This window comes from Neomonachus schauinslandi, chromosome 12 (assembly GCF_002201575.2).
Source record: "Neomonachus schauinslandi chromosome 12, ASM220157v2, whole genome shotgun sequence".
Taxonomy (NCBI): Eukaryota; Metazoa; Chordata; class Mammalia; order Carnivora; family Phocidae; genus Neomonachus; species Neomonachus schauinslandi.
This window is the reverse complement of record NC_058414.1, coordinates 76,763,811-76,907,989: the sequence shown is the minus strand read 5'-3', so window position 1 is coordinate 76,907,989 and position 144,179 is coordinate 76,763,811. Positions and strand designations below refer to the sequence as shown.

The 144,179-nt window shown below is 39.5% G+C and overlaps 2 protein-coding genes and 1 long non-coding RNA gene across 3 annotated transcripts; 1 reads left to right on the top strand and 2 right to left on the bottom strand.

Moving 5' to 3' along the window:
• Positions 1-6,349: 6,349 nt before the first annotated feature.
• LOC110589061 lies at positions 6,350-8,417 on the bottom strand. Its single transcript, XR_002480867.1, has 3 exons — positions 8,398-8,417; positions 8,215-8,272; positions 6,350-6,371 (listed from the first exon to the last, which is right to left on the bottom strand). It is a non-coding gene; the product is annotated as an uncharacterized LOC110589061 (long non-coding RNA).
• Positions 8,418-63,836: 55,419 nt separating this feature from the next.
• FAM3C (FAM3 metabolism regulating signaling molecule C) lies at positions 63,837-115,677 on the top strand. The gene is made up of 10 exons (XM_021699295.2): positions 63,837-64,032; positions 76,424-76,478; positions 80,347-80,451; positions 88,748-88,777; positions 89,904-90,027; positions 99,316-99,374; positions 100,511-100,561; positions 102,565-102,649; positions 112,548-112,674; positions 113,281-115,677. Exons 2-10 carry the CDS (start codon positions 76,466-76,468, stop codon positions 113,368-113,370), a joined length of 684 nt encoding a protein of 227 aa, XP_021554970.1. The 5' UTR covers positions 63,837-64,032; positions 76,424-76,465; the 3' UTR covers positions 113,371-115,677.
• A 7,799-nt stretch (positions 115,678-123,476) lies between these two features.
• Positions 123,477-133,992, bottom strand: WNT16 (Wnt family member 16). The gene is made up of 4 exons (XM_021699371.1): positions 133,796-133,992; positions 133,366-133,604; positions 131,161-131,447; positions 123,477-124,133 (listed from the first exon to the last, which is right to left on the bottom strand). The coding sequence occupies exons 1-4, from the start codon at positions 133,888-133,890 to the stop codon at positions 123,669-123,671; spliced, it is 1,086 nt and encodes a 361-aa protein (XP_021555046.1). The 5' UTR covers positions 133,891-133,992; the 3' UTR covers positions 123,477-123,668.
• Positions 133,993-144,179: the final 10,187 nt, after the last annotated feature.

Genomic DNA, 144,179 nt, shown 5'->3' with positions numbered 1-144,179 from the left:
TTAAGCACAAAGAGAGTTTATTCAAAGCATATTCGACAATCTCAAAATTGCTGGGAAGGCTGGTGAACCTGACTTGAGCCTCATTCTCAGGAAGAAAGCCCAAAACCTCATAGCAGAATTGGCCTGATGAGAAAACCTGCTGTCGCTGCTGCTTTCCTTCCCATTGAGTACTAGAGGAAACTTGGCAGCTACCACCCCTTCCAGGCTACCTCTGTGCCAGGAACTCTGCCTTAAGCCCTCTGGGAACCTGCCCTTGCCACCGCCAGGGCTGAAAGTTTAATGCATCTGTTATCACATGCCCAAGCCAAAATGGAAGCTCCTCTCAAGGCCAATACCCTCCTGTTGCTTCTCACTGACATGGCCCAGCCCTAGCACCTGCATTTGATCGGTCAGCCAGTCTGGGAATTTGAATTATGACACAACGAAGAAGCAGGACCCATTGTGTAGGAATTTCCCCAAATCTTTAAAAATCTTTCAAAGGAAATGGTTCACTTTTAAAAATACAACTACATTAGTAGAGACCAATTCACACTTGCTGCTATGACTTATTAACCTTCATTTTCCTTCAATACTCAGCATTGAAATCTTAGCTTCCCTAAGTCTAGGTGAGATTTTTTTTTTTTTTAAAGATTTTATTTATTTATTTGAGACAGAGAGAATGAGAGAGACAGAGAGCACATGAGAGGGGATAGGGTCAGAGGACGAAGCAGACTCCCCGCCGAGCAGGGAGCCCGATGCGGGACTCGATCCAGGGACTCCAGGATCATGACCTGAGCCGAAGGCAGTTGCTTAACCAACTGAGCCACCCAGGCGCCCTAGGTGAGATTTTTTTACTCCAACATCCAGAAGGATGCTCACTGGCTAAAACAGCCCATCTAACTTTTCTCTCTGTAGAATCACAAGACAAGATTAAGACAGGAACTATGACTTATGTTCCTACTGATAACCAACTTCAGATGACCTGTTTATGGCATCTGTTAATGAATAATTTGGTTGAAGGTAATTAAAAAGTACAAAATGGAGTTGCTAAAGGAAGGATATACTATTAATGTTATGGAAAATATTATTTGTATTTCTTAAATTGGAAAGGATTCAGCACACAGGTTATAATTTTCCTTTGTTATATTTTTTTAATAGAATAATAGGATGTGTTTTGACAATATCAATTTAGATGTGCCATAGTAAAAAAAAATCTTTTCAGAAGTGAAAAGTAGGCAGGATCATACTGATGGAAAATAATCCAACTCACAGTCATCTTTCAATACCTTGTCCTTACAGCCATCTTCTATAACTTTAAAAATTATTGATGAAAATTTTGAAAACCTGGTGTCACAATTTTTGCTTTAAATTTCAATGAGTTTTCTTTTACCTCCATTTCAACCACGTGTTTATGCAGCCAAACTTGACTCATCATCTTCCCATGAAAGTATTCCACTTCCAGGTTCTCAAATTCAAGAATCCCTCCTCTGACCATGCCATTTCCTCCCACCGCCCCACCCTGCCTGCCTTCTTCTGTGACATCTCCTGAACCTGTTTCCCCATCTCACTGTGACTCCCAGGACCCCCATGGCTTCCTATTATCCTACTGTATCACCTTCTCCTAACTTTCCTTGCCATACAGCTGGGCCGGAACCCCGTAATCACGTCACAAATCTTTACCATTAGGTAACCCTCACCTTTCTCACTCTTGGCTTCCACATTGAAGCTGCCACACTTTGCTGAAGAAAGTAATAAAATCATACCGATGAGATTGTTAAATGTGTGCTCTCTAACTTTGGGTATCTGCCCTGATCCCCCTAATGTATGTTTATCATTTCTTGTTGAAGTCCTAATTTTTAAAAATAGCTCAAAGAAACATTTTCTTTCCTTAAACTCTCCCCCACCTCCTACGTTTGGCAGATGTTTTGTTTTGTTTTGTTTTCCCCCTTTTAGTCAACTGAGCAATCTCCCACACCAAACCCATGCTAGCTGCCCAGGGATAAAATGCTGCAAATATTGATGACGTCTACAGCATGATTATGTGAGGTTTTAATGTACTGTTCCCAAGGCCACAACTCTGGTTCAGGCTCATATTCAAAGGCAGATTTACCATAAAACAAATGCATTAAGCATTGAAGCCCTTCATTTATTCCAATCCCACCACCCTGGAAGGGACCTATGTTCATTTTCTATTGCTATGTAATAAATTACTTCACAAGTTAGCAGCTTAAAACAACACACATTTGATCTCACAGTTTCTTTGGTTCAGTAATCAAGGCATGGCTTAGCTGGATCCTTTGATTCAAGATTTCTCATAGGGCTTCAGTCAAGGAGTTGACCAGAGCTAGGATCTCATCTAAAGGCTCAACCGGGGAAAGATTGATATCCAAATTTATGTCGTAGTTGACAGATTTTCAGTTCCTTCAGGCTGTTGGACTGACAGATTCCTACTTCATTTTCTAACTGCCTATTGGCAGAAGCCATACTCAGTTTCTTGCCACATGGATATCCCATGTGGCCAGCAAGGGAAAGAGTCTGTTAGCAAGATGGTAATGACTATCTTATATAACTTAATCCCATTACCTTTGTCACATTCTATTGATTAAAAAGCAAATCACTAGGCCAGCTTACACTCAAGAGGAGGAGATTACACAGGATTATTAATTCTAGGAGACAGGGATCATTGGGGCCATATTAGAGTATGCCTAGAGTCACAGGGCTCTAGCAATTTGTCCAGTGGGTCATATATTTTCATAAAATTTGCAAAAATTAGATATGTAAGCTACTACCATCTCTTGCCATTTCAACATCCCTTCCATCACATGTCCCCCAGCAACATCCACTCCTCTTTGTCAAGTGGCATTGAAATGATCACAGGAATTTTGTAATAGAGACAAGAAGAAATTGAGTTGGAGATTATTTAGGGTGGGTTTAGTGTGGTCTGTTCAGTGGGTCATAGTCATTTCCTTGTGCTGCTAATTTATAGCTAGACTCTCAGGTATAGGAACAGTTTCCAGAAATACCCTGGTTACCTACTATGCTGATTCAGCCAGTCTTGCAACACAAAGCAGAGGTCATATCTTGGTATGAAGGTGTTCTCAGGTGTCCAGCACTGCCAGAATTAGGGAATGAGGCACAAGATTTGAAAGGTATAAAGCCTAAAGCTTGTGTGTGGGAAATTCTATCATTACATGTGTTCAGTTAGAAGTGGAGAACTCGGTTCTCATCAGTGCCTAGTCAAAACAAGTTCTGCCTTGTCAAGAATATATTCAATAGTGCAACATATATAATTATAAATGAGCCATTTTTTTTTCTTTTCTGACAGCTAATGTGTGAAGTAGAATTATTAGATTTTCTGTGTGTAAAACAATAGCACATACCTTTCTAGGCAAAGTTGCACATATTCCATCATATTGGAATCCATCTTAATGTGGCATTACCAGTGGCAAATTGTAAAATAAGAAGAGAATTTTCTAAATTATCCGTAATGGTTTTAAACTGTGGTTAATTATACCACAGGGGAAAAAAATTATCTTTCCGTTCTCCCTACAGAAAATTGCATTACAATATTGTTGTCATAGGAAGAGACCATAAATGAAATGTATAAGACATAAACAAAATGTATAAGAAAATAAAATGTTGGGGTGCCTGTGTGGCTCATCAGTTAAGCACCCAACTCTTGATCTCTGCTCAGGTCTTGATATCAGTGTTATGGGTTTAAGCCCTGCTTTGGGCTCCATGCTGGGCATGGCACCTACTTTAAAATAAAGTTATAAATGTGTGTCAGGTTGTTAATTTTTTTTTAATCTGATATTTTCACAATTTTTCATATTTATAGTATTTATTAGCTTTTAAAAATATGTAATTTTCATGACTTTTTTCCTTTAAATAAATACTTAATACTTGGTTTTGTATTACTTTTCTTAAAATGTCCAGTTGTGTAGGCTTCAGACCCCACAAAAACTGGATCTCCCCCTTTCTGGTCCCACTGGCCTGGACTAGTATACCCGTCTTCCTGAATGATCTTTGCCACTGCACTCCCTTGTGGTCCAGCCTTATCACCCATTGCCGCCCCAAGGTCTTCCCATGGAAACTCTCCAATCACATCACTGCCCTGCTGAAAAATCGTTACTGTCTCGTCATCACAGATTTCTGTTGTTTAAGCCACTTATTTGGTGTTATTGTTACACTCTTCAGTTCAGCAAATGAAGGTCCCAGTCTAATTTGTATTTTTATTGTCAACAGCTCCTTGTTTCTGTTTTGTTTTGTTTCCCTGCCAATATAGCACTTGCTATTATAAAAGCATCACTTTGGTCCCTTCTCTCCCTATTTCCCCTTTTCTCTCATTTTTATTCTTCAGAATCCTTCTCATTCATTAGGACCTACCCCAGATGCTTCCGTCGTGAACCTCCTCTGCTCTCAGAATATGATACTCTCTCTCTTCTTCTATATGCCTATTAGTGTTTTAGTCTACTCTCAGTGGGCTTCTGTTTTATCATTGCAAAATCGGATCTCCCGATTTTTGCATATTTTGGTTCTATTTGTAAATCCTAAACTCTTTGAGAGAAAATGTTACTTCTTTTTCATCACTGAAACCTCTCTAGCACCTCATAAGCTATACTTGCAGAACAATAAATATTATTGTCCATGAATGATTGTATGAATGAATGATGAATCATTTGACCAAATAACAAATGAATCTATTCAAATGCTACCCCATTCTTTCATTCATAATAAATATTTATTGAGGCCATACTATGACCTAACACTTGTGGTCATTTCTGAGAATCTTTAAACATAACAAAACAACAATAAAAACGCGGTGCTTGCCCATAAGGAGGTAACATTCTGGTGAGGCAGACAAACATTGATCAGAAAAATCCCACAAATTAATATCAAATTTCATCTTTGATGGGGCTTATGCAATAAAGGTAATGAACTGTGAGATTGTACATGTGGAATTTCAACCAGTCAGGACAATTTCATGTGCATTTTCCATAATGAACGAGAAGATAACAGTTCTTTTTTTTTTTTTTAATTCTCTTCTCCAAGAAAATAGCTAAATTACATGGGATTTCATTTAACCACTTTCATAACATTTAATTCCTTAACTAAATAATTAATTTGATCTTGAAAATTTTACAAGATTAGAGCAATAGTTTGTCCCTTGTTTCTGAAAATTGGCACATTCTTGGTGCTGCTATCTAAGGACATGAATGAAACTGAGAAGCCCTAAGGGTAGGCTCAGTCCTTTCTCTGGGTACAATACTCCTTTTATCAGAGACTGTGGCTATTGGTAGCTGAACTTATCCTGTCTGTGATGCTCTTGCTTAGTCTGTCAGCTACTGGCCAGTGCCTAGGCCTTGTCCTGCAGCCTACCTTGCAAATTGTCTGCTGCTGGGGTTTCCAGATTAGAGTGTTACGGGTTGAATTCTTCCCCCCAAGAAAAAAGTGTTGGAGCCCTAACCCTGCAGTACGTCAGAATGTAGCTTTGTTTAGAGATAAAGATATTCATTTATAGAGGTAATCAGGTTAAAATGAGGTCATTAGGGCAAGTCGTAATATGACTGATGTTCTTATAATGGGACATTTGGACACAGAAACAGAGAAATACAGAGGAAAGACGATGTGAAGACACAGAGAGAATGCCATCTACAAGCAAGGACTGCCTGAGGCTACCAGAAGCTCCAAGGGAGGCATAGCCCTCAGAAGGAACCAACCCTGTAGATACCTTGACCTTAGACTTCTCAGGCTCCAGAACTGAGACAATAGATTTCTGTTGTTTAAGCCAATCAGTTGGTGGTACATTGTTAAAGGAGCCTTAGCAAACTAATAGGATATATTTCCACAGAAAAATTTATACCAAACTAATGTTTCCTGGATGTTTATCCTATAGGGTTTTTTCTCTCTCTGATTATTTACATTTAAGCCTAAATGCAAATTCAGAAACAATCCCTAGAGTCGAAAGAGTATATGGCCACTAAAAAATAACAACTAAAAGCTCCCTTGATATGAACATTTCTTCTCTGGAACTGTCTTCAGTTTCACCAGGCCAACTTGGCGGGGGCTTCCTCTTCTGTGTGCTGCTACCTCTGGCAATATTAAGAAGGACTGTAGCCATTACACCCACAGGCACAATCAGTGAGGCCAGAAATGCTCTTGAGCTGGGAATCAGAGGGGAATGCACCAGGAGCATAATGTAGTTTTGTATTAAAGTCTCTGAATGCTCAGGTTACTACCATATTAACTTTAGAAATTGAAGAAACCATTGTATGTCTTGGCTCAGTGTGAAAAGCATTTCAAAATTCATCCAAATGGCTGTTCCCTGTAAAGGAGTGGCTGCAAACTTCTGTTCCTTTCATAATAGGCAGCAGTAGGGTGCTTTCCCCGACCTGGGTTTAAAAGGGGGACAGAGAGTCATTAAATATATTTACCAAATGAGAGTAATTATTACTTTATATAAACTATTTGGGTAGAAATAAATTTTTATAGGTTAAAAACTAAATTTTTATAGGTTAAAAACTAAAGAGATATTCAAGAAATACCTTTTGAGTACCTACAATGTATCAAATGTTGGGAGTATACAGGTGAGCAAAAACAGGCACAGTCCCTTTCTATGGGAGCTGGCAGACTATTAAAGGAAATAGACAATCTTCTGTGTATATGGTCTCTCTCTGCCTCTTTTTTATAGGGATGCTTGTGGTGGCATTTAGGGCCCACCTGGGTGGTGAAGGATAATCTCCCAATCCCATGACCCTTAATTTAATCACATCTACAAAGTCTTTGCCATATGCAGTGGGTTAAACAATATCCTAGAAAACTTCTTGCCCACCTGAAAACTCAGAAAGTGACTTTATTTGGAAATAGGATCTTTGCAGATACAATTAAGGTAAGGATTGAGATATGATCATACTGGATTAGGGTGGGCCCTAAATCTAATGAAACTGTCCTTGTAAGAGGCAGAAAAGGACACACAGAGACACGGGGAAGGAGGCCATGTGAAGATGGAAACAGAGATTAGAGAGATGTTGTCACAAGCCAAGGAACAGAAGGATCCACCAAAAACTGGAAGAGGCAAAGAAGGATTCTCTCCTAGAGAGTTTTGAGAGAACACAGAGCTGCCAACACCTTGATTGCCAACTTCCGGCTTCCAGAACTGTGACAGAATAAATTTCTGTTGTTTAAGCCACCAAGTTTATAGTAATTTCTTGAGCAGCCCTAGGAAACTAATATACCATGTAAGATAATAAGCACAGGACCCAAGAATTAGGATCTGGACATTTTGGGGGACCATTATTCAGCCTGCCACACCTACTCTGCTTTCAGAAGTGTAGGTATATTCACACATCACATAGGGCAGGTGACCTTAAATAGGTCCTGCTTGGTGCAAGCAACTGTCTGAGACTTTTATGAGACTTGATGAGATGAAGTGGCAATCAAAAATCTAAGGAAGTGCTATGATCAAATAAACACCTTGGGAGTACAATAAGACAATGGACTGCCATCTCCAAAATACCCAGCAGGTGATAAAAAAGGGAAGGAAATGATTTGAGTAATATGTGAATAAACATTTTTAAATGATAAATGATGGGATGCCTGGGTGGCTCAGCCGGTTAAGCGTCTGACTCTTGATTTCGGCTCAGGTCATGATTTCAGAGTTGTGACATCGAGCCCCACGTCAGGCTCTGTGCTGGGCATGGAGCCTGCTTAAGATTCTCTCTCTCTTTCTCCCTCTGCCCTTCCCACCACCCCCTCCCCTTTAAAAAAATGATAAATGAAATACACCACAGGACACTTACAGGAGACGGTATACTATCAGATGTTATTTTTGTAATACAAACAATAAGGCTCAAATTTATAAAGAAAATAAAGTTTGACTTGAGGTAAGCAGTGGCAGTTTAATGAAAGAAGCAGGATTTGAAAGGGGTCTTCCCTCCTGGGTGACAGGAGACAGGAAACTCTTCTGGCATCTCTCAGGAAACATGAGCTAGAGTACCCCACTCTCTGAGCCCTACTATTTGCTAACCTTAGAGTTTCCGACCTTTGCCCATGGTTCCTCAATCTACCAACCACTCTCGTCTTCCCTTTCTTGCCTATCACTTGACTCGTTCTATTACTATGGCTCTAAGCCCACCCATTTCATCATTTCTTTCCACTCCCTTGCCTACTTGGTCTTCCACCACGCTGCTCCTGAAACTCCCCACTCAATAATTAATCTATGCATCGTCTTCTCACCTCCTCTATGGCAGGATCAGTTGAGTTCACCATGCTGCTCACTGTCTTTAAGGATTTCCTGTTGAAAAAAAAAAAAAAAGAATCTCCTGTTGCAATGTTTACAGTAGCCAATGTCACCACAGTCCCAAACAAGTATCATAGTACTGTTAACTTCTGCCTTCCTCAGATGAGTTTACCTCGTACCTCAGAGAGAGAACTGAGGTAATTCCTTCCTCTTTCTTCTTCCTCCATTATTTTCTTCTGAACATCCTCCTTCACAACAGTTTCGGTGGGAGATGTTCCAAGCAAGGTTAGTGCTTCCACCTGTTCTTCTCTGACAGCTGTCAATCTCTGCTGATGGTTTGGAGTGAAGGGAGCAACACTGAGAAGCTGGTCAGAAACTCTGTGCCCGTGAGTGGGCCTTGTTGACAGTGGATTTCACTAATAGGAATCATCTCGCGTTAGCTTCTTTTTTCTTGGCTGGTCAAATTAAAGAAGGATCTCCCATCTACTGCCTAGAATGGGTGAGCCTTGCCACCATTATCTGTGTGGGGAGAGCACAAGGAATCTCAACATCCAGGATGTACACTTTCATTCAGTCTCCCTGTGTTCAACATGGTAGCCTCATCTTGAACTCTACCCCAGTTTATTCTTTCCAGAGAACAATCATCCAGTAGGAACAATTCATTCCACTAGCTGTGTATGACTGAGGGGCAGATTTGGGGAACTCACTGCTTCTGAGGCTGACTTTCAGCCACTACTCTTCACCCCTCACCCTACTTCTGGAGCATGTGAGGGACTTCTGTGGCTAATGAGTCCCTCAGCTGTCCCCTCTGCTGACTTGGCATTCAGCTTTCTCGGATCTGCTAAGTCATTGACCACTGACCACTGACAGCTTTCCAACTTCCCAATTTTGTTCCTGTCATCTCCTATCACATAAATTTGTTCTTGGGTTTTATGTGTTCTTGAAAAAATCTTTTTACACTTATCATTAACAAGGTCTCAAGGGTGGAATGAGGTAAACATATGCTCTCTAAATACATTTCTGTCCTGTAATCAGAACATATGGATTAATATTTCATTCCTGACCCCTGGTAGTATATTAAGGAGCAATCCGCCATAGACTATTTAACTGTTTTACCCATTTTGTCTTCAACTTTACTGTCAACCTTTCCTTAGCCCTATATATACAGTTAGATTAAGTACAGCATCGTGTCCAGAAAGCTCAAAGTATAAACTATGAACCAATGAACTGTATTATGGGAAGAATTTTTTTTTTTAAGATTTTATTTATTTATTTGACAAAGAGAGACACAGCGAGAGAGGGAACACAAGCAGGGGGAGTGGGAGAGGGAGAAGCAGGCTTCCCGCGGGGCAGGGAGCCCGATGCGGGGCTTGATCCCAGGACCCTGGGATCATGACCTGAGCCGAAGGCAGACGCTTAACGACTGAGCCACCCAGGTGCCCTGGGGAAGAATTTTTCTCCTTGTGAAAAGATTAAAGCTTTCAACTGTTCTTTTCAGGCATTCCCAATAGTTCCCTTCTCTGGGTTCTTATCCTACCTTCCAACTTGAGTTGGCTAAACTCTATGTTTGATTGAGCTGTAACCCTGACTGCAGATTACGACTGACCAGCCTATTTCACTAACAGATACCCTTGGGATATTTCTGGTCAGCCATCTTCCTAAGAGTCCTAAGTCTTAATACATTGTTTTTTTATTTTGACTATTTCTAATGGAAATTGTATATTTTCTTGCTTTGAGAGATGGGAAAATTTCAGACAATTTTTTCTAGGAAGCTCAAGGTCATCACTACTAGCATCAGTTAGAGTACAGTTGATCCTTGAACAAGACTGGTTTGGCAGCAGATTTTTGACTGCACAGGGGGCTGGGTGCCCCCAACCACCTCGCTGTATAAGGGGCAACTGTAGTCTGCTCCAGGGATAGCTGCTGCTGGCCCTGCCAGAGAGAGGAGGTCTCTCCTCTGTGCCCAGCATAGCACCTTACCCTTATTACCCTTTGTCATTACTACCCTTTTGAGATTATAATTCCTTTTTTTTTTTTACATTTGTCTGTCCCTCTTTTTTGACCTTGAGCTCCCCAGAGGTGGAAGGCAAGAAGAGAAGGACCACCCCTTTTTCATGTGTGCATTCCCTACTGCTAGCTTAGTACATTTGTATAGTAAATGCTCAGTAACTGTTTATCAAATCAATGAATGGGACTTAAGTTATATTAAACATAGAGTCAAATAAATAATGACACTATTCACATAACGATGACCATGTAAATGTAGTCCAAGGAATGTACATGAAAAAGTTTTCCTGTATGGAAAACATTTGGATTTTTTTTTTTTTGAAGTTAACGATTGTCCTTTTTCATTCCATTTGCTTAATTTTTCTATTTACGTGTCACTCAATATCCTCAAGGGATGCTTTACAAAGTCAGTAATCCATCAGATAATTCATCAGTTATGTTTCCCCCCAAAACCTTTTTTTTTTTCTGTTTTAAAAATTTTGCTCTCTGTTGAAAGAGCACATATTTCTGTAGCATTTTGGGAAAGGGGCAGAATGTATTTAATGTGACCTTTAATTACATGAAAATGTCTTTATTCTACCTTCATACTTGGTTGATACTTACTCTGGCAAAAAAATTGTAAGTCGAACATTATTTCTCTTAGAATGTTCAAGGAATCGGGCACCTGGATGGCTCAGTTGGTTAAGTGACTGCCTTCGGCTCAGGTCATGATCCTGAAGTCCCAGGATCGAGTCCTGCATCAGCGGGGAGTCTGCTTCTCCCTCTTCCGATCCCCCCTCTCGTGTGTTCTCTCTCTCTCTCATTCTCTCTCTCAAATAATAAATAAAATCTAAGAGAATGAGAGAGAGAGAGAGCACACGAGAGGGAAGAGGGTCAGAGGGAGAAGCAGACCCCCCACTGAGCAGGGAGCCCGATGTGGGACTCGATCCTGGGACTTCAGGATCATGACCTGAGCCGAAGGCAGTCGCTTAACCAACTGAGCCACCCAGGCACCCATAAATAAAATCTTTAAAAAAAAAAAAGAATGTTCAAGGAATTGCTCCACTGTCATCGAGCCTGCAGAAGATCTACTGTCGTTCTATTTCCTCATCTTTTGTATACAACCTATTTTTTTTTTCCTCTCTGGAAGCTTTCGACATACATGCTTTGTCCAAGCGTGTTGTAATTGTATAGTTATTTCCTTTATTACGGTTCTTTACAAATTTATCATGTGAGGCTTTCAATGGACCCTTTCCATATGAAAACGCATGTATTTTATTAAGTACTGGGGAACTTCCTTGTACATTTTGTTGATACTGTGCTCTTCTCTCTTTTCCCTTCCTTCCTTTGACTTCTGTCGATCAGATATTTCATCTTTTGCATTGCTTCCTTCATTTTCATATCTTTTCTTCCATCCTTTATTTTTCTTCTAATTCCTAGGTAATTTTCTAAAAAGTACCCTTCACCCTTAAATTTAATTGACATTTTTTATTCTGTTATCTTAATTTTAATATCTAATGACTTTTTGGTTTTCTGCTGTTCTTCTCTGATGCCTTCTTATTCTCCTTCTGTGATGTAATATCACATGTTACATCTCTGAGGCTGTAAGTTAAGGGTTTTTTTGTTTTTGTTTTTTTGAAGTTGTCTTCTACATTCTATAGAATCTGTTTACATTCCTTTATTTTTTATTGCCTGTTTTCTGGGTTTGGTCTCCTTTATACTGGAGGCTTCCCTGAAATGTCTAGCTGCTGGTCATCCATTCTTATTAAATTTAAGGCAGTTAAAATAACTGAAAATTCTATGTATAAGGGCAAAGCCGTCACATGGTGGACCTTCCAGAGCATGATCAGCAGTGAGTAGGGGGTTTCCTTGGGTGACTCCACAGTGTCAGCAAGGGAAGGCATTTTCCCTCAGGGTGTCAGGCCTGTTTCCGTGGCCTTTGAACCCCAACAGTTCACTTCTAGAGGCAATGAAGTGTGTCGTACTGAAAAGCTGGAGTGTGTCTGAATTTCCTAGTCAAAAGTTTCTAGATCTTTAAAGGAAAAAAATTAAGAAATAAGTACTTACCAAGTGTTGATTGTATGCTTGTCACTAACAGAGCTCTCTAATTTAGCCCTCGCAGAAACTTCTGAGACAGGTTCTGCTCTATACTCATGACTATTTTTATAGACGAGAAACTCAAAATCAGAGGTTAAAGGAACTTTCTTAGTGTCCTACACAGCTAGAAAGTAGTGGGGTGAGGGGCCATTTCAGGATTGACTTCTAAATCCACCTTATCTTACAAATTAATTCATGTGATGCATCAGCATGAGGTTGAAACATCCTGCCAAAACTGATGGGTTTCATCCTCATTTAAGTGATACATTACGATCAGTTATGATCTCTTCTGAAGTCATCCTATAAATCATGGCTTACAAATTGTTTTTTATGTATCATATGTATTTCACAAATTATGCATTTACATTGAAAAGTCAAAAGCACATTTCAAAAAACACACAAGTCAGTTAAACTCATTTTTCTTATTGAAGTATTTTACTTTTTAAAGTAGTTTTGGACCAAAGTTAAGGACACTCTCTTTTTTTCTTTTTTCTTTCTTTCTTTTTTTTTTTTTTAACTTAGATCCCCATCTAATAAAACTACCCAAATGAAAAAATTAAAAAAAGAAAACTACCTAGATGCACTACCTTAGCATATGTGGAACACAACAGTATTTACCAACTTCGAGCAAAAAGTTTTTTTAAATTTATTTTGTTTTGTTTGTTTTGTATCTTAGTTTTAAAAAGAAAAATAGTAAAAAGATCTTTGACCAGACAATCCTGGTTGTGATTTTCAGCTCTGACACTCAGTAGCTATGTGAATTTAAACAAATTTCTGAAGTTTGCTTTATCTTCGTATTCTAAGTTCGTGGTAGTTATAACTAACTTCCAAGTTTGTTAAGAGGGTTAAAAAAGACAATGCCTTGAAAGGCCTCGTGGGGTGTGTCCTTAGCCCTTGTCTCAACCAGATTTGTTTGTTGCACAAAAAAAAAAAAAGTCTGATTTGAGCTAGTTCAAGTAAAAAGAATTATTGCGAAGGTGTGTTCGGTGAAATGGAAATTTCCCTGAAGATCCATTAAAATGAAGGCAACTTGCAAAACAAGCTTCACCTGCTTCTCATATTCAGTGCATGGGCTGTGCCTACAATGTCGTGTCTGCTTCTCTCTGGATTCCTGTTCATTCTAGTCTCTCTACTAACCCTACTTCCTCTACTTATTTATCATTCTGCTCCTATAACTGCTGCTTGCGTGTGGTTTGGACTTAACCACACTATCAACTATTTGTGTTTCCCAGTGTACCCTTTTGCTTCTACTCATAATCAATTGGCAGATTATTTTACTTCTTTTTCATTTTTAAAATTTTTTTATTTTAAGATTTTATTTATTTGAGAGAGAGAGCAAGCATGAGGGAAAGGAGAGGGAGAGGGAGAAGCAGACTCCCCACTGAGCAGAGAGCATGATGTGGGGCTCAATCCCAGGACCCTGAGATCATGAGCTGAGCCAAAGGCAGCCAATTAACTGACTGAGCCACCCACACGCCCTTATTTTACTTCTTTTTTAGTTCAGATTCTCTAAAGCAGTTATCTGATTGGCCCTGTTTATCTTTGCAGGTATTGGCCTAGATTATAGCGGGTAACTAGACATGTAGGTAACTGGACAAAGGCCAGAGGGTTAGATGGTCCTTTCATGAAATGCCACTCACCCTTTTACAAGAAGTAAATGTGGTGGTTTCCTCAGAAGTCATATGAGTTGAGCAGGAACTCTGAAAATTCTAGAACAGTAATCCGCACTCTGTAAGTTTTAGTTTTTCTTTCCCTTTGATTTCGTATATCCTGAATGACAAAAACATTATGCAGATTCATTTTTCTCATCATTAATCTCATTCTATTTTTCTTTCTTTTTAGAGGATTGAGTGACATTGTCAGAAACAGGAAGCAATAATTTACTAATATCACCTGCAGTCGGTTTACCATTTATTTTGGGTCTATCAGAGGACAGATAGCTGGCAGGATTGAAAATCAACTCACTGAACTTTTGCTGAGATGATTTATGAGCTCAGCACAGTGCTAGGCATTATGGTTCATTTAAACAGCTACAAGGATTAGGCCTTATCTTTAAAGAATTCAGTCTTATTCATTTTTGAGAGAATAATTCACAAGAAATTGTCTAGAAAAATTAATAGGAAGGTAGTGAGTGTGGTAGAAAGATAACGGGATTTGAGACTAGATTTTGCTCTAGTTTGGACCCTACCATTAGCTAGTCAACTTGCTTTCTGGGCCTCAGTTAATTTAAGATGAGGGAATTATGCCAGGTTATCGCTACAATCTATTTAAAAGCAATAATCTGTGTTTCCATATTTCTCTCTCTCTCTCTCTTTTATTTTTATTTATTTATTTATTTTTTAAAGATTTTATTTATTTATTTGACAGAGAGAGACACGGCGAGAGAGGGAACACAGGCAGGGGGAGTGGGAGAGGGAGAAGCAGGCTCCCCGCTGAGCAGGGAGCCCGATGCGGGGCTCGATCCCAGGACCCTGGGATCATGACCCGAGCCGAAGGCAGACGCTTAATGACTGAGCCACCCAGGCGCCCCTCTCTCTTTTTTTTTTTTTAAAGATTTTATTTATTTATTTGACAGAGAGAGACACAGCAAGAGAGGGAACACAAGCAGGGGGAGTGGGAGAGGGAGAAGCAGGCTCCCCACTGAGCAGGGAGCCCGATGCGGGGCTCGATTCCAGGACTCCAGGATCATGACCTGAGCCGAAGGCAGTTGCTTAACCAACTGAGCCACCCAGGCGCCCGCCCCTCTCTCTTTTTTTTAAAGATTTATTTATTTGACAGAGAGAGAGAGCACAAGCAGGGGAAGCAGCAGAAGGAGAGGGAGAAGTAGACTCTCCGCTGAGCAGGGAGCCTGACGCCGGGCTCGATCCTAGGACCCTGGGATTTTGACCTGAGCCCAAGGCAGACGCTTAACCAACTGAGCCACTCTGGCGCCCCTCCATATTTTTCTCTTAAAACAAAAAAGTTTTTTTTTTCTTATAACTCTCCCCCCTTGCCTTCCACTAATTGAATTTAGATTTCGTGCAGTAGGATTTCTATCATGTAACTAACTTTTCTCACTGATGGAAATACATTGGAATGGCCTTTGATGCCACTCTCCCCTCCCACTAACTCCTGCTGACCCCTGAGATGTGTATAAAGATCACTTTCATTGGGGGCCTTGCCAGGTCTTGCCTTGTGCTCTCCAGATATTAGCTGGGTTCAACCTAGTTTTAGATAAGATTTATCCATCCTTTATTTTACAACTTGTGGAAAGTCCAGTGTTCTCCACAAGAGCTCAGTGATATCTTGGTAGGCTTTTTGTGGTGTCATAGAAGAAATTATTCTGACACTTGTTAAAATTGTACAGAAGACTTCAGTTAAGACTACTGAAATTAAAGAGAGATATTAAGCTAAACTCCAAATAGAGCAAAGACAGCTGGGGATTTGCAGCCAACTGTCAGAGTGAGGGGGTCAGTGGATGGAAAATTACCAAGAGGAGACATCAAAGGTAGAGGGATTCCTGACAAATTAATAGGATTCTTCCTAAAGGCAGGTCAAGAACTTAGACAACAAATGTGGGGGATGAGAAACTTGATCAGATATCAAGGGTGGAGGGGATTCTCACTAAACTGACTTGGCAGGAGTCTTTGCTGAAGAGGCTCAGAAGAGCCTGGTTGAAGTTTGGTAAAGGAGAGAGTCTTTGTCAGTGGTCACTCTACTTCCAAGCTCCCGCTTCTGTTAAATTACTTTAATTTAGAATTATTTTACTGTCCCGCACATCTCCCTGCTCCACACCGAGTTGCCTCAGGTCACAGAAACCACTTAGAGACAGCATTACTAGGCTTTTATGAGGCTCTCTGGAGAAGAGATTATAAGGCAGCAAAGTGAAAACCAAAAATCAAAAAACAAGGACATAAAACAAATAGTAGGATACTGGCACCCGAAATATCACCATCATAGCCAGTTAATAAGAGTAAGCTGAGTTTATTGTTTATGGTGATAAAGGAGAACAGGACCTCGACAGAGCTTTGGCAGTAGCTCAGAGCCGGAAGGCAAGATTGGAAGTTATTGAGATTTGGAAGTTTGACTTAAGGTGGTTCTTTCAGTTCTGGGGTTGAGCTGATTCTTATTGAGTGAAGATCATGATTTAGCAATTTAAGAGTGGTGGGAAGAGCAAGGCAAGGATTTTTGAGGTAATGATTTCAAAGAATCTCAGGGTGCAAACTGTTAATGTTTTCTATTGAAGAGCTGATGATTCTTACCAGGGACATTCCTGTAACAATTAATCTATTTACTTAGGCAAGAGACTCCAGGAACAATAAAGTATGCCAATCAAAACAATGAATAGTACAGTAATGTTAATCTGGAGTCTATGTCATAGACAGTAACTGTGTGGGAGGCAGGTAGTTTTAATGTTCACTGTCCAAGCTGTGTGTGTGTATAATGGTTCTGGTCCTCAAAAATTAAAATTACATTTCAAATATCTGGTTCTTAGAAGGTTCCAGAGTTATTTCTGAGACTCACACCTTGTTGCTCAATCCTGTCTTCACTCTCTTTTCTTCCTTCTTCAATTCTTCTTTCTCTTTTGGCCTTTGGTCAGAAGTTACAAAACAAACTCCTCCTCCTTTGTTTTTTGTAATTATTATTCAATATTATCAAAGCAATACATGTACAAACTTTTTAAATCATCAGAGGCAATTAGATTTAGTTCATTTAGAGTACCTAAATAATGCTTATGTTTCTATGTTGTGATAGTCCACATTTAGACATAATTTAATGACTTCCAACTGTAGAAGATAAGAATTTAGCTATCCTATATCACTTCATTCTCCACTCTCAAATATTTTCCCCCTTTCCTCACCTCTCAATTTATTTAAAAATTTTTGTTTGATTGGTATTCAAGGTTTACACTAATTCAAAAGGATACATGCACCCCTATGTTTATCGCAGCATTATTTTTAACAGCCAAATTACGAAAACAGCCCAAGTGTCCATCGACTGATGAATGGATAAAGATGAATGGATACGTAACAGAATATTACTCAGCCATAAAAAAGAATGAAATCTTGCCATTTGCAATGACATGGATGGAGTAGAGAGTATTATACTAAGTGAAATAAATCAATCAGAGAAAGACAAATACCATATGATTTCACTCATATGTGGAATTTAAGAAACAAAACAAACAAGCAAAAGGAAAAAGAAAGAGAGAGAAATCAAGAAACATCTTCTTAACTATAGAGAACAGAGGTTACCGGAGGGGAGGTGGGTGGGGGCATAGGGGAAATAGGTGATGGGGATTAAGGAGGGCATTTGTCATCTTAAGCACTGGGTGTTGTATGGAATTGTTGAATCACTATATTGTACACTTGAAACTAATACAACACTGTATATTAACTAATTGGAATTAAAATAAAAACTTAAAAATTTTTTTCATTTGATTTATATTCAGAGTTTATATTACTATAACTAGGTAAATGCCATCCATGTAATAATGTTTACATCTTCTTTCTTACACCATTTTCATTTTTTCCTGAAGGGAATTGATACAATTTTTGTTTTCTTACAATTTTATGCACCTATCACTAATTTGGCTCCACACTTTCCAACAGAGAGACAAAAATTCCTCAATTTATTTTTATTTTTTAAAAAAAATTCCTCAGTTTAATTACACAAATCAAACAGGTCACACAATCTCTTGCTTCCATTTCTGCTGGAAACTTATGGCCCCTTCATGCTGGCTTTGCTAGGGTTGGAGGCAGGGTGGTTGCCTAGCTGGCCCACTAGGAAGAAGGATTTGAGAGTTTAATTGTTCCTTACACAGATTTTCAGCCCCATATGTACCCTGAACTACAAGGATACATGTGTGGGGTTCTCATGCAGAATTTCCGGTTTCCTCTCAGCCCCCCTTCATTCTCACCAGCTACTCCCCCACCCCATGCTGTTAGGTGTTCTACTCTGACAGTTCCCTGGTAACCAACTTCTTTCCATTTCCCCAAAACATCTGGTTATCCCTTGTCTTCTATTACTTTCAGCTCATGTTCTTCTGGCCTCTGTGGGTTTACACCAATTTTAAAATATTTTATTCTTACGTTAGCAGGATTTCTAGAGGGAGCAAGGAAAAATGTGTACCTTTAATCTACCACGTTTAACTTAAAAATTCCCACTTTCTAATGTGGAATGACTCAGTTCTTCATAGCCCTGTCCCAAGTGTAGATAATTGCCTTTCTTTGTGTCCTCAGGAACCCAACAGAAACTTTAGAATAGGGAAGTACTTAGCTTTTTTTTTTTTTTTTTCGGTCTTTGGACATTCACCTGGAATAGAAACAGAAGAGTCTTCATCTTAACAACCTGTTATAGAGATAGCTAGTAAAGAGGAGACATAGCCCTTCCCTTTAAGGCATTTATGTTCTGAGAATGATAAAATATGCTGATCTGAGGTGATATGATAATATAGTCACATGAAGGTTTTCCATTCAGCTTAAATCCAGAATGGAAGTCGAACACTTTGGAAGGTACATCTCAGATCACTAAGGGATCATTTAATTATTTGTGTGGAGTTACTGAAAACTACTTCCTTGAGTGTCTGTTTTACCATCTCTAAGCCTTTAAACTCTAGTTCAAATATACATATGTGCCACCATGGGCTGAGCCAAAAACAATGAAAGGGTTGGTATGTAAGTGCTTTTGCAACAGTGTGTAAAGGACATTTTGTTTTACTTTTCCTGCAAGTGAGACACACACACACACACACACACACACACACACACACACACGGAGGGAGGGAAAGGGGGGAGGATATGAAACTTTGCTAAGTAATAAACAACTAGAATTACTGTGATAGTGGTTACACTGTAACTTGGTTCTAACTGATACATATTTCTAAGTCCTTTCTTTCCTGGTTTTTGTTTGAGCTGGAGCTTAGATTTGATCTCCTCGACTTCTCATTCTCATTCTCATTTTCCCATCTATTCTCTTCAAATGAACTCATTTTCTTGTCCTAATAAAAACGCAAGCCCTACTTTATCCTTTATCTCTTTTATGGTGATTAAGGGCATTAACCTAGATTGCTGGCAATCATTCATCCATCCCCTCCCTCCTCTTTCTCTCCAATTCCAAATTGCTACCAAATCCTTTTATTTCTACCATCCGATTGTATATGGAAGCCATAGGCTGCTCCCCACAACTGTTTGAATTCAGACCTTCATCCCACCTGGCCAACCACTGGAACCTCCTCAGTGGTCGCCCTGATCCTAGACTCTGCTTCATCCTCCACACTGCCATGCTTTTCTTCCTGAAACACAGATATGATTGTGACTTCTTTGGTTTCAGATATTTTAAAAGGTTCCCATGACCTATGAAATCAATTCCAAATTCCATAGACAAGAATTCTAAGAGCTTTCCGATTTGACTGTACTTTTCCAGCTTTATATCAGGTTGTTTCCTCCATTTATCCTCTGATCCCAGTCACACTACTCAACCTTTAATGTGTCCGTGCCCAGCACTTGCTGTCCTCTCTGCCTAGGACATGGTTTCCTGTCTTACCTGCCACATAAGATCATGTAATCCCATCTCAAATACTACCTTTCAAGACACCCCTTTCGTTACTAATAAATTGAGTTCCTATGGTCTCGTGGTTCTTTGCATACCCTTTTATCTTAGCACATCTCACGTTGTATAGTAATCTTCTGCGTATAAGCCTTTTCCTCCAACTACAGTAAGGGAAAAAATATTTTACTCATCTTTGCATCCCTAACATCTAGTACAGTGCCTGAGACAGAGTATGCACTCGCTTAATGATGGCTGAATGAATAAGTGACTTTTTGCTACAGGAGTTTAGGGGAGAAACCTAATTACTTTCCATGAGATATGAAGTATCTTCAATGAGAAGGATTTACTGCTGCAATCCAAACATAGTGATTTCAGGACATATATCTGTAGTCAGAGATCTAGGAACATAGCCCTCATTCTTTGATACCTTCTAATACATTTCCTCTGAAGGAAATGATTAAGGATATCATACTCAAGCATTCTTATAAAGTATATGACTGCACTTTGCCCCCCCTGAGAGGATTATGAAATCTTAGTATCCACGAGGATGTCAGTAGCAATATAAGTTGAACTGTATTCCTCAAAAGACATGGAGAGGTCCTTACCCCCAGTACCTATGGAATGTGACCTTATTTGGAAACAGGGTCTTTGCAGATGCAATCAAGTTAAGATGAGCTCATAATAAATTAGGGTGGACCCTCATCCAATATGCCTGGTATCCTTAGAGAGATGAGGCAGAAACGCAGACACGCAGGGAGAATGTAGTGAGATGACAAGAGGCAGACGCTGGAGTTGTGCAGCCACAAGCCAAGGAATGCCAAGGATTAGCAACCACCACCAAAACCTAGGAAGAAGCAAGGAAAGATTCTACCCAGAGTCTCAACAGGAGTGTGGCCCTGCTGACCCCTTTGACTGTGAACTTTGGCCTTCAGAACTGTGAGAGAATACATTTCTGTTGTTGTAAACCACCAAGTTGGTGGTTGTACCCTAGGAAACTAATACAATGCGGGCCTTACTTGATGTCTTCAGCATCCCAGACTATGCTTGAATAACTCCTGAAATGGGAGACTTACTACCTCCAAAAGGGGTGTCTTCCATAATAATAAAGCCTGATGTGCTGGAATGTTTCAGGAGGATCTTTAATTTACTCCCTGGGCCTTTTGCTTATTCTCAAACTGAAGATCGTGACATATTTAAGTCCCGTAGTTTCAACAGCGTTTAATGACAGTTGACATAGGGGTATTTCTACATGAAATGACTGAGAATTAAAAAAACAAGGTCTTCACTTTCCAAGCACGTGGGGCTTGGCAGATATTTTGCCTGGATTGACCAGAGACGCTGGTATTTTTTTAGTACAGCCTTACTCTGATTGATTGATGGTTTCCATCCTTTTAGGAAAGGGAAAATTATGTGGCTTCCTTCCTCCTACGTAGGCCTGATTAACTACATGGGAGGGAGGATTCACCAGTTTTCTGTTTCACTGAGTGGAAGACAGGTATAGGTATCAAGAAGCACTAACATCAGATTAAAGGAATTAAAAGTCAAAGCAGCTAAAATTCCAGTAAATATTATAGGATTAAGGGAAAGAGCAGGCTGCCTATAAAGTGAATAAGCATCCCCTGGCTATAAAATAAGAGAGGAAAGCATCACTCAAGTTTAGGATTACCATTCCTCAAGAAAGCGCCATAAAAGATTTGTGTGCATGTTTACTCTCAAGTGGCCCATGATGTTGATGTAAGTTGTAATTTGAAGATCATTTTAACCTTTTCAGTTATCAGAGCTTCAGGGAAAACCAAAAACCAGGACCAGGAAGGTAAATAAAGACTTCAGCCGGCTGCCAACCGAGGAAAATAAATGTTATCTGGACAAGAGGTGAGTGTTAACAAAGGTAGGAGTAGATCTAGGATGCTCAGATAACCACTTCAGATGGCAATGCCCAGGAACTCTGGGCAAGGGCTGCATGCTATTATTCTCTTCCTTCTTTTGCTTCCCCCCCTCCCCCACCATTCTCCTCACCCCCACCACAACACAAGTGATGGCTTTGTAAGACAGTCCAGGGAACTAAAGGAAGCAAAAACAATTTGTCAGCATTACCCTTTAAACAGAATAACTAATAGAGAGGAAAACAGCTCATGGGTCGGTTTTCAGAAGTTGTGACCTAGAACACTATTTTGTACTGTTCAGAATCAGGCCCTTGGCTTTCCTAGCCCAGATCCATGGCGTGGTCAGCCCCTGCACCACGGTGGCCCCTGGGGGTCTTTCTGTGGGAAGGCAGCAGGGCTCTTCTCCTTAAAGAAGTTTCCCACTGCTGCACTGAGGTCTCTCCTGTCATCTCGTCTGCCGGATCTTCTGTATTAAACTCACTTTGGGTTCCCTAAGTCACATTTTTTTCGGTGTAATCTTCAAGAAGCTTATCGGGCTAAAGTGGAAAACAAAATTCAGCATTTCTGAATTTAAAGAAAGCCTCTCTCTCCTGGGGTCCACCCAGGCCCACACAGAACGGGAGACAGGGACGGGCTGGGGCAGGGCCCCCCTCTCACAGGGTCCCTGATTCTTCACCTACAAGGAAGGATGCTGCAGCCTCTGTTTCTGGCTTCCAGAATGAAGAGTTGAAAGATGCCCATCAAATCTAAATCCAGAGAACTGGGAGAGGCTTACCCATATTCTGTTACTTCCTTCTGTATCTTCCTTGAATTGGTCATATTCCTCTTTCACTGTGCCCACTAATTTATCATTCTGGTTCTTCTCTCTTCATCTTCCTGATCAGCTATTGCCTGGTAATCCCCCAGGTCCTCCTGCTAGAAACCAGGCCTTCTAGTTAACCTGGATTGAGTGGCAACACCAGCTATCAGATTGCACCTCCACATAGATCTCTTCCAAAGAGATACTTGCTTTTTAATGGGCCTTCTAGACATGAGGCCAAACCTCCCCAGACCTAGAGATGTCTTATCCTGCTATTCCATGGTCATGCTAAATACTCTGCAGGTGCATAAGCAAACAAGGTGGTGACAGCCCGCCATCCACGGAGACCACATGTATGGACGATTTAAAAGCAATACTAAAGCAACTAAAAACTGGGTCTTCTTTATCTTTTCATCATATAGCAGAAATTCTATACAATAGTGCAGGGGGTAGGGGACTGCCACCTACAGGTCCCACCCTTGGTAAGCCATTCCTCTTGGGTCCTGACATCGTCTATAGATCCCTGGAATAAAAAGGTATTTATCCACAGCACTGACCCTTCAGGCCTCCCACTGACCTATTTGTAGGTCTCCATGCCTAGCTCTGAGAGTCTTTGCCTCTGTCCAGATACATTTTTCTCTGTCCTATTCATCTTACTGAAAGGTTTGGTTTCTCCTTCCTCCATAGGAATCACCTTTTCTTATTTAAAAAAACCTAAACCAGAGTTTCTCAAACCTCAGTCATTCACATCCCACCTTCACAAACTTCTCTGTATCTAATCACCACTTAAATAATTATCCACATAGAAACTAATTGAATAAATACTTAAATAATTATTCACTTAGCACCAAAATCCCGGTGCTTTCTATCGGTTGCACAATATACCATACTTTGGGAAACCTGGTTTTCAATAATAGACATTTTTCCACCAAGGAAGAGGAAATCTATTCCTTCACAGTACAAAATCATTGTGTAGATAAATTATTTTTCTAGAAAAGGAATCATAAATGTGTTAATTTTTGGTATTAATAGATACTTGCTATTGGTATTCATTCATGTGTTTGTGACCGTTGGTAGTGAAGTCAGTGAATTAAGGAATATACTGTAAAAAGTAGGAGACTAAATTAGTGAGTTGTCATGTCATGGAGACCTTCTGATTTCTCTCCCTTACTCAATACAAATTTCTTTTTTTTTTTTAAAGATATTATTTATTTATTTATTTGACAGCGAGATAGAGAGCACAAGTAGGCAGAGCGGCAGGCAGAGGGAAAGGGAGAAGCAGGTTCTCTGCTGACCAGGGAGCCCGACGTGGGGCTCGATCCCAGGACTCTGGGATCATGACCTGAGCCGAACGCAGCCGCTTAACCGACTGAGCCACCCAGGCGCCCCTCAATACAAATTTCTAAGAAACTCAGACTTCTGAGGCACCTTATCATCTGATTAAATTATTAACCAAGCTCTTGTTGGACTTCAGTGCTTTTTTTGTGCTTTGTTGCTATGGTTTTGAGTAAACTCTCAATGAACCAAGATAAAGTTGAATAATCTGTAAGAGGATCATTGAGTATTTTATAGAGAATAATGATACAAGAATCTTCTATTTCATTGAGTATCATTTACTAAAATGCTTATTTGTGTTTCAGGCTTTCAAAGTGGCTCTCTTCATGAGCCCTAAAAGTTAGATATAAACTTCTGTCATCTGTTTTTGTCTTCTTTATATATATAACCATTGAATCACAGAATGATTGTAGGATGTTATCAGAAAGGAGTACCTTTCAAAAACTATCGCAAACAGTAGGAAATTGAGTTTTTCAGGTGTTCTGTAACCTGAGCAATGATCAAACACTGAAGTATCCCATTCTAGTTAGTTTGTTCTTCAGAATCCAAGTAATGTCTTTCAAAGACCTTGGTGAATTGAGCAGTTTTTGAGGCAAAATGACTCAATTCCCCAAATTGTATTAGGTTTCCCATCACTCTCATGAGAAAGAATAATGTAGACTCTTGGCACCAAAGCCAAAGAGAGAACAATGTTCTTAATGTCTTTTCATCTAATATACAGGAAGTTCTGGGTTAACACAAGTTTCTCAGGCTACAGCCTCTCAACTTTGAGAAAGAAACTTTACTATACTATTCATGTGATTTAATTGTGTCCTTATTACCTGAACACTGTCATGGTTAAATTCAAAATCTGTTACACTTTATGGGAAGCAGTATAATCCTATTACTTGGAATGTAATTCTAATCTGGATATAAAAAAGCGAGAGATTTTTGTGTGTAATGAGTAGAACGGCCATTTGCCATTACTAAGTCATAATGGTTGAAAACTAAGGGATTTTATAAGAAGACAGAACTGAATATTAAAGAATTAAATTAAATTTGAATAACTTTGACACCATCAAATATTTATAATATATAAGCATGAAACATTCAAAGAAATAGTGTAGTTTTTTGAATTGAATTGGAAAAGGCTTAATCAGCTGATGTGATGAATTCCAATTTTTAACTGATGAAAATTTTAGATTTGTAAGGTGAACTGAACAATGACTCTAGTAGAAAAACCTGGCCTAGAAAGTGCCATATTACTCCGAAGATCCAGATTTCTGAGGAAATCAAAGCTGTGTATGAAAGGGGTAGGTACACTAGCAGGTGGGCTCCAGGTAAAGAAGAGGCATTCTCTGATACAGTGTTGCATCCATATATCATGGTTGGAGGTAAAAATTTACCCTTCATTTACCATATACTATTGTAAAGTATTTCTTTTTTATGTTGGAAATACATGTAGTATAAGAAATAAGAAATTCTGACAACAAAAACAGGCATAAATGAGAACTGAATAGCTATAAAAATAAGTTAAAATCCTGGAAATGAACCAACAGACACATGAAAAGATGCTCACTATCACTGATTATCAGGGAAATACAAATCAAAACTGCAATGAGATATCACCTCACACCTGTCAGAATGGCTGACATCAACAGCACAAGAAAGACCAGGTGATGTGGAGAAAGGAGAACCCTCCCGCACTGTTGGAGGGAATGCAAGCTGGTACAGCCATTCTGAAAAACAGTATGGAAATTCCTCAAGAAGTTAAAAATAGAACTCCCCTATGATCCAGCATTTGCACTACTAAGTATTTATCCAAAGAAGACAAAAGTATTAATTCAAAGGGATAAATACACCCTGATGTTTACAGCAGCATTATCTACAGTAGCCAAATTATGGAAACAGCCCAAGTGTCCATCAACTTGGATAAGGAAGATGTAAGATACACACACACACACACACACAGAGGAATGTTACTCAACCATAAAAAAGAATGAAATCTTGCCATTTTCAATGACATAAATTGGGCTAGAGAGTACTATGCTAAGCAAAATAAGTCAGTCAGACAAAGACAAATACCATATGATTTCACTCATATGTGGAATTTAAGAAACAAAACAAATGATCAAAGGGGAAAAAAAAGAGAGAGGGAGGCAAACCAAGAAATAGACTCTTAACTACAGAGAGCCAACTGATGGTTACCAGAAGGGAGGTAGGTGGGGGCAGGGGGGTTAAATAGGTGATGGGGATTATGGAGTGCACTTGTCCTGATGAGCCCTGGGTGTTGTATGGTTGTATGGAAGTGTTGAATCACCATGTTGTACAACTGAAACTAATATTACACTCTATGTTAACTAACTGGAATTTAAATAAAAACTTTAAAAAAAGAAAACAATAGAATTATGGAAATAGAAACTTGAGAGCTGGGGAAAACTCTAGAATGGAGATATTAATGAATTAGAAGATTGCATTGAGGACAAAGACATAGCATAGAACACAGAGACAAATTAAAAAACATAAGAGAGATGGATTAGAAATTAAGAAGCTCCAAAATTTGTCTGATAAACATTATGGGAAAAGAGGAGGAAGTAGCAGAGAAGTGATATGTGAAGAAATGGCTAAGAATTTTCCTACACGGAGGAAAAGCATGAGTCAGATTAAAAGTACTCTCTAAGTATCAAAGAAATACAAATAAAACTGAATCTATGCCTAGACATTTTCTTTTCTTTTTTTTTTTTTTAAGATTTTATTTATTTATTTGACAGAGAAAGACACAGCGAGAGAGGGAACACAAGCAGGGGAAGTGGCAGAGGGAGAAGCAGGCTTCCCGCGGAGCAGGGAGCCCGATGCGGGGCTCGATCCCAGGACCCTGGGATCATGACCTGAGCCGAAGGCAGACGCTTAACGACTGAGCCACCCAGGTGCCCCTGCCTAGACATTTTCTAACGTAACTGCACATCCATCAAGGATAAAAAGAAAATCTTAGAAGCTATTAGAGAGAAAGATCATTTACAAAGGAACATGAATTAGGCCGACAGAAGCCTTTTGAAGACTGTAATAGATGCCAGCAGAGAATTACATAAAAATGAAAAGGAAACCCCACCTGAAAATTTATGACAGTATTACACATTATATTCCTAAAGCATAGCTTCCAAATATATAAAACAAAAACTGAAATTAAACTCAGACAGTGAGAGATTCACTATCATAGCGGGATATTCAATGTAGCACTCTTTGTGGTTTTACAAACTTGGAAACAAAGAGAATGTATATCATCAGAGTAATGATCTTAAAACACTGTTATACCCATACCATAGAATGTTATTCAATCATTAAAAATACAGAATTAGAAGAATGTCAGTTTATGTTATATTTCCACCTAAGTGAGAATGTCACAATGGAGAGAGGTAGAAATGAAATGATGCCAGTGTTTAAAACTAAAACGATCCCAGTGTAAAAATAAACCCCATTCTACCCATGTGTGTACATATTTGTATATGATTAAATGAGTGCCAAGAAAGTCATGGAAAGCTACATATAAGGTTACTTTCATTACTAATGGTTGAGGGGGAAGGATGGACACAGAAACAGACAGTGGAAGGAATGGAGAACTCATTAAATTTCAATTATTATGGAAAAAATAACTTTGATCCAGAGTATGCATCTAAAATTCCTCAGTAAAGGCTCTGAAGCAAGAACACAAAGTAGCAGGAGGAGCCCAGCATGGGGCACAGAGATGATCTTTTGTTGTATCAGCATTAAGGGCACAGAAGGGTCTATCTGGTGCCTACATAGAGAGACAGACAGACATAATTTAACTTTGCCACGCCTTCCTGTATAGAGTGCTCATGTCTTCATTTCTTCCTGTTATGATACCGTTGGATTTAATACACATTTCTGATTAGAAAACATTACTTTCTGTTGTAAGTTGATCCAGGACAGAGTCATTAAATGATTCCTGTTCATTTTGGACTGTTTTGTTTTTGGAAAAACATGCAAAAAATAAAAACCATGCATTTTTCCAAGTCAAAATTTCATTCTCACGTATATGAGAAGAGAGGTTAAAAGTAGAGTGATTGAGTGTGGCGAACTCTTTTGTGATATTTGCTGTCGAATGAAGCAGAGATATGTGTCAGTAGCTGGAAATGTTGGAATTAAGAAGGTCTGAATAAGGGGCGCCTGGGTGGCTCAGTCGTTAAGCGTCTGCCTTCGGCTCAGGTCATAATCCCAGGGTCCTGGGATCAAGCCCCGCATCAGGCTCCCTGCTCAGAGGAGAGCCTACTTCTCTCTCTCCCACTCCCCCTGCTTGTGTTCCCTCTCTTGCTGTCTCTCTCTGTCAAATAAAAAAAAAAAAGAAGGTCTGAATAAGAGCTGTTGCTGTTTGGGTACGAGTGATATCAAAGCAAGCCTAAAATGGGGATGGGAAGAATCTAATAAGGAAGGAAAGGGTCATGGGAAAGAGCTAATCATTTCAGAAGCAACAGCCCTCGGCAGCCAAGCAGAGATGGGCTCAGATGTGTCTGTGAGGGCCGGGCCAGGATCACAGCACAGGCGGTTTATCCATTATAAAGGCATGGTGAGGGAGGGAAAGCAGAGTGTACTGGGTAGAAATGCAAGTAGTTCAGTGTCGATGTGATGTTGGAAGAGAAAGACTTTTCTAATAGCTGCCATATTCTCAGTGAAATCAGAAGCAAGGTCATCAGCTAAAATTGAAGAGGGGAAGGAATGTTGGAAATTTAAGGTTACTTCAAGGAAAAAAGCAAACTGCAAGAAGGAAAAGATCCTAAGAAGAAAGCAATAATGCGGTCAACAAATATATATTTATAAATGAAGCGACTTGACTTTTAAAGGGAAATAAAGCCATATTTATTTATGATTATCAAAGGCCTCTAAGAGGGAGGGGAACATAAGGCCAAAGCTCCCCACAAATTTACAACGTGGGGAGTTTATATCGGCAAGAATAGAAGAGTGACTCCTCACTCACTTCCTCGCTGACCTGTTAACTGCTTCTGGATTTTCTGATGCTTTAAACGCTAAACTCAGCAAAAACCGTAGCCCAAAGATGGATCAGAAGTTGAACTGAACTGGTCAAGTTTCGTATTGTGTATATCCTTTAATGTAATGTTTTCATGTCAATACACGTGTCATGCCTAAATGAAATGCTACACTGTCATGGGTCAGCAGTATTGGTCTGGGTCTCAGCTGGATAGTTAGAACTCAGCCTCTTTGAAGACTTACCTTTGCAAAAACGTGCTTATTCACCATCTAGGTACCCCATGGTTTTGTTGCCGTGCCCATGTAAATGCACTTGAGCGCGGAGCTAAGTATCTATTAACCTATTTCTGAAGAAAACCATAAATTAGTCACACAGTGCTAGCATTCCTGAGGAAGAAGATGTATTTAATCAAGGAACAATGAGATGCGTAAAAATGAGTATGATGGGAAAACACTGAGATTCCACTAAGATGCTTCTCACGTATCCAATTCTTTCTAAAATATGAAGATCTACCAAACTGCCTTGCACCTCTGTCTCAGAAACCAGTTCAACTTGGACCCAAATTTAAGGATGGTCCACAGCTTGTGCCACTAGTCACATGTAACGATTCACATTCAAATTTAAATAAAGGTAGAGAAAGGAAAAATTCTGTTCCTCTGTTGCACTAGTCACATTCCCACATGTGACTAGGAGCTACCATATTGGACAGCAGAGACAGAGACCACTTCATCATCCCAGAAGGTTATATTGGACCATGCTGGTCCGGACCATGGAAAGCCCTCATGAGTTATCCCATCCTCAAGATTGCTTCTGGTCCAAGGAAAGGATAAAGAAACATGAACTTCTGATGCAGCCTCGGAGCCACCTTGGAACTGACCCCAAACTGGAGCTCCGAGCTTTCCCAGTCTGGACCTGACTCAACAGAGACCCACATCAACCATCAGGGTTTAGAAGGAGGATAAGGCAACACTTATACCTCAAATGACATAATAATGCCTGGGAAGGTCTTTTTAAAACTATGAAGTGCTATGCAAAAATAAAATATTCTGTCTATTTCCCTATGCAACTGCCCTTACTTTGTTGTGGGAATCTCCCCCAGATTATCATATTCGGTATTGGACTCCACAGCTTGACACAAATGCAGAAAATCTGGAGGCAGTTCAGAGGAGACCCACAATGATGATGAAAGGCTTGGAAAACGAAATATGGTGGTTAAAGACAAAAGTCATTCATTTGGGGAGAAAATTTTAGAATTATCTTCAAGCATAAGCATGTATAACACAGAGAATTATGTCCAGCTACATTAAGAGATAGTGTGCACAGAATAGAAGGATTAGATCAAATTAAGAGCGCAAAGGGAATTTTCTGACAATGGGGGCTGTGCTGGAGCAGACCCACTAAGGAAATTTAAGAAGTCTTCTCTGAAAATATTTGAAAGCAGAAAAAGTTCCATGTTTTTGGAAAAGGCCTTAGAAAAATGTTTTCTGGCCACTGACTCCTTCTGAGGAAAGCAGTCGGATATAATTCATTATACATATGTTCCCATGTTTGCATCCTGAGCAAATCCTGATCCCAGCTGGTTGGCCCAGAGATTCGTTCTGGCTCACATCAAGCTACCTATAGTCAGCCTGTGCACTTTATACTGGGAGCAACACAGAGGATAAGGTTGTTGCTGCCCCAGAATCCACTTCTTTTCTAATAACATAGCCCATTATTCTTCCTATGGAATCATCCGTGACCTACTCCATGTATCCCGGGTCCAGTTAATCAGTGCATCAATCCTCCCTGGACATATTGATTGGTGCAGAAATAACAAATAACCCAAGTCAATCCAATGAGACTCGATTCCAGGATTTTTTTTTAAACTATTGGGAGCAGAGCATCTCTCTTGTGATGTTTGGAGGTGTGAGATGGTAAGCCTCATTGTATGACCTGGGGTGGGCTGCCACTGCATGAAGAGGAGAGCAGTAGTGTTCCTGGTATATACTTCCATTTCTCCAGAGCGGACACATTTGAGTTCCTGTGAGGGAGCAAGCAGCTAGAGATGTTTAGCTGCAGAGCCTCAGTCCATCCCCCACTTTCCAGCAACACACTCCCACCTCTAGGGGTCCTTCTCTTTGCAGTTCTTCGGCTTCTCCTGAGGTTCTCCTAAACTTCCCTCTGTCCCTGAACTCAGTTACCACTGCACTATGCTTTCCCGTTGTTAAACATTTACCGAAATTTCCCGGCCACAGATGTCCTGTCTCGTCTTTTTGTCCTTTGAGTATTTTTTTTTTTCTTTGGCATCATTTTAATGTGCTCTGAGGAGGGAGATAATTGTACTTGGCCAATCCATCATCCTTAAACGACTTTTATGGTGAGAACAAGCCACAGTCCCTAAGGAGAAGGAATAAGCATGAGGAGAAAGAAAGAAAATTAAAGCAAGACGTAATGTGTGCTAGCTTTTGTCATGAACAAAATGGCAAAGGCTAGGATGCTCTTACTCAAGTGGCTCTGGAAGCCCATTGTGTATTTGCGTAGCAGAGGAACGGCTAACACTTCAGGGAGGTTGGAGATCAAATCCTGCTGGGATCTGGAAGAGACCCATTCTGCAGATGTTTGCAACTACAATTCACCCCTAGCTCAGTGAGAGTGATATATAAGTCAGTTTGGTTGTTTGTTTCCTTGTTTGGTTGGTTTTCATTTTGTTTTTTACTTTTGTATTGACTTCAGGTCTTTTCTGTTAGACATTTTTTGGTTGTTTATTTAACAAATATTTAATAACCAACTAAGAGGTTCAAAGTATTATGTTATGTCCAAAAATACAATGATAAAGACCCAAATCTCGCTTCAAAAGATGTTTCAGGTTTTTCAAGAAAAGCAATCTGTATACTAAAAAATACAAGGGGAGAAACATTTTTGAAAGAGGAGGGCAGGCAGGAAAGAATATGCAGATGAGGTAGGTGGGGCAGCAGTTACTTGAATCAAGAGGAAATATTTGGAGTTAGTCAGCCTTTTGGTGCCAAAGAGATGTCTCTTTAAAATCCCAGGATTTTAGTAGGATTAATACTGGAGAGACTTACCCAGATCTGAGGGCGGGAGAATTTGTCTGGTGAAGGTACTATTGCTAAAACACACAATTTCACTCTACTCTTGAGCTATAATCTACAATTTTTTATGGCCCTTAGTTTTCTCATTTAAAATGTCTAAGGTTGTTTCAAGTTCTGAAATTTTAGTATTCGAACCCAAATTCTGGCTTCTGGACAATCTTCCCATAGTCTTCCTATTTATACCACATCCTGTCCCCAAACCAATGAATTATTTTACTTTAACTCTGACTTGGAATTCTACATTACTTATTTCAGTCTCCACCCTAAACATATTTCTCCTTCCCAATTTATTTTCAAGGTTGAAGGAAAGTTCAAGTGAAACCTAGCAACACATAAACCTAGAAAAGAGAAAGAAGGTTATAATTTCTTTTTTGATGTAGAAGACATTATTTGCAGCTAAAAGCATACCAAGTGCTCCCAAATCCATGAGTAGAGTTATATTAATTATATTTTCAAGGATGTCCTGAAATGGAATTTTTCTGACCTAAATGAATCATTCGTAATAATAGCCCTTCCAAGCTGAGAAAGCCCAGGTTTTTGATACTATAATGTATTGCAGAGTCATCTCTCTATCATATAATTTGGACAACAAACTCTAATTTTGTTTTCCTCCATAATTAAAAAGGATGTTTTAAAATTGGATGACTTTTGGAAATGTTTGGGAATTCTTCATTTTTTGTTCTCTAATAGAATAATCCAAGTTTATACCCAAAGAAACTCTAATGATAATAATATAAAACTCTGAAAAAATAGTGCTATCTAAGCAGTGCTTCATACCTTTTTCTCATTCTGACACACAAGAAAAATGATAATATTTGCATACATACAGAAGTAAACAAGCTGCAGAGGCTGCTGTCAGCCCGAGGCAACAAATCCAGCTCTGGTAGGAGCCCCGTAGGCGGATGCGACCAGTATTACAGCACTGAGGTTCAGTACCAAGACACCCCAGTAGGGAAGCTTTGGGGTGCAGCATAGGCTTTTGTAGAAGACTTGCCTAAAATTCCGTCCATTCCTCTTCCAAATCAGCACACCTATCCCTCTACCCCCACCTCACACTTCAAAAAACTGTTTTGCTCAAGATGGGCTAAGCATATGTGATTTCACATTTACAAAGATTTTAATAATTTTTAAAAATCAAAAGAAAATATCAGATGAAAATAGAATTTTACCATTTCACATTAAGGTAAGATTATTGCACTATACATTATTATTTTAGAGGTGGACTTACTATGAGGGATAGTCAATAAAGTTATTGACCTTCATAATCTGTATTTAATAGTGAGCACATCAGCCATCAGAAGTACCTATTAGTTTTCATTGTGTTCTCCTTCACGTGACTTGAGTTGCATCTCTAATCAAAAAGCCCAGCAAGGCATTAAGAATTTAAAAAAAAAAAAGTTTCTGCTGTTACCTAGGAGATTAATACAATTCCTTAAATTTTCTGTTCATTACTTTTACTGACTTAGGTTTGTACAAGGTGCTATAAAGATAATTAAATTAGATACCAATTTGTGATTGCTGTTGTATAACACTATCACAAAATCACTCCCATTTTATAGAACAAAAGAAGAGAAGGAGCAATAAAGGGAGACTGAAGGAGAGAAGGAGAGTCTCAGTGGTGATCTTTTTTCCTTTTTCAGAAATTAATGAAATATATATTCATTATTAAATCTTTAGATAATAAGTAAGGAAATGCCTATGGTAACTTTCTCAGGTGACTTATTAAAAGACTTCTTTCTTATAAATAAGGAACATAGATTCAAAATTCTAACAGAATATAATGATGGCTAGAATATATCAAGTTCTGGATACCAGACTCTGTGCTTACCAAACTCATCTCCTCCTCAGAACAAACCTATGGAGTAGGCATGTTATCTTCACTATATAAATGAGAAGACAAGCTAAGCCAAATTAATTGGCCAGTCCATGCATAGAGCCAGAAACGATGAGCAAGATCCAGAAGCTTTGCTCTTCACCACATTGCCACAGACCCAAGCAGTGCAAGAAATGGACTGTACAGAAGCTAAACCATCTCCCTTTATTAATTTACATCGTGGTTCCCAAACATTGCTCTGCACTGGAATCACCTGGGGAATTTTATGATTCCTAACTCCAAGGCCTTTTTCAATCGCAACGTTTGGTGGAGGTGGGAGGAACCAAGTATCCATATTTTTAAAGATCTCTGGGTAATTTCAAAAGCAGTAAAAGTTGGGAACTACTGACTGATGCTCAGTTTGGAAGTCTCAGGCTAAAGCTCATCCTATGGTCCCAAATGTTGCTTGGGAGGAACCATTGTGCAGCAAGTATGGGAGCCAGGCATTTAGCTACAGGCTCTTACCACTCCGTATTTGTGGAAATCCCCCCTCCACACCGAACAAGTACTACATATGCATTATTTTAAACAGTGGGATAGGGGTGCCTGGGTGGCTTGGTCATTAAGCGTCTGCCTTCGGCTCAGGTCATAATCCCAGGGTCCTGGGATCGAGCCCCGCATCGAGCCCCGCATCGGGCTCCCTGCTCAGCGGAGAGCCTGCTTATCCCTCTACCACTCCCCCTGCTTGTGTTCCCTCTCTCGCTGTCTCTCTCTGTCAAATAAATAAATAAAATCTTAAAAAAAATAAACAGTGGGATCCACACGGGTGATCTGAGCAGTGGTAGCATGTGCTTTTATGCACTGGAGAGTTTTGGCTAAGTGTACAGAAAAGCAAGAGAAAATTTTGGCAATTAGCAGTTATTTTGACACTGCCAGACAGCCAAACTGGAAAATTAGGCCAAAAAAATCTACTTTGGGATTGACTTATCCCATTTGGCTGTCTCCCATGAACAAACTAGTCACCAAATTGTCTCTTCACTTGTTCCATGTCCTCCAGCATATTATAAACAAAAACACTCATTTTAGAAACTTTGACTTTTGCTACCTTTTATAGAAGGTAAGCAATGAAGAGGATCTTACAAATAATCCAGGCTAATGCCTGCATTTCATAGTTGAGGAAAACGAGACCCGCGATTGTTGCCTTATCCTCCCAGGATGTCCTGCTCCGGCCTGTTGTCTCAGGGAAATAACCTGGGGTTGACACTGTCAATCAACGTGGCTCTCCCAAAATGTATCTGGTATAATTGGTTTGTGTATGTTTTATATTGGCTCCCCCTAAATATGTTATTTAGGATCTGGAATCAGGTAGTTTCTCTTTTCTGGGTCTGTATTTAAGCATCTCTAAAACCATATATGTGTAAACTGTCCTTTTCTTTTTATTCTTATATATCCCCCTCCAATTGCAAAAGAAATCTTATCTACCTCCAGCTGAAAAACTCCCATAATCTCTTATTCTTCATTCCTATAGCTCTAGGCAAAAGCCCATCACCCGCGTATCTCCTAAAATTTTATATTTGTCCATCCCAAACCCATCTTTCCCCATGCCAAAACCTTCCCTTGGTTACTCCCTTTGGCTGCAGTGCATTTGTAACAGGAAAGAAAAATTGCAGTTAAGAAAGATGACTCAAACTGGCTTCTGTAACATGGGGCAGCTGTGTAAATTATGGCTCTTTTGTTCCAGCTTATTTATTTATATGAAGGTAGACCTTAGAGCTCAGTCAGAATTGGAATAGTTGGATGCTGAAGACATAAAATTCTCTGCATAATTAAGGAATTTTTTTTTTAATTTTCCCTTGGAAATCAGGGGAGAAGAAGGATTAGGAGTCCTGGAACTTCAAGAGAAGCTGTAGGAAAAAGATTTAAATGGAAAGTGAGAAAGGGCTTGGGGGAAAAAAGCACAAGTGAGACTATCCTTCTGGTGAGGATATCTATGGATCTTGAATTAAAGTGACCTGTGATTGAGAGGGGCTTGGGAACCATCTTCATCCGGTCAGAGACCAGAGAGCGCACCCCACCACCACCACCAGAGAACCTCCCTTTTCTGCACCATTTTATAACAAAATATACCAAATTCAAAACTATCTGTATTAGTTACAACACAGAGAGAAAAGTTCATCCCTGCTAATTACAAAGATAATGAAAAGCAAGTATATTCACTAAAAATATTAATCATGAGTTAGGAACTGAGAGCATTCCAGAAAAAAAAGAGTTAAGTACTAAGTAAAAATCATCTACCAGTGCAAACATGTAGGGGAGGCTCTTCATATAGATAAGGAGGAAAGGAACCCCATCCTGGAGGAAGGTTCCAGCTGGTACCGATAGAGGGTAACTTCATATGTCAGACTACGCCCCTTTGAGGAGATAAAAACCTGAAACAAACTGCCCCAAGACAGAGTACATCCACAGACTCTTTCCTCTTCAGAATCCTGTGAGGGGAGCTTTTCTTTACTCATGGATGTAGGAGTGCAAGGGAGCGTCCTATAGCATTAGGAATCTCTACCATATGCCCTTTCTCTCCTCCTTTTGTTCTTCCTTCTTTTTCTTCAGAGAAACAGGGCTGTGGGAAAGAATAAGCAACTCTTTAAAGAAACCAAGCCCAGTTCCCACCCCTAGATTCTTAACTAGTAGTAGAACTACTTGTTTAACAAAGAAAGTGAATGGCAACCTTAATGTAGTTTTAAACATTACTTATTGTCTTGGTCTCAAACAAAATATAAGCAATATGAAGACAGAAATTTTTATCTTTATTGTTCAATGCTTTATGCCCAGCACCTAGAAAAATGTATAGATGATAGATGGTGCTAAAATCTATTTACTAAATGGAATAAATGAATGTTGGTATGGCCCTATTATCCTCAAAACCTATGTGGATATCTGTTACATAGAACAGCCTGGTGTTGGTGGTGCTTTGGTGAATGCAGGAGGAAAAGCAGGGGCCTTATGTGGCATGATGTGGGGCAAAGGCGACAGCTGCAGGAGTCAAGAGAGTTAAGTAGGAATTAAGAATTAAGAAAGAATAGAAACTATGAGTAATAGGAGATCAGAAAGACCAGGAAATATAGGGGAGGAGGAAAGGCACTTTCTTCCCCAAAGCACATAAGATGGCAGTGACCCATACCAATTATTTGGATGAAGGGTAAGGTGACCTGGAAAAGCAGGAGAATTTAGGAACAATTGAATGGATAAATTGTAAAACCATTTTTTTTTATTGTGGACAAATTTTCTTTCAGTTTAGACCTTTATCTCAACCTGAGATTTGGAACAAGAGACCAAACATCAATCGCTACTTATCAGATGAAAGCCCAAGAGTAAATTTCACTCTGTCCCATAGTTAGTTCTTAAAACTAGACCAACCCCTACACATCATGAATTGACGAAAATGAGCTGAGGTCTTACCAAGGCTCTGTCTCCATGGAACCTCTCACTTTTTTTCTGAATTTCTCTCTATCTCTGGTCCAGACTCTATCCAGCTCTTGACTGAGCAGCGGTAATTTCAATCTTGTCTTCAGCCTTTTGGATTTGAAACCAAAAGCAAAGGCAACCAAAGTAAAAATAACAAGTAAAATAAAAATATACATAAGACTCAAAAGCTTCTGTACCTCAAAGGGAATCATTAACAAAATGATTTTTGCACACCGAATTAATGATAAGTAGTTAATATCAAAAATATGCAAGGAATTCATACAACTCAATAGCAAAAAACCCAAATAACCCAATTAAAAATGGGCAAAGGACTTGGATAGACATTTTTCCAACGAACACATACAAATGGCAAACAGATGCATGAAAAGGTGCTCAACATCGCTAATTATTTGGGAAATGCAAATCAAATCCACAATAAGGTATCATCTCACAACTATTTGGATGGCTATTACCAAAAAGACAAGAGATAACTGATGCTGGCAAGGATGTAGAAAAAGAGGAACCCTGTTGATAGAAATGTTAACTGGTATGGCCACTATGGAAAACAGTTTGGAGGTTCCTCAAGAAATTAAAAATAGAACTAATAACTGATAATGTATATCCAAAGGACACAAAACCATTATCTCGAAGAAATCGCTGTATTCTCATGTTTATAGCAGCATTCACAATAGCCAAGGTATGGAAACAATCCAAGTGTCCACCAACAGATAAATGGATAAAAATATTTATATGTGTATCAGTGATGGAATATTATTCAGCCTTAAAAAAGAATGAAAAAAATATCATTTGCAACAACATGGATGAACCTGGAGGGCATTATGCTAAGTGAGCCAGAGAGAGAAAAACAAATGCTTACTCTTTCACTTACATGTAGAATCTTTAAAAAGAAGAAAAAAGTCAAACTCATAGGAAAAAAAGAGTAGAAAAATGGTTGCCAGGGGCTGGAGTGGGGGAAATAGGGAGAGGTTGGTAAAAGGGTATACACTTTCAGTTATAAGATGAATAATGTTGAGAATCTAATGTATAACATGGTGACATAGTTGATAACACTGTATTGTGTGATTAAAATTCACTGAGAGAATAGAACTTAAATGTTCTCACTGAAAAAAAAAAGATAAATATATGAGGTGAGGATGTGTTAACTAACTTTAATGGGAAAAATCTTTTCACAGTACGTGTATATATCAAATCATCACATTGTACACTTTTTAAAAAAATTTATTTATTTTAAAGACAGAGAGAGAGAGAGCATGAGAGGGAGGGGCAGGGAAAGAGGGAGAGAATCTCAAGCAGATGCCATGCTGAGTGTGGAGCCTGATGCAGGGCTCGATCTCAGGACCCTGAGGTGGCCAGCTGAGCCAAAACCGAGTGGGACACTTAACCGATTCTACCACGCAGGTGCTCCACATTGCACACCTTTTGTCAATTATATTTCAATAAAGCTTGGTGGGGGGAAGATCTGAGCAAGATTCCAATACATACATTTAGTGAATAAATATATATTCCTATGGGAAACAGGGCCATTGTCCTAATTGCCATTAACATGTCCTAATTGCCATTAATAGGACTCAGTACCTTGGGGAGGGGACTGTCATTGTCAGGTGGTAGTTGTAAGAGCTAGTTCCAACTTTCTGTTCTCCAGTCACATGCTAGAACTGCACTTCTCCAGTCTCCCTTTTTTGCATCTTTTGAATTGTGACACAATACACACAACATAAAATTTAACATCTCAACCATTTTTAAGTGTATGGTTGAGTGGTGTTAAGTACGTTCATGTTCTTGTGCAACCATCACCTCCATTTATCTCCAGAACTCTTTTTATCTTGCAAGACTAAATTACACCTGTTAAACAATATCTCCCTAGTGCTTTTCCCCACTGCCCCTTGACAACCACCATTCTGCTTTCTAGCTCTATGATTTTGACTACTTTAAGTACCTCATATAAGTGGAATCATATAGTATTTTTCTTTTGGTGATTGGCTTATTTCACTTAGCATAATGTCTCCAAGGTTCGTCTGTGTTGTAGCATGTGTTAGAATTCCCTTCCTTTCTAAGACTGAATAATATTTCCTTGTATGCACATACTACATTCTGCTTATCTATCCGTCTGTTGATGAAACTTAGGTTGCTTCCACATTTTAGTCGTTGTGAATGCTGCTAGGAACATGGATATACAAATATCTCTTTGAGATCCTGCTTTCAGTTCTTTTGGGTATACATGCAGAAATGGAATTCTAGATCATATGGTAAATCTACTTTTAATTTTTTGAGAACTGCCACACTGCTTTCCACAGTGACTGCAATTTTACATTCCCACCAACAGTGCGTATGGGTTTTAATTTCTCCACATGCTCATCAATACTTGTTATTTCTTTTTTTGATTTTGTTTTTGTTTTTTGATAGTAGCCAGCCATCCTAATGCATGGGAGGTGGTATCTATCATAGTTTTGATTTGCATTTTCTTAATGACTAGTGATGTGGAGCATCTAGTGATTGTTGGCCATTTGATATCTTCTATGAAGAAATGTCTATTCAAGTTCTTTGACCATTTTGGATTGTACTGTTTGCTTTTTGTTGTTGAATTTTAGGAATTTTGTATATATTCTGGATATTAATTCCTTACCAGATATGTAATTTGCAAATATTCTCTCCCATTCTATGGGTTGCTTTTTTATTCTGTTGGTAATGCCTTTTGATGCACAAAATTTTTAAATTTTTTTTAAAAAGTTCATTTATTTATTTGACAGAGAGAGAGAGACAGCAAGAGAGGGAACACAAGTAGGGGGAGTGGGAGAGGGAGAAGCAGGCTTCCCGCTGAGCAGGGAGCCCGATGCGGGGCTCCATCCCAGGAGCCTGGGATCATGACCCGAGCTGAAGGCAGATGCTTAATGACTAAGCCACCCAGGTGCCCCCAAATTTTTAAATTTTTATGAAATCCAATTTGTCTATTTTTTCTTTTGTTGCCTATGCCTTTCATGCCCTATCAAAGAAGTCATTGCTAAATCCAATGTCATGAAACTTTGCCTTGTGATTTCTTCTAATAGTTTTATAGTGTTAGGTCTTATGTTTAGGTTTTTTATCTATCTTGAGTTAATTTTTTGAAATTTTAAATTTTTTTAGAGAGGGAGTGGGAGGAGGAGCAGAGGCAGAGGGAGAGAGAATCTTAAGCAGGCTCCACACCCAGAACAGAGCCCAACCTGGGGCTCAATATCACAACCCTGAAATGATGACCTGAGCTGATATCAAGAGTTGGACACTTAACTGAATGAGCGACCCAGGGGCCCCTTGAGTTAATTTTTTAATATGATATTAAATAAGGATCCAACTTAATTCTCTTGTAGGTGGCTATCCAGTTTTTCCAGTACTGTTTGTTGAAAAGACTATTCTTTCCTCCCATTGAATGGTCTTGGCATTCTTGTCAAAATCATTTGACCATATATGCAAGGGTTTACTTCTGGGCTCTCTATTCTGTTACATTGGTCTCTATGTCTGTCTTTATGCCAGTACCACACTGTTTCAATCCTGTAGCTTTGTAGTCAGTTTTGAAATCAAGGAATGTGAGTCGTGGAGCTTTGTTCTTTTTCAAGACTGTTTTGGCCATTTAGAGTCCCTTGCAATTCCATATGAATTTTTACATCAGCTTATCAATTTCTACAAAAGAATGTGCTTAATACTAAAGTTAAATGTGCAAAAAACTCATTTTAGAATTACCTTAGATCATTCAGTCCAACACACTCAGTGCTATAGATAAAGACCTAATGAAGCTGTATAACTTTCCAAAGTTATGAAATGAGGGGCGCCTGGCTCAGTCTGTGGAGCATGCGACTCTTGATCTCGGGGTTGTGAGTTCCAGCCCCACTTTGGGTGTAGAGATTACTTAAAAATAAAATCTTTAAAAAACAACAAAACAAAAGAAAACAAAGTCATGAAACGAGTTGGTTGAAGACCCGAGACCAGAACCCAGTCATCCAATCTCCCAACACCCCTACCCCCACCAATCCAACATTCTTTCTACTATACCATGCTAATTTTCTGAGCGAAGATGTAGCATCCCACACTAGAAAAAAGAAAAAAAAAAAAGCAAAACAAAACAAAAAAGCCTTGCTGACAGCATTTTGCGATTAGAACTACTTAGCTGACTTTTTCCCACCCTGAACTCCCCAAATTTTGCTGTAATAATAAAAATTATTTTTAAGCATTTACTAGGCAAAAGTGTTAAGCAATTTATATTCTGTATTAATATGGATTCTTTGGGTACGAGCGATAGACAATGACATGGCCAGCTTAAGCAAGCATGTTGTGCTCCCGGCAGAACCAAAGGAAAAACTGAACAATCAAATTTTAGAAAGAACAGGCAACAGAATGGCTCCCAAGATCTCAGTAGCAACAACTCTCATCGAATGCACCCATCTCAATTTGTCTCCATTAAGATTCAGATTTCTGGAAAGAGATTCTGATTACCCTAGCCTTGAGCATATGCCCATACTTGACATCACGGGGTGGGGTCCTATGACCAAGAGTCCTCTAGAATCACAGATCACAGTGGAGAAGCAGGGCCTCAAAAGATGAGCTGCATGACCACAAACACAAGTTCCCCATTACAAATACATTATCTCGTTTAATCCTGACAACACTATGTGGCAGGTAGTAGTATTCTTATTTTATTAAGGAGGCAATGGAGGGTCAAGGAAGTTAATAACTTGCCCAAGTTCACACAGAGAAAGGGGCACTTGCATGCCGAGTAGTTCTCTTGGCTCAGCCCTGAGGCTCTGCCTCTTTTCTGAGTATTGTCTCTCCTACCTCTGTGTTTCCCTCTCTGGGTAGAATGTTCATTCCCTGTTGCTGAGTTAGGGTAAGTTGTAATTGGCTCCTTTTGGTAGGGAAAGTCACTTCCTGATTGGGATCAAAATGGGATGCACAACTATGATGCTCTATTTCTAAAACAACTAAGCCTCCCTTGCAGCAGGATTATTATTTAGCTCCTTCACCTCCACTGCAGTGAGGGCACAGTAATATGCAATGTACCTGTTGTGCAAAGTTCATTTCTGTTACTGGTTGTGTTCTTATCTATTGCTTCTGCAGAAGGTGGTAAAATTTGATAGAGATAAAATTCTGTACTTTTATAAATGCAGAGTGATTATTAACAGTTTCCATGGGACAAAAATAAACAGTGTAGGCTGGGGGAAAATATAGATCTACCCACAGTTTTGCAAGAATTTTTCTTACTGCTTCTTCACAAGTGGTGATAATAATCAGCTCATAATTGATCAGACTTAATAGATAAAAAAAAAATTATCTGGCAAAACCCAAAAACCCAAATCCTTTTCCTATAAGAAGTTTCTTGCCTCATATTTTAATGGCATAGCCTTTTAATTATTTACTTTGATTCATATAAAAATTGAGAAGTAGACAAGCTCCTTAAATGAATGCTAAGGTTTTTTTTTTAACTCCTAATTATTTGGCATAATGGAGACTATTTCACAGCATAAATGAAAATCAAAGTGTTCATAAATCACTTTTTTAAGATTTTATTTATTTATTAGAGAGAGAGAGTACACGCTATTGAGCGTTGAGAGCTCACAACGGGAGGAAGATACGGAAGAGGGTGGGGAGAGGGGGAAGGGGTAGAGGGAGAGGGAGCCTACTGCTCAATCCCAGGACCCTGGAATCATGACCTGAACTGAAGGCAGATGCTTAACCGACTGAGCCACCCAGGTGCCCCTCATAAATCACTTTTATCCAGTATCAAGAATGCAACTAGCAGTAATATCAAGATAAAATTACTCATTATCATCATTATCATTATCATTATTATCTGTGATGGCTAATATTAATGTCAACTTGGCTAGGCCACAGTACCAGATAGTTGGTCAAATGTTATTCTAGATATTTCTGTGGAAATATTTTTAGATTAATGTTTAAATCAGTTAATTCTGAGTAAAACAGATCACCCTCCGTAATGTGGGTGGACCTCATTCAATCAGTTGAAGGCATAAATAGGGGAAAGATTGACTTCCTCCAAGGAAGAGGAAATTCTGCCAGTCAACTCTGTTCAGACTCAGACTGCAACGTTAACTCTTCCCTGGGTCTCCAGCCTGCCCACACACCCTGCAGATATTAATCTTGCCATCCTCTGTAATTTTGTAAGCCAATTCCCAATTCTTAAAACTTTCTCTCTTTCTCCCTCTCCCTCCTCCTCTCTCTCTCACATTCTTATTCACACACACACATACATAGTATTGACTCTGTGTCACTGGATAACCGTGACCAATGTGCTATCACTAGTATTGATAATCTAGCAACATATTTTTTGATTACTTAAATAATTTATTTATTTATGAAATATTTTCAAGATTACTTAAGTCCTGACTTATCTATCATGAGATTGGTTTAGTTACTTGTTTCATGCATAAGCTGATGTTTTATAATCTTGGTAAAATGAGCTGCAAACACAATGCCTGGTATATAGAGGTTGCTCACATATTTTTTATTGAACTGAGTTATTAACTGGACAATATTTCTATCATTAAAATTTTTTTTCTAGGGCGCCTGGGTGGCTCAGTTGGTTAAGCGACTGCCTTCGGCTCAGGTCATGATCCTGGAGTCCCGGGATCGAGTCCCGCGTCGGGCTCCCTGCTCAGCGGGGAGTCTGCTTCTCCCTCTGACCCTCCCCACTCTCATGCTCTCTCTATCTCATTCTCTCCCTCAAATAAATAAATAAAATCTTTAAAAAAAATTTTTTTTCTACACATACATGTTGATGAAATTAGTTTTCTACACGTATTGTACATGTTGATGAAGTTGGTTTCTCATGGGAGAAGAGCACTTTAAAGGCTATTTAACTTGGAAATTTAGAATAAAGTGTTTGAAAAGCAATTTTGTTGTCATCTCCAATTGTACTTTCTTTGTTGAAATACTTATTCTCCAGGGAAGATGTTATGTCAGTCATGTTCCCTTTGAACAAAAATGTATTGAATGCTACTGGGGGTTAGGCACTATTCTATGTCCTAAGGAAAGAGTGCTTGAATAAGACAAAGTAGAGCTTCAATTCTCATGGCAGAGATAAACAATAAACAAGTAAACAAATAAATAATATAAGCCTACTATTAATACTACGAAGAAAATGGGGGAAAGTAAGGGGCTATTGAGCATTGAGAGGGGGAGGTCAGGCAAAGCCTCCCTACTGAGAACTGATCGGAGAACAGAATGGTGAGATAAAGCAGTTGTGCAAAGATCTGGGGGAAAATAAGTGCAAGTAGGGATAGCAGCAAGTGCAAAGGCCATGAGGCAGGAGCCAGCCTGGCAGGTGGAGGAACAGCAGGAAGGCCAATATGCACAGAGCAGAGTGAACAGGGGAGAGGAAGGAATGAGGACATGGAGATAAGAAAGTGCCTGATTACATTGGGTTGTGTAAATTTTGGTTGGGAGTCTGGATAAAGGGGAAGTGAGTTACGCAAAGATTATGGAAAATAAATATTTCTGTGGTTACTATCAGAGTCTACAAGTCAACCTACAGCAAAGGTTCTAAACCTGGGAGTTCCAACTGTACTTATGACTTACAAGCTTTATGGTGGCCCACTCTTAAATAGAAGTTGACAGCCAAGGGTCTCCAGCACCTGAGGTAACCCCTAGTAGTACCCTTACTAGAAAGGCAGAGATCACAGCAAATATAGACTAGAAAGAAGACAGGGCAAAAGCAGGAGAAATGCTATTTTTAAAAACCTCATCCGAGTCTTTAGGGTGGTGGCGAAGTAAAGTCCCACAAGAGTGCAGCAGTGGGGCAGAAGGGTAGAGCGGTGGAAGAAATGAAGATGCCCATAAAAAAATGAAACTGATCCATTAGCTTATGTGTTGTACAATATTGATCAGAGATTCACATTTCCCTGGGAAACTTTGAAAGCAAATGAAAAAAACAAGACAATTATTATCTAGAAAAAACGAAAAAGAAAGAAATACAAAACTTGGCTGAGCATCAAACAAAATTTACATAGCCATAAACACTACATATTGATTCAGTTCTTTCATTGTTGAAGAGGTATCCTCTATTTCAGTAAGTTTTGTCTTAAACAATTAGGAAAATTGATACTATATGAAAAATACCAAACTGATATAACTATAAAAGAATGATGATAAAGGGAAGTGAACTCGTGTGTGTGTGTTCAGGTTGGGAGTGGATTCATAATACCAGAATTACTAGCTAAAAGTGTTGAAATTGTAATAATTAGTGGTGACACTATTTTTAAGAAGAATTAGTTATTGTTTATTGTATTTGAACACTAAGGTTGCGGCAAGCTTTTCAAAAATGTTTTCTGACAAAATGAAAACCCAGGATCACGGGCCAACCAGCCTAAAAAATAGCTGAGGTGATCACTGTATGCTCTTAACTGGGGGTACTAAGAGCAACAATACCCAGAGAGACTAAAGACTGTATTTTTTTTTAAAAAGGATTAGACTTTAAAAGAAAGGTTTTTAAAAATGCAGTATCCAAAAAATGAGCAGTCATTGATAGCTGCCAAGATCCAAGGTGTGGGAAGGTCTAGCTACTGACAGACTCCATAAGAAGTAGATCTTGACTGTAGATTGAAAGTTTTTTTAACCTTAAAAGTTTGACTCTGAGATAAATATCTGAGACTCTTTGATAAATATAAAAATTTATCTATGAAACAACAACTTGAATGGATATTAAGGTGTAATGGGTTGAATGATATGCCTGTGTTATAATCCCCAGAATCTGTGAATGTTACCTTATTTGGAAAAGGGGTTTTTGCAGATGTAGTTAAGGATCTTGAGATGAAGAGATCAACCCAGATTATGCAGGGCCTTAAATCCAATGAGGAGTGTTCTTATAAAAGACATACAGAGGAGAAGGAAATGTGAAGACAGAAGCAGAGATTGGAGTGATGTGGTCACAAGCCAATAAAACCAAGGAATGCCATCAGCCGGCAGGAGCTGGAAGGGGCAAGGAAGGATTCTGTCCTAGAGCCTCCAGATGATGTGCAGTCCAGCCAACACCTTGATTTTGGACTTCTGGGGATTTTAGCTCCCAGAACTGTGAGAGAATAAATTTGTCATATTAAACTGTTATTTTAAACCATCACGTTTGTAGTGATTTGTTAAGGTAGCCACTGGAAACTAATAAGTATATTATTAATACTTAATATATACTAATATATACTTAATATATACTAATATATAGTACTATAACTAGTCAGGATATTACTAATACTAATATATAACTAAATCTTATTAGTTTCCACTGGCTATCCTAACAGATGTTATATATAAGATATATAAGAGATTATATATCAAATACTGGTAAAAAAAATGAATATTAAGGAGTAGGAAGTCAACACACACAGAGACACATACAACTGGGATGGGCAGTGAGGAAGCAGGCTTTAAGTGTGCGGGGATAATTAGTCAAACTCTTTGGTACATATGAAAATAACCCCCAATCTTCTTTTCAATTGACCAGCTTCTGTGACTTCGGGGGGGAGGAGAAATGTATACATAGATATTAATATACAGATAATTGATCTTAGCAGATTTACCTCAGTGTACAATATATTTACAAAGCTTGGTTCTCAATATTTTCAGAGATCTCTAATTCAGACACACCATCACAACTGCCACGGCTCTTCTCTCCACCTATCTCAATATGGATTTGCCCTTTTTATGAAGATAGAGCTAAAACAAATCTGATAAATTAACCTCACTAACAATTTAGTGGTGGTATTTCTCATGAGGGATTTGAATTTTATTAAAGGATGATTGAAAAAGAAAAAAAGAAACCTTTCCTACCTGGAAAGGTTGGAAAACCTGGAAATTCAGGTCATCAGGGACATACCATCTCAGATTATAGTAAAATGGAGGCTGTTGTTACAATTTCCCCACTGCTGGTGTTTTTTAAAAAAGACCTGAGGTTCATAAATGTAAACACAACCTATAATTCTCCTCTTAGTATCAAGTCAAAACAACTGAAAAATACCTGGTTATCCTTTCTCCAGGATCCAAAACCCATATGCCCATTCAATCTATAATCCCTTCCTTGTTTTGCTCTCTCTACCAGATGAAGGTAGCTTTTCGTGCTTATTCTTTCTTTACCATGGTTTACCTATATGCACATTGACACGAAGAAGCACACTTCTCTGAGAATGGTGTTGGTTCCACACTCTAGAGAGGATTTGTGCACCAGATTAGTCAAATAAACTCTCCTAAGGAGCTTTCTGGTCATCACGCATACTCTCAGTTCTTTTGGGTTGCTGCAAGCTGTGGTGAGTAAATATAAGATCAGGGCAAGGAAACAAAAGTAAGATTTACTTTATTTCCAAAGTAAATGCCAAGTATTTCCCTAAGTAAATGCTTTCAGGAATAGATCCAACATTATATAAATATAATGATGAATCTAGTACATTGGAAAAAAAATACACAACCCTATGATAATTAATTTTTAAGACAGGATAAAATTTTACCCACATTCCTTTCTGTTGAACTTCTAAATAATTAAACTTCACATGAATAATTGACAGCCAAAGTTGTCCAAACATAAGAAACATTATCAAGAACATAAATATATCACTGCTTTGTTTAGTATCTTAGCAATATAGGTATGTTTGGTTAATTTTGTTAAGAGTTTATGAGAGGAGAATTAGGCCAAATATGTCTATTTTCTATGTATTATTGACAAAGGCTGTGAACTGACAAAGTGTGACCACTTTTGGGAGGGGAGCTGTCAGTCAGCATCTGGGAAGATAGATTGGATCCTTACTGGGTGTGGGTGCATTGACTGATTATAGGCCAGTAGTGAAAAAGCCAAATCACAGAAAGATGAGATCACATTAATTCATGTTCAACTATAGCAGTTCTCCTAAATAGGGGCTCCTCCTCTCTCTAGGCTCTGAATTAGCTGGCATGTAGGAAAAGCATTTTGGTAGTGGGAGGGAGAAATCACTAAAAAGAGGTTTAAAAAAAAATTAAAATGTAGTTCTAAGTAAGGAGAAAAGCCAAAAATAGGGCAGCCTAAAGTCATGTGATGTGAGTTCTCTTAACCAGATGGGGCACAGAGCTCTTAAGAGAGCAAGAGTCATACACAGTTGGAGACCAGCCCACGACCAGTGACAGATAAAAGCATAAACTCAAAAAGAAACCTAAAAAGCAAGGTCTGAGAGAGACAGAGATCCCCATTACCTCACCCACCTTACCCTGCTTTGGGAACAACACAAAGATACCAGACAGAGGTTAGGTGTCTCAGTGTCTTGTTTCCTTGTAGGTCTGGATGTTTGTCCTGAAAACTTTTTCCGGTCAAGACCATGTGTAGCTTGATTTCATTTACTTTAAAATATGCCATTTTGTTCTATGATGTTCTTTCTTCATATGTTCTTCTGTTACTTCTTTTTATTTCGATTTTTTTTCTTAGCCTCTTCATGAATTCACTCTGTCAATTCACTTTGTTAGAAGTAACCAAGGCAAAAGGGTTGTTTTCTTCTCCTACCTAGATCAGTAAAAGTAAAGGGTCAAAATTGCCTAAAGATTGGTTTACAGTAATGCCAGTAATGCATGGAGTCCAGAGAGGAAAGTGAAGAGTGGGACTTGTGGAGAAAATAGCAGTTAATTGTGGTAAAATGAGCCTCAGGAATTAGACTTTCAAGAGGGGACTCCTGTAACTGTCTTTCCTGTTTACTCTCTTCCTTTTTACCAATAGGACATGTTAAAAGCATATGAAACAAAATTCAAATGACCGTTTAAGGTTACTGAAACTTTGTGGTGAAAAGTGACAATGCAGATAGTACGGAGGTGTTAAGGGATGACTTTTAAAAGTCTTCAAGTTTATCTAAATTAAGAAACTAAACGTGTCAGGTGTGCTTAGTAATATTTTTTTCTAGTACAGAAGGTCAAATATATGTAAATAACCAACCACTTTACAAAAGATCTCATAAAATGCTAACCCTATAAAATGAAATTCCAAACACAATTATTTTCTTTGCATTACATGTTGTGCAGAAGTACTTGAACGGTGTTATAAAAGAAACAGTTTTTCTTCCAGCCCACTAAATTCATTTTACCTTAAGGAAGCTATTCTAGTGTTTGGAAAGGAAATAGTAGTATAGAGAAGGGGATCTGGCCAATGGGTGACTTGCTTAACAGCCTTCTGGTAGCCGAAAGGGTAGTTCAGGTGATTGCAATCTGATGTGCATGGCTGGGCTTCAGAATGCCCATATACCTTCTGAAATGATAAGCATATCAAAGAAGAAAAATGTTTTGAACTATAACCTCCTTCTAAGGAAGTTAAAACTGTTAAAGGAGACCACAAGTTCTCAGGAAATGCTTGATGTTGCTACAGAGTAGGTGGCCCCTTTATTCAGCTAGGCACCTGGATTCTTTCTTTCAGTGATTTTTTTCTGGGAAGAGAATGCCATGGTTTCTATCAGATAATTATCTACACACATGGGCAAAGGAATTGAAAAGGAAAGAAACTAATAAAGAAGAAAACTTAAAAAAAAAAAGTAATTTTATATTGCGTATTTCCGGACTCCTTTTGTATTTTTTGAAATCTTCATGCGCCTCTTTTTTAAAAGACATGTCAGCATCTCCAGGAAATTAAGATTCATTTTGGCATTTCCTCTTTTTCTTCTTTCTAGATATGTATACTTTGATCCATTGCTTTCCTTGGGTTTCTCTTTCAAATGTCAAAGATAAATTTTCAACCTTTCTTTTTGAAACTCATCTCACAAATTTCCATTAGCTCTGGACTCGAAACACACCCAAATGAATAACATCTGCCCTTTGAGTGTCTGGACATAGCCGATATGTGAGTTTAGGAAGGATTTAAGCCTGTCCTAAGCCAATTTGCTCATTACAATGTCTAGATTATTTGTGATAGATGAACGGTCATTGCAAACACAGGTGGTTGAAAGTTAACTAATATCTACCAATTTTCCCACAGTTTAAAATGAAAGTGAGCCTTGGACCAAAATCTGCCACACAGACATTTATGAAGCAAATGTTCATTAGCAGTGGGCACAAAACAAAATACAGCCATTCATATAAAGGCTTCTGTAAACTCTTTGAAATCCCGGTTCTCTGTACCCTGGAGATGTTTGAACATAACTTGCAAAAGAGGTTCCTTGGATGCTGACACGATCCTCTGGAGTCAGGGACATTCTAGAAGCAGTACCTCCAGAGATAGTCCTTTAGGGTACAAGCTCGCTAGGTTCTCAAGCCTTGTTCATATAGTGGGGAGGGGATGTTCTAAATGTTATTTTAATATTTTTTCTAATACGTATATCACAAAACCACTAATTTCACCAGTGAGGGAATTCGATTTCTAAGTTCTGTTAAACTAATTAGCAAAGCTTGTGGTGTTCACGGGAGATAAAAAGTTACCTGTAGTATTTGTAGTACAGCTGCTTCTGGGGTGCAGTCTTTCCTTTTTTTTTTTTTTAAGATTTTATTTTTTAAAGTAATCTCTACCCCCAGCACAGGGCTCGAACTCACAACCCCAAGATCAAGAGGCGCATGCTCCACCGACTGAGCCAGCCAGGAGCCCTGTGTGCCACCTTTCTTAAAGGTGAGCAGATAAGGCCCAAATAGTGAGTTTCTGGTTAGGGCCCTGACTACCTTAGAGTTGAGCTCAAACTAAAACAAATGTATTATCACACTGTCAAGGCTGAAGTGCTTCACAGAAACATACTGACGTCACCACAGCCCCTTGAGTTTTTCCCTCATTCTTGAGACATCTACACATGACCCCAACTGAGCTAAATCAGCTTCTCTGCACCTCATGTAAGGAGCAGCTTTGGGGCTTTTGGGAGGGTAGAGTGCCCAGGGCTAAGGTGGCAGCTCCACAGCTTGAAAGCCAAGAATGAGGAGCATGTTGGGATCCACTCAGCAGGCAAGGCCCTGAATGTTAGTCCTGGCAGCTTAGTGGACACACACATTGACGTTGTAATACACCTCACTAACACACCTCATGTCTAGTCACCTTCCTCAGAGATTAGCTCCCTTTCTGATTGGCAATTTCCACCTTCTGTGTCAGCAAAAATGATAATGTTGATACATCCTAGCTCTGCAGTGTTGGCATCCATTCAATAACAGAAGTTGCCTATTCTCCCTATATGGCATTTCATGTCTATCTACGTAATTTGTGGGGCCCAGTGCAAATGAAAATGCAGAACCCTTATTCAAAAAACAAAAACAAAAACATCTTTCCGTCTCAACCTGTCCTGTTTTGTGTGTGCTTGTGTGTGATTTCATGAGCACTCCCTTGAGCACAGGGTCACTAGGCCCCTTCACGTGACTATAGCAGCCGGGTTCCCTCTCCCGCCAGCTGCTGGGTCACTTTCCAGGCCCTATTTAGGATCAGGGAAGTCCTCGGCCCAAATCTCCAGTGGATGGTGACCAATAAGATGGCAGCCTCCATGCTGGGACGTGCTTGGCCCCTGGACTGGGAAGGATAAGAGGCTCACTCCCTTGGAATTGCTCACTGAATGCACCTTGGCCCTGCCACCTGGGACTGGGCTTCCAGGTCCCTCCATGAGATACTGCGGGGCATGCATGCCTGTCTTCAGCCTCCCAGGCCTGCACCCGTCTACACCGGGGGAGAGGGCAGCCATAGCCATGAGGCTGGGGCAGGGGGGAGGAAGTCAGGAAGGGCCTAGGACACCAGAGGGCGGTAGGGTAGACTACTCCTCCTGGGGAGATGGGGAGCCTGCGGGGAGGGGTGTGGTGCAGGGAAGGGGTAGTGTTGCCGGATTTCTCTGCCTTTAGTGCCCAGGTTCTTGGTCACGCCTCTTCGAAGAATGAAGAGGTAAACCAGACGCAGAGGGGTGGGCAGCAAAGCAAAGTTTATCGAGCAAAAATATAAAGCTCCTAGAGAGGGAGGGGGGCCCGAATGGGTTGCCCCTGCAGTTTCTAAGTTTAGGGGTTTTTATGAGCTCTTTTGTGGAACTGTCTTCAGCAGTCAGGGTGTGCCGAGTCATGTCAATCAAGGCTTTGGTCACGTATCTGTCTACATGTTAGGTTCATGTCCACATGCTGATGGTCTTTTTTTTTTTTTTTTTTGCTGATATCTGGGGGCTTAGGTCTTAACTGCCCCCTGCCCATGATATTGACAAATGCTTTATGGTTAATTGCCTTATTTTAGGACATTTGGCAAAAGTCATTTCTGCAAAGGCTGCAAAGCAGAATGTTAGTGCAGTCCTGTCTAAGCTGCAGAACAGGATGTCAGTGCTGTTTTCTTTCAGCTGTCCTGACTCCATATTTTCTTGTTGGGGACCCTGGCCCTGACTACCTAACTGTCCAGCTAGCTCCTAACATTAGGACTACGGGTGAACATTGGCTCCAAGCCTCTAAAGCATGTTTCACTGTCCCACCAGACTTCACTTACAAAACATAGATTCAAAGATAAAATTATTAAGAATTTTAAGACAGTAGCCACAGAGCATTAAGCCCCAATCAGGGTCCTTCTAAGTGTGGTTAGTTTTATGTGTCAACTTGACTAGGCCTCCAGGTGCCCAGATATTTGGTCAAACATTATTCTGGGTGTTTCTGTGAAGGTATTTTTGGATGAAATTCACATGTAAATCAGCAGACTGAGTAAAGCAGATTGCCTTCCATAATGTAAATAGGCTTCATCCAATTGGTCAAAGCCTGAATTGAACAAAAAGGCTTCAGTAAGAGAGGGTTCCTCCTGCCTGACTGCCTTCAAAATGGGACACAGCCTTTTTCTGCCTTCAGACTCTTCCTGGGTTTTGCACCTATGGGCGTTTGGACTGGAAGTACATTATGAGCTCTCCTGGGTCTTCAGCTTGCCGGCTAACCCTGCAGATCTGGGGACATGGCAGCCTCCGTAACGGCATGAGCCAATTCCTAATATTATCCCATTGGTTCTGTTTCTCTGGAGAACCGTGACTAAAATAGGTCCTATATGACCGGCTGCCCTGTTAGGAAGCCTGCCTTGGGTGTGCCCCATACCCTTCAGTTTCTTTCAGTTCCCACTCTCGCCAGATGAGCTCAGAACTTTATTCCTTTTCACCAGCTCTATGCCAGAGCTTCCGAGCCCATCTCTCCTCTTGGGCACTTACCTGTCATGAGTCCTGCAAATACAATCAATTAGTGCCACCCTCCGTTAAGAAACATTCCATTCTCTTTTACCTTTAGCTTCCTTAATTACATTAGGGCTCTAGTCTCAATGTAAATTTTCATGTCATTTATCTCAATATCAGCCATTTGTCCTAGACAGTTCTATCTCCTGCATACTTACATTTGGGTACAGTGGTCATTTCCACCACATCATTTTGCCCACATTATTCCTCAAGCCTGAAAAGCAATGCACAACCCTTTAATGCCCATCTCAAGCTCTTTTTCCTTCATAAGGTCCAAGACAAAGCTACCTAAAGCCAGTTTACAATGGACCTGGAATCTCCTGCACTTGACCCCTGCCCTCATTTGTATTGATGCTATGAAAACAGAAGGAAACCTCTTTTAGCATGAAGTCAGAAGGCTAGCACAGGGAGCTTTCCTGCCTTACCCTCCTTGACAATTGCAGACCTGATAGGAAGAGACACACCTTGAGCACGGATACTACTATGTCAATACGGGGAAGAAGAACTTTCCTCCATGCCCGAACAGCTTAGCCAATGAGACATTGCCACATCTCAGCCAATGAAGAGCCACTGTACTTTGAACTCCTAGTTTACGCCAATGGACATTTTTGTCTGTTTTGTTTTTTAAAGATTTTATTTATTTATTTGAGAGAGGGATTTTATTTATTTATTTGAGCAGGGGCCAGGGGGCAGAGGGAGAGGGACAAGAGAAGCAGACTCCCCACTGAGCAGGGAGCCCCAACAGGGGGGCCGGGATCAGGACCTGAGCCAAAGGCAGAGGCTTACCCGACTGAGCCACCCAGGCGCCCCTGGACTTTTTGTTTGTAACAACCCCCCCGAGTCCCCCCTTTCCTCTATAAAAGAGTGTTCCTCTCCTTTGTTCAAAGGAGGCGCCTATGTTATCACCAGAGCTTGCTTGTCCGGGATTTCAGTTCTCTGCTATTCCTGAATAAACTCAGTTTTGATGGTTAAATAACTAGCAGTTTTATTTATAAGGTTAATAAGGCACTCCTTGTGTCTACTGTCGTTAAGTTTTGGCATGTGTTTTCTCCACAATGTGATTACAAGGTATTCATAGATGCCATGGTGCATGGATCCTCTTTCCTAGCATGCTATTATGTTCCCATTAGGAGCTCAAGGAATCTTTCTTGAAAGAATGAATGAATAAGTTGATCGTTGCTCATTGTAGTAGGTTGAATGGTACCCCAGAAAAGATGTGCCCATGCCCTAACCTCTGGAACTTATGAAGGTGAACTTTTTGGAAAAAGGTTCTTTGTAGACATAATTAAGGATCTTGAGATGCGATCATACTGGTTTATCCATTGGGGCCCAAATCCAATGACAAGTGTCCATCTAAGACACAGAAGAGGAGAAGACACAGAGAGACGAGGAAATGGACCAGTAAAGACAGAGGCATTGATTGAAGTGATGCATCCACAAGCCAGGGAATGCCTAGATGTACCAGAAGCTGGAAGAGGAAAGGGAGAATTCTCCCCTAGAGCCTCCAAAAGGAGCACGACTCTGTCAACACCTTGCTTTCAGAAATCTGGCTCTGGAACTGTGAGAGAATAAATTTCTGTTGTTTCAGCAACCTGCATTGTGGTAATGTGTTACGGCCAGCACTAGGAAACTAATATAGCTATCATTTTCTTGGGCTACTTGTAGAAATTAGTCTCTCATCACATCTGTATATAATAGGTAGAAACATTTTTATCTTAGAAGCTAAAGAGACAGTTGCCCCAGGCTCCTTGCATAAAATGTACTATTTGAACTCTTTAAAACGGCAGGTGCAAAATTCCTCAAGCTCTTTCAAAAACTGACATTCAATTTACATGATTCTTGAAGAATGCTGTCTTACTCTAATAGTCAAAAATGCCTCATGTATATTCTAAAACATTTATTTTGAGATCATTGTAGATTCACTTGCAGTAGTAAGAAATAACAGGGAGATCCGATGTACCTTTTACCCAGTTTCTTCAAACGGCAACATCTTACAAAACCACAGTGCCATATCACAACGAGGATACAGACATAGATACAATTCAACCATCTTAGTCCAATTTCTCCAAGTTTAATTGTACTCACTTGCATGTGTGTATTTAGTTTACATAATTTGATCACCTGTGTTGGTTCCTGTATCACATGTATCATCACAGCCAAAATACAGAACTAGGGGCGCCTGGGTGGCTCAGTCGGTCAAGTGTCTGTCTTCAGCTCAGGTCATGATCGCAGGGTCCTGGGATCGAGTCCCACATCGGGCTCCCTGCTCAGTGGGGAGTCTGCTTGTCCCTCTCCTCCCCGCTCGTGCTCTCTCTTGCCATCTCTGTCTCTCTCAAATAAATAAATAAAAATCTCTAAAAAAATAGAGAACTGGGGCGCCTGGGTGGCTCAGTCGTTAAGCGTCTGCCTTCGGCTCTGGTCATGATCCCAGGGTCCTGGGATCGAGCCCCGCATCGGGCTCCCTGCTCGGTGGGAAGCCTGCTTCTCCCTCTCCCACTCCCCCTGCTTGTGTTCCCTCTCTCGCTGTCTCTCTCTCTCTGTCAAAAAATAAATAAAAAATCTTTTAAAAAATACAGAACTATTCTGCTGCCACAATGATCCTTTGTGTTGCCTTTTTATAAACACATCCACCTCCTTTTGTGCCCCATCCCCAGCCTTGTCCTTGAGGGTAACAACTTGGTGAATCTCAAGGGAATTATGCTGTGTGCAAAAGCCAATCCCCAAAGGTTACATACCATATGATTTCATTTCTATAACATTCTTGAAATGACAAAATTACAGAGATGAATAACAGGTTATGGTTGCCAGGGGCTATGCATTCTCCTCAAAGTGAAATTCATGTAAATATTGTCAGAGGACTCAGAGTCGCATCCTATAGAGCAAGTTAAATTTTTCATTCAATAAACATTTGGGGAAATCTTTTTTTTGTGCCTGGCACTATTCTGATGCTGGGACTCCTCAATCTCTGCCTCAGGAAATGCACTAAGATGCCAAGTGAGAAGCCTGTAAATGTAATTACATGTTAAGGTGGGCAAGATGACCCACCATGTATGAGAGGCTCCGAGAGATGGGATATAACTGAACAACAACAACAAACAAACCAAAAACAAAGGAGGGTGGGATTGTTGAGGAGATACAATGGTGATCACATAAGAAGCATGTTAATGTTCTGTCTCCACTAAGGAACTGTGAGAAACTGTCAGAGGATCTGGAGTTAAGGCTTTGAGAGTAAGCAGCTTAGGTTAAGAAAATGATACAGATGGTTTTTGATAAACTGTCTGGGCTCTGGATTTCTGGAAGAGGGGAAATGGACTAGGGAGGAGCCTGAGCCCCTAGGGGGTATACCACTGGCAGGAAGAGAGGACTGTTCTCCTGGGCTGGGTGGTGGCAAGGAGCAGGGGAGGCATGAGGTGTCCACTCTTGTGACAGCACAGGCTGAGTGTCATGGCCAGCACAGAAAATGACCGAACAAGCAGATATCTCACCCAAGTTTTGCGGGCAGAGCAAGGGGAAAGTGAGTGAGGGCACTGAAGAATTCTCTGGGACCATGTATGGCAAATGAGTTTCATCTCCTATTCTAAAAATTATACTAAACGTTTGCCACTACTAAAGAAAAAAGCCCAAAACTCTGTGAGGGAATTGTTATTGTTCTGATTTACAGGGAGGAAACTGGCTTGGAAAGACTAAAAAACTTGCCTGAGGTCACTTAGCAGCTAGTAAGAGATAGAGCCAGGATCTAAAAATTCATCTCTCTGACTCCAAATCCAGCCCCACTCTCCCATCTCAGGACTTAAACAATGATGGCATCGGGCGGGCTGTCCTGGTGGGAAAGAAGAGAGGGGGAATTTGGGAAGGTGACATTATTTTGGAATCTATAGAAACTGAAGGTTAAATTTCCCACTCTTGGTTTTTTAAAGTGAAGTGAGCAATTTCCCTGGCTTTGGCTTCCTAAATAGAGATGGAAAATTTGACTATTGGATAGAACTCTACAAAATACCAGATGCTCTATTTGAACAGAACTTCTTTGGGTAAATAAATTACACTTAAAAATATGTACCAAACCTCAGTGAGGCCACAGCCATTCGACAAGAAACATTTCAAAATAAAAGTGCAAAAAAATGAACAGCTTAGGGCCACATAAATAACCTTTCAAATTGAATCAGGGCACAAACTCAGAATAGCTCAGATGTGGTATCTTTTGGAGGGCTTGGGGTAGGAGTGAAGAAACTGCAATAGAAATTGGCCTAAAATTGAAAATACGGTTAAGGAAACAAATTTGGATAGGTAGGCTAATTGCAGTTCCCTGTTCAGGCTGCAGATATATCAGGGAAAGGCATTTTGCACATACAACCTCGGAGAAATCATAGAGCCTGTAAGACCTAACAGTCTGTGGCATTGGTCTGGAATTTTTATGCAGATGGCAATACTGCATGGAATAGGTTTTGTTTTGCTTTCCTTTGTCTGTTTGGCTACTTCTATATTTCTCAGACCAGCTGCAACCATTGGGCCTCTTGGTGTGTTGCTGAATTATCTCTAGTGACTATGAAATCCACTAGAGAACAGATCTTAATGCAATACTAAGAATATTTTGTTACTCATACTCCAATGGCTTTGCTTTTCAAAGCAAACAATGCATTTCAGTTTGATATAACTAGAGATCTTAAAGTTTAATAAAAACACCAGTCACAGTGAATCCTTTTGTGCTTAGACTGAAGGGTCCCATAGTCAGTTCTTAATCAAGAGTTGAGGTGACAGACTGAAGCGATTATATTTTAGGGAAACACAAACTTTGCTCCATATTTCCTCAGTTGCTTCTTCTCAGAGGGTCTTCTGGTGGACTTTTTTTTTTTCTTTTTTCTTTTTTTAATGGGATGTGGAAAGAAGTGTTTTTGGATGACTTCATGTAGGCTTATTCATTCATTTACTCAGAATTCTATGACTGTCAGGGGTGTAGTCACATTTTCCCGTTCGCTCTGTGACAGTAAAAAAAAGAAAGTATTTGCTCCCAAGTTCTGATAAATATATATATTTAAGTACCTTATGGACTATGTGTATATTTTGCATCTGCAAGGGGTGTGTGTGTGTGTGTGTGTGTGTGTGTGTGTGTGTGTGTGTATTTAGGCTGATCCATGGTTTCTTCATCTTTGCTTGACATTGCACACGGGTAACACTGCCGTATGAGACTTCAAAAAGTAGTTTTTAGATTCTGGTGCTGAGTCAGAATTTTTCTAGGAGGTAATATTTTATAAGACAGAATAATAAACTATTCTTCTGAAGAAACCACCAGTAATCTTAATAATTGTTTATAATACACACTTGTACATAGTTTCAGGAAAAGGGACGTTACTTTGTAGTCATGATTCTAATACATATTTTAGATGTGGGTTACCCTATTCAGTATATTTTATCACCAAGACAAAATGCCAAATTTTGCCACACTGAAAGATCTAAGAGGGTTGCTGGAGTGCTGGGGGGTGGGAGGGATGGGGTGGCTGGGTGATAGACATTGGGGAGGGTATGTGCTATGGTGAGCGCTGTGAATTGTGTAAGGCTGTTGAATCACAGATCTGTACCTCTGAAACAAATAATACATTATATGTTAAAAAAAAAAAAGAAGATAGTAGGAAGGGAAAAATGAAGGGGGTGGATATCGGAGGGGGAGACGAACCAGGACAGACTAACCATGACAGACTATGGACTCTGAGAAACAAACAGGGTTCTAGAGGGGAGGCGGGTGGGAAGATGGGTTAGCCTGGTGATAGGTATTAAGGAGGGCACGTACTGGGTGTTATATGCAAACAATGAATCATGGAACACTACATCAAAAACTAATGATGTAATGTATGGTGATTAACCTAACATAATAAAATAAAATAAAATAAAATAAAAGATTTACTCCAAACCAGAATCTCCCAGAGACTAGAATCAAAAAGATATTTTAAAAATCCAAATTTTTATGGTATCTAGAATTTTCTTGTATGTTGGTAGAAAAGTAGTAATAGATGGAAAACTAGAGTCTTTCTTTATGCAGATACATGTGTGATAATAGGATTTCATTGTATCTTACATATGTTTTATAATTTAAAAACCCCCTTATTTTGTATAGACGGTATTGCTTATGTATCAAATATGGTGTCATGAAATCTATGAGTGTTCCAGCTTTTAAACTATACTATTTTGCTCATATGAGGTATCTAAAGTCAAACTCATAGAAAGAGAAAGTAGAATGGTAGATGTCATGGACTGGAGGGACCGTGGAATTGGGAATTATTGTTTAATAAGCACAGAGCTTAAATTTTTCAAGATGAAAAGAGTTCTGGAGATGGATGGTAGTGTTGGTCACACAAAAATGTGAATGTACTTAATACCACTGGACTGTGCACTCAAAAAATTATTAAAATGGTAAAAACGTGTGTTAAAATGGTAAATGTATCAAATGTGCTGTGAAATCTGTGGGTATTCCAGCTTTTTTAAACTTTACTATTTTGCCCTTATAGGTTTCTAGAAAATTGAGAAATAAAACTATTAGCAAATAAAAAAGGTTATGTTTTAGCTGAACCAAAAAAGAGCATGTTAAAGTGGGTCATGGTGACCCCCAAGCTTTGAACCCCTAACTGGTTCCAAAGCTGATTTGGGGCTGCTAGCACTGAAGGGAATGTGGAGGATTTTTTTCCTCCACAGACCTAGTCCTTCACCATAACTCTTAGACTTCTCTTTCACTGATGCACCCCTGCACACAATATCCTTGTACAGTCTACTATTTAAGATACAAAAACAATTATATGATAGTCTCAGGGATACTGAGAAGAAAACCTTTATTGCATAATTGAGTTTGAGTTCACGTACTCAACTGAGTCATCACCAGGTCTTTCTTTGGTGATCCATTACGCTTCTTGTAACAACTTCGGTGAAGTAAGAGAAATGTTAGGGCCCCAACATAAAAGACAGTAAGAGTGGGGATAGGCCTGGGAACATGGACCTGGGATGGAGCCTATCCTTGGCAAAAACACAGGGTGAGAGGAAAGGAAGGAAATTTAGGGTGAGGCATTTAGCAAAGGTCCAGCTAGCTCACTTGGCCAACGAAGGCTGTGAAAAAAGAGAATTTGGGAAATTTGAAGTCTACGTAGACACCTAGGACTCAACTTGGTTCAACTGATGACTGGTCTGGCTTGTCAGGAAAGGAGTTGGTGGGATGAGAGGAGTCACATTAGTGTCCTGAGACCTATACCAACAGGCTGGATGACGTCTGAGAGTTCCGAATGCACACTGCTGAGAACATTCTGAGCAACAGTTTTTAAATCACACCTGGGGGTGGTGTTTTACCCAGTATAGGTATCCGATTTGACACTTCTACTTTTGTTTTTATTATTCTACCTCTGCTTCTTTTTTCCCTGATATTTTCAGAAAGCTAGGCAAGTTTCTGGCCGTATCTCTATGGGATTGACTTTATGATCCAATAAACATGCTTTAATATTTTAAAGTAACCTTACTCCCAGAGCTGATCAGCTTTTTCTTTTTTTTATAAACAAACTTTTCTTTCCGTGTTTCAGTTATCTATTGCTATGTAAAAAATTACCACAAAATTTAGCAACTTAAAACAATAACAATTATTTCTCAGGATTCTGTGGGGCTGGCTGGTTTTAACTAGGAGGTTCCCAGGTGGTACTGTCTGGGGTCACTCATGTGATACATTCGGCTAGGAGCTTAGCTGGGGCTGGAACGTGTAAAGGGACTTCACTCAAACACCTGGGAACTCAGGTAGGGTGTCTGGGATGGTTTGAACCTAACTAGGTCTCAGTTCCTCTCTGTGTAGTTTCTCCTCATCTAGCAGCATCATCCAAGTTTCTTTATATGTTGATTGGATCCCAAGTCAGTGAAAATGGAAGCTTCAAGGCTCAGAAGTCACACAGCATCACTTCCAGGGCATTCTGTGGATCAAAAAATGTCCCAGGGCCAGCCTAGTTTCAAGAGCAGGGAATACAGATCCTACCCCTTGATGGAGAAAGTGACATGAATTTGCAGGGATTGGAGGAATTGTTGGTAACCACACTTGCAGACAAGTTAGAGCAAGTATGGGAAACTGATGCCAAATGGCATATTCTGCTTGAGAACGGGTCCAGTTAAAATTCTGAGGCTTTTCATCAAGTTTTATATTTAACAATATTATGTAATCCTTATATGGGACATAGTGTAGTATGTTAGAGTTCTATATAAATCTTTGCAACCATCAAAGAGAAAATGAACTTTTCTTTCTAAGTATACACAAGGCAGGATGGGCTTTGAGGTTGAGCATCTGGGTTTGAATCTTGGCTCCTCCAGGTACTAGCAATAGGATCTTGGGCAATTTTCCCTTTCTCTCTCTCTCACATTTTCTCCTCTGTATTTATAGATTGTTGTGAGGATTAAATGAGTTAATATAGCTAAGTTACTTTGCAAGGAGCCTGGCACACAGCAAATACGCAATAAATATTTGTTGAAAAATACAAATTATTAATGCTTATTATCATGTAACATAGCAACACCTGTTTGGATTAAACCTCCTGGAGTTGCAAAGTCTCTGTTCTCTATAGTCTCATTAAACTTAATCATTAATCTTGATGAATTTCTCTGCCTCCTCCACCTCTTACCAAGTAAAAAGGTAGGTGAAATTACTGGTTGCTTACCAGGTGTTCTAAAGAAAGCACTTACCAACTTTAAACACTGCAGTCCTATGAAGAAATATAATTTACATTGTAACGCAGGACACTGTAACCCACTCACTCACACTTAATACTGTACAAATATTTCATGAAATAATACTTATCCTCACGTTTTGCTATGAACTCTGAAGCTTTTGCCCTATTCTATTTAAGTGATTTGAAAACAACAAAATGTTGGTTGTGCCCCACTATTATTAATTTCATTACCTACTGATGGGTTCTAACCTATATATTATGGCCATTGGCACATAGCATATTAAACAAATCTCAGATCACGAATTGTTTCAAGTGTGGTGCTATAAGAATATGGCATATGTCATTTCTATACAGGCCAATTCGGCTATAGATCAGAAAGCCACTTCATAAATATGGCCTCACCACCCTATATGAGAGGCTTCATAAATTCTTTCAGTGAGATAGGGGGAAACTAGGGGAAATACATGTAGAGTAAATATTGTGGTTTTAGGTACCCTAAGAAACAAAGTGCCTTGGGGGGCCTGGGTGGCTCAGTCAGCTAGGCACCTTACTCTCAATTTCGGCTCAGGTTGTGATCTCAGGGTCCTGGGATTGAGCGCCCATTCAGGCTCCCTACTCAGCTGGGAGTCTGCTTGAGGATTCTCTCTCCCTCTTCCTCTGCCCCTCTGCCTACTCTCTCTCTCAGATAAATAAATCTTTAAAAAAGAAAAAAAGAATAAAAGAAACAAAGTGCCTCATTTGTTTGAAGCTAGATGGACCTAGGCTGGAATTTCAACTTCACAGCTTACTACATTGTATTTTTGAGCAAGTTATTTAAACTTAGTTTTGGAGTCTTGATTTTTTGATTTGTTAATTTTGATTTTTGATTTGATTGTTAAAAGTAATAGGCAAATATATCTATTTTGACTAAGTTGTGAGCATTAAATGAGAACACATACCCAAAGGCCAGCAAAGGTCCAGCAAAGTATTGGGCACAAGAAGGCTCTCAGAATGCATTTCTTGCTTCCTCCGATGGAATACAAACTGCAGAATTCACAGCTATTATTTAGGTTCTGTGTTTTATATTTTTGGAGAAAAGCTAAGGCTGGGTAGAATACTTAACTATGGTGAAACCCTATTATTTTTTTAATGCAATTTAATTTCTACAACCAGGTATTGTCCTGACATTCTACTTAATAATATTTAATAGTTATTAATTGTTCTGGGATGTGGATATGAACTATGAAACAATTTTGTTTTGTCGGGTCAGCTTTCATATAATGGGATTTGTACTGACTTCCCAATTAGCAACTCAATTGTAGGAAAAATGTGTGTAGAGGAGAAGAACATTTCTAACTGCTGTGTTGCTAAATAATTTAAACAAAAACTACGTGCAAATACACGTACTTTTTTTCCTTGGGCCAAATGTTTAAGGTTATCAGAGATCCAGTGCTTCAGGCAGGTAGCATTTTCCACAATAGGTTAGCTAGCTCTTAAGGAGTCAAAAGGTAATTGCCGAAGATGCTACGTTGATTAAGACTATCTCATAGAATCGATTCTCTAGAATGGGGCTGGTTATCTTAAATTCCTTTAAGGTCAGGATTATGAAAGCGTGTGAATGAGGGGAAGGGGGGCGCGACACCTTTTTTCCACTCTCGGGTGCCAGCCGCCGCCAACCACCGCCAACCACCGCCAACCACCGCTGCTGCCGCACCCACGTGGCAAGTCCAGATAGCTCAGCGCCGGGCGGGGGCCGCCGGGCCCACCTCTCCCTCCGCTCGCCGGCCCTTCCCGCCCGCCGGCCGGGCGCCCGCTCGGTCCTCCACCGCCAGGGGGCGGGCGCGGCTCCCGGCGGCGGGGGCCCATTGGTCGCGGCGGGGAAGCGGGGAGGAGGCCCAGCGGCGAGTGAGTTGGCTTCCTCCTGGCCACTTTGGGGGTGAGGGGAAGCCGGAGGAGCCCGGGAGGAAGCGGAGGAGGGAGCGGGAGGCGGCGGCCGCAGTGGGTGCCGTCGGCCTCCGGTAGGACTGACCGCTGAGAGGCCGGAAGGCAGGCGCGAGGCCGGTGAGACGGACGGGGAGGCGGAGGGAACCCCGGCGGAGGGCGGGGAGGGATGGTGGGCGTCTAGGGGGAGTCGGGCAAGCACCTTCACCTTCATCCTCCGCTCACGCGGCCCCCGCCGGCTGGGGGCGGGCCCCGGGGCGCGCCGCGGTGGTCGTGGCGCATCCTGCGGGGGAGGGGCGGGGGGGGCGAGCGCGGGCAGGACCGGGGCCCCCGGAGCACGGTTGGTGGGGGTTCGGGCCGCCGCCGCGGCGGTGCTTCCCGTGCTCGGCGTCTCCCTGCCCGGGTCCGCGGAGGGCGGGGCGGCGCCTGCACCTGGCGCTCGGCTCGGCGCCCCAGCCGGGGCTGCATCTGGGTGCGTGCTTCGCTGGGGCCCCGGCTCGCCGTCGGAAACCCGGGCCCAGTGCTCTGAAGAGGCGAGGGTGGAACTGGATGTTGCATTTGTACTCTGTGGAGGGCCGTCTTGGCTCACTTGTAAAGTTTTAGCGTCTCCTAAACTGGAGGTACTTCTCAGTTTTAAAATTCATCCAGCTCATTGATATTGGGTGTCATTGATGAATGTGCTGTTCCTTCTTTCTTTTTCTTCCCCATTTTCTTCCCCGTCCTCAAAATTCTCTCCTGTGTACCATGGTTAGTGACCCTAGATCTAAATAATATAATGACAAATTGATGATTTGAGGTTGAGATCTACCAGCTGTGTTTCATCATCTCCCCCACCCTACTTTTTTTAAGTTTCATGTAATAGAAAGCTGCTGTCTAATCGACAGAACCTTTTGTTTTTATTTTCTTTAGTCAGAAATATATAGATACAAGATATACTAGGTAATTTTAGATTGCTTACTGGGCACTGTGCTGTATGCTTTCATATGCACATTTATTGCTCACAAGCCAAAGAGTAAGCCCTTTTATCGGTCTTTCTGATTTTTACAGTTGAAAATGTGAAGTCTTCTAGAGGTTAAGTAAAGGTTGACGGTGACAGTAGATGCCAGACCCCTTGGACCCTTGACTACCTTGTGGGGTTAGTGGTATGCAGTCAGATTTACCAAGTTTTTGGAAACGTTGCTGATATTCATACCGTGCATTATGGAGTACAAAGAGATCTCCATTTTAACTTAGAAAATAAATAGTTTATGCTCTTCAACAAGAAATTGGCAGAATCGGCATCAGTTTGGGTCATATCATTAATTGTACCTCTTTCTAAAGGCTGCCAGTCTCGAGTTCTTTAGCTGTTTACTGAAGTTACCACCCGCCCCCCCCATTTTATACAGGTGTTAGAAGCTTTGTTTCACAAATTCCATGTAATGTTTTCTCAGCTCGCTGAAGACTAGCGTTTCTTGATAGTGAGAAATAAAGAGTCCGATGCAGTGATTCTCAACCAGGGGATCTCTTAGAATCAAACACAAATGAGGCTTTTTAAAAAGGCCATAGGCCACAGGCCTCCATCCTCCAAAATCCCCATGGGAGGGGACTTTTGTTTCAAAAGGGAATCAGAATAAGACTGAGCACCCCTGGGTTAAAGTGGCTTTCAAAATAAACTTAATAGATATTTTATTACAATTACAAAATTTGGATTGCTACCTTAAGCATTGGTAATTAATCTTTCATAATTAATGAAGATACATTAATGAGGGAAGGTAATTGGAGAGAGGGACAAAGGGTTAAGAGATTGTTGAATGGCAAAAACTGGTAGTCTCGGTTTTGGGTCATCAGTCTTTTTTTTTTTTTTTTTTTTTTTACCACATATGTCCCTGCAACTTTTTCTCCCTAGCACACAAAAACTCACCAGGGGCCATCAGTGGATGACTAAACAAAATGTGGAATGCATCCATACGTGGAATATCATTTAGTCATAAAGTCAATGAAGTATTCTTACATGCTGTCCTACGGATGAACTCTAAAACATCATGCTGAGTCAAAGAACTGAGACATAAGAGATCACATCTTATAGGACTCCATCTATATAAAATATCCAGAACAGGTAAATCCACAGGGACAGAAAGCAGACTAATGGTTGCCAGGGGCTCAAGGGAAGAGGGGATGGGGAGTAACTGTTTAATGGGTATGAGGTTTCCTTCTGGAATGATAAAGTGTTTTAGAACTGAACAGAGGTGATGCCTGCACACCACTGTGAATGTATTAAATGCCACTGAGTTGTACACTTTAACATAGTAAATTTTATGTTAAATGAATTTAATTTCCTAAAGAAAGAAATCAGAAAAAAACTCACCAGAGTAAAACTGGAAAAATCATAAAGAGTAGATGAAAAATTAATTGGATTAGAAATAAGGGAAATGTAAGTCATCTTAGAACAGCTTCAATCAAATGGAGGAGGCCAATGAAAAAGAGAATGAAAATACCAGTGGGGTAAGCAGTGGAAACTTAGAAGAACTGGAACACTTAATTTCCTCCTCTGAAAGTCAGCTGACTGTATTTTAGGAGCTGAATAAAAGTCACAAAACCTCTTAAAGTTTAAATATCTTAGGAATCTTGCTCAATCTCCCCAAATTAAGAAAATAAGGCCTTGCATGGAATTAAATAATTTGGTTAATGCCATTCATGAATCAACTAAATGCAGAACTATTGCTTAAAAGCCAGATACATGATCCCAAGGACAGGAATCCTTGTGAACTAAGTACCAAACAAACGTATGTTACTATCCGAAGCTCTGAGCTAGCTGGATTTTTGTGAGACCTGGGGTCAAAATTTGTTGGTTCTTGGGTCTTGCACCTTTCAGCTTTAAGAATGTTAAATGTATTTAGTTTTATTTTTGCCCTTGTTCTCAATGATAGGTATTTTTGTCAGTCCATCTCTCTTTTCCTGGATGGTACAGTGTGGGATTAAGTGGTTTACATTACAGCTGTTTAACCCGCAGTTGTAGAACTCGGAAGGAGCAGGCTGAACTGTCATTTTCTGTTTTTGGCATGTTGGTGCTCCCAGTTACAGAAATCTGATCACCATTTGATTTCTTCCACTGGATTATAACTTTTTAAGCGAAATTCTGCTTTGGCGGGTGAGGAAAAACTGCAAGAAAACATTTGGGTAATTTTGAATCTAATACTGTTGTAACCATTGCAAACAAGAGTTCTCTCTGCTCTGTTCCTCAGTACTTGTCTCCAGATTTATTCACTGCCTGCTTTTCCCTCCTCACCCCAACAGGAGATCTGGCCCAGAGTCAGGCTGATTTCCATTCATTGTTAAGGAAATAATGAAATTCTTGTTTTTTAAGTTTTACTTTGGGCTTTTTTGGCCTTGATGTGTCTCACCAGCCCCCCCCCCCGCCAATCTCCAAACTTCTCTGTGTGTTTGGATTGCTGTACTGTAGATCTGAAGTTCTCAGATCTGAGTGAGAGTGAGAACCACCTGGGGAGCTCATTAAACATGCAGGAGTTTTAATCCTCCTAGGGATTCTGGGCTCAGGAATTTGCATTTTAAAAAGCCCACCAATAATCGTGGTGTCTGTGCTGTGGGTTACATTGTAGTTAGGGCTTCAAAGAACCAGATACGCTGTTTCATTGAATCTAAGATATTTGTAAGGTACACCATTATTTTATATACTACCATGGGGGAAAATGTGATTGTAAACCTCATCCTAGTTTAAGACATGTTATAATGGACATGTTAGAATGAGGGAAGTAGGGGCGCCTGGGTGGCTCAGATGGTTAAGCGTCTGCCTTCGGCTCAGGTCATGATCCCAGGGTCCTGGGATCGAGCCCCACATCGGGCTCCTGGCTCAGCGGGGAGCCTGCTTTTCCCTCTGCCTCTGCCTCTTCCCCTGCTCATGCTCTCTCTCTCTATCTCTGTGTCTCAAATGAATAAATAAAATCTTTAAAAAAAAAAAAAAAAGAATGAGGGAAGTAGTGTATACCTTACAATCAATAAAATCATCTCAGATGCCCCAGGAACCACAGGCCGCTCTTAAGGTAAATGATTATTATGAGTCATGGAAGCTATGAGATGTGTAGCATTTCTTCAGATCTTTTACCATGTAAAGTGTTTGTTTACAATACGATTTAATGTAAGGTGTCCTTACCTGACATTTATTTGTAATGAAGATTATACTGATGACTTGTTTTAAAATGCAAGGTAGCTGGATGGAAGGCTGTAATGCACTCCAGTTTGGCCCCATATCATTTTCATCCTATGCATTTCCAGTCATTTATGTGTTGATAGTTCAGTTCAGAAGTCTTATTTCTAGTTTCTTTGTACTTTAGTGATTTCCAGTTTGTAATTACTGAGATATTAATGTAATGTCACATTGACATCATGTGTGGCTTGATCATTTGATTTCTATCTATCTTATCACCCTTTTTCTTTTAGAGAGTCCCTCTTGATGCCAGGAGGTGATACTATGCACGTATACCAGCCATCTACTGTCCGATCTTGAGTAGTTACAGGATATAGTGGTAATAATCAGGGTAAACAGCAGTGTGTCTCTGAATAAACCTGAACTCTGGCTGCCAACTCAAGAAGGGCCTTTGTGGCATATCAGGTACTGAATGACAGAATGCCCGTGGGTTCCAACAAACCTTTCTCCACTAATGAGAATTCAGCAAAGAGCAACCCCACCTACTTATGGTGCTTCCTTCAGTGGCATCATCTTAGAAAATGAAATATTTTTGTCAGGAAGAGGTTGGTTAGCCCTGTTAGATTTGGGAGGGGAAGCAGAACACATGTCCATTTAGTTTTTAATCACATGAAGTGTTTACAGAAAATGTGGTTAAAAAGCTTGTTGATCAACTGAAATATTTCCGAAATCTGATACCTCAAATTTCTGAAGAGGTAAGAACTTTAGATCTCTAGCTAATTCACATTGGTTGAAGGAGTTGGACTAGGGAATCCTTAACACTGAGATGAATCATGTTGAAATACATTTGCTCTTAGGATGTAGTGTGGGTGGTCTGCCAGGTGTGGTTACTTCTCCCTCCGTTGAGTCTTTGGGGTGAGGTTGATCTAGGAGAGGCACGGGCATGATTTTACTTAGCAGGGCACCTTCGCTTTTGTACATGGAGAGACAGGTTGATTGTTACAGTTATACTTTGTCATATTTCATTGTTAGAAGAAAGGCATTTTATCTAGCTGCTGTAGATCAGGTAGAAGTTTTCAAAGGGTTGCTCTCTCCATTCCCTGCCTGGAGAACCAACTAAAAACAAGGTGTAGGTATTTATGGTGGACTGTGGAGGAAAGCAAAATTCACCCAGAACAATCCCAGTATGCTTCATATTAAGCATTGGTTAGCATTCTGGAGGGGAGTTAGAAACACTTTCTGGCTCATCTGTGCTTTTTCATAGTATGCTTTTAATTCTGTTTGTTTTTTAGCCATAATTAGCTACTAATCCTCTTTTTAATGTATTTTGAATATGATGCATTACAAAATAAGAAAAGCCATTTGATGGTAGTTCAAATAGTAAAAAATCTAGGCATAGATTATATCCCTCTCTTCCCAACGTTTTCAATAGGAAATTAAAATTCTTTTCTGAAAGACTTACTTATTGGTACCCTTGAGCCATTATTTAAGTTTTGGTCTGTTGCTTTACAGTCTCACCTTTTTGAAAGCTGCTTTGCAGAAGGAGTAGTTACATTCATGTTTTTCCTCAGTGATCATTTGAAAAAAATGGTTATTCTTGACATTATAGAATCCATACAGATCTCCTCTCCCCATTCCCAGGAGTGTGTGGATTTTTTGCTCCTTTTTTCTTCTAGTCAAAAGAAGGTTAGTTTGGTCCTTTAAAAACCTGGGATACTTTTCTAATTGTTAGGTAGTCATTTAAAAAATTGGGGTGCCTGGGTGGCCAGGTCGGTTAAGCGTCTGACTCTTGATTTCCGGTCAGGTCATGATCTCAGGGTTGTGAGATCGAGCCCTGTATTGGGCTCTGCACTGAACTTGGAGCCTGCTTAAGATTCTCTCCCTCTGCCTCTCACCCCCACCCCTGCTTGCATGCACTCTCTCTTTCTCTCAAAGAAAAAAAATTTTTTTCCTTTAATTATTACCAGGTTAAACCTACCCAGTTTTTAAAAGGTGTGTAACGTGTGTATGTTGAAGTGGTAGACTCTTTTAAATAGATGCATTTTCTAGGATTGAGAATCAGAGTGGCCTACTGGTACTGAAATACTTTCTGAAGTTAGTAATCGGTTTTTTTTTCTATTAAGCATTTAGTTTTAATAACACCAAATTCTATTAAATTCACAATATTCATAACACAATGAGAGCAGCTCAGATGTCATAATCAGTTTTTAAATGTTCTGGTGCTTTCAAATGAATGCAGTCTTCTCACCCCTCTTCATTTTGTTATTTCAAAAATGTATCCAGCCTGGCAAGGGTGAGTGTGCGGTGAGACAGGGTACTTGATAGCAGTCTGCAGCTACTATAGTGATAGTTTGTTGTTGTTTTTTTTTTTTTTTTTTAGAGTAAGGATTTTGAAAGCTTAATATTTGCAATTTTAAAAGTTGATCAAACATCGGATACACACCCACCCCCTTTAAGCCTATCACAAAAATAATCACTTTTAAATACCTATGTAAAGAAAACAGTAGTGTCAGTTTTCTTCACCAACATAATTTTACAGTTATTGAAATGGGTTGTAATAACATTAATTTTTATCCATTTCTTTATACCTGCTCAGATTGCTTTGGAAAACATTCCAAAGTCTAGATTATACCCGTTTTTGCTGTAGATGGATTGCTTCATTTATAGGAAGGGAAGGATTTTTTTTTTCCTTCTTTTTCAAGAGGATCCATTATGTTGTTCCTCATGGAGTATCTGCTTCTTCCCGTGGAGACCAGGGGAGTAAGAAACTGTATGATGAACGCATACAGAACACAAAATTTAGGGTTGTTTCATCTGTCTTACATCTGTAGTAGTACTTCTGAGAGGACCAATAGAAGCCTGGTGGAACTTATGTCCTGCAAATAACCCTGCAAGAAATGTTGAAATATTAGAGCATGGTCTATTTTAAAAGTTTTTTTTTTTTTTTTAGTTTAAATTTTACTTTTGATTTCTCTGTCTCAGGTTGTCAAATAACGACCCATGGGTCACTGTGGCTCATGAGCCAAGATAGATTTTTATGTTTTTAAGTGATTGGGAAAAAAGTCAAAAGAAAAGTATTATTTGGTATCATGAAGACTTTATGAAATTCGAATTTCAGTGTTCATAAATAAAGCTTTATTGTAACACAACTGGGCCCATTTGTTTACGTATGTCTATGGCTGCTTTCCAGGTACAACTGCCAAGCAGAGTAGTTGCCATGGGGACTGTATGTATGGGCAACAAAACCTAAAATATTTACCGTCTGGCCCTTTTACAAAAAAGTTTGCCAACATTTGCTCTGTTTTGTTTGCATAAGTGTGGGTATTTTTCGCGAATTGTTTTTAACGCCATACTTCTGTTTGTAACCTACAGGAGAGTCACTCACCCTCATGACCATTAGGTGTAGAGTCGTTTTGTTTTCAGTGTTTCCTCATTTCCCTCTTTAACTGCTCTAGGACTGAAGATGTAATCTCTCACGTTCTGATTTTGAGGAAACCTGTTACTAGGCTGGGTTCTCTAGAGATACTGCACTGAGAGAGATAAAAGACCTAAGACTGATCGGTAATCATGAGGAATTGGCTGCTGTGGTTGTGGAGGCTGAGAAGCCCCAGGCGGCTGGGGGAGCCAGTGAGTCTTCCTCCAGCCGCAAAACGGCGGAGCCCGCGTGTGAGTTTCAGTCCTGATTCCAAGGCAGCTGAAGATGACGTTCCAGGCAGAAGACTGTGTGGGCAGGGAGAGCGAATTCTCCCTTACTCAGATTTTTTTGGTTCTGTTCAGACCTCCAATTGGATGAGGCAGATTTTTGTTGGGGAGAGCCACCTGCTTTACTCAGATGTTAGGCTCATCCAGAAACGCCCTCACAGATGATCCCGTAATAATGGTTAAGCAGATATCTGAGTATTCCATGGCCCAGTCAAGTTGACACATGAAATGTAGCCATCACAGGGCCTAAATGTACTGAAATCTATCTGCTTGCACTGACCTTTGTTTCTCTGCGTCCTTGTGAAAAGCCCTAGTGTGCATGAGTATTACAGTCATCCGAACTTCACTCCGTTGATGCATGTGACATTGCCATTTGACCAGCACCGAATTAAAGTTGGATTGAATTAAGTGATGGTTTCTTTATATTTGCAGAGAAGGATTTATAGTACTTTCTTCCGGTTTAGTTGATTGTGGCTTGTTAATACTGAATCCATCAGTGGGTGTTTTTGTATGCTTCATTTTCTTCTATCCGTTCTGTCTTGGAGGGGTGTTTTAATACGTGTGCTTAATCATTTTGATGAACTCTCAAATCTCTGGAGTGGCTAGTTGGCAGCAGAGGTTAACAAATTCCCGAGCAATTTACAAAAGCCACATTGATTGGCATGGAATTTGGTCAGCAAGTTGCTTCTATTAGAGTATGTCAGTGAGCTGCTGAGGTGAGAGGGAAGTGTATTTGTACTATCAGCTTCTTACCCTTTGTATGACTTGAGACAAACCCTTTGACTTCATTTCTAATGCCATCAAAACATGCACTACACCTAGGGGGCTGCTGGGAAGATTACATAAAATAAGAGTGTGTACAAAAAGCACTGCTGAGTGCATTACCTAGTTTATTTTAATTGACAAGACCTTCCCCTCTGGTAAATAATTGTTTTTATGGCTTATTTAGTTGATGTAGAATGGTGTTCTTGTCGTGCACGTGTTGTAACTCAAGTCTACTTCTCAAGGAGAGAATGAAAGTATCACTTGACCTCTGGTTTTATCTGTTGTTCTCAAATTGATTAATTCTAGGTTGAGGCCTGTTGATTCAGGCCTGATTTAAAAAAAAAAACTTGACCAAATTAGAGCAAAGTAGGTAGTTGGGTTAAAGAAAATGTTTAAATGACAAGGTATTCAAAGAAATTCAGGATGTCAGTCTGAGATCCTAATGTGGGCTCTCTTCTGCAGTCTAGGTCACATACTTACTGTTCCGTGGCCCAGGGGCATCGTGGTGGCCCTCCTTGCAGCAGACTCTCAGATGATTGTGCGCTTCTACACATTAGCAGCCTGATTGGGTTTGAGCATTTATTTAAAACACTGAAACTTGTTGTTTTGACTTAGACTACATTCTTGGGAGCAAAGGTACTATCAGAGGTTTTTTTGGTTTTGTTCCTTTTTTTAAATTTTATTTTATTATGTTATGTTAGTCACCATACATTACATCATTAGTTTTTGGTGTAGTGTTCCATGATTCATTGTTTGCGTATAACACCCAGTGCTCCATGCAATACGTGCCCTCCTTAATACCCATCACCAGGCTAACCCATTCTCCCACCCCCCTCCCCTCCAGAACCCTCAGTTTGTTTCTCAGAGTCCATCGTGTCTCATGGTTCATCTCCCCCTCCGATTTCCCCCCCTTCATTTTTCCCTTCCTACTATCTTTTTTTTTTTTTTTTAACATATAAAGTATTATTTGTTTCAGGGGTACAGGTCTGTGGTTCATCAGTCTTAACAATTTACAGCTCTCACCATAGCACATACCCTCCCCAGCGTCTATCACCCAGCCACCCCATCCCTCCCACCCCCCACCACTCCAGCAACCCTCAGTTTGTTTCCTGAGATTAAGAATTCCTCATATCACTGAGATCATATGATACTTGTCTTTCTCTGATCGACTTATTTTGCTTAGCATAATACCCTCTAGTTCCATCCACATCATTGCAAATGACAACATTTTGTTGTGTTTTTTTTTTTTCATGGCTGCATAATATTCCATTGTGTATATACACCACATCTTCTTTATCCATTCATCTGTTGATGGACATCTTGGCTCTTTCCATAGTTTGGCTGTTGTGGACATTGCTGCTATATACATTGGGGTGCCTGTGCCCCTTCGGATCACTACATTTGTATCTTTATGGTAAATACCCAGTAGTGCAATTGCTGGGTCATAGGGTAGCTCTATTTTCAACTTTTTGAGGAACCTCCATACTGTTTTCCAGAGTGGCTGCACCAGCTTGCATTCCCACCAACAGTGGAGGAGGGTTCCTCTTTCTCCACATCCTCGACAACATCTGTCGTTTCCGGACTTGTTAATTTTAGCCATTCTGACTGGTGTGAAGTGGTATCCCATTGAGGTTTTGATTTGGATTTCCCTGATGTGGAGCGATGTTGAGCACTTTTTCATGTGTGTCTGTTGGCCATTTTGATGTCTTCTTTGGAAAAATGCCTGTTCATGTCTTTTGCCCATTTCTTGGTTGGATCATTTGTTCTTTGGGTGTTGAGTTTGATAAGTTCTTTATAGATTTTGGATACTAGCCCTTTATCTGATATGTCATTTGCAAATATCTTCTCCCATTCTGTCGGTTGTCTTTTGGTTTTGTGGACTGTTCCGTTTGCTGTGCAAAAGCTTTTTATCTTGATGAAGTCCCAATAGTTCGTTTTGCCCTTGCTTCCCTTGCCTTTGGCAATGTTTCTAAGAAGAAGTTGCTGTGGCTGAGGTCAAAGAGGTTGCTGCCTCTGTTCTCCTCAAGGATTTTGATGGATTCCTGTCTCACATTGAGGTCTTTCATCCATTTTGAATCTATTTTTGTGTGTGGTGTAAAGAAATGGTCCAGTTTCATTCTTCTGCATGTGGCTGTCCAAGTTTCCCAACATCATTTGTTGAAGAGACTTTTTTCCATTGGACATTCTTTCCTGCTTTGTCGAAGATTAGTTGACCATAGAGTTGAGGGTCCATTTCTGGGCTGTCTGTTCTGTTGGTTTTGTTCCTTTCTAGTCTATCCTAAAAGTGCACTTCCTACCACCAGTATTCTAGTTTTGGTAAATAGCTCCAATTTCTATATTTCTACCTTTTTAATGAATGTATCAGAAAAACTGTAGATTCTTCCACCTGTTGCTTCTGGATTAAAGAGCTGTGAATTTCTAGCCCAGGACTTTTTACTTTTTTACTGTTGTGTTAATTTTCTGTGAAGCTGTTTTATCCCTGCTTGATTTTTGGAGGTTCAGCCTGAGGTTTGTGCCGGGTAATTCCATTAAATTTCTGCTTTTTTTCTCCTTGAGATGATTATATGTAATGATTTTCTTTGTTTTTTAAATGTCATCCTAAGAAGACAAGTTAGGGATGACTTGGAATTAGCATACTGTAAACACGTTCCTTGATTTGCTCTCAGATATATTTGATACTTTTTCCTTATGCTGATCTGCACTCTTGCGTCATTAATTTGTCGTAAGCAAACTAAAAATGTGTTAGGCTGAGATTTTATGAGATTTTAGTTTAGAGATTTTATGAAATGTTCTCTCAGAAATTTAATGGAAAACATGAATTCCGCTAGACATTTGCAGTCGCTTATTGCAGTCCTGTTAGGGTGAGTGTAGAAGCAGGCCTATGGGACTGCGCCAGTAGGGGGTGGGTTTGTGAGGCGGTGACTTCGCTGGTGCAGGGGTCCTCAGCAGGGAATGGAAGTAGTGAAAAAGAACAGCATGCGTCTGCCCAACTGCTTACCCACTTCCAAAGAAATTTTCTAGGCCACATTCGGATAAGAGCGAAGTTATTTTGGAATATTAACTGGGAGGAAAGGTCTGTGAGTGTTGTGAGCGTAGTGTTCCATTTTGCTGGAAGTCAAAAGAGGATTTAAAACCAGTCAGGGATTTCATTTGAAAAGCCAAGGATTTTTTTTTTTTTGCTTTTATGTGATGGCTTGTGGATACTTTAGTATCTGTTGTTTCCTTTTAGTATTTCCCTAGCCTGTGGATAACTAGTTAGCTTAAATAGATTGATAACAGTGGCTTTTCGTATTATGTGCAAGGTGTTCAGATAACAGAGGAAAAGAAATCAATAATGTTCCATTTGCTATTAGTTTAAATGTTGATATTTTCTTCAGGGGAAATTGGGCAGAAGAAAGGGAGCTCTCCTAAGAACACTGGTTCTTGGATGCTCACCACCCCCACCGTGGCCTATTTCTTACTGGTGAATGAACAAACTGGATGGTTCACTTCCTTTCTGTGTCCTTCAGGGGTGTGCTGCTATTTTTATTTAAAACATTCTGTGAATTACTAGATCAGACATCAGCATTGAAACATCAATATCAAGGACAATCTAAAACAAAGGTCTCAAGATTCATTAATCAAAATTTTCTTTTGAATTCCTTTCCTATACCGTAGGTGGAGTAGACTGAGGCAGCTGTCTAGTTAAACCTGTGCATGAATTTCCTGTCAAACTCATTTACTTGCTTTTTCATTTTCTTTTTAAAATTTCACTAATCTTGAGTAATTTCCTAGGAGGGAAACACACACAAATGTCATGACATTTGTCTAATTAGTTTATTATATATACTTCAAGTCAAACTCAATCTAGGCAGGAATGCTCATTCTAGACCTAATGATGTTTGCCTTTTCTTTTGATTTTAGGAGGTTGTTTACTGAAAAGTGCCATAGACTGAAAAACGAAACATGAGGGTAGCAGGTAAGATACTTAATTCAGTAGAAATAGTTTTACTTTTCACATAACTTGTTTATTTAAATGGCTAAAAGAGAGAGTAAATAATCTTTTTTCTATATTAAGAACAAAGCTGATATATATATATATACATATATATAACAGACTAAATCACTACTTCGCCTACTTTTTTATGTAGTCAGTAAATCACAAATTGGACAAACTTTTGTGAAAATTATTTATACGAAATTTTTTTAAGTTACGGCTTTAATGTTTATGTTCTTACACATTAAGCTTATTTGCCTAATAGAATAAAATGCCCATATAAGTAACAATTTTGATAACCTAATAAGGAGACTGATTTTTGTTTTCGCTAATAAGTTCTTGCTTTTTGATAAAAATAAGTCATAAAGTTTAGAAGAAGCTTACGTCTTTGCTATATATGTACTTACCTGGAAACTGGAAACTGGTGTATGTGAACAATTCGGTAAAATGTATGTTTGCTTAAGTGAATATTTGCTGGTTCGAGTTCAATCTGCATAAGTGAGGTTATGTCTAAGATAAGCATATTGAGGAAATTGCAAAACACAGCTTGATGTTCATAGTATTAAGGGAACTGTCTTTAAACATTATAAAAAGTTGCATAAATAATGGGAGAGGCTGATGACCTCTTCCTGCCTTGATTGTGAAAGTGTTTTCTCCCAGCACCACCCCTCCTTCAGCACAGCCAAGACCCTAGAGGAAACGCACACTTTATGTAGAAATTTCTACTATATGTGTTTCCAACATAGAAGGTAACTTGTAATTTCTCAAAATCGAGATAGCCTTTTTTGTAATTATCATCTTCTCACCAGCAAGCCAAGTAAAAATAGGGACACACTCAGATTAGTGCAGTCCATGGCTAGAAGGAAGAGAGAGTCTCATGGAAAGTTAAGAATGGGGACTATGACAATAGCCAAACTATGGAAAGAGCCTAGATGTCCATCAACAGATGAATGGATAAAGGTGTGGTATATATATATATATATATATATATATCTCTACACAATGGAATATTATGCAGCCATCAAAAAGTGAAATCTTGCCATTTGTAATGACGTCGATGGAACTAGAGGGTATTATGCTAAGTGAAATAAGTCAATCGGAGAAAGACAAGTATCATATGATCTCACTGATAGGACGAATTTGAGAAACAAGGCAGAGGATCATAGGGGAAGGGAGGGAAAAATGAAACAAGACGAAATCAGCAAGGGAGACAAACCATAAGAGACTCTTAATTTCAGGAAACAAACTGAGGGTTGCTGGAGTGGAGGGGGGTGGGAGGGATGGGTGGCTGGGTGATGGACATTGGGGAGGATATGTACTATGGTGAGCACTGTGAATTGTGTAAGACTGATGAATCACAGATCTGTACCCCTGAAACAAATAATACATTATATGTTAATAAAAAAAATTAAAAAGAAAAAACCTTGTAAAGTTGTTGAAAGGATTCAAATTTTAACCCCCCCCCCCCCAAAGAAAAAAGAATGGGCACTATGGTGTGGTATGGTCCGGCCCCTTTATGTCCAGAGTTGAATGGTGACTAGCTCTGGAGGAGACCCCTCTGTAACGGAAGTTCTAGAACTCTAACATTATGGAGGCTGTTCTAGTATTCACCTGCCTGCTCCTTTCTGGCGCCATCTGTTTATTCTATTACCAGTTCATTTCTCCATCTCGAACTTTTCTCTGCCTTAGAGCTTTTATTTCCTCCTAGTTCCTCTGATGGTCCAGTGCCAGTGAATAGGTCTTGGTTGAAGACTCACTTCTGCCAGTAACTAGTTATGTGACCTTAGGCAAGTGATCAAAAGACTTTCAGCCTTGATTTCTGTAAAATGAAAATAATACATTGGAAAGCTGTGCTAATGCGATTATGCTTGTAAAGCATTTAGCTCTATAGAAGGCACTCAGTAAATGGTGTGTGTGTATTGTATACACAAATGTATATATGTACGTATGCGTATATATGACGTATATGACGTATGCAGTTTGTTTAGTGTAGGCTCAGATCTAACTCTAATTGAGTTTAGTCTAGAACTTTCATGTATTATAACCTTGATATTTTATTCATTTTAATATTTTAATCTTAAACAGTAAAGGTTTCATATATCTGTTCTAAGGGACAGGGAAGAGTTATCTCTGGTTGCACATGCTCATGATTGCTAGAAAATGAGTGGTTAAGGCTGTCATGTGATATACAGTCTTCCAGCCCTTGGTCTTAAGTGATCAAGAAGGAATATGTCATCTCTTAGCATTCATCTATTTAGCAAACACTTGCTGAGAGGAATGACTATGTCCAGGCACTCTGCTAGATCCTTGGGGGCAAGAGCTCAAAGCCTATTGGAATTTTGCTCTCTTAGGCACTAAACATGTAGGCAACTTGTAGTTGCTTTTGAAAATAAGAAGTGATTTTTAGAGGGGAGAAGTTTGGACACAGGAGGTGCGGAGATTGATTAGGTTAGTGAGGCTTCCTCACTGCCATCTCATTTCTGTGTTTGTAGAGTGTTTCTAAATAGAAGTGAGGAGCTCTGTGAAACCAGCACTTCTCAGCATCACTGGCCCTTTGAGAGCATCAGTTCATTCTCTTCCCGCTCCTTGAAGGATGTAGTCCTAGTTCTTGAGGTTTAGGAAATTAGAGCGAACACATAGTTCCTTTTTTACTCTTCCTTACCCACTGAGTTGAGTTTTGGTAGTGTTTTAGGAGAATGTGGTAATTTGGTGCTAGAACGGAGTACTGTACCAAGCACTGGGCCCCGTCAGGATCCCTGGATTCTGGGCCTTCTGCTGCTGCGATGTTATTTGTAATCGGGCGCATTTGCCTGACCTCTGGGCTTTTGTTTCCTTAAGGGTGGAGAGATGCCTGCTGATCCATCTACCTCTTTTAGATCAATATAAATTAAACTTTTGGTAAGAGGGGAATGGAGATGGTACAGGCAAATATTAGTATTGTTCCTGAAAAACCTAATGAGATGCTCTGAGATCCTAGGGGAGAGGGGAGGATATTTCTTCCTTGTCATTTTCCATTTCCTTTCCTGTCTTGCACTTTTTTTTTTTCTTTCCTAGATTTGCCTAGCTATGGAGAAAAAAGACAAGTCTTCGATTCCTGTTAAGCAGTTAGTTAGCTAGTAGCTGGTAGCGCTAACTCTGAGAGGCACCCAGAAATGGTTAAAGGTAGAAAGGTATGAAAGTCTACGAGCGTGTCTTGATGGAGCTTATCATGTAACCGCATTATGAAGCATGTGCGATAGGTGCTAGATTAAGTCCTCTAGGATTCCAGGAGGATAAGTGTAAGGATGAACACTTTGTTGTTCGCCATAGCAGGAGTGCTTGTGTAGCTCTAAGAGACAAGATGGTTGGTGATAGGACAGTAAACCTGTTATATGTCACTTGAGAGTTCCTTACTTAGCGTCATGGTGTTGCCGTAGTATCTCCACAAGGTCCCGCGTTTTTGTATTATCCCTGTATAGTGTTGCCCTTTATATTTGGACAGGGTTAGGAATGCGTCATCCCACATACTTGGTGATGGTGTTCCATTTGCCATGATACTTTTGTGTAGTTTCGGTTTTTTGTTGTTGTTGGTTTTGTTTTTGTTTTTTCATGAGAAAACTAGGCAGATGAGTCAAGCCGTCCTGTGTTTGGGTTACTGGCCAATCTGATAATTCTTTGATCAGGAAAATCCCTTATCTTGATGGATGGTGGGTGCAGTTTTTGTTGTAACTCAAGTAAAATTAAGATCCAATAGATAAAATTTATTAGTTTTAAGAAATTTTTTTATAAACTTAAATTTTTCATGAAAATGCATTCATAAAAGTTCTGTGGTCTCAGGAGCTCATGCCAAATTATTTCTGCCCCTTTCTAGGTGCTGCAAAGTTGGTGGTAGCTGTGGCAGTATTTTTACTGACATTTTATGTTATTTCTCAAGTATTTGAAATAAAAATGGATGCAAGTTTAGGAAATCTATTTGGTAAGTTCCATTTTTTTCCCCTTTCTTAAATCTTGTTTTTGATTGGTTGTCTATAAATTTTTACCAATTACCAGCCTCAAGTCACTCTGCTGTTTAGTCTGTCTAGAAAAGAAAATGTAAATATGTCAGTAAGTGAGATCCATTAGAATATTCTAAAATACGCAATAGGAAGTCTTAAAATTAATTCCGTATAAAGCATGAATCTTCAACATTTGGAATAGATTTAATGGGGTCTATTTCATTCATGGCATTCTAAATGAATATTCTGGAAGATACCACATGCTATTCGAGTCAGCTGCTAGAAAACTTGGAACCAAATCTAGCCCTCAGTTAGTAAGTGGAGTCATGATAATGCATTTTAAATACCAGCCACAGAAATCCATCTTGCTTTCCTACCCTTATTTCCTTCTGCATCATTTTTCTCTTTGCCAATTTATTTAATGCTATATTGTAAACATACCATTGTAAGCTACTTTAACTCAGTTTTTTAACAAAATTCTTAAGTTAGTAAAATAAGTTAACTTTTGGGATGTTTGAATAAGCTTTGGTTGAAGCGTTAAGGTATTAAAAAATTATGCATGAAAAGTGAGAATATGAAACCTAGAAACAGTATTTTGACCCATGAGACAGAAGTCTGTTGGAACAACTTTGAGATCTCTGGAATAGGGAGTTTTGCTTTCCATAAATTAGTATTTGGAAGGGATCCCAAGACCTCGTTCACTTCTTCTCACATCTAGTTTCAAGACTCCCTTAAACCAGTGGTCCTCCAGCTTTAATATCAAAGGAATCTCCCCGGGATCTTGGCATACAGACTCGGATTCAGTGTCTGGGATGGGGCCTGAGAGTCTGCATTTCTTTTTTTTTTTTTTTTTTTTTTTTTTTTTAAAGATTTTATTTATTTTTTAGAGAGCGAGCGAGAGAGAAACAGCATGAGAGGGGAGAGGGTCAGAGGGAGAAGCAGGCTCCCCGCTGAGTGGGGAGCCCGATGTGGGACTCGATCCCAGGACCCTGGGATCATGACCTGAGCTGAAGGCAGACGCTTAACCATCTGAGCCACCCAGGCGCCCGAGAGTCTGCATTTCTAACAAGCTCCCAGGTGATGCTGAGGTTTCTACTCACAGACCCACATACTGAGTATCGAGGCTTTAGACAATTCTGATGTGTAATCATCAGTTTCTGTATAAACATTTTCAGGTCACTTTTCTTGCAAAAACTACTTAAAAGTACTTTTTATATTGCACTGAATTCTGTCTTTTATACTCCCCAGTAGTATCAGTGCACTGATCTTCTGTCTGCTGGAGTTCCCTTCCACACCAGTGAGCTCTCAAATGGTTAAACTGCAGTCATACTCCTTCAGGCCATCTTTTTTTGTAAGTTTTCATCTTCTCCAGTTATGGAATTCCCCCCACTTTGAACCATTCCTCTCAGTGTACTGGCTGTTTTCTTCCTGAACCATCTGTTTTTCAATACCCATTTTAAAATGAAGTATCCAGGGGTGTACCTGGGTGGCTCCATCAATCAAGCCTCCAACTCTTGATTTTGGCTCAGGTCATGATCTCAGGGTCGTGAGATCCAGCCTCCTGTCAGGCTCCGCACTGGGCATGGTACCTGCTTAGGAGTCTCTCTCTCCCACTCTCTCTGCCCGCCCCTTAAAAAAAATACACACACACACACACACACACACACTAGGATTCGGTATAGAGTAGTCATTACAAAGTACAGTGGTATCTTCTACCTACTTCTACCTACTTCTGTTACTACGAAGAGACCTGCCTGGTGTCCTTTGAGAGCACAGCTGGTTGTGGTTGAATAATGGGGCAGAAAAACACTGAAGGCTTTGAGGACTTGTTCAGGGTCACTCGGAAAACAATGTGTATGGCCAGGTCACCTAAGAAAGGTTGATGGTAAGGGAAGAAGATTGTGGCAGAAGCAAGTTGAATGTTTTGTTTTGTTTTGTTTTTTAAGATTTTATTTATTTATTTGACAGAGAGAGGCACAGCGAGGGAGGGAACACAAGCAGGGGGGTGTGGGAGAGGGAGAAGCAGGCTTCCTGCAGAACAGGGAGCCCGACCTGGGGCTCAATCCCAGGACCCTGGGATCATGACCTGAGCCAAAGGCAGACACTTAACGACTGAGCCACTCAGGCACCAGTGTTTTTCTTTTTTGAAGTACTGTAGAGACTCGCTTGTCTATAGCTTTGGGCAAAGATTCAGGGAATTATAAGTCAATGGGATGAGACTGAACAAACCAGAAAAAGAGGGTCCTTGAAAGAAGGAAGGCAGTGGGACCATTGGTACACATAAAAAAACTACTTTGGAAACAGGCCCAGTGTTTTCAGAGAGAAGAAGCTTGGGTGAATCCACAGCCGCGCTCGCCCTAGTTTGGCTCTTCATCTCTAGTCTGGACCGTCTGTGTAAACATCGCAGGGATGCTCCATGTCTGTTTCTCGTCCTTGGTATCTGTGTTTCATCACTGCCAGAGCAGTTCTCTTAACACTCATGAACCTTTGGTACTTCTGACAACTAGAGAGTAAAATCAGAGTCCCTACTTAGGATGGCACGCTCACACCCTCAAGCCGCCTCTGCCTCTCCCCTCCTTACCCCGTGCCTTGCACTCGCTGTGCCGGTCTGCACAGCATCTGTAGACCCACACCCCAGCCTTGCTCATGCCGATTCCTCACACTGCACATCTTTCTCAGCCCCCCTTCCTCCGTTAATCCTTCTCATTTTTCAGAACTGCATAAATGCCCTTCTTGAGAGAAATTATATTTGAACCTCCCCCTTTTCCTATTAAAATGTGTAGCTTCTTTTTTGAACTGTTTGTTCCTAAAGCATGGTACTTATATCTCAATTTGGCACTCATTTTATTCTGCCTTACATTGTATAATGTCTTTTATTTTCCACGTGTCTGTTTCCCCTTATTAGAGAATGAATCTTAAGGGCAGTAACACCTTGGTGCTTCACCCGGCTCTAGCGCTGGGCCGTACATGTAGACAGTACATGCTGATTGGATGGAAAATGGATGTAGGTGATTGAGGATTAGGATTTTTACATGGGGAGGAAGAGTATTTCCAAAGTGGGACTCATTTAAGGCTATATTAATTGAAAAGCCACTGGTAGTCAGCTATGAAAAGATGCTGAGCTATTTTAACTAGAATAGTTGTCTCTTAATTTTCATTTTGATTTTCCCTAATGTTGGGAATCCGCAAGGTTTTATTGTGTGTATTTTAGGTTATTTGATTTACACATTCTTAGGACAGATGGCTTATTTTGTTATCATAACTGAAGTCTTACACTGTATCCACAAAACCTTACTGGATTCCAATTTATTGAATTGGTGAAAATTTAATTTGTTATATTTTAATTCTCATCACAGAATAATTGGGCAGATGAAGATAGGGTTGTCTTTGCCATTTGCTTAGCATTTAACTCAGTTTACCAAAGGGTGATAAGTTTAACTCAACATTAGAATTGTTTCTGTAATCAGTATACTAGTGGATCCCATGAGGTGAACTACAGTTGTATTGGTGGTGAATTTTTCCTTTTTTTTTCTATGTGTTGATATAATAGCTTACTTGATAGTTCTATAAATTTAGATTCAGGTTATTGTATAGTACTATTATAGAAAAATAAAATGAACTATTTCTAGAATGGAATGAAAATTTTGCTCACAATTAGTTGAAATTACTAAAATACATTGTAATTTTTTAAAAACAAGCTTTTCACACAACTTTCTGAGATAATTGTAGGTAGATGCACATGCATTTGTGGGAAGTAATACATAGAGATCCTGCATACCCTTTACACAGTTTCTCATATTGGTAACATCTTAGAAAACTATCTACAGTGTCACAACCAGGATATCAGCATGGATACAATCTGTGAGTTTTAGTTATGATTGCATTTTAACACAGTGTTAGTTTTCAGCATGGATACTTAAAACTAGTGAATGTACTAAACACATTCCAAATTATTTTTGGGTATATAACTGCAGTACTTACTGTTCTATTGAGTTGATTTATTTTTACCCTCAGATTTAAACCATTGAAATAGTATATACATAAATTACTTGACATTATTAAAAACTAAAGTATGAAATAGTTCTGATTTCTGTAGCTTGACTTATTGGATGGCATTCATTGATGAAACCCAAATCTGAAAAAAAAATTCCAAGTGAATTCATTTTATCAGCTCATCTGATAAGAGTAGATAATAATGATTAAGCCATTAACCTTTTTCTTGAAGACAGTAAGTGTTCTAATTCTATTTGATATGTTACTTATTTCATGGATATTGGAGACATTTGTTTTTCAGTCATTTTAAATTATTTTTTAAGAATTCTTCAGTCATCATATAAGCCATAAAAACAACTAGTAATTTGAAAATTAAATTCAATTAATGTAAAAGATTCAGCAGGCAGTGAGCTTCTTTAGCTTTCCAGAGATATTTTATATCTAAACTGTACAAAAGCTCAGTTTATCTTGATGCAATTTAATCTTGAATAATTCATGATTATTATTCCACAGTTAAAAATGGTGCCTGGCTGTTTATTTTCTTAAAATAAAAAATTTTATTTTATTTTATTCATTTATTTATTTTAAAGATTTTATTTATTTATTTGCCAGATAGAGACACATAGAGAGAGGGAACACAAGCAGGGGAGTGGGAGAGGGAGAAGCAGGCCTCCCACAGAGCAGGGAGTCCAATGTGGGCGGGGCTCGATCCCAGGACCCTGAGATCATGACCTGAGCTGAAGGCAGACGCCTAATGACTGAGCCACCCAGGTGACCCTAAAATAAAAAATTTTAAATAAAACTTCAAAAAAATGCAAACCAAATGAAAAATGTTTATTATTATTCCTTAAAGTGAAAAGCTGTATGTATTGGAAGAAACTAAGAATTAAAGCTGTCAGGGTAGTTGGAAGAATACAAGTTGCAGGGAAGGAGGGATTTTTGCTGGCCTGCTGTGCCCATACTCTACATGTGGAGAACATCCCATTTTATTTGTGAAAATTTACCTGTCTGGCTTTCAGGTGTTAAAATTCTCAGAATTGCAGGCTCAGTAGAGGGCTTTTGGTTTTGATAAATATTAGATAAAAATTAGTTTTCATCTGGTCTGGGAAGAAAAGTCTTTCCAAGACTTGTTTGTTGTTGTTTAAAGATTTTACTTATTTATTGAGAGAGCGTGTGTGCACTCGAGCGGGGGAGATACAGAGGGAGAGAATCTCAAGTGGACTCTGAGCTGAGTGCAGAGTCTGACAGGGGGCTCAATCCCACGACCCTGAGATGGTGCGTGACCTGAGCTGAAACCAAGATTTGGATGCTTAACTGACTGAGCCACCCAGGGTCCCGTATTTGTTTTTTTTTTTTAAACCTTTAGCCTCTTTTCTCTTTATTCTTACACAGAGTAAATGGAGGTGATGTTAGTATTTAAAAGTCTAATGATTAAAAAACTGGTTTTCCCCAAATCCTATCCCAGTAACATTTTTTGAATTAAATAGCATTTACCTTTTTTTTTTTTTTTTAATCTCTTAAGTTTGACAAGCAAACTAGCTTGACCATTTTATAGGCTCATCCCTGGCTTTTCTTCTACCTCCCTTTGCTCAGCCACACTCCTCTTTGAGCATTAGTTGATTATTGATGTCTCTAAATTCTCTAATCAGCTCTCTGATTTTAAATCCAGAGGCCTCTCTGGTCAGCCTTTGTTAACTTTCCCATTTATATCTTCATCCCAGATCTCATTTAGGGTGGCTTTGAGACTTTCCCACTTGGATCGTCTCCAAGTATCTAAAATTGGCAGGTTCAGCAACGAACCCATTCTTTACCCCTATCTCCTCACTAGATTATGAGCATCTGAGTGCAGACATGGTGTTTTTGTTCATTGGTTCATGTGAATGAATAAATGAAGGCTTCTAAAGCCAAATGTCCAAGAGGCAAACTTGACTGCTGCCTTTCCATCATCCCTCCATCTGGTCCATTCTCAAGTCCCATCAGTGTTGCTTCCTTAGTTGTTCTGAACTGGTCTACTTGTTTCAAACCCACAGTCATTACCTTTGTTCCAGCTGCTATGCCTTTTTACCTGGACTACTTTAGCAGCATCCTGGTCCTTGTGGACTCCTTGTCTTCAGTCTTGAATCCTCTCCAGTCAGAAGGGTTGTTCTGAAAGCTCCCTATCCTGGCTTCCTGCCCTGAGCAGGACTAGCAGTTTTTATGCATGTGATCAGAGGACCTCAGACATTTCCCATTTTGCAATGCAATAGGAGTTTGGGTGCTAGAGTGAAATAGGACTTTGAAAACGATCTCTGCCAGTTATTAATTATGACTTGAAACAAATCAAATCAGTAAACCTCTCAGTTCCCAGTTTCTTTCTCTTTGAAACAGGAATGATGATTAAATCAGTAATACATGCAAAAGTACTTGATAAGAGTACCCAGCATATATGAATGAGCTTTGTTATATTACCCCTATTCTGATCCCACTGTCTTCCCCGTATCTTGTTACCATAAGTTAGGCATACCAGAATTCCTGATTTGAACAGTGTTTTTCTGTAAATATCTTAACACCTGAGTCTGATGATATGTGTTTGTTCAGGGCAAAGTGAAGTTGAGAATATCTAGTGTTTATGCTGCTAATCACTCTCTGGGGCTTTAATTTTGTTTACAAAAGTGAGAGCTTTGGACCAGATGATCTCTAGAATTGATGTTTCCCTTACCTTTATGCCATAATTAAGGAAATTAAAAGAATGAGCCCAGTAGTCTCAGCACTCTAATTTACTAAATGGTCTTTTTTTTTTTTTTTCCTTCAAGTCTTTGTCCTTATCCATGAATATGTTTCGTATAGATAAGGCTTGATTTTTTGCTTTATTTCATGCATTAGACTTTCTCCATGTTACTCCATTGCTTTTATGACTTCAGTGGCATGTAATATTTTGAGTGTTTTATAGAGTTAATGAGCCTTCATTTACTTGGTCATTTTCCTCTTTTTAAACATTTACATATTATTTTTCAGCTTTAACTTTCTGTTTCCAGTTTCAGTTCTGGACTTACAGGAAATTCTCAATTATCTAAAATAGTATAGAACTTTTTAAAAACCCAGTGACTATTTATAGTCATACAGCTGACAAATATTTGTGACACCGCATACTTAGTAGCCAAATCGGGAAGTGGCTGCCCACAATACTGTCGATCTGAACTGTAATTCCCTAGACTGGGATCAGATGTTAGTGCTTTTTAAAAAGCTCTAAGTGCAGATGGCCAGGTTGAGATCTACTGCATTAAAGTTTAGATTTGATCATAAGATTCTGGCTTCCTTGAACTGATAAATTATAAAAGGCTTAGTAATTGACCTTATTTTGTTTATTACACCCAATACATTTCTATTCTAGAGAAATTAAACTCCTCACCACCACCATCCCTCTTGTGTTCCCTGCCCCCGAATCTCCTAGCCTAACCACCAAGATAAGTTTATATATATTCTCCAGGACTTTATATGCATGTGTACACAACACCTGTGTACAGCAGGATCAACTTTTAAACGCCATAATAGTCACCGAGTATATATTTAAGGTCATTTAAAGGGAAGTTTGAAATAGTGTATGGTATCAGTTATATGTGAAATCTAAAAAGGAAAAACTCAGAGAAACAGTAAAATGGTGGTTAGCAGGGGTTGGGAGGAAGGTAAGGGGGAGACTTTGCTCAAAGAGTCTAAACTCCCAGTTACAAGATTAACAAGTTTGGGGATCTCTAATGTAGCATGGTGATTATAGCCAGTAATAACTGTATCATATACTTGCATGTTGATTAGAGAGTAGATCTTAAATGTTCTTGCCACAAAAAGAGAAATGGTAACTATGTGATGGGATGGAGGTGGTAGCTAATACTATACTGGTTATCATTTTGCAATTTATAGATGTATCAAGTCAACATATTGTACACCTAAACTTACAGAATGTTCTGTGTTGATTATGTCTTAAGAAAGCTGGAAAAAATTGAAAAAGAAATCTAAAAAGAAATTAAGTTCGTAGAGTATCTTTGTGATTGAGATTTAAATTATAACTAGAAATAAAAATAAAATATAAAGAATAAAATGTTCTATCAGTAATAAAATACTACCATCCATAATTCCTCTGCATAATTGTTTGTAGTGAGTTTTGTAGCCTAAAGTTACTTTCACACTTTTTCTCTAGAGCAATATTGTTTTTTATTTTATAAGTCTTTTAGTTCCAAATACGTTTAAAAAGTGGATATTTGACAATAGCTTTATTCCTTTTAACAAAGATAACCTTTTTTTTTTTCCTAGCAAGGTCAGCATTGGACACAGCTGCACGTTGTAAGTATTTCATGTCAATATTTTGCAGACGGTTTATTCTGTTTATCTTAGGCATATGAGCACTTAAAATCAAACAATGGAGAGATTTCAACTTGAGCAAAATTGAGTTAGAACTTTTTAAGTTATAAGGATGCTATTTGAATGGACAGCTTAATATTCTTGGTATATATTGGTATTCATAATGGATATTTTATTAGTGTTTTTAGTTTCAGTAGTATAAGTACAGAAAATGTGTGAAAGAAGAGTTCCTCGTTAGAACTAGAATGTGAGCAGATATTCAGTGTCAGTGATGTGTTAGGCTTTTTACTCATTCTAGAGTTAATAGTGTATTGTGCATATATGGACTAGAAATGTAAAGTAGCAATTCAAAACCTCCCCTATCCTGAATTTTTTTAAAAAGATGTATGTATTTATTTTAGAGAAAGAGAGCGAGCATGAGCAGTAGGGGCAGAGGGAGAGGGAAAGAGAATCTTAAGCAGACTCCGGGCTGAGCACAGAGCCCCACGCAGGGCTCAGTCTCACGACCCTGAGATCATGACCTGAACTGAAACCAAGAGTCTGTCACTTAACTGGCTGTGCCACCCAGGTGCCCCTCCCCATCCTGAATTTTAAAAATAAATTTAAAAATAATTAGAAGGGAGATGGTTGGGGGATGGGCAAAAATGGGTGAAAGGGAGTAGGAGAAATAAACTCCACGTTTAAAAATTAACAAGTCAGAGGAATAAAAGCTATAGTGTAAAAATATAATCAGTTGTATTTTGATAGTGTTGTATGGTGACAGATGGTAGCTACACTTGTGAGCATAGCGTAATAACATGTAGAGTTGTTGAATCTCTATGTTATACACCTAGAACTAACGTAATAATATTGTTTGCTAAATTAAAAACTTTAGAAAAATAAAAAAAGTAATTAGATAAAATATATTTACCTTCATCAAGATCAGTTACTTGATTCATTTATGTCAATTATTAGCTTGTTTCCTAGGAAGTTCTGTTTTTTTGTTTTGTATGTATTTTAAGATACATATATCTTGGTGTTTTTACATAATGCTCTTTCTGGTGTAAGATATGAAACAAACTGATTATAGAGTCTACTAATACTTTTTTAAAAACATTTCTCCCCAAAGCTACAAAACCCCCCAGATATAAATGTGGAATCTCAAAAGCTTGCCCTGAGAAGCATTTTGCTTTTAAAATGGCAAGTGGCGCAGCCAATGTGGTGGGACCCAAAATCTGTCTGGAAGACAATATGTAAGTATTTATCAGTTTGGAAGTATATGATGTGCTATTAAATTATAGCAAATTGAACCTGAGTTTAATGGATCTTTTGAAAATGTATTGGGCGTGTTTTAAAAAGTGATTTCAGTTTTCATTATACAATTTCTTCTCCCACGTGTTTAAAGAGCCTTAAAATTCTGAAATTTTGGGGTGCCTGGGTGGCTCAGTCAGTTAAGCTTCTGCCTTCGGCTCGGGTCATGATCCCAGGGTCCTGGGATAGAGCCTCACATTGGGCTCCCTGCTCTGCAGGGAGCCTGCTTCCCCCCTCCCACTCCCCCTGCTTGTGTTCTCTCTCTAGCTGTGTCTCTGTCAAATAAATAAATAAAACCTTTAAAAAAATTCTGAAATTTCATATCAGAGTGACATAAGAACATAGCATTTATTCAGCTTCATGTAAAGACGAGGGATTTCCTCTCTGAATCCTCTAGACGTGGGCTGTCCCATCCGGTAGCCATAGACACATGTGATGATTTAATTCTGATTCTTAAGTAATCAGGGAAAAATTAATTCATTTAAATGAATTAAAATTAAAAGTTCAGTTCCTCAGGCACACTAGCCACGTTTCAAGTGCTCAGTAGCTACCCATGGCTTGTGCCTACCCAGCTGAATACAGAGCATTTCCACCATTGCAGAAAGTCCCATTTGACAGCACTGCCCTAGATAACGAATGCTCTGTCTCACAAACATCCTTTGTTTTAAACGTCTGAGTGCCCGTTGAAGTGTGAAATAATCCAGTAATAACCTCCCCCTGTTGTGATACAGAACTGTTTGCCACTAAGTGGAATGGTTTTCTGTACTGAGATGCTCTACCAAGTACAGTTTTTAAGTTTTCAGTCTCCTGCCTTAGGGTTGACGATCACTTGTATGTGAAGTTGGTGTCTGAGATCACAAGCCCTTCCTTTAAGGTTGTTGCTTTTAATTTGCTCTTCCCTGGACAATCAGACAGATGAGCTGTGCACAGCAGCAGGGTATGATGCAGGGCAATGGGGGTGAGCGAGATGAGATTGAGGGAGAAGGGCCAGGCCAGTAGGAACTTAAAGGCCGTGCAGGTAAGGAGATGAGATCTTTTTCTGAGTGTTTGAGTCGTCGAAGGTTTTCAGATTCTGGCCTGTCATTTGATTTATGTTGAAAAAATTATCTGACTGATGTATAAAATGATTCGGGAAATAGAATAGAGAGAACAACTGGAAGGCCATTGCCAGTCGCTGCCAAGGCTCTCACTGCCCCTCTCCACAGTGGTGACAGGGCTTTTTTCATGTGCCTTCACTAAATCTATCAATAGATGCTGAAAATATGTAAGTAGAAATTTTAATATTTTCCTGCACATGCCCTGAGTACATACACACTCATTTTGGAGACGACTAGTCCAGATCAGTGCTTCTCAGTGGGGCTGATGTTGCTCCCCAGGGGACATTTGCCAAGGTCTATAGGCATTCTGCGATGTTTTGGCTACAGTGGCTCTATTGGCTCTACAGTGGCTGGGATGCTCTGACCCATTCCCCCAGTGTGGCAGGACGGCCTTGCCACGTGAGTTATTGGGGCCGTAACGTCCTCATAGACTGAGTTTGAGAAACCTCAATATAGACAAAAGACGATATTAAGATTAGGGTGGTGGTTATGGTTTTAAAGACAGGTTAGATGCATCAGATATATTATGGAGATTAACATGGATTTCAAACTTCTCATTAGCTTGGGATAGAAAATCTTGGGTATAAACACCAAGTGTCACACAATACAGGAATTGTAGCTTCTTTTTATTTTGCATTAGAGAACCCATTAGAATTATCTTAGGTTCAAGATATAGCTTTTATTTTAGGCATATACTCATTTGATTTCAGTTTATATGAAGTTGATATTAGGATAATACTTCGCCTTTTATTATAATCTTAATGTTTGGTATAGGAATATACAGCAAACTATTTCGATGGATTTATTCATTTACTTTACCTTGAGGGGCCAGATAGTATTTTTGACTGTAAGGGTCAAGAGGTAAAATCAAGGAAAGTGTATAAGTACTTATATAAACATTTAAAGTGTAACCATTTAAAAATACAAAAACCATTCTAAGCTCAAAAATAATAACACCCCCCCCCCCCAAAAAACAAAAACAAAAAACAAACTACAGGCAGTTGGCTAGATTTGTCCCATGGGCTATAGTTTGTTAAACCCTGCTCTAAACTGATCATTTTAAGATGTGGTATTTAAAACATAAAGTAGGTATTTTAAACAAAACTATGTGCAAAGATGTAGAATCTGTCTACAGATTACATAGTATTTTCTTTAGATTTTCGTCTGGAGGTATGGAATGGTTGTAGGGGAACCTTCATATTCATGAAAGATAAAAGAAAACACTTCCACTTGTGTGAATAAGACTGGTTTATATATTTATAAATTGACATATTAAAAATCTTCAATAGTTTGTCATTTGCTAGTTACAGGTTTTCCCTGAATGCCAGGTTTTAAAAATTGATTAGCTGCTGCCCTCTTGTGGGAAGCCTCTGCCATTCTGCTTCTTTGTTGCCTGTGTTCCTTTGCTCTGAGATAGACAGGGCAGCATACTCCATGGTGGAGACACTGTGAAACTCTGATTATTAAGTATTAAGACACCGTGATACACAGCTATTAATGTAACAGGTTAATCATTGGTGTTGCTTCTTAACATTAATGATGGAGTTCACCTACATATTTCTCGCAGGAGCAGAGCAAATGCATTTCTAAACTGCCCTCTTTTGGGGCAGCACGTTTAGTTGCTTTCCTTATGGCTCATCTTTCAGAACTACTCTTGAACACACATGGAAAACGTCTGTGCTTTATTACATGTAAATTTTAGAGTATGAAAGGTGAGATTTTGAAGGCAGATATGCAACCCATATGGGTAGATATAAATAGTTAAATGCTACTAAGCTTTTCAAAATCAAATTTTTATCCTTTTCCTTTTTTAATGGACCTTCAAGTAGAGTTATTTTTTTTAACTCTTTATTTTGAAATAATTACAGAAATCACGGGCAATTGCAAAGATCGTACGGAGTAGTCCTGTGTATTCTATACCGGTTTCCCCATGATTGTATCTTACTTAATTAGAGTACAGTATCAAAACCAGGAAATTGGCATTGGTACAATGTGTGTCATTCTGTGTCATTTTATCACATGTGTAGATACAGTAAATACATGTAGCCAATACAGCAATTAAGATGCAGAATTATTCTATCGCCATGAAGATCTCTCTTATACCACCCTGATACCATCTCCCCACTATCACTGATCCCTGGCAACCACTCATCTATTTTTCATTTCTATCATTTTGAAATTTGAGAATGTTATAGAAATAGAATCATAAAATATGTGACCATATGAGATTGGCTTTTTTCACTTGGCCTAATACTCTTGAAATAGTGGTTCATGTTAATTACCTTTTTTTTATTGTTGAGTAATAGTCTGTACTATGGATATACCACAGTTTATCCATCACCTGTTGTCCTCAACCAAACAATTTAGTTGTTTCCAGGTTTTAGCTGCTAACCAATAAAAGTGCTATGAGCAACCACATATGTGTTTTCTTGTGGATGTACATCTTTATTTCTCTGCAGTAAAATCCCCAGGAATTCTAGGTTGTGTGGTAAGCGTATGTTTAATTTTGTAAGAAACTGCCAAACATTTTCCAGAGTGACTGCACCGTTTTACATTTCCACCAGCAATATATGAGAGATCCAGTTTCTCTGTATACTTGTCAGAATTTGGTGGTGTTACTGTTTTTTATTTTAGCTATTCAAATGTGTGGTGATATCTCAATTTAATTGCTAGTGATGTTGAACATCTTTTAATGTGGGGTTTTTTGTTTGTTTGTTTTGCCATCCATATAGCCTCTTCGGTGAAATATCTATTCATGTCTTTGTCCATTTTGTAATTGGAGTGTTTGTTTTTCTTTTTTTAATTACTGCAATTTGAGTTTTTGAGATACATTCTGGATATGAATCCTGTTGTCAGATATGTGGTTTGTGACTATTTTCTCCCAACCTATAGCTTGTCTAGACATCCTTTTCACTAGGATCTTTTCTAGTGCCAAAGTTTGCAATTTTGATAATCCAGTTCCAATTTATTGATTTATTTTTCTTTCATGGATGTGCTTTGTTTATGGATTGGTGTCAGGTCTAAAAATGCATCATTCATGGAGCCATAGGTTTCAAAGGTTTTCTTCTGCATGATTTTCTAAAATTTTTATAGTTTTATGTTTTACATTTAAATCTGTGATCCATTCTACATTTATTTTTGAATAAAGTATGAGATGTAGGTTGAGGTTCAGTTTTGGCCTATGAATATCTAGTTGCTTCAGCACCATTTGTTGGAATGACTATCCTCCCTCCATTGAATTGCTTTTGCTCCTTTGTTGGAAAATAAGTTGCCTATATTTTGACTGGTGCGTTTTTTGGTCCCACTTGGCTTTGGGTTCTCTATTCATTCCATTGATCTGTATATTTATCTGTCCACTAATACCACATGCTCTTGATTATACTAGTTATGGAGTAAGTCTTTACATAAGGTAGAATAATTCCTCCCATTTTCTTCTTCTTCTTTTTTTTTTCCCCCAAATTAGCTACTTAGTTTCTTTGCCTTACCATATACATTTTAGATAACTTGCCTCTATCTACAGAAAATCTTTCTGGGATTTTTGTTAGGAATTGTGTGAAATCTGTATATTTATTTGGAGAGAATTGGCCATCTTTACTATTCAGTTGATGAATATGGCATTTCTCTTTATATATTCTTTGTTTTCTTCCATTACCATTTTTGTGGGTTTCAGCTTGCAAGTCCTATGCATGCTTTATTAGATTTATACCTAAGTATCCCCCATTTTTTTTTAAGCAATTGTAGGTGGCATTGTTTTTTTAATTTCAGTTTTTATATTGTTAGTATATAGACACACAATTGATTTTTGTGTGTTGGTCTTGTATCTTCTGTAACCTTGCTAAATTAATTTATTACTTCTAGGAGTTTTGTTTTTGTTTTTGTAAATTCCTTGGGATTATCCATACAGACAAACATGTCATCTGCAAATAAAGACAGCTTTATTTTTTCCTTTCTGATTTGTGTGCCTTTATTTCACTTCTCTTGCCTTATTGCATTGGCTAGGATTTCCAATACTGTGTTGAACAGTAATGGTGAGAATGGACATCCTTGACTTGTTCCTGATCTTAGGGTAAAAGTATTGTCTTTCACCATCCAGTATGATGTTAGGTGTAGATTTTTGGAAATGTTGTTTATCAAGTTGAGGTAGTTCTCTATTACTAGTTTTCTGGGACTTTTTATCATGAATGGGTGTTGAATTTTGTCAAATGCATGTTCTGTATTGAGATGATCATGTAATTTTTCTTAAATCTGTTAATACAGTGGATTATATTAACTGTTCAAATATTAAAACATCTGTGTATCCATAGGCTAAACCTGACTTGGTCATGGTTTCTGGCTTTTTAAATATAAGGCTAAATTCTATTTACTAATGTTTTGTTAAGGAGGATTTTTGCCTGTATACTAATGAAGCATATTGGTTTGTAGTTTTCTCATGATGTCTTACTCTGGTTTTGGTATTTTAATACTGGCTTTATAAAATAAATTTGGAGGTATTCTGTTTTCTGAAAGAGTTTGTGTAGAAGTAGTGTTAATTGTTTTTTTTTTTAAAACATTTGGTAGAAGTCTCCAGTGAAACTGTCTAGGCTTGGAGATTTTCCAGTGAGGTGAGTTTATAAACTATGAATTCAATATCTTTAATAGTTACAGGATTATTTAAATGATCTATTTCATAATGGATGAATTGTGTTAGTTTGTACTTCTTGAGGAATTGGCCTAATTAATCTGAGTTGTCAAATTTACAAGGGTAAATCGTTCATAGTATTCCTTTATCCTTTTGATGTCTGCAGAGTCTATAGTGATATCCCATTTCACTTTTGATATTGGTGATTTATGTCTTTTTTTCTGTCAGTCTTACTAAAGGTTTGTTAATTTTATTGACCTTTTTAATGAACAAGCTTTTTGTTTCATTGATTTCTGCTGTTTTTGATTGCTTTCCTTCTGCTTACTTTAGGTTTATGGGATTCCTTTTAGTTTCTTTTTTAATTTAAGTACTTAGTGTTATAAATTCTTCTCTTGGTACTCTTTTAGCTATGCCTCACAAATTTTAATAAGTTATATTTTCTTTCATTGCAATGTGTTTTTTAATTTCCCTTCAGACTTCCTCTTTGACCCATGGATTATTGAGAAGTATGTTGTTTAGCTTCCAAGTGTTTGGAAATTTTCCTGTTATCTTTCTGTTACTGATTTCATTGTGGTTGAAGAATACACTTGGTGTGATTTCAATTCTTTTAAAAATGTTGAGGTTTATTTTGTGACTCATGATATGGTCTATCTACCTTTAGTATATGCTCCATGGACACTTGAAAAGAATGTGTGTTCTGCTCTTGTTGGGTAGAATGTTCAATAAATGTCATTTTGACACTGTTGGTTAATGCTGTTGTTGAGTTGTTCCATACATTTGGTAATTTTCTGTCAATCAGTTGTTGAAAGAGGGCTGTTGACGTAACCAGCTGTGATTGTAAATTTTCTGTTTCTCTCTCAGTTCTGTCTGGTTTTGATTCACGTAGTTTGTACCTCAGTTGCTTGATACATACACATTTAAGTTTACTCTGTCTGGCTGAAGTGACCTTTCGATCATTATGTAATCTCCCTCTCTGCTAATTTTCTTTGCTCTGGAGTCTATTTAATTGGTGTTAATATAGCCACTCCTACTTTCTTTTGTTTAAACAGCTTTATTGAGATATAATTCACATGCCATACAATTCACTCATTTAAAGTATACAGTCATGGTTTTTAGTATATCCACAGATATGTGCAACCATCTCTACAGTCAATTTTAGAACATTTTTATACCTCAAAAAGAAATTGTGTCTTTTGGCTGTGTTGCCCTTCTACCCCATTCCCATCCCATTCCACTCCCTTCTCCCCCACTCCCCAACCGGCCCTAAGTAACCATGTTTTACTTTCTGTCTCTATAGACGCATCTATTTTGGACATTATCATATAGAAGGTATTATATAATATGTAGGGGTTCTTTTGTCATCAGCTTCTTCACTTAGCATAGTGTTTTCAAGGTTCATCCATGTAGCATGTATCAATACTTCATTCCTTTTTATGACAGAATAATCCTCCATTGTATATAGATATATCACATTTTGTTTATTCGTTTGTCAGTTGATGGACATTTGGTTTGTTTCTACTTTTTGGCTCTTAGGAATAATGTTTCTATAAATATTTATATATAAGTTTTGTATGGACATGTTTTCATTTTTCTTGTACACATACTTAGGACTGGATTTGGGTTCATATAGTTATTCTATGTTTAACTATCTGAGGAGCTGCCAGATTATTTTCTGAAGTGGCTGCACCAATTTACCTTCCAACAGCAGTGTATGAGGGTTCCAGTTTTTCCACATAACACTGCTTATTATCTGACTTATTGATTACAGCCGTCCTAGTGGGTGTTGGGTGGTATCTCACTGTGATTTCATTTTGCATTTCCCTGATGGTTAATGATATTTAACATCTTTTCCTTTGCTTGTTGGCCATTTGTGTATCTTCTTCAGAGAAATGTCTATTCAAACCCTGCCCATTTTTAAATTGGATTCTTTATTATTGAGTAGTAATCCTGTGTTCTTCTGATTAAAGTTTACATGATTTTTCTCTTTCTACTCTTTTACTTTTTACCTACCTGTATCATTATATTTAAAATCAGTTTCTTGATCTGAAACCAAAAAACTATTAGAAGAAAATCTAGGGAAAAAAGCTTTATGGCATTGGTCTGGGCAATGAATTTTTTGAATAAGACACCAAAAACCTAGGCAACAAAAGCAAAAGTAGACAAATGAGATTACATCAAACTAGAAAGCTTTTGCACAGAAAAGGAGACAAGAGAATGGAAAGTCAACCTACTGAATGGGGAAAAAAAATTTGCAAACCATATATCTGATAGATTAGCATCCAAAATATATAAGGAACTCCTGCTGCTCACTAGCAAGAAACCAAATAACCTGATTAAAAAATGAGTAAAAGGCCTAAATAGACATTTCTCAAAAGAGGAATACAAATGGCCAACAGGTATATGAAGAGGTGTCTTACTCTTTAAATGAAATGTCATCCAACGTTTGTTAGAACAGCATTCATCCATCACTTGCAACCATGCTTTAGCTACAGATCTAAGTTCTGTGAAAAGCAACATACTCTGTTGGAATCAGTTGGCTCTGTGGAATGCATAATGAAATATTATAGCTTTTATTATTTGTGAAATTGTGTGCTACAAAATCCTTTATATTTTAGTAAAGTTTATAATAAACTTAGGCACCTGCCTGTGTAGGTATGGATGTCCCATATATGGACATGTGTGTGTCTGTGTGTATATTCCCATATATGCATCCTTCTCCTGCTCCATCAACCTCAAACCACTGTTAATCACTGAACAGCACACCAGTAGCAATATTACTATTACCTTGAGTTTTGAGACTGTAGATACCTACAATTTTAGTTATTAATTCTAATTCAGCAAACTGAACGGATACAAGCAAATGTTCCACTCATGCCTTCTGTTTCACAGAATCATAGTGGTCTGTGAGCTGCTCCTGGATGTTGATTACCTCAGGTGTGACAATACAAGCGACTGTGCTTAGATGCAGTAATTAAATGAATGCAAGATTCCTTCTTCTGGGTATAGAGAAATTTTACATTGATAATCACTAAGAGAATGTTCACAATTAGGTGAAGTAGGTGAAACTCTTCTTGCTTCCAGATGATCAAAGCATCTCATTTCTGTTTCATGTCACATGGATATTGCAAAAAGTAGAAAAGAGATTATCAATTGTTTGATCCTTTGAGAATGGTGCAAAATATGTGTTTACTGTCCACATGTTTTAAGGATTTTCTAAAATGGTATTTCATAACCTGACACAGAGTAGCAAAAAATAGTCTACTATTTGGGTCCTGATACTTTTTAATACATCGATTTGTGAAATCTTACTTAAGGATATTGCTTAAAAATTATATAATATTAGACTGTCTTCTCTGATGTAGTAGAGATCTTTTAATCTCCACTGCAGTTCTTAAACAATGTGTGTATATATAATATCCCCAACTTTTTTTTTTTTTTTGGCATGGTTTTATTTCTCTGATACATGTTTATGTACAGTATCTAATTCTAAATTTGTCTTGACTTTTCTCCTTCAGTTTAATGAGTGGTGTTAAGAATAATGTTGGAAGAGGGATCAATATTGCCTTAGTAAATGGTAAGAATAATTATTTCACCTTACAGATGTGGTCAGTGGAGATTCATGTGGCCCAGAGTAAAATGCCCTCTGCTGTCAAGGGATCAAGTTAGAAAGTGCCACACTTGACACTAAAGCCCCCTCCCCAACTTCCTCCCATCCTCCTGAAAAACCAACTATACTTGGCGACTTGGTGTCTAAGTGTGCGAGCATGCTTCCTTGGAAGCACCCTCCTTGCTGTGCAGTGTGTGGAGAGTTTCCCATGGGGTTGTCAGGCTAAAACCAACCTAACATTAAATTGATGAATTCTGAAGGTGTTGGATTCTCACAATGGGAAGACAGAGTGACACATGAGGGTTTGTAAATGACAAAGGGTCATGGACTAATGGAAGGGGTGGGGAGAGGGATGAAGAGTAAGGATTAATTGTAACTTTTTGGTATTGTCCACATTTGTCACATAAGTTCATTAGTGAAAATAAGTTCATCGAATCCTGAAGGTCTCAAGTGTTCTTGCAAAATCAAATCTGAAAATATGAACCCATGAAATAAGGCCTGACTGCATGATTGTCTTCTCCTTCTGGTACGGTAACCCTCTAAGGCTGTATCAGGCGATTAGGGACCACGGCCGCCTTACCCAGTTCTTAGTATAGGAAAATATTTTTTATTTCTTTCACAACAGAAGATAAGTTTCTGCATTTTTACTTTATTTTCTTACATAAAAGTTTCTATATGTATTTGATAGCAAAAAAGATACATTTTCAAAGGGAAATCTGAAAAAAATTTAAAAGATGGCTTTAAAAGGTAGAAAACGCAAGTCATCTTTTTGTAAAAGGTTTACGTATTTTTTGCTAATTCTTAAATAAGGGAAGATGGTAACACACAAGGATGAAACCTAACTGAAGTTGAGCGGTCTACACTCAGCTGTGAACTTCAGTTTGCTGCTCCTTGGCTTATGAGATTCGTGAGAAAGTCCAGAATTTTAATTTATTCAAAAGTTATTCTTAGAAATATATTTCAGATGCATACAGTTCAGATTTTAAGTCTCAAAATAATTCTTTCTCTGCTAATGAATCCAAACCCATCACTGGATAAGATCTCCTGTCTTACACAGTGTATATTTCAATTGCATAATCTGACATGAATTCCATTTTTTTCAGGAAAAACAGGAGAAGTATTAGACACCAAATATTTTGACATGTGGGGAGGAGGTAAGTGTGAATAACACATAACTGTTCTGTTGCTAACACTGACTTCTTAGGCTTCCTCAATATAATATAGCCCATTAATGAGAGATTGATGGTATATTTGTGTTAGTTCATTTTCTCTTCTCACTAAACATCCAGCTATAGTGAAGTATTAGGTCATATTGCATTTACTTTGCTTTTTTTTTTTTATGGAAATTGTGTGTGTAATTAAGAGCAATAATACCAAAATTGAGATTTTAAAAATCTGAGTCCTATTTTCTGCAGGACAACTAATTGAAAGCCTTGGATCCTTTAAGTCTCTGACATTTTTTAAAAAGAATAAGTAATTTGGAGAAGGGCATAAACAATTTAAGCATTTTTAACTTAATTGACATTTTTTGCATATGATTTGTTAGTCTCAAAAAGTAAATTATAATTAGGATTATTATTAAAGTAGATGAATATTTGAGAGAAGGCATTTTCTTTTTAGTTCATTGCACTTAGAGCAGTTCACAGGCATCTTCCTAATGTGGAAGTTCCTCAAGGAACAGGTGTAAGTCAGTTACCCACATGCAGAAGCAAGGACCTAGCATCTTGAACAAGAGTGTGCCCAAAAGAAATTTCTTCCTCAGATCTCATGTAAGGCCAACACTGATTTATTTTTTTATTCTTTTCTAAGTTGTTGGTTCAGGATATTTCTCAGCATGAGGCTGTGCCCTGTACCTCCCCGTTTCCAACCCCTTTATATATTCCCTAGAAGCCAATAACTGGTAGTCTTCTTGAAATTTATGTTAAGTTTTCAGACCATTCAGCTTTTCTAACACTTCTTCAGCTTGTAATGAGATGCAGTGTTTTATTTATTTTTTAAATGAGATTAGGAGGACTTTTCATAGCTGTAAAAACGGTATAAATTTAAGATGCTGCCATCAGTTTTAGCTTCTAATGGCATAATTGGCCTTACCAACACTTAACTACCTGGAAACACTTGCAGAACCTTCGTTGAAATCAGAAGCTCTGTTGCTTCATCACAGGTAGATTAATTACACCAAAAAGTCTCTTTAAGTGAAGAAATAGTTGCAGTTGACTTCCGTCTGTGCATTTAAAAGGAAATGATTTGTTAGCTGCTCTGTTATATTTTCTCAGAGTTGAAAATGCTATTATTATAAAATAGAATTCAGTTAGAGGACATCTTTGGAATTTTTGCTGTGGAAAGAAACGGTAAATTTGAAGCGACCCAGTTCTGAAGCAATGTTAGACTTGGGGACTACATGGAGACCTGACATTGGAGAGTTTGAAGACGTAGAACAATCGGTAGTATGTGATCTAGATCTGCCATGCCAGTGTGTGGTCACCGAAGTGGTTTATCTTTAAGTTTTCATGTATCTTGGTGCACTAGACGAAGCAGGTAATGACTGTAGTATTTGCCATAATTAGATATAACCTTCATTCCTTCCCCTAGTTTACAGGAATTAGATGTGCCCAGAGGATCCTTTAAATCAGAGTGTATATATGTATGCATGTATGTTCGTGTGTGTGTGTGTGTGTGTGTGTATTTATATAATATTTTAAGAAATTACAGAACCTTTTATGAATTAGATAAAAGCTCTGTATCCTCCTCTTAGATAAGTACCCATACAAACAATTTTACATATGCTCTGAGAATCCATGAGCTTTTCTTCTACGCTCCTCCCCCGTCCCCATCAGGTTTCTTTCTTCAAATTGTCAGTCATACTTTAATACAACTTTGCTATGTTTTTTTCATTTAGCCCCTGGAATATCAGTACAGAAGACACATAGGATGAATCAGGGTTGGGAAATTCTAAGTTGATGGTGGGATCCTATTAAAGGACAAAGTTCATTTTTAACCTATTCATAAGCTTTGTCTCCCTTTTGGTTACTCTACATTTGAAATTATTGATTTGCAAATACTTTATATTTTAGTTAATACTAACTTTTAAGTGGTTATCATGACGGCTACTTAGTCACTAAAAAACCCCAAAACCCATCAATCCTTTCTTTTTCTTCAGATGTGGCCCCATTTATTGAGTTTCTGAAGTCCATACAAGATGGAACAATAGTCTTAATGGGAACATATGATGATGGAGCAACCAAGTATGTAAACTTAAAAATTTGTATTATTTTTGGAACTATAATTAATTATAAAGCAATACATTTTCAATGAAAAAATTTATAAAATAGAGCAAAGTAATCAATTCCAGATAAACACTATTAACATTTTATTTGCTTCCTTCTTTCTGTGTATTTATCATACATATATTGTCATAAAATTCGATCCACATACCTCAAGTTTGTTATGCCCTGTTTTTAACAACCTTAAATTGTTTTCTCTAATATTAATATTCTTAAGTAGCATTTTTCATGGCCTACCAGCAGTTGATCATATGTCCCCACCTTTATTTAAAATTTCCCTATTATTGCCAGATTTATTTTATTATAAATAACATTTCCATAAACATCCTTTTCCATAAATGATTTTGCACTTTCGATTATGTCCTTAGGGTAAGTTCCTAGAAGTGGAGTTAACTGTGAAAGAATAGGTGTGATAATGTTTTTCATAATGTTTAACACATGGTAATTTATAACTTTTTTCTTAAAATTGCATACGTTGTGAAATTTGTAAAATACAGAAAAGCACAAAGAAAAAACAAGTTACAGTTCATCTATTCAGTGATGACCACTGATAATTTAGTTTCCATATCTAGTTTTCTTAATATACATATTTTCTTCATCTTAAACATTTGGAATGCTAGTATTTATAGCATTTCTTTTGATTTATTTATGTGGTGGATATTTTCCTGTAACATTAAATAGTTTTGATAACAAAATTGTTCATGTCTACCTCATATAATTCTTAAACATGTGTCATGATTTAAAATTTATTTAATAAAACACCTACTGCTGGACCCTCAGGCTATTTCCAAATTTTCATACTTAGCAAAAGTGTACTGTCTTAAAAATTTTTGAACAGTCATCTCTATTTACTTAAGACAGATTTTTTTTGAGGTGAGGTGTTGAATTAAAGGATGTGTATGTTTTTTAAAAAGGATTTTTTAAAGTTTATAGGAATTTAACATGTCTCTCAGAAGTTCCAGGACACCGATTGTTTTTAAGAAGTTTTGGAAAGAGATTTTGTTAATGTGCCTTTCTTTGGTTATTGGTGAGACTGCATTTTTTTTTCACAAGTATATTTGGCTCTTTCTCTTGCAAAGTGTCTTTTGACCATTTAGGTTGACTCCTAAGTTTAGACTCATTCTTATTTAGTGAAATGTATGGATTTTTCATTTTAGTTTCTTCTACTTTTATACTTGAGAAGTATTTTCCCATCTCCAAATTGAATACTTAGTAGATTTTCCTATTCCAGTGACTTCACTGTTTTCATGTATTTTAAAAAATGCATTCATTATTTCCCAGTGGCTTACAATGCCTATTTTTATGTAGATTTGACTTTGTTTTTAGTTGTGTTCTGTTCCTACTTCTTCCTGCCCCAATCAGACACTATTATAATTTTTTAATAACTATTTTATAAAAATTAAGTGTACTACCTTTCTGGGGTGGCTAAGACCCCTTTAATAGCATTTCTCAAATCCCTTCTATGATACTTTATCCAGATGAAAAGTATACTTTTGTCAAGAATGAGATTTACAGATCTTAATTGAAAAGGCTTGAAATTCCACCTCAGAATATGGCATGTCTTTCTATTCATTGATTTTTTCTACATGTATTTAATGTGTAACTACATTATTGCAGATTTGCACTAACAAAACAGGGCTATGGGCACCTGGGTGTCTCAGTCAGTTGAGCGTCTGCCTTCTGCTCAGGTCATGATCTGAGGGTCCTGGGATCAAGTCCTGCATCGGGCTCTCTGTTCAGTGGGGAGCCTGCTTCTCCCTCTCCCTCTGCCCCTCCCCCCGCTCAGGCTCACGTGCTCTCTCTCAAAAATAAATAAAATCTTTAAAAAAAAAAAAAAAACAGGGCTACTTTGTGACTGTTTTAAAACTGAAGTATTTTCTTTGACATACATTATAGCTGGTTCAACTAAGGATGTGTTAAATCCGTAGATCAGTAAAATTGGCATATGCATCCATTGCCATTTAGCTACATAGAACTAAACAGAATGTAATTAGGCTTTCCTTACCAAAAACCAAGTAACTCGCTGTTTGCTTTTGCTGATAGGATATTACATGTATAATTTGAGGTTTAAAAATTTTTAAAAACCCTACTTTTCTGAATAGACACACATGACCTCTCTTTTTCATCATGTTATTTCATTATTATACCTGCTTGGCTTCAGACCTGTTTCTCTTCTAATAAGAAATTGTGGTCATACCTAAGAACTAAGGCAGGATGATGTTTATTCTTTAGCTGCTATTTATTGGTGCCCATCACATACCAAAAGCGGCCTCAGAAGACGTTCAACCTGTAAGGCAAAAACAAAAATCTAAGCTTGGATGTCTTTACACTTGTATATGTATCAGTATATGATTCAACTTCTATGCAGTTAAATGAATTCAGTTGTGTGCGTTTTCATTTTGGGGCACATGAATTTGTATTTTGAATACTTCCTTGTTCCAAATACGGGTTAAATAAATTGTATCATGTCCTTTATACAAAAATGGACAATCCTTATAAATGGCCATCTACATCTATTAAATATAACAAAATATAACCATATTCCTTGGCAGGTATCTGTGGAACATTTGAAATGATTCATCAGTGGTGGAATACCCAGTCTTTCATGGGAATAGAAGTTCTGCTTCAACTGATGTATATTAGCGCTTTTCTTTACATAAGGATGCTGGATTTTGCCTCATAAGGAGTAGTTTGTTCTCCCACTTATACCCAAAAGAGTCTATTTTTTTTTTTTTTTTGGTAAGATTTTATTTATTCGTGAGAGAGCGTGAGCACAAGCGGGGGAACAGCAGAGGGAGAGGGAGAAGCGGGTTCCACAGCAAGCGGGGAGCCTGACCCAGGGCTGCATCCTAGGACCCTGGGAACAAGGCCTGAGCCAAAGGAAGGCACATAACCAACTGAGCCACCCAGGCGCCCCTACCCAAAAGAGTTTAGAATATGAAATGGATGTGCCTGCTTTCTCCAACAGGGAGTTGGTATCCGTTCTCCATAGTTGTCCCTGTCTGATCCCAGTACTCCTATCTGCAGTGAGCTCCTTGGCTGTACTGTGAACTTCTGAGAATGTCTGGGCTTGGTCTCTATCAGAGCATTTCCCAAAGTGTGTTCTGGTGGGATCCCAGTTCTCTAAACCTGCACTGGGGGAATAAGTTTGGAGATGGCACCTTGCATTTTGCCCCTTTCAGGGATTTATAATGCAAGGCCCTGAACTTTGGCCCTAAGGAAACCTCTTTACCTTTGTTTATCCCAGTATTTCTTGATTTTAACAAGGAAGCCCATTTTATTTGTGTGTGTGTGTTTTTTAAAGATTTATTTATTTGAGAGAGAGAGTGTGTGCAGGGGGAGGGAGAGAGGGAGGAGAGAAGCTGACTCCCCACTGAGCGTGGAGCCCTACTCGGGGCTAGATCTCAGGACCCTGAGATCATGACCTGAGTTGAAATCAAAGAGTTGGATGCTTAACTAACTGCACCATCCAGGCACCCCTGGAAGCCCATTTAAAACAAAACAAAACAACAACTATATTTAAGAACACTTATATTTGGAGAATGCAGGTCTCTAATGATGCCTACTTTCTGCCCAGACCCCTCTAACATAAGTTCTTTTTTTTGTTCATTTAATGAAGAATTATAATAGTTTGAATGAGCAAGCTAAATTTTGCTATTGTATTCCTCCCTTTGGAGACAACACTCTATGACATGTGTACCTCCTGGCTAAGTCAAGGGTTTAAATGCGGGTGTACTGAAGTATGGGATCTGAAAAGTCCTTGTCTCCGCACCCTACGCCGGGCAGAATTCCCAGGGACTGTTCTACAAATAGCACCTCTGAAGGGCGCCAGTATCTCATCATTCTCTATTTGAAACAAAACAAAAAAGTATCCCTAAGTCAACGAACATTATGTTCTCAGGGTTGGTCTTCCTCTAAACTCCACCTGGTAGTCTTAGTAGTCTTAGCCTGGGTAAATGGAACAATAAATATGTTCCCCAAATCATTTGATGCTTTACTTGTTTGAAACTAATGAGCATTTCTCTTTCAGTTTTCCCTTTCCCTGCTTAGTACTCAGGGCTCTTGTAACCTTCTGTCGTGTTAAGTTTCTAGGTGGGTTTACTCTCCTGGCTGCATTTTTTGGGCATTGGTTCTCTGGTTGATTATCAACCCTTTAAAATGAGTGCCCCAGTCAAACCCAGGGTTCCTGATGGGGTCTGGCCATTTCAGGGTACAGCGGAGGTGCTAGCTTTTACCGTGTTGGAGATACGCTTCTTTGAATATTTATACAGACTAGTATTATATTCGTTTTCTTTAAAAGGTCACATCACATTTTTGGCTCGTGAATTTTTGGTTAAGTTAAAGTCTCAGATCATTTCATTTGCTCTCTGACCTTTTTTTTTTATAACCACTGCCAAATCAGGTCTTTCTCCGCATTCAGGACTTGATTTTGTTTAATCCTTGTTATCCTTGTTAAATTTAATTTTGCTGATTTTGGCCCATTAGGTCATGATGCTGACATTTGTCCTATGAGAGTTCCATGATCCAGGCTTTGTAGTCTCTCCAGAGTCATTCTTGTGTCTAAGTTGAAGTCATTGATAAAACTATTCACCAAGGGCGGTGCGCCATCCTGCCAGGGTCCTCCTCCAAGGGTTTCTTCTGTTAATCAACTACAGAAACTGTTTTTTAAACAGCTGCCCATGTACCCTAACAGGCACCCCATCCAGCTGCTGTTCCATTATTTTATTCATAGAGGCTGTTTTCAGAGACTCTCAGATGCTCACTTGAAATTCATGAGCTATGCTAATTACACTGCCCTGATCTCCTGCCCGCAAACCTCTTCAGATGCCGAAATAGCTGACATGACCTTAACTTAGCTTGATTTATTCCTCCCTCTTCCTCACTACCCCCTCTTTTTCCTCCTCCCCCCCTCTTTTTTTTGTTCACAGGCTCTCCTTGTTGTAATCCATTCTAGAATTTGCTAAAAATTGGAAGTAGCTTTATTGACCATTGTTTCTAAAAATTTCCTTGCCTTTTTTTGAAGACTGGAATATGTAATTTACTTTTAATGACTTAGCATCTTCATTTTCCATGATGTTTCTAAAATAACAGACACTACCTTGAAGATGATGTTGAAGTTCCTTAGAATTTAACTGTGTGACGTGTGTGGGCCTGGAGGCTTCAGTTTACTTTACAGCACTGATATAGACATTCCTGAACTGCTCTTCCCTTTTTATGTCGATCAGAGTGTTTGCCTCCCTGGAAAAGGCAGGCATGCTTTGATCTCCATATTATATCATTCTTGTGAAACAGTGGATCCCTTCGTTGTTTGCACTTGGTAGCAAAAGTTCTTTGTGTGGCCTGTAATGGTTTTATGAGTCTCATCTTATCCTGAGCACTACCGGTCTTCCTGGTAGTAATATTCAGAGTTTCCTCATTAGTAATATGATTTGCCCTATATTTTTGGACACTTCTGAGTTTGTGCCCATCACAGAACACTCCTGTTGTAGCACTAATTTATAATCTATCCTCCTCTTTTCCAAGATCGTTAGCAATTATATAGTGAAAATTATTATTATTATTATTTTTTTTTGTCTTTGAAGAGTCCTATTCTCATAAGAGCTTCTAATCTGAACTTTTTATAATGTGCTGTCTTTAAAGTCTAGGCTGCATGGTCACCTGTGCCTAGCTTTGCTTTTTCTTCAATCTCTTGAAGTAATATGGCGATTTTCTTCCAAAGTTCTTGACACTTCTACTTCCCAAGCGGTTCTTCCCTGTTAATCAGAGTGGGGCCCAGAATATTAATTCTCCATGTTGCTTTCAAGAAAGGGAGCATTGGCCTGTTGTGGTGGCATGACTGGGGGGCTCTCCGATGCTCCTCCTCCCCAGCAAAGATGGAGGCGGGTCTCTGAGTTGCCCCCTCTCCCGTTCCTGTTGCCTCCATTGCTACTCCCTCTTGCCCCTGTGCAGCTTTAGAATCTCTTCAGAAAAACTTGGTCCCTATCTCTGCCATCTTGTTTGTCGCAGAATAATTTTTGATTCATTTTAAAGAAAATTCTTAACTAAAATAATTTATTCCATAAAAATTTTCAACATCTCAGCTAATTTTTTAATAGCATTTGTTTTTTATTTTTTAATAGCTTATTTATTTATTTAGAGATAGAGCACAAGCTGGGGGCGCTGAGGGGCAGAGAGAGTAGGAGAGAGTCTTAGGCAGGCTCTACACCCAGTGTGGAGCCCGACGCGGGGCTTGATCTCACGACCCTGAGATCGTGACCTAAGCTGAAATCAAGAGTCCGATGTTTAACCAACTGAGCCACCCACGTGCCCCAGCATCTCAGCAAGTTAAGACCATTCGTGGAGATGAAAATATTTGTAACAAACTCAAGGTGCTCCTACATAGAATAAAAGCTTATATCTTTAAAATTTATACCATGTATACATTAGTTACACTGACTTGTAAAGAAATGGGACATTTTGATACCTAATGTGTATTGAATCAGTGCTGAAAATATTGGCTACCTTTGCATGATTTTAAACTTCTTTTTGAAACATGAAATTGTCTTCTACTTAAATGAAAGATTTGAAAAAGGAATAATGAAATCCTTCAAATTCTACATAGGCAGAGCAGAGAACTTTAGAAATTATTGAGAAACTTAATCTTGTTTTACAACCATACTTAGATATACATAGAGACATGTGGCAGGGGTGCCCGAAGCCACCCCTGGGTCTGATGATTTGCTAGGACTCACAGGACCCGGCCTGCAGCCCTGCTCACCTCATGGCTACTATTTGTTACAGCAAAAGGATACAAAGCAAAATTAGCAAAGGGGAAATGTGCGCTGAGTGAAGTCTGGCGGGAACTGGGCTTCAGGTTCCCCGAGTCCCCTCCCAGGTGGAGTTGCACAGGATGCGCTTCCCTCCTCCGGCGACAGACGGTGACAGCACTGCGAAGTGCTGTCTAGTATGTACTGGCGACTCGGTGCCCAGGGATGTTACTTGCTGCTGCTCAGAGGCACCCCCGCCTGACACCCCCCCCAAATTCCAGCCTCCCCGGCAGGAAGTAGGTGTTCTGCATAGACTGCACCACTTGTGCAGCATCCCGTTGCCGTCAGTTCCGGAGTGCGGGGAGCCGCCGCCGAATCCAGGCTGCCGGCCTGCCGGCGGGTTTCAGCTTGCCCCTCGGCCTTTCTACAGACAGCCTCCCAGGCCGCTGTGCCCCGCCCTTCCCTGCGCGGGACCTGCGGGCGTTCTCCCGGGAAAGGAAGAGGAAGGAGACCGATGAACGGAGGGAGCCCAAGCAAAGCGAAATTTTCCAGTTGCTTCTAGATCTCTGGCTAACTTGGCTTAGTTTATTCACGTAGATCAAAATGATCAGTTCTGAAATTCAGAAGTACAGGAGTAAAAATGACTGCCCTTCAATGTATTTCTTAATTGATTCACAATTTTTGCAGGCAGCCAGGCCTGCACTGGGATAAACCACCTACTTTGCAGGCAGCTTTTGCATCTAAAGCAGTCCCTTGGTATTTGTGAACTTCACATTCATTCATTATTGAGCAGCCCTAAGAGCCCATGAGGTGCCAGTGGAAACAAGAAGACAGGGTTCAGGCAATGCCTTCAGGGAGTGTCCCTCTAATACACACCTTGCTTATCAAGTCAGCAAACAAATGTGGAGTGATGGCTGATTCATGTAAGCACGGCATAGGATAATGTGGCTGCAGACTTTGGGGAGAAGGCTGGAAGCATGTGGACTTGAGTCTCTGAGGTCTCAAAATCTTCAGAGAGGCCAGGACTGCAGGGGTTCTTTTGCACAGTTATTTCATTTATTTTTATTTCACCAGGTTGTAAGTGCATCACTTTATATAGATTTGGGTCTGAAAGTCTAAATATTGTAGGGTTATAGGTGATTTTCTCAGTGATTCTAGTGAACTTCCTCCAGGAGAGCAGTGCCCAGGCTGTGGTTAAAACAGTTCCACTACTGGGTGTTTACCCCCCAAAATACAAAAATACTAATTCAAAGGGGTAGCAGCACCCCTATGTGTATTGCGGCATTATTTACAATAGCCAAGATAATGGAAGCAGCCCAAGGGTCCATCGAAAGATGAACGGATAAATAAGATGTGGTGGATATGTATATACGTGTACACACACACACACACACACACACACACGAATATTAGCCATAAAGAAGAATGAAATCTTGCCATTTGCAATGACATAGATGGATAGAGCTAGAGAATATAATGCTAAGTGAAGTCAGTAAAGAAAGACAAATACCATATGATTTCACTCAGGTGGAATTTAAGAAACAAAACAAGTAAAGGAAAAAGAGAGCGAGACAAACCAAGAAACAGCCTCTTAACTATAGAGAACAAACTGCTGGTTACCGGAGGGGAGGTGAGTGGGAGGATGGGGTAATAGGTGATGAGGATTAAGGAGTGTCCTTGTGGTGAAGAGCACCAGGTGTTGTATGGAATCATAGAATCAATATATTGTACACCTGAAACTAATATAACACTATCTTAACTACACTGGAATTAAAATTAAAAAAAAAAGTTCCACTGCCCATGGATGTGGTTTGCATCAGTTGGAAGTTGGAAGTCATATATATATATATGCAGTTCGTTCTTTTTTATGAAGTTTTTTTTAAAAACAAATTATTTTGTTCATCTTGAAGTTAAATGAGAACTCTTGGACCTAGTGTTTCTTTCATTAATACATTGAAGGAGCTGACTGATACAAGCATGAGATGTTTCAACACTGTCAGATAAATAAGTACCTTCTTCACTCGTGCTATTTGCATTTAGTGATCCCCCCCACCCCCAGCTATTTGCAAATATAAAACTTCCCTTGACTCAGATTTTAGCAGAACAGACCTCTCCAACTGACCTGTAAGTGCCATCTTTTGGGAGCTATAGAGACCTTACTGCCTTTTTTTTTTCTCTACAGCCAGCATGTATCTACTGAACCTCTTCTTTTTTTGTGAGACAGAGGGGATATTGAGAATTCTCAGCATTAAGATAATAACCTACACAAAATTTATTTCTTTTTCTAAAGATTTTATTTATTTGACAGAGAGCACAAGCGGAGGGAATGGCAGAGGGAGAGGTAGAAGCAGGCTCGGCACTGAGCAGGGAGCCCGATGGGGACTCGATCCCGGGACCCTGGGATCATGACCTGAGCCGAAGGCAGACACTTAACCATCTGAGCCACCCAGGCGCCCCCCCCTACACAAAATTCCTTAATGCCAAATTTCATTAACTGTTTCCCTACCACTTGACTTTTGCCACTGCCCTTCCTCGTTGGCAGGTACTTAACTGCTGTCTGGTTAATGTTCATTTTTATTAAATAATCACTTGACATTATTATTAAAGTATAATTTATATACTTACTCTCAAGGTTCATTTTCTTTTAAAGAAACCATAGTATTAGAAGCACCTAGATTTTTGTTAGCATTTACCTTTATTCAGATGTAATTCACAAAGGGATTAGTGGAAATTCAAAGTGATTTTTAATTTTACGAAGATATGGGTTGCTTAAGACCTTGTATTAACCTAAGTAGGCATCTGCTAACTACAGTATCCCTTATTTATTTGATGGATGTGGATGAAAGTGAATTATTGTAAAATAAAGACATCTAAAAGGTATTTGTTCATAGAATAAACTTAAAACTAATTGCTAGATTTCGTGTCTGTTGTCACTAGAGAATTCAAATAGCAGGAATGTTGCTCTGAAAAAAATTCTATATTTTTTTATGTTCTCTTATTTAAGCTGGTATTTTCTCATCCGTGTTACATGTTAATATACTGGCGAATCAGTATTACTTAGATAATATACAGTGCTCTGTGTTTATCGTATTATTCTTTTCTTCCTCTTTAAGACTCAATGATGAGGCACGGCGGCTCATTGCTGAATTGGGAAGTACATCTATTACTAATCTTGGTTTTAGAGACAACTGGGTCTTCTGTGGTGGGAAAGGCATCAAGACAAAAAGCCCCTTTGAACAGGTTAGTGTCTTAGACTTTCATAATTAATGGACAAAGGTAAATTGTGTGAAACCATATAGTGCATAGTCGTATCCTAGTTATTTGAAACTTAGACAAAGCAGCCATTAAATATGTTTATATATTTTTTCATAAGCTCTTGGTAATCAGTTACTTGAAATAATCATGCACTGATTTAAAATCAAAACTGAAAAATAGTCCTATTCTGCATGGAAAATTTTTTCCTATATGTCAGTGCATCGGCATATGATTGCCTTTATCATGAGCCGTTTAGGAAGCGTTCATAAAGATTTTATTTGAGCTTTTGATAGTATAATCAGTTAAGTTTAGAAATACTTTAGAACTTAGTAGAATGTAAACTTTGCCTTTTGGCTAACAAATGATCCTTCTGAAAACTTCTGCACTGTTTTGTTCTTTTCGGCTGGTATTTGAAGGTCTGCCCGGCCCCAGGGGTTGCTCATTTACTCTCTTGAGCAGTAATTTGCATGAATTCATCACTGACATGAGTGTTACTGAAACGAGTACACTAAAGTATGTTATGGTAGAGAAGCAGTTCATAAAGGTGGTTTTTTTTTTTTTAAACTGTATACTGTTACTGTATTCCAACAGCACATAAAGAACAATAAAGACACAAACAAATATGAAGGATGGCCCGAAGTTGTCGAAATGGAAGGATGCATCCCCCAGAAGCAAGATTAATGCAGAGGAACTTGAAGGAAATGCACTTTCACTATTAATGGCTGAGCTGTGACAGAGAAGCTACATGTAAATACTTTAGGAGCATGCAGCCATCTCGGTGTGTGCATGAGCATTATCTCTTTTGATATCAGGATTATTTATTGCTAACGTAAATAGACGCCTTTGTAAATAGTCATCATAATGAGCAAATCACTGAACCATTTCTAAGCACATTTCCCTAATAACAGTACAGTGTTAGACTGCTACAGTAATGACATCTTTTAATTCTAAAAGCATACCCAATGGATAACTGAATAGATTGTGAAAAATATATTGATATACATACGGGTTGCTGTGAAAACCTATCATGGAATAATATGGATTTTAGGGAGGAGACTTTGTTTTATATATGTGTGCGTGTGTGTGTCTATATATACATATTCGTATATATATATATATGCATATATATGTTGACTTTTAATGATAGTATCTTTTAAATTACAAAGATACTTGGCTAGTTGTGTGTGTAATGTTCCTTTATAGTCTGACTTTCTGGTGTACCTTTTTCCTGTTTTTCTCTTCTCTTCCCAAAAAAACCTAGAAATAAAACGATATGAAAACCTATATCAGATATGTGAAAAGCACAACAGAATTCTTTTTTTTAATGTACACAGTGAAAAAGGAAATATGTAAATGTAGGTGGTATTCAGGACTGTAGCTTTTTGGGTTTTGTGTTCGCAGTGTGAATAATTTGAATTCACAGAAGCTGCTTAGAATGAGGCCGGGGGCGGCAGCTGCACAGAGCCAGGGACACAGGCCCCGGCCCTTCTGCACCCTAACCAGTGGGTTCAGGACAGCCGTGGCTATGTAGTTAACACAACGCTGGTGGAGGTTTCCTTATTTAATTGTTACCAGCATTGACCAAGTGGTTTAGAAAGAGGCATGCTTTAATGTCACCATTATTTTGATGGTAAACCAAGAAATATAATTCTGTATTTATCTAACTTCGTAATAGCAATTTTTGCCTGAAGATATAACGACATATTTAGGAAAGTCTTAAATACTGAGTGGACTGATAACATTTAAAAAATAATCTTTATTTGACTCCAGATGATTTCATACCCAGCTCTACATAAAATTGTGTTCACTTGAGATGTTCACTAAATGGCTCAAGTTTGTTTGTTTTTGTTTTGTTTTGTTTTTGTGTTAGGGCATTAAATACCTATAGTGTATGAAGTATCTTAAACTGGAACATAAATTAACAATCAAACTACTCACAATAGAAGGCAGCACTTAAATTTTGAATCTAAATTTTAGATGACTTGTATAAAAAAACTAAAGGCAGTATTTTTATTTTGCTGTAAACCAACTTGGAAGCTATCCAGCTATTTCTTAAATATTAATGAACTTTGGGGTACTGGTTCTTCTCTCAAACTGAATGTAATTCAAGAATAAATGCACCTTACACATTTAAAGAATTTTTGTAAACTTTTCAGATTTCTGGTGCTTATATTATAACTCATATTCAGTATGTGTATCTTGACATTTAAAATACTTCCCTAAATTCTGTCAATTAAAAGAATAGCTATTTTCCAGTTCCAGGGATGATGAAATAAATGTTGCGTTTTTGCATTTTTTTTTTTTTTAAATAATGAAAATACTCTTGGTTTTGCATTGTGAATTGTTTTGTATTGTCTGGCAAAGTAATATACCTGCAGAACTTCATATTAATGTTTGTCAAGCATTTATTGTACTGCTTAGCATGAAAATTTAAGACATTCCTGTGGTTTAACACACTAGTATCCTCAGGATATATCTTAACATGTATAGAATTTAAGTATCCAGATGGCAAGACATCCCTTTCGCGGTAAAAACTATAAAACGATAGCTTCATGAAGCTGTGCAAAATGTCCGAAGAAGGGAGAAAGACAGATTCTTGGGGCGGCTTTGGTGCAGTTTGCTTTTGTTTCAATTCTGTCTTGTTATAGATCGTGCCAACTTTGGAAGCAATAATTTTACTACATTTCATGTTTAGATGTCTTTTAAAAGTCCACATTATAAATGAAACAATGTTCCTTTAATGTTAAGAATTTTCTTTATTAAAATCAGAAATTTGGCATTGACATTTTGGTATATTAAATGGTGTATAAGGACTTTTGGATGCATATTTTTTATTTGTAATCACAATTTTTTTTTTTCTGGAACAAGTGTATTATAGTGTTCCTATTAATTAAGCTAAGACAGTAGGAAAATAAGTGATATTTGGGAAATTAAAGAAAAATTGAGCCAGAGTCTTTATATTCCTGACTTTAATTTGATTAAAGTAAAATTTATCATTGTTCTGTCTGCATTTTGTATTTGTTTTGAAATGAATCAGCTAATACTTTATTATTTTATGCCAGGTGAAGCTCAAGGCATTTAGCCTGCATTGCATTTATACTTTAACAGTTTTTACAAATTATAATTTGAAACCCCCAAAAGAGATGATAGTTTCAATTCAGTTGACATACCCCATTTTTAATTGAAGGAATGAGAAATGCGTTGAGTTCAGGTAGAATATTAAGAGTACAAATATATTTAGAATACTTTTTAAAATGAGTATTAAAGAAAAAAATTACTTGTGTTGATCGGTGAAAAGATTTGCCACTTAACCTCTTCAATCAGGCCTTGGACAGCAGTTGGTACATGTAGATTAACAGTGGCAGGGTAAAGTACCAAATTTTACCTTTTCTAAAGCACCCCTCGGAATTATTTTGCTGCCTCTACCCAGGATGATTTTTCTATCACATACTTGGTTTTTGATTGTCACATGCCAATAGCTACTCAATACCTGTTCCCCTCAGAGCTCTCTCAATTTCACTACTCCCATCCTGCTGCATGTGTCTCTTCTCCCACACCCCCTTTCTTGAGGTTCCTGTCAAATCAAAGGTAGCTAAAGCAAAAACTAGGCAGGCCTGGCTTGGGAGCGGCAGTCTGTTGCTAGGCAGCTTGAGGAAGCATGGGGAAGGCCATCCAGGAACCTGAGACTACGTCCACCAGTACCTTCCTGCAATCCAGGGAGGGTGTAGGCCACTGGAGGGCAGCTTTATGGAGGAAATGCTTTCAACACTACGATGTCTCTTCTAGAAAGGAAAAGGACTGGCTGGCCCTTCAGTTAGAAGAAAAATGCCTCTTGCCTTGTTTGATGGGCAGTTTATAAGCAGACTTATTACAGGGAAGACCACCTTCCCAGAACAGCTAGTTCACAGGTACAGCTTGCTGCCGTTACTAAACTCACCGTTCAGGGGCGCCTGGCTGGCTCAGTCGGTAGAGCATGTGGCTCTTGATCTTGGGGTCGTGAGTTGGAGCCCCACCTTGGCTCTAGGGATTACTTAAATAGAAACAAAACTCACTTCAGCTCTACATAAAGTATGCCCAACACTGGAGTGCATTGGACATTGAAAGAAGTTGAGACTAAGTTGGCAAAACATAGTCCTATATTTGGGAAAATTGACTGATGAAACTGCATGCTTCTGATGTTCCATGTAATCCGCCCATATTTATTTTACTCGATCGCCAGCGAGGAAAAGGGCCTACAACCTTAAAGAGGAGTGAATTCGGTAATGGAGACAGTGTAGTGTATTGGGTAAGAGTCAGACTTGCCTGAGTGTGTGTCTCTCTACCTCATTGTTGACTGCACGAGGAACCTGAGAAGGTCCGCCTCCTCACTACAGTAAGTGAGGGATGGTACCACGCATTTGTGGTGCCTGTTGAAGTGCCTGGCACGCACTGCATGAGATGCAACTGCTAGTCTTGCTGTTCTGATCGACTGTGCCTCTTGAAGGCTAGTCATTTTTTAGCCAAAGAGAAAAGTTGGCCAGCCTCCTTCAGCTTCCCAATCCCATCCTACTGAATGCTATGGTCTTAATGTTTGTAGCCCCCCAGCATCCCTATGTTGAAACCTAATCTCCAATGCAATGGTACTTGGAGGTGGGGCCTTTGGGAGGTGATTAGGTCAGAAGGGTAGAGCCCTCACTGAAGGTAGAGCCCTTATCAAGGAGACCCCAGAGAGCTTCCTGCCTTCTGCCATGTGACAACACAGCAAGAAAACACATGAACCAAGAAGCAGGCCTTCACCAGACACCAAATCTCCGAGCACCTTGATCTTGGACTTCCCGGTCTCTAGAACTATGAGAACTGAATTTTTGTTGCTTATAAGCCCCCCAGTCTATGGTGTTTTGTTATAGCAACCTGAACGGACGAAGACACCAAGCCAGAAAGGAGTCATTGAATGACTTGGACGCATTGACTTGCAGCTAAAGCTGCGACAAGGATGCAGCTCTTCACCTGGACCTAAGCCTCTGGCCATACACCTGCTCTTTCATTCAATCCGCACTGACACCAACCAAACTCCTTTTCACACACAGAATTCGGGCTTTTGTGGTTCTCCAGGCACCTGAGCTTGTACTTCTATAGAAATCTGAAACTTCTGGCCCAGGAATGAGGTGGGAAGCCAATTCTTGTGGAACTGTTAACACCTTACAAGGGTACATTAAAATTCTGTTACGGAAATAGTCTGTTTAGGGAAGGTTCCCTCTAATTCTACAGCATTAGGTGTGTTGGACATGGACACAATGACAGTTGTGACAGTTGCAAATTTGAGATTGTAGTTCTCTATCGACAAAGTTTAGTTTCTCAAGAAATGATAAAGTGGACATCCGGGGAAAGGAAGAAGTGTTCAAACCAGCAAAAGGAGGGAACTTCTCATTCTGAGTAGTGAAATTTATTTTTCAGCTTGTAAAGTCACTCAGCCCGTACCCATTAAACAGGGGGCATGTTGAAGAGGTTTTATCACATTTCACTTTTTCAGTGCTTCCATTTTGCTGGCTTGCCTCGTACAAACCTATATGGAGCACACGTTGGTTGTCTGCCCGGGAGCTTGAGATGAAGCAACTTCAATGGACAGGCCCTTAAACTTACAGAATGTTGTATGTCAGTTATATCTCAGTAAAGCTGGAGGGAAAATGAAAATGATACAACTTACAAAAAACCACTTAAAAAAAAAAGTAGGGATTATGTACTAGAAACAAAGGTGATTACTGACTTACATTTTGTATATTTATACATTTAGTTAATGAAGAGTTCGAGGAGTATTTAAATGTGCAGTTAATTTTGGTGACATTTCTCTTTTGTCAAAGAATAATTGGGGGCTGCAAGAGGCCACCCTTCCTTCTTAGCTAAACATGACCAAGTGGGTATGGGCATGATTACGAGGGTTTGATTGTTACTAGCATGCAAAGGGGAAGGCTCCTTGGCCCGTTTGGAGGTGAGCCTCCCCGAGGATTCAGAACAGCACTGGGACAGAGAGAACCGGGCAGCCCTCTGTCCCCCACTCGTTCCGCTTTTCCATTCTTGCACACCAATCAGATGCTTCCACTTACTCTGCAAATTAAATCACATACGAAACTGCAGTTTGTGTTGACTTGGTCCACATTTATTATTGCTTTCCTTTATAATCAGTGGGAGAGGCTGCTTTTCTGATCCTGATTTTGTTTCAAAAGGTTTTTTAAATCATGCAAACCACCTCTAGTGATTTTGCTTTGGGTATGAATGTAAATCATTACCAATGGTAAGATTCATCCATGTATTAAAAATGACACTTTATGCAACAATTGGCTGTAAGCACAATAAAAAGGACGTAAGTATTTATTTAATGTCACACTAAGTTAGTTTGATCTTTACCCCTAGTCATTTCCTTTTGGAATGATTGTTAGGCTCCGGCAAAATCCAACTGTTAACCACACTGGGATCTAAAATAGCAGGGAGTTCAAATCACTTTGAGCTTAGAAATCAAGAGGCAGTGTCTTTTAATTCTATTTCATGGTGAATTCTAAGATCTCAGTTCTTCCATCACTTCACTACTGTGCTTCAACCAAATTTATACAGCCAAACCCTGAAGGAACATCCTGTAATTTTTGTTATATTTACAAATACAAAAAAACTCTTTAAATGGTATACTGTAAACGCAGTGTGTGACAATTTTGATGTTGCGTGAGGCACAATATTACATGGTGGCGAAGGGCACAGATTCTGATTAATACATAGAAGTTACTGGAAACAATGCCTGGTATAGAGTAAGCGCTATCTAAGTGTCTGCTCTTATTTTCTGTTTCAAAGGAAATGAGTCCCTGGTGTCCCCCTGTGTCCCCCTTTCATGCTGTGCCACATGCATTTATGTCCTTCAGCTTACCCCATCACCCTACTCTAAGAAATGTTATGACTTATCACATCTGGTCTACAGTGAGAGTGAAATTAAAAAAAAAAAAAAATCAAGGCTTCCTAGCCAACTTTCCTTGAGAAGGGCTTGTCCTGAGCAGTATTCATGGTTCCTGGAGATAGGATTTGAATTTTTCTTCTGCAAGTCAGCTAAGTGGATTATAATGCTCTGGATCATGGACTAACTGACTCCAAATGGTTGGTTTGACTCTGCAGTCTTTAGTGGACTTTGGGATGGGATGCAGCAAGTACCAGCAGCTCATCCAATTGCCTATCAAACAATATGCTGATGGAAAGCTTTTCTGGTCCCACATTTTAAACTAAGTGAAAACCCAAACCTACCAGGACTGACAGTACTTCAGAAAGTTAAAGTGTGTTTCAAAAATACCTACTGTGGATGTCACATGATTACAAAGCTGCAAAAACATACAGGGTCCAAGTATCTAACTTACATAATTGAATTCTATCATTATTCTAAATACAACTATCATAGTTTGTTTAAAAACAAAAACAACTATCATCCAGATTGTGAATAAGGAAATAATGCAGTTGTTTATAGTCAAACAAATTCAAGTGCTTTTAATGTTTTGTAAAATACTGCTATCAGGGAAATGTTTTAATTAGCAAACTTCTTTATCCAGAGGCTACAGATAATGCCATTTGATATGTTTTTCTTGGTATCATTTTTAGACAATCATCATTGCCTCTTACCGCTGCCTCTATTAGGCAGTTCCCAATTTATAAAATAGTTGAACTCCTAAGTGTAAAATTAATACACCAGATCACCTCTCCTCCCCTTTTACACTTCTAAGGTCATAAAGGGCATTTAAACAAATGAAGGCACTTTGTATCCTATACATAATCCACAGCACTTTGTGTGGCTATAAGCCTGACGCAAGTGCTGCCAGAAAGCTGTTTTCAAAACACATCACTAGAGCTGAGGACAGCTTACATCTGTGCTGCCCGGCACCCACGTACCCTTTAATGGTAACATCACATCCCGGTTTTCCTCTGCAGATTCACCCCTTCCCTATTCTCAAGCTATGTGGGTTTCGTTAGAATTGACCCCACTGCCAGGTTCGGCATGGGTCTTGATTACCTTAAGATGATCAGTGTATTTATCCCCTAACTCCAACTTCCAATGGCCATTCTGACTGGTTCAAGGATGGACACATTAACCAACTGGAGCCAATGAGACTCAGAAGAACCTTTGCTGGGCATTCTGTGAAGAAGGAAAAAACAAAGTTCTCCATCTCTCCTATGGGAGCAACCAAAAAAGAACCTCTCTCTTTCCTTAGAATGAGTGGTAGGAGAAGGTGAGGTCTGGGGGGAGTGTGGCAGCCATGTTGCTAAGAAAAGAGGAGAGCCTGAGGCCACTGGGGGCAGAGTGGGGGCGGGGAGGGTCCACCCCACCATGTGGGGCCTGAAGTAGACAACAACACTGCAGAAGCCAGACTGTTTTCGGCTAGAGCTGGAAAGACCTGAACCATGGGAGCACAGTGTGAACTTTTTGATCAAGCTTTATCGGAACCAGTCACAACTCTGGACTTTCAGTTACCTAGTCAGTACATTTTCTTTACTGTTTGTCAGTCTGGGTTGCATTTTCTGTGACTTGTAACATAAAGAGCCCTAAATAACGTGGGCAAAATAGCCTAGACTGGATAGGACCATTTGGGCTCCACAACTTGTATTCCCAAGAGCACCATGGTGCTACCTCAACCATGATGGAGAGTGGGAAGAAAATGAGCCAAGTCCAAGCTCAGTAAAACGGGTGAGAAATTCAAGGATGGCTTCCGTGGTGATGCCAGGGAGGAGAAGTAAAAGAAGAAGTCAGAGACACAGCGTGGGTTTTAGGAGTTCCTGCTCAGGCATCCCAGAGAGGAGAGTCTGAGTTGGCATCACCATCTTCAGCAACCGCTGAATTGTAACCAGGTATTTGGGAATTAGAGGCTGCCTGGTTTTTCCAATTGGTTGGTAAAGTAATTACGAAAAGATTTCTAGTTAATAGAGGAAATTGGTTGTTAATGGGAACTATTCTTTATCTTTAAAAAAAAGTGCTTATTTTCAATGCAGACAAAATAGATTTACTATGCAAAAAAAAAAAAAAGACATGAAAATAAGTGTCTCTCAGGTTATTCTAATCAGTGGATGCTAAAGATTGATAAACCACTCTTTTAAATAAGTACTATATTTATTCAATTGTCATTTCTGAGTTTTTCATTTATAAATAATATTTTTTTGTTAAACTTTAAGGGTCACAATTAAATGTTTTGCCTTGAATTTAATAATAGGCAGGCCTGAGATATTTTCCATGGGTTTGCTGTTTTTCACACATTATTGCTCTGCCTTGGTAAATAAAATGGAAAGGCAATAGAATGAGACCTGTGGGCAAGAAAACATTTCTTTAGCTTACTATAAGAAAAAGAAAATTCTTTCTTTGTCCTTTCTGAATTTAGAAATTTTTCCTACATAATACTGAAATGTTTAACAATTCATAAAAAACATAAGCGTCTACATTTAAACACAGCCTTAAATGTAGCCATGTAATTTTTAAACAGGAACCTTGTAAAATATGATGAATATACATGCATGAATACTAAACTTAGAAAGACCATTCAACATTCACATGGAAATGCAGCATTACATACAATATAATAAATATCCAGGATATCAAATCCACAAATTGATCATTATTTTGATTTAGATTCTTTTATCCGTTAACACTTTTACTGCATAATTTATTATAATAACCTTACAAGTTAAGCACAACTAATTAAAAGCAGAATTGAACTAATCTGCTGAAATAACACAATTCTCAATATTTTGCAGCATATGTTTAATCTATAACATGTAAAACTGTCATTTTGACAAGAAAAACACATCCATATAACTAACTACTCAACTTCTTTTTCAATGTTTAAAAAAAGAGTTAATAGTATGAAAAGAAACAGAAGCTAATCTTATTTCTGAGATAATTTTATTGCCTTAGCTCTTGGGCTTTGGCAATAAATGTCTTAAGTTTTAATATATATCATATAACTTAAATACTGTATTTACAAAATATATAACTTTTTTTTTTAGCAAAATGCTATACAAAATACTGTCTTTACACATTTAAAGGGTGCTTTCCCTTACAATGTATGAGAGCCCTTTATGTTTTTACCTTTAATTTTCCCACCTGCTTTCAAGATCCCTATCTTCCCCATTATTTCCAAGCTGGGGTTTTAATGGTAGAAATTGGTCTACCATTAAAGAATGAAGCCAACTACAGTATATGTTAAATAACTTAAATTTAAATTTTTAAAAAAATGAAGCCAAAGATAAAAAGATTGCTGTATATCTGACTGAGATTTTTCTAGATAAATTCTCCTAGTTAAAAGGCACTTAAAATCCAAACCATACATTTTACTTTTTAATGTTTAGATTCTTCCCTTTGTCACTAAACATCTCTAGCAAACACTTTTTAGGGATACTGTATCACTTATGAAAATTCTTTTTAATTGCCTTCCTTTTAAAAGGCATGAAAGAGTAAGTAAGCACCCACCACTTCTGTTAACTTCTCAGCGTCTGTTTCTATGCACAAACAGTATGATTTCTTCATCTAAAATACTGAGAGAATAAATGAGATCATGTTTACTGTTCCTTTCTGCTAGAAGAGGTGTCTTTTAAAAATGCCTAATATTCACCCACCACTATTGAGTTTCATAGCTGAGTTTCATTGTCCAGGATCTTATCCTGAGTATGGACCGGGTCTCCCTGCGTGAAGGCTGCTTCCTGTTCTTTCTTGTTTAGGAGACAGATTATCTTCCTGGTGTGTCAATATATATTTCTAAGCCAGCAAAAGATGAACCCAAAGCTGGTCAACTCTGGCATCCCCCCAAAATCCACATGCTCCGTGCGCGATTGGATATCCACCAGGTAAAGGGGGCTCAGCCAGAGGCACGAGGGTCTGGGGCTTCTGAGGCCGGAGTCCGCTTCCCCAGCCCTGCAGGGTGAGAGGCACCCTCTGGATGACACTCCCTCAGCTGTAACTGAGCAGCGTTGCTCAACGCTGGATGGAGGGGCTACTTGCAAGTGTGGACGTCAGTCATGCTTTCACACCTCCTGCAGCGAACGTAGCAGCACCAAATAAACTTGCACTCGCACCTCTCCACGTGCCTGACCACGTGGGTGTTGTAGCCTCGGCCACAGCAAAGGAGGTTGCAGCCGTCCGCGCCCTCTGACGTGCGGTTGCATTCTCTGCCTTGTGTCCCCGGGATCCCTAGTTTCTTATCCTCGACACAGTAATTGGGAGACTTATTAACGTAGAGCAGATCATCCTTGCGAATCGGTATTTTCCTCTGATCTTTGTCTCTCCTGCGCATTTTCCTCTTTATTTTGTCTGAGATTTGGACACTGTTTTCATATTTATCCTTCAACAAGTGGCCAATCTTCTCGAAAGAAGACATGGTTTTCCAGCACGTTTTCACAGCGCAGGAGCCGGAAACTCCGTGACAGCGGCAATCTACCGACATCAACTTGGCGACAGCCTGAAACCAACGTAATGGTATTAAATATCATCCATGAAGGGTTTTACCCAACAACCGAAGCACGACCGACTTCATGACTTCACTTTCTGGGTCTACTGAGTCCTGCATAAAAATGACAGCTTTGAGCATAAAGGCTCTTTACAGTTGCTTCAGGGTCCGAGTGTTTTGTCCTTCTCTTGACCCTGCAGAGCAAGCATTTCCAAGTCTAACTGAAAATGGTGGACCAGGCTAATATTGTTATCGGGGCTTAGCTGAGGCGACAGAGGGAAACTACTTTTATTTCTATATCTTTGCTTAGTTCTGGGTGTGAGGATGTTCACACGTCCCTCCGTGTCCCTGACACCAAGAGTGTGTGCTTCATGGACCAGCAGCACCGACATCACTCGTGAGAAATGCAGACTCTCAGGCCCCACTCCAGACCCGCAGCATCGGAATTTGCATCTTAATAAGATTCTCAGGTGACTGGTATGCACATTAAGATTTGAGAAGCACTGAGAGGGCAGGTGTCCTGGGTGCACAAGTGCATAGAAACATCTGGGGAACTTTACAAATAACCGGTGCTCTAGTCCCTGAGATTCTGATTTAACTGGCCGAGGTGGGGTCCAGGCAGTGGCACTTCTCTAAAGCTGCTCAGATGACTCTAATGGGCATCCAAGCATGAGATCTATGGAATTGAGAGCTCTCACGTTTGATCACTTAGGTTCACGCGGGCAAGGGGGGACCATGTTATCCTTTGGTCACAGACCACATGAGAAACCCTGACTAATCAACTTAACTTGGTCAAAAGGAAAAGGGGCTGGAGTGTGTGGTGGCTCCCAGCACATTCTTCCCCCCTTCTGGAAAATTAATCCGAAACATATGTCCTATTCTTGATGGATCAGTAGTCGCACCATCCTAACGTAGAAAAGGGATAATATATATATGTAATTTATCAATTCAAAGTGCTGAGTTTGCTTTATTCAGACTGAGGAATTAAATGAAATTACATATATCTGTAAGAGCCCTCTGCCTGGCACACATTAGAGTCTACATAAATGCCCCCTTCCCTGAAGAAGAGGGTACAGGAAGAGTTGAAAGAAAATTTTAAAAAGGGGCTAACAGTGCAAAGGCAATATAGAGATTTCAAGAATTTCAGGGTTCTGATCTCTTACACACCAGGCTAGTCAGTACAGCTTCCTTCAATCCCCAGAGGATGGCAGAGCAGATTAATAAATCGCCAGGACTAGCTCTAGCGTTGACGTTCTGTCAACATGCTGGGTAAAATGACAAATTGATCTGTCCATTCAATAACTTGGAAATTATGTGTGTAATCTCACCAAAGAAAGGAAAAACCTCACAGCTTAAATTCCACTTACATTTCTTATCAAAACTATAAAATGACGGGTTTATGCTTTGCTATTTTATACTAAACCTGGCACTGATATGTTTGTGGAATGTTATGTTTCCTAACAAATTAAAGTTTCTGAACTATCTAATGAGACAGAATATTTCAGACAATTTATAATATTTGCAACCTTGAGTGAGAGCATATGGTATTGATTTGTGCAATATTTGATACTTCTTATTAGTGTTTAAAATAATAAACAGAATAATATTTAAAGCCTGTCCTTTATAGAATAGAGCACATATGCTCTTTGTGAATTCACAAAACCTAGAAGCAAGTAGCTATGTCTATTTCTTATTAACGCAGGGCAAAAGATACCTCTCAATGATAAAGCAATTTATAAAGTATGGCACACACAAAATAATAAAGTATGGCACAAAAGCTTATTTGCTTAAATTTATGGCATTTGATATTCACAAAGACTTCAATTCTTTCAAATGTCTCCAGGCAAATGAATGTTCAAATGAATGCAATCTGCCTACTTTTGTTCAGATTTTAAAGGCTCGAAGGATATGAGAAAAAGAGAGCTCAGTTAATGCTAGGTAATAACAAAACAAATTGTCCAAAGAAAGCCTAAAATCGAAGAATGTCTGTTTATGTATTTAAACCTGATCAACATTCCTCACAGTCATCACTTAGTGATTTAAAGCTGCCTCTCGCTCAGGATCTTACTGAGCGGCCAACTTTTTCTTTCATTAACCAATTCAGACATCACGTACAGTGTTGCCAATTTGCAAAGCATGGAAGACAGAGTAGATGTTCACCAAATACTTATGGAATAGTTAGTCCAGCTCACTGGAACAAGTTTTAACTCATTCTCTGTTGGTGATATGAATCGGAAGGAAGAACTAAAAACCGCCTTTAGCAAAAGAATCACTGCCAGGAGAGTCAATGCTATGGGGAGACCTTGATCCTGCTGGGTTCTCCTCCCATTCCTCAGTCCACAGCAGTGTTAGTCCACAGAGTGACACGTTACTTCACAGGTTTGAAGGATAAAAAGAGAGACTGATTCTCAAATCTAATGATACCACCTGCTGAATGTGTATCGGAATTTGGGGAAGATTTTCCTGCCATAGGAAAACTAGAATCTTTTAAATACCTGGAGTTGATTATAACTTTTCAGGGATGATATTTTAAAGTTTTATTCTATTACCTTTCAATTCCATTATCTTTTTGTCCTTAACAATAAGTATAAAAATAGCATTTTTATCATCTATATATTTTATATTTTATCATATATATTTTATATATATTTTTACCACATATATTATCATACGTATAGTCTAGGATAGAAAGACAAATATACTTCAAGGAGAGGAATTCCAATAACTTGACATGCAATTTAAATGATTATAGCCCCAAAAAACTCTAAGGAAGAAACTTGGACAAACAGGGATTAAAATAAAGCAATGTAATTACCACTAGGAGAATTTGATGAAATGCAGAGTTCAAGGGCAGATCACACACACACACACACACACACACACACACACACACACACACACCATGGTTTAACTGCAGAACTTAGTGTTTCTCAGAGCACCTTTTCATAAATTATTTTACTTGATTTAGTTTTATGGGAAGAAATGCCTTGCACACAGTAAGTCATTAATGAACATGTACTTACATATTATTCCAACTTTACCAACAAATAAACAGCATGGTTAAGACACTTGCCTTGTTTCAGGAATGGTGATATATGATATAAAGTCTTTATATCCAGCAGGAGAATTTTAGTAGACCAGAGAAAACCGAGAGTGGAAAATGGAGTATATTTAAGGAAATTGCACGAACACTCCACAAAAAAGTATATTCTGGAGCTTTTCAGCTAGGATTCTTAATTAATGTCCAACAGCCATTCTGAGCTGCAGTGATAGCAGTCCTTTCCTGCTAACAGGAAAAGTAAAAGGATAGCAACCGTCTGAGTAGCATGTGGTTATGAGAAAATTCTTTTCTCTACTCTAGTTGAGTTGTTAGGGTTTATAACGATATTAACAGAGGAATGTTTTGTGAACTATTGCAAACAGATGTGCACATTTTGGTGGAATATTTTTAAACTATGGGAGTGCAATTAGGAGGGTAGCATTTAATTTACTGGGCTCTTTGTGTTAAGTGTTGGTTTGATAAACTTCTAATGAACTGAAATAGGAAAGATGTATCATTAATACTTAATGTAAAAATAGAAACTGCTTGAAAAGTGGGCTGTGGAGTGACTGGTCCCACTATTTTGACTCCGAGGTAACCCCAGCGGGAAATGATTGTTTCCCAGTATATTGCTTTATCCAAACTTTACAGAAATGACCCCAAAACTGCTGTGGAACATTTTGTTATGAGCAGTTCATTTTGTCAACTATCAGATGATCTGGTTAAGTTTTTAGGAAAACTGTGACATAAGGTTGGATGGTTATATGTAGAATTCCTATTCCTCTGACCCCTTTTGTCTCTTTCAGTCCAAAAATATATTTGAACCTGCTAAAAGGCAAAACACTTATGTGTTGTTCAAGTACTTATAAATATTCTTGAAACAGGTCAATGAACATTTGGGGTTGGGCCCCTCCCACTTTTTTGAGTTACTCATCATAAAACAAATTATGGGGTAGGGAAACTTAAAAGTTTATGAGGTGGACATGGGAAGAATGGAAATATTTTAAGCACACCAAAAGAAATACCCATAAATATTCCAAGTCACATTATTCCCAGAAGTTCTGCCCCTGGAAGACATCACATCATTCTGTCAGCCAATCACCGTTCAGCAACATTATTCTTGGAGTCAGAACTTTAGGAATGGTGTCAGAAACCAAGTGGGAATCAGAGTACTTAAGGTCAGCGGTTAGAAAATCATCTATCCTGTTCACAGCACTACTAAGCGCCAGTACCCACATTTCTCTGAACGCTTTCCTACATTTTGAGTTTGGGATTTTGAGACCAGGAAAATCAATTCAATTGAATGCAGACCTTGAACTTTACCCAGAAGAATATGCCTATTAGATTAAAATCCTGATTGCCAATCTTAAAAATGGAGTTGGTTGTTCTTCCATGTTAGATAATAGCCTGCAAACTTGGTTGGTTTTTGTTGTTGCTGTGGTGCTGGTGGTGGTTTTGTTTGTTTTTTTTTTTTTTTTTGGCCACCAGTGGAAAGAAAAATACAAAAATGTTTGAGTTGTAATATTTCCTGAAAAAAAGACCAACAAAAACACCAGTCCAGGTAATATTCTGTAATATTTTAAGATTCCATCTAGACCAATGAGGAACAAAAAGATTCCGTAGAGAGAACTCTGAAATTTACACAAACTGTATATATATGTATAGGCTGAACTGTTTTCTGCATAATTAGAATAATGGCAGAAACCCTGGTAATGTGAGAAGATGGTTTTTTTGCCAACAAACACAGTGGATTAAAATTGATGCTAAACAGTTGTATGTTTTTAATAAACTCAGAATATAAATAATAGTTTAAGATCAAATAGTTACAGAGGCAGCTATTGCTACCTAATTTGAAACAACACACAAGACAGAGTAAAACTAACTAGCTGCCTAATGACACTAATAAAAATGCAGTTAGAATACTTCTGAGCTTCTCACAAGTTTGGGGATAACCTTTATTCAAGGGAACTAATTATGACATGAATTTCCAAGTTCTATTTTCTAGTTAAATTTGTAAAAATCTCTACGAAATTATTTAAAGAATGGCTAAAGAAGAGTTAAGAGATCTAAACTGGTAATCAATATTCATTTAGTTTTTTTTGTTTTTTTAAATATATTAATTTGACTTTAGTGTTTTTCTTTTTAACTCCAGAATTTTAAAGAACATATATTTAAAAATGTAAACATCTATTTAACCCTCTTTTATATGTTAGAAATAATTTTAAAAATTCTTTATTGGATAATATTTAAATTGAAGCAGAACCACATTCGTTGAATTTTTTTACATGCAAAACTTTAAGGAGAAGAGACATGTGCATAACTATGGTGTTAAACAAGAGTTACTTTAGTGTGATCAATGGAATTTTAAAATTTCTAAACAAAAATATGAAAAGCCTACCTTGCTATTTACTGCCTTTCCTACTTTCTATTTTGCTATTTTAAATCAATATTCAAATTGAATTGAAAGTTCAAATTGGAATTTGAAGTGTTATGGTGATAATAACATTTACTGAGTTTTCTGGTTTTGTATTATAAACCAGTGTGGTTAAGCAGAGAAAGCTGGCTGCCACTTGCACCTATTCTAAGTGGGTTCCATTTATTCACTTTCCAAAAATGTAAAACAAAGGCAACATATATTTTAAATATTCCTGACAGATACTGCAACTTGTTTTAATTTATTTCAGGAGATTGTGGCAGATTGCAATGACTACTTTGGGATTCTTACAGGTTATTGGATATTTACAATAATATAGGACATGTGCTGATATTCCTGTCCTGAAAAGATTATTACAACACAGAAAATGTATATTCACAAAAAAGTTTTGACTGTTTTAGGAAAATCACTATGACTCGCCAAGTAATTCAGCTATGCTATAGAGCTCAAACTTTATTGTGTCAATATTCATTAAAATAAATATTAAAAGGTAAATTAAGCTACAGATTTATTCTAAGAAAGCTTAGTATGAAAAACCAGAATTCATAAAAGAGGTTAATTAGATGGTGGTTCTTCAAATTTGTCTACCCCCCAGTCTTTAATATATATATTTAAATATCCATACATTTAATATAGCTAGAGCTTCTTTACAATTATCTGCATTTATCATTTTTACAAGGTATCTATATCACTTTGTAATAAAATAACTAATTATCTTTAAAAAAAACTTTGTTTTACCAAAATGTTAGTTAAGAGTTATGTATTCCCGGATGTATTCAAGAATGTTTGCCAGAGAACATAGGGACATATAGATAACATGTTTAGGAACCATTGCCCACTAAAAAGAGATTTAAAAAAAATCAAAATTCAAATTTGAGATGGATTTTGGTTCAGTCCCATTAGAAAGGCAGATGCTATAGATCTTATTCTGGCTCTGTCACTAACCAGCTCAGGTGATGGAACAAAATGACCCAAAAGGCATGTGTACATCTGTTATTTCGTAATTAGTGTTCTGGGTGTACAAAGTACAAAATCACCAATACATTCTATAATAAGATTCAACGCATATCAGATGGAGAACTTAAAATCAACGTAGAAGTTATTCATATATAATAAACCCATATATAATACATATGTATGACATATATATTTCTTAGACTGCAAGTGTATGTTTTTTTAAATCATTTGGACAGGGGCGCCTGGGTAGCTCAGTCGTTAAGCGTCTGCCTTCGGCTCAGGTCATGATCCCAGGGTCCTGGGATCGAGCCCCGCATCGAGCCCCGCATCGAGCCCCGCATCGAGCCCCGCATCCAGCCCCGCATCGAGCTCCGCATCGGGCTCCCTGCTCTGCGGGAGGCCTGCTTCTCCCTCTCCCGCTCCCCCTGCTTGTGTTCCCTCTCTCGCTGCGCCTCTTTCTGTCAAATAAATAAATAAAATCTTTAAAAAAAAAGATTTCTGTTAAAAAAAATAAATCATTTGGACAGATTCATTCAGAAGTGTAATCCCAGTGTTTTTTACTTAAAGGCACTAGATTTCATCCCATTTTCTAATACATACATACATACCTGCCTTCCGGCTTCGTTGTTGTGTAGATTCATTGCTAACAGTACTTTGCTTTCTTTTCCTGTGCTGTTTCTGACAGGGAGATCTAGGAACTTCCTGCTGAACCACATGCCATACTGGACATCATCCGAGCAGCCCCCCCAGTGCCAGCCTTCACTGGCGGAGCCGCCGCTCTGCAAGCTGGTGTCGCAGGAGCACTCGGTCATGTTGCCTGCACTACAGGACCTGGTCACAGAATGCACCAGGCCTGCAGCCATCACAGCATAAATAAACGCTGTTTCCTTGGTGCCTAGAACAAAACACACATTGCTGAATGCAAGAGTCTGTTTATGTTCATAACAAAGCTTCCTGCTCATCCCCTTCGCAGGGAAGCGATTTTTCAACTGCTTTCAATGGATGCTTGAATGAGTACATACTCAGGAAGGACAGTTTCATATTGTTTTAGTCTTTCACAAAAGCAACATTAATTTTCAGTATCTCACTTGGGGGGATTTTTATATATTGTGTATCGAATCAGCTGTTTGTTTTTAAAATTTGACACGTATGTCAGCACCTAGCTCAGTGCTTAATAGACAAGTTCAAAAAATACGTGTTGAATTTAAAATCCCTTGCATGGATACAGCAAATGGTAGTACAATGTCCCAAAGAGTCCAGATTACCTTTCTTTTTAAATTTCAAATGTGTTCTCGTGAAACACACGCTGAAATATTTGGTGTGATTCTTGTTTGTATAAATAATACATGTTGGAATGCAAATCAGAATTAAGCAAAGGCCAAAGCAATCAGTAGATGTTACAGTTTACTTTCATATCAAAGACTGGTCTTCTTTTTAAAGGATATTATAAATAACAATCACAAATATTAATATGAAACAGTTAAATATCTTATATAGTACTAGCTAATCCTCTTACAGGCTGAAAGAGAATGAAAAATTGAAATGTCACCAGAAAAAGAAAAAGAATTGTTATAGAAAACTATTGAATATATATTTAGCACACCTGTAATAAAGTTTGAGCTAAACTCTTCGCAAATTAAAGTCCCATTAAAACATTAGTAAAATGGACTTCTATAGAAGAGACTCAGCAGGTGACCTTTTTTCTTTTGAGATGTTAAGATTGGAGTACGGTTGCATGCCCGTTGTCCAATCAACCTTTTCAACAGCTGATGTCTCTGCATTTCAGCAACTGAAACTTTTCTTCTTCTTCTTTTTCTCCTCCTCCCCCTCCTTTTTCTTTTCCTTCTCCTCTTCCTCCTCCTTCTTCTCTCTCTTCCTTCTTCCTCCTTCTTTTTTTCCTTCTTCCTTCTTCACTTCTTTTTTCTTCCGCGGGGGTCAGGGCTCCCTCGGAAGGGCGTGCCGCCCAAAACGCAGCGGGGCAAACGCAATGCTTTGGCGGCGGTGTGTGTAGGGACCGGGTGGAGAAGGGTCAAAGGAGGAGGGAGAACGGAAATGAATGTGAAAAACAACAACGAATCTTTCGGCGCCCAGGTTCCAAAATTCTCTGAAACTGCTGATATTCCTAGAACAATCCTGGGTCCCTGTGCCTTCATCCCCACCGAGTCCCTAGGCACGTGGAAGTGGAACTTTGTTTTACTGCAGCTTCCCGCGCCGCGGGTGTGCTCCGAGGAGGGAAGATAAAGAAGGAAAAGAGAACAGAGGGGAGAGCCAAAGCAGTCTTGCTCGGGTTAGCCGCACGTTGAGCTGTCCAGGACACTCCCTTTAAAAATCACCATTAATTCTGTCTACCCCGCGCTCCGAGGTGCCAGCAAACGTGGGGCTTCGCTGCAATTAGCCCCTTGTCCAGGGCTCGGTGCGCAGCGGAGTTGCTTAAATCAAAGCAGATGCGGCGGCAGCATTCCCTGCTGCCGACATCATGTTTCTCCAGCTGGTCACCCACGTAGGGGGGCGCTACGGGGTCCGAGGGGTCGGCGGGGTGGAGTGTCAAAGTTTTTCTGCAGCTCCCGCCGGGCGCTGCGGGAAGGAGGAAGAGCTACAGCTCCTAGCGCTCCGCTCGGGACCTGGGGAGTCACCCCCCTCCGGGACCGCACCTGCACCCGGGTCTGACTTCCGTCACCCCCAGTTCTCGTCCGCTGAAGGACCTCTTTTGGGATTTAGAGAGCGACGGACCACGCAAGCGCTACTTTATTGACTGTACTTGCAGGAGTTGTCGCCCTCCATCCCGCGCCATGCCGGAGGGTCCGGGGACTTACCGCTGCTCAGCTCGTAGCCGAAAAGGGGGCTGGTGCCCGGCGGGGCGGCGGTGACCAGGCAGTTCCACCTCTCGTGCCTGAACTGGCTCCTGCACTCCTGAATGCCCAGCCGCGCGCCCTCTCCGATGCTCGGCAGCAGGTACGGTTTCCTCTTGCACAGCTCCTTCTGGCGGCTGTTCAGCGGCAAGTTGGCGCAGCCCAGCTTCTCCGGAACCCCAAAGGAGGCGATGCCCAACCACCTGTAAGACACCGCCGCCCCTAGCGTGAGCCGCTCCCCAGCTCTCCTCTCCAATCCCAGAGGTTTTGCCGAAAATTGGGTCATCCGCCCTAGGATCCCCGGTCCTGCTCCCCGGCTTCAGCTGAAAGTTCCCTGAGGCTGGGCACCTCTTTTGCCACAACCCCCGTGCGCCCCTGCTGCCCGCATACTCACATCCAATTTCCCTGGGCTCCGCAGGGGAACAGCGCGAGCAGGGCTGCCCACAGCGCGCACAGGCGCGACAGTCCCAGGAGCGCCGCTCTGTCCATGGCCCCCGCATGGAGTCCTCCAGCCCCAGCCACTCCTCTTCTGCCCTCCCTGCCCAGGGGCCCGCCAAGCCAGAGGTCAGTTCCCCCGCACCAAGTTGTCCCTCGCCCTCTTTCTCCCTGCAGACAACATAAAAAGAAGGCCAGCGGTGGGGGCTCCCGGCAGCCTTCCCCTGGCTTGCAGGGAGCTGAGAGGAGATGGAGAAAGTAGCCTGGGGCCCTCCTCCTGCGACGAGCCGGAGGTGTGCAGGAGGTGCGGGAGCGTCCCTCGCTGGAATAGGTGAGAAACTTCTGTGGATGTAGCTCTGCCTCCATCGCCCCCGGCCTCTCCTCCCATCTCCTCCCCCTGGCCGCGCCTGGAGCCTGATTGGCCCAGCCTCAGCCCCGCATCTCATCATCCCCGGACCGCAGGCTGCCATTGGCTGCGAGCGGGCTCCGCGGGGGGCGCTCCGGCCCGCTGCTCCCGGACGGCGCGCCCCGACCCGGGTGTGTTCTTGACCTTTCCTCCTGTCACCGTCTTCCGCGAGCCGGCCTCTGCGGGAGGGGTATTGATTCAACCCAAAGACTGCTGGGGCAGCTTCTGTCTTAGCAACCCTGGGGGAAGGCGTGGGTCGAATGGGACACGTTTGAGTTCCACCCACCCCCCTCGCATTTGGATTAATTACCCTCTGGGTGGAGTGGCTGGAAAATCTCACTGCCCCCGTTCCTTTCCTCTCCTTCACCTCACCGGAGAGGAATCGTTTTGAGTCAGAGTTGGTACCAAACAAGTTGACCTTTCAACACTCTGCTTGAGGTCCCAGTGTGTCAGGAGACTTGAGACTGGTGAAATGCTGTCAGGCTTGAGGTTGTCGTCGTTTAAATAGACAGCTATTTTTAGCGAAAGAGAAGGTTCTGGCCTAGTATCTAATCTACCATATTTAAATTGTGTTACGTGATTTCGTTTTCCCGGTTTGTCTTATTTTCTGCAATCTTTGAGAGCATTGTCAGAAGGTGGAGGGCAGAGAAAGAATGCATGAGAGAGCTTCTGGAGAGCTTTCGAAGAGATGAGGCTTGTGTCCTTACCCTTATCTCCAGTCCATATTGGTGGCTCACGTGGAGACCTTGGGCAGGGCTACACACTGAAGACATGTTAAAAAAAACTTACTTATTAACTGCCTAAGTGTGCCCTGTACTGGGGGGAACTTGAACAGACAATATCCCTTCTCTCAAGTTCACAAATCAACCACAGAGACGAGTCTAAAACAAAAGAATTTGAGATTTCAGTGAAGGAGAGTATAGAATCCAGTGAGGTACTCTTTGGAGCCAGAGTTCAGAAGCCAGAGACTACATGGTGGCTGGCAGTTTAGGAAGGTTAGTTACCCAGTGTTTTTCAGGATAGAAAATCTCTGGGAGAACCGTGAAGGTGAGCCGCGTGTGCTTAGCTGTGGTATCAGAAAGCCCTGCCTCACCTCGTCGGTGGCAAGAAATGTTTCTGAGAGGTGTCACCTGCTCCCTAGAGGACTTCTGAAATGGTAGTAAATTCTCAGGGTAGACATACCAGCTTCGTGGGTGCCAGAATCCAGACTTAGTCAAATAAAAGATTGGCTTTGCTTGCTTTATCCTCAAATAAAGGATTTTATTTGCTGCATATCTCCCATATGAGCCCAGAGCAATAAAAGCTCACTGAAGTTCCCATCCCATCCCCATTCATTCTTTTATCCAACAAATATTTGTTGAGTGAACACTGTGTACCAGGTCTTAAAGCCACATTGTAATTTTTAGAGAGTCAAGTTGATGATAGGGTGTAGTTACTGATCCAGAAATATTTTGGCTAATGGCTAGTGGCCTCTCTCAAAATCAGAGCCTTCATCCAAGCTCACTTATTCTGTGAGCCTCTCCAGGGGGGATCATGGAGCACTCTCTGCTGTATCCCCGCCATTGGGCCCCAGTGCATGAAATCTTGGTTTTGAACATAATTTATTGAGTGGACTAACATGATGAGGAACGCCCTGGGCACATACCTAAATGGGCTAAATGATGAAACAAGACAAGTGACTTCCTTTTCAGGGGGATGGGGGAGGGGAGAACATTAATACTTAGGGATTATTGTGTCCATACCTCTAAAGCCAAGGATACTTATTTCTAGGAGTTGATAGGGTTGAAGAAATACACTTTTCATTCAATGAACAGACATTTGAGTGCCTTTTTTTTTCTGCCAGGCATTGTGAACTCTCATGCACTGAGAGCCTCGTAAATGCCTCCAGCATTTCATCTCTTTCTCTCTCTCTCCACACAAAATTTCAACTCCCCCCCCCATTGGTACTCATTTTATAGATAAAAAAATGAATTTGGAGAGGTTGAACACTTGCTCAAGGTCACTCAGCTAGTAAGTAGTAGAGTCAAAATTCACTCTTATTTTAGAGGCCTTGTTCTTTCCACCACAAAATACTGCTGCATAACCTGATTCACAACCTTTTTTTTTTTTTTCCTGATTAAACCCCACATCACTGGGCCTCAGGATCTAAATTTCTCTTTTGTGTCCCATGGTTCTTTACATCACAGTTCACAGATATCTCCATCAAAAGAGTTGTTCTGTTCTCTGAAGATAAACAAACCCCACAGTGGGTCTCCATGAAGTGGGTCTCATTGAGGCAGATGTCAGTCTCCATGGACTTCCTGCCCTTTTCCCCTTCTTCCCTATCTGGTTTCTGTGGGCTGGGAGGAGCCCGGAGGGCGGCAATGGGTGAGTTGGGTGGTTGAGGTGCCCGCCGGTCAATCAGTTATAATCTTAGGCAATTAATATCACCATTGAGCTTCAGTTTTCTCACCTTTAAGATGACAATAAATTCTTTTTGAGATCTCAATCTCCTACTACAGTTCCAGGAGGGCTGGAGGGAGGGAGGTGGTGTGTGTGTGTGTGTGTGTGTGTGTGTGTGGTAATGGGGGGAGGTGACTGCATTTGCTAGTGGATTTACCCTCCCATGAGGAAAAAACCTTAGTCATCGACAAGGGCATGTCTACCTGAGTGATGGCCCAGTTTCCAGGGTGTCACAGGCTAGAGTTTTTTGGCCCCCATCTTGCATTTTCAGTTCTAATTTTGCTTCTGGTTTTCAGTGAAAATGAATTCTTTTAATTGCAGAAATCTTTTTAAATGGTTGAACTTCAAAATACATTATAATCTGGTCAGGTCATATGAAATTTTATTTTAAGGATAAAGGAAGTTACAGATATTTTATTTATTCTGGAACAGGAAAGTGGGGTGTTCTTTCATAATCTAATTTATATCTCCAATATAAAGTGGTTCATCTCTACTATCATGAGTGAGGTTTATACTATTTAGAGAGAAATAATGTAAATGGTGGGTCAAATCTGAACGTATACATAACTGCACATTTCAAATTGGTAATTTTTTAAGTAGCAAGCAGGAGCCTGTTTCCTATTTATTATTTTCAATTTTGTAGTTTGAAGGGAGGACAAAATATTACCTGGCCAATAGAATATGACCTGATGGTTTACTATGTTCTGCAAGGTTTCCAAGCTTCAGGTACCCATATCTATAAAATGTTGCAAAGATAATACCATTCATCCTTCGTAAATACCACCTGGTACTATGTCATCTCATGATCTGATCCCAGCTACGAGAATCTGATCAATGCTAAGAAAAGCACCATGGGACTCCAAGTATGCACAGGTTCCTGGAGCATCTATAGCTTCTCGATTCCACAAGGAGCATGTGTATTTGAACCTGTTTTCCTAGCAGGGGTAAGGAGTTTTGAGCTGTATTCTGGAAAAGGATATTTAGGAGGGGGAAAGCCAGATCTCAAACACATTCACTCACTCAAAAGAGCTCTCTCGAGGGACTGAATCTGTTGTGACCAGAGTCATCTTTGACCAGCTGGGCCAACTGATAAGTAGTTGGCTGGCAATAAATCCAACTGCCCACTCAGGACAGTTGTAGATTATTAGTTGTCGAACCCAGAGGAGTCTGTTCTTTCTGGTAGTTTTCTCTCCGTCCCTGGGAAACTCAGCAAAAAAGTCTGCCCGCACAGATATGCCTTGGACTCTGCCTCTGGCAATCCATCAGAGAACGAGACTTCTAAGGGCCCTGTTGTAAGAATTTCTGCTGCAGATCACAGAGACTTACGTACTGGAAACTGATACCAGAAGCACCCCAGCTGGTCTTAACTCCCGTGATAGAACAGAAGACCAGAGGTGACTTTTTACATAACTGGGTTCCCATCCATTCTATTTTAAATTTCACCTGGAGGCGACCAGTGTGTGGAACAGAGCACAGGCTTGTGACTACTGGCTCTCAGGCGGGGGCGGAGAATGGCATTCTGGGTGTCCTGTTGTCCTTTGGTGGCCCGAAAAGCCAGTAAGAATGACGGACTTGGAACAGCAGAGCTGACACCAGTGGCAGAACCAGGAGAAAGAGTGGGGGTTGAAAAAGGGATGCTGTCTTGCTGTTTGAATCTCCGCAAGTATGAAAGCGAACACTTTTTGTCTACTTGTCTTAACAAATTAAGGCTGGGCGCCTGGGTGGCTCAGATGGTTAAGCGTCTGCCTTCGGCTCAGGTCATGGTCCCAGGGTCCTGGGATCGAGTCCCACATCGGGCTCCCTGCTTCCTTGGGAGCCTGCTTCTCCCTCTGCCTCTCTCTCTCTCTGTCTCTCATGAATAAATAAATAAAATCTTTAAAAAAAAATCATTAAAAAAAAAATTAAGGCTGGAGAAGTGGCCTATCTCTAGTGTTAATGGTATGGATTATGCCGTCGTTTTGGAATGAGGGATTAAAAGTAAAACACCATCCCTGACAAACGAGAGAGAGAGAGAAAGAGAGAGAGAGAGAGCGAGAGAGCACGCGTGCCCATGCGCGGTGACTATTGCCTGAGGGCACAGGTAAGCAAAACAAGCAAAACAGAAAGACATGGAGAATGTTGATTCTCTCAATCTCTCTTTTCAAAAAAAAATTTTTTTTTAATTTTGTAGAACAAAGCAACTCAACGAGCGAATTATTATTGATTTTAATAAGTTACCAGGAAAACTACTTCACAAATCCGGAGTTGACATTTTTTAGAGTACTATTGATAGAGCGATCACTGGGCTGTCTATAATGGAAAAAACAAATTGTCTTTTTTTTTCCATTTTAGTAAAATTGAGCAACCTTAAATTTTAAGGGAGAAAACTTAGGGGGAAGAGTCTTTTTAGACAGATTTTGCCAGCGTCTATCTTATTCTAATTGCTGGGCAAAATAAGTACCCTTGATCTGACGTAATAAATATTCTGGCTGGTAAAAGACCAGTTAAAAATCATCCCGGGCCAGGGACGCCTGGGTGGCTCAGTTGGTTAAGCGGCTGCCTTCGGCTCAGGTCATGATCCCAGGGTCCTTTCTCAGCAGGGAGCCTGCTTCTCCCTCTCTCTCCCTCTGCTTGTGCTCTCTCTGTCAAATAAATAAAATCTTTAAAAAAAAAAAAAATCAGCCCGGGCCCGAAGTTGCTTTTGCAGTCAAGGTTGCTGCTCACGTTGCACCACTGGCTACCGGCCTCGGGGTGGGGGGGTCACGTGCTCACGTGGCGTGGACGTCTGGCCAGGCAACTAACAGCGTTTGGGGTTCACCCGGGTCTGTGTCTTCACACAGAGGTGTATCACATTTAAACTTGACCTTAGTTTCTTCGCTTTCATGACCGAAATCCTTCACGATTTCCTATTTACTCCCACTTAGGTTTCAAATCCTTTGGTTGGACTTTGAAATCCTTCATTCAGGATTTGACCAGAGCAGTCGTTTCTGATTAAATTCACTTGATTTCGGCACATTCAATCTTCTTAGGCAGCCCAGCTTCTTTCTCCCCTTTTCCATAAGCAGGGCCTGCATATTCCTACTTCAGTTTCTTGAGAAGCACGCCTCCGTGCCTAGAATTTTCTTCTTTCCTTTTTCACTTCCCCAAGCCCACCTACTCATTCTTTAGGTCAAACCCCTTCAGGAAGTCTTCCACAGTGGACCGTATTGATGCTTTTCTCTGCCCAGTTCCTACATCCTCTGAGGTACCTACCAGGAAGTTTGTCACATAATTTACTTTTGTTCTCTGATAGTTTTTTGTGCTTTAATTGTAAGCCACCAAATAGACTGTAAATGTCTTCAAATCAAAGTGTATGAGTAATTTTGTGGCACCCCCCCTCCCCCATTGCTCGAAAGGCTGAGTGTGCATTAGGCATTCAGTAATGGTTGTGTGGTTGCTGTTTTAACAGACAAGGAATTTCTCGTAACAGTGGAATCAATAAAGCATTAAGTTGAGAGCTGTCAGCATTGACATAATCTACTAATTTACCACTTTTCAACTGGGAATTTGCCAAGACTTGTACCTAGTACGTTGCGTTAGTATGTGCCATGTGATTTGCACCAGTTCCGAGGGGACTGCCAGATGGCTATGTCTAGAGTATTCACAGCTTCAGTTTCTGCTAGCGTTAAAATCAGTAAATAAACTGATACTCTTCAATCTTTTGGACCAATCTGTAGCTGTGCCATGTGCCTCTTCCAGATAAGTTTGTGGAGCTAGGCTAATAACTCAAACTCTCACCGGAGTTTCCTCCAGAGAACGCTCGTATTCGGGTAGGCAAGTGCTCCAAGCCCAGGAGATTTACGAGGGCTCAGAGACATAAACACAAACTGCATAATAGGTGTGAGGTGTGTTTCAACTGCAGCCCTCTCACCTTCTGTTAATGATTACGAAGGGAGGCATCAGTACAAAAAACAGCCGACTGGAGGCTCTCAAGTTCGCAATCTGATGAAGTCTTCTGGTGCCAGACCAATTTTGGGGGCTGTCACATGGCTTAGTGAAGCAGCTTCCCAAATCGGCTGAAAACCACAATATTGATATACTGGGCCACATGCCAGAACAGAGCCTGAGTCCAGCCGACTGGGTAAAAGATTCCAGTTGCTACTTTAGCACCAGCGTATTGTCTGGAATCCCCAGGGCACACTCACGAAACCCGCACCAGACAAATACAGTGGAGCCACTTTTTAATGCTGTTTTGGGGAGAGAACTAACATTTGCCTTATAGGTTAACTGAGTTATGGCAGGTTTCGGCTGGAAGGAGTTTTCCTTAAGGAACTGATTTGGCCCTCAGCATATCTTTATCTTATAGGAATTGTTGGCAGTCTAGGGTGGGGTTTGGTGTGGGAATCTTAGCCTTCATACTCCACTCCCCTCCCTGCCCCAGGGGTTCTGATGAATAAAGCATGCACAGAGAGAACTGAACCAATTTGGGCAAAGGATCGGCTTTATTAAGTGTAAGGCTTCCTAGTAGAGCTAGATTATGCAAAGCGAAGTTTCCTCTTCATGCTACTTGAAGACGTCCAGCTCTAGGAAGAGGGAACGTGGGGCTAGCCTGCTTTTGGAGCACCCGCCGGTGATGGGCACCCCACAGACTGGCCACTCTTTCTCCACGGGGGAGGAGTAACCAATGACACGGGGAATCGAGTACAGATTTCCTCATCATAGAATCAAGAAATGAGAATACAGAAATGTTGAAGGAAGTCCTTGCTTCCTTGGGCAAAGAGGGCAAGTTCATCAGTCGTGCCACCTACTGTAAAATGTAGTGTGGCAAGCCCTCAAAACAGATGGGCCAGCAGATTAAGAACCTCCACGGAAGCTCTAGGCAGGATACTTATGACCAAATGCTCTGGACTGTATTCTGAGGCAAGGCAAGTGAGGGAGTGACACAGCAGTGTAGGGAGGGTTCGGTAGAGGGCACATCCATGCTCACTGTAACACCATCCACTTCTGCGCTTGGTGGCCACGCTAAGACTCGAGTGGTGTCTCCTCATCCATCACTCTTGATTGTACACATTAGCTCAGAGGAGCAGAGGGATGATTTCGCCAAAAAAATCAGTATCCCTAAACAAAGTCGTCCTCTACTTTTTAGACCTTAGAACACATTATTTGTTTTATTTTTCTGCTGTGGTTTCCCTTGGTAACATTGAAATGAACGCATATTCTCTCACACATTATCATCTCACACAAGTGGCTGGCTCAGAAGCAGGTTGGGTGGCCTAATCAATATGAGGTTAGAAAGGTGGATGAGGTTGAATCACAAAATAAATAATCAACAGGCGGCTTAAAATTGGTAGGTTGAACTTGAGAAATACAAGGTCATAGTGATGTATAGAGATATTGGCAAAAGTGCTGAAGAAATATTTTTATTTATTTAATATGCCCAATTATTTGTTGATAGATTGCATACATTTTCGGACTAGACAAAACATGTTATAGCTGCTTATGATTGCTTATAAAGAAATAGGCTGTAATTTTTCAGGATAATGTAAGTCATTTGATAACACCTGTGATGGAGGGTGATTTTTGTTAATTGCTTGCTGTAAGGTGCATCTTGACTTAGAATTCAAAAATGAACAAAAGAAAGGAGTTGAAAGTCATAAATATATTTCACAGCTGGAGAAATCAGAAGAACCACTTAAAAAGATTAAGCTCATGCAGCATTCTGCACCAATTTGCTAAATATCATACTTACACTGTTACTTCTGAATTCTTTAAATTGTAGGCATCGTCTGCCCCTCTCCGCTGTGGAAGTTGAGGATTTGCTCTGTTCACCCCTCTCACCCTCCCCCTGCACATGGTATACTTTGGCATCCTTTATGTTTCCAGTATGGATGTCTTGAAACTGTGGTTAGATCAGCGGTCAGTTTTTATTTTATTCTGACACATCATGTTATTCATGCTGAGCTATGTAATATACTGTGATTCCGTTCCTTTTCCTCATTTGCACTTTCCCCCGTTTGTCTGGTTGCTGTATGCTTATTGCAAGTCCAACTTCAATCCTTACTGGTTCCTGAATCTCCCCATGGGATTCAAAAGTTCTATTAATATCATCTTTTGACACAGTATCCCCTAGTGTCCCCTGACCTGTTCCAATCTGGAATGGGGGCCTCCATATCTGTTGCCTCCACATCTGGGATCTACTTCACCATCAGCCCAGCGGTCACATTTTTCTTGCATCTGTAGAAGGAACACGAAGTCTGTTTTGTTGCCACTTCCAGCTTCTGGAGGCTGCCTGCCTTCCTCGGCTCTCGTTGTCTTCCACACATCATTCCGACCTCTGCTTCTATGGTCATATCTCCTTTGCTGACCGTGACCCTTCTGCTTCCCTCTTAGAAGGACCCTAGTGGTTGCATTGGGACCACTTGGATAATTCAGGAGAATCTTCCCATCTCAAGATCCTTCACTTAATCATATCTGCAATACCTCTTTCGCTATGAAAGGTAACATATTTATAGGTTCTGGGGACTAGGACCTTGTGGTAGGTTGAGTGGTGACCCTCCAAAAGATATGTCCACATCCTAATACCCAGAACCTGTGAATGTGATCTTATTTGGATTTTTCCAAATTATATTTCTTTATAAATGCCGTTAAATGAAGAGAGATCACCCTGGATTATCTGAGCGGGCCCTAAACCCAATGACAAGAGTCCTTGTGAGAGACAGAAGAGGAGAAGACAGAGAAGGAGAAGAAGGCCAGGTGGAGGTAGAGGCGGACAGTGGGGCAAGGCCACAAGGAATGCTGGGAGCTGCCAGAAGCTGCAAGAGGCAGGGAAGTGTTCTTCCCGAGAGCCTTCTGAAGAAGGGCAGCCCTGTGATGCCGTCAGGATTTCCGGCCTCCAGAACTGTGAGAGAAATCATTTCTGTTGTTCTTAGCCGCCCCGTGTGTGGTACTTTGTTATGACAGCCCTGGAAAACCAGTACAGATGGGCTCATATTTGGGGGGTGACTATCCTGTTTAATATAGTACATTAATGATATTTTTTGCGATTTTCTTCCCCCCACTTCTTCCAGTCCTCTTTATTCTGTTTGCTTTGTCTCTATTTGTCCTTCTAGAAGTTGCCTCAGATGTCTGGCATTCCTTGGTTGTTGCTCATGAATATGCATGAAGTACTTAAAAGCCAGATAGAAGTTCTGAGTATATGGGTAGGACTTACTGACTTGAGTTTTACTTTAGGGGTATCTCGATGGGTCATTTTATTGGTGAATCTTTAATCATGGTATATTTATGTCTTATCTCTTAGGCTGGTCACATTCCCCAGAGAAGAATATTCCAGTCTCCTATTTTGACAATAGCAGCAAATGTTCTTCAATCTAGTGGGGGAGGGGGCTTGAGAGGTTTTAGCAATCGCTGTTTAAGTCGAATCTTTGTTTTTATTTTTGTTTTTGTTTTAGTATAGACGGCCTTGTACTGAAAATCCAATGTAGGCCTCACTGAAATAGCTTCATAACTTTAAGGGTTAAGTTTTTACACTGGAATACTT

Bases quoted from the DNA above. Each gene is read 5' to 3' on its own strand.
- FAM3C (XM_021699295.2), top strand. The intron at 80,452-88,747 runs GTAAGTTCCATT...TTTTTTTCCTAG, and splicing joins AAGTTTAGGAAATCTATTTG to CAAGGTCAGCATTGGACACA. The intron at 100,562-102,564 runs GTAAGTGTGAAT...CTTTTTCTTCAG, and splicing joins TTTTGACATGTGGGGAGGAG to ATGTGGCCCCATTTATTGAG.
- WNT16 (XM_021699371.1), bottom strand. From the start codon at position 133,890: ATGGACAGAGCGGCGCTCCTGGGACTGTCGCGCCTGTGCGCGCTGTGG. The intron at 133,605-133,795 runs GTGAGTATGCGG...GGTGTCTTACAG, and splicing joins GGAGCCCAGGGAAATTGGAT to GTGGTTGGGCATCGCCTCCT. The intron at 131,448-133,365 runs GTAAGTCCCCGG...GTTTTGTTCTAG, and splicing joins CGGCTACGAGCTGAGCAGCG to GCACCAAGGAAACAGCGTTT.